The sequence below is a fragment of the Rissa tridactyla genome, chromosome 2, assembly GCF_028500815.1.
Source record: "Rissa tridactyla isolate bRisTri1 chromosome 2, bRisTri1.patW.cur.20221130, whole genome shotgun sequence".
Classification (NCBI taxonomy): domain Eukaryota; kingdom Metazoa; phylum Chordata; class Aves; order Charadriiformes; family Laridae; genus Rissa; species Rissa tridactyla.
The window spans coordinates 162,691,076-162,835,254 of NC_071467.1; the positions used below are offsets into that span (position 1 = coordinate 162,691,076).

The 144,179-nt window shown below is 43.8% G+C and overlaps 1 protein-coding gene and 1 long non-coding RNA gene across 4 annotated transcripts; both read right to left on the minus strand.

Annotated features, from left to right (window-relative positions):
- Positions 1 to 1,869: 1,869 nt before the first annotated feature.
- Positions 1,870 to 7,867, minus strand: LOC128906252 (uncharacterized). The gene is made up of 3 exons (XR_008465106.1): positions 5,957 to 7,867; positions 3,640 to 5,750; positions 1,870 to 2,399 (listed from the first exon to the last, which is right to left on the minus strand). It is a non-coding gene; the product is annotated as an uncharacterized LOC128906252 (long non-coding RNA).
- A 3,041-nt stretch (positions 7,868 to 10,908) lies between these two features.
- CTDSPL (CTD small phosphatase like) lies at positions 10,909 to 94,782 on the minus strand. 3 transcript variants are annotated; one of them, XM_054192023.1, is made up of 9 exons: positions 94,495 to 94,782; positions 46,139 to 46,293; positions 38,841 to 38,873; positions 35,160 to 35,213; positions 31,827 to 31,928; positions 26,157 to 26,213; positions 18,696 to 18,788; positions 16,875 to 17,060; positions 10,909 to 14,951 (listed from the first exon to the last, which is right to left on the minus strand). In XM_054192023.1, the coding sequence occupies exons 1-9, from the start codon at positions 94,568 to 94,570 to the stop codon at positions 14,826 to 14,828; spliced, it is 882 nt and encodes a 293-aa protein (XP_054047998.1). In that variant the 5' UTR covers positions 94,571 to 94,782; the 3' UTR covers positions 10,909 to 14,825. The 3 variants fall into 3 exon arrangements, with proteins under 3 accessions (XP_054047998.1, XP_054047999.1, XP_054048000.1); XM_054192024.1 differs by lacking the exon at positions 35,160 to 35,213 and having other exon boundaries at positions 94,495 to 94,779; XM_054192025.1 differs by lacking the exons at positions 35,160 to 35,213; positions 38,841 to 38,873 and having other exon boundaries at positions 94,495 to 94,781.
- Between the last annotated feature and the right edge of the window lie 49,397 nt (positions 94,783 to 144,179).

The following is a 144,179-nucleotide window of genomic DNA, read 5'->3' on the forward strand; positions in this document are numbered from 1 at the left end:
ATCCAGACCTTGTCATCCACCGCGTCTCCTCACTCTCTTTCTGCGGCACGGCTCCCTACCATGCAGTCTGGTCTCTACTCATGTACTTGATCTGCTTGGATTTATCACGCAGGGATACCTCCCTGCTCGCATCTCTAATTTTAATCATCACCGGGAAAACGCACCTCTACTCCTCATGGTGTTTGAACCACAGGTCACTTCTCCATGGCTTCAGAGACCCATCATCTGCACTGCTTCCTTGGTTTGGCTGGGAGATCATCAGTCAGGTGGGACTGTACCCACAGCCCCACTGACAACAACGTAATTTTGCATGGAGTTTCCCTAAAATAACGGCGGTGTTTAAAATAGTGCCTCTCTTGTCTTCCTCTAGCATGATAATTCGATTTGCTCAAGGCAGTAACCAAAACCATGCGGGAAAGTGTTCTCCCTGTGGGAAACTGCATTAGGAAATGATCTTTGGAAAGCCCCACCGAGCTTAAGTAGATAACTTTGAGACAGGGGGGTTTAGTTCTTTCCACGGGGCTTTGGGCATGACTAAAGCAATTTTTGCCCAAATTTCCTGTAAGCAATGCGCTTCGGATCAGGCTGGGGGAGCTGCAGGATGAACAAAGCCATGTTACGTACCTCTGGACAGGCAACTAATGGAGACAAACATTGGTAACAGCAGGAAAAACATCGACCTCAAGAGGATACAACGTTTTGGCCATTGACACCCAATGGCTTGGGCTGACCTGTGATGAGGGAGACTCCTCCCACGCCTGTTTTTCCCAGCAAAAAGCATCTGACGTCATTTTTCCCAATCCTGCACGTTTTCCAACTCAGAGAGCTAGCGTTTTGTTGAAGTGCTTTGAAGTTGCTGCCTCTGCTGTAGATCTGAAAGGAGCTCTGGTACCTGAGAGCTTGGGCTTCCCATCCTCCCATCTACCTTAGCCCCATCAAGCCATTCTCCCCTCCCACCTTGCCCCCGTGCAGTTTTAAAGAGAGCATCAGGATAAGCTCCGAGCAGACATTTAGGAAAACAGGACGGTGCCTTCGCACAATTTATAGGCTTGGATTGGGACCGTTTAGAAATTGGCATCTCTCTCCACTTCTTTTCCTTGAATAGTGGTTTAGGCCAGCTACATGTTAAAATTTAACGTTTGGAGGGCAAGCAGGGCTCCCCGGGACTGCAGCAGCCCTTGTTTTCCCATATCTGTGTTTCTTTCATTACAGTAGTGTAGCTTATTTATAACAGCCCTTAGATCAGGCTGTTAGAAGATAAAATTAATTAGGCCATAGCTGCAGCTCATTTAAGGCAAAAATGGGTAATAATAATCACAGAACTGTTTTGAACTTTGAAAACGCTATTAAAAAAATGTGACATTTTTTCATTGCTCTACAGCCGGCCATAAAACAGGAGAGGTGAGCGGGAAGTTCATAGGAATTGACAACTCTGTGGTTTGTTTTGCTAAAAGACTGGCGTTTAAAAAAGCAACTCGGAGCACTTCCACCCAGCTCTAATTGCCGTCGTTAGGGAAGAACCAGCTCTCCAGAGCAGGGAGTGCAGCACTGGGACGACACAGCACAGAAAACCCTGCTCGGCGCCACACCTTTCCTGGCTGGGTTTCCCTGCAGTGCCACGGCAGGCGGGATCTCTTCGCCTACAGAGAAACCTCTGACTTCCCAGCATGAAGTTAGGAGTTTCTAGGAGCAAACACGCGTCCCTCCTCCACCAGAACGACCCGCTAGCGCTCACCACGCACTTGTTAGTCCTCTCCTCTCGCCGGAGAGATGCTTCCCCACAGCAAGTTTCACCTTAACTACCATATTGAATCAAGACAATTTCCTAAGCCATAGCCAGTGCTCAACCATGACCTGAGTTTACTCCAGACGCTGCACTGCCGCTCCAGATTGCCAACTTCTGCTGAAAATAATTCATCAAGAGAAGAGCAATACCCGACCACGAGGCAAGAGAGGGGCCACCTCGAGGTGATGTGCTGCATCTGGAGTCGATGCCTGCGGGGAAGCAGAGACAGGAGATGGTTTGTGGTTTTATACCAGGGTGCAAAGAATTTATTTTCATCAGCGAACACAAATCGTCCAAGCACTTGGCTGGGTGAGCACAGCCTGGGTGACTCAGATCCAAACCAAAGCTGATGCAATGGCAGGATATAGACACAAGCAAGATTAGGCTTTTAAGACTACTCTTCCCTCTTCAGTCCTTCAGCATTAGCAAGGCAAAGGCCACTGCATTGGATGTGGTTTCTTGTAGCCAGTCTGGCCCCACACCACAGCAAACATTGCGGGGGCTGGAGAGGTGTGCCGCAGAGTCGAGAGGGTGATGATCTCCTATGGAGATGGAGAAGGGTTGGAGGTGTCCTTCCTCCCCCAGCCAGGGTGAGGTGGTTTGGGCTGCAAGCCTGTATGGACCAGTAAATCATAGAATGGTTTGGGTTAGAAGGGACCTTAAAGACCATCTAGTTCCAACCTCCCTGCCATGGGCAGGGACACCTCCCACTAGACCAGGTTGCTCAAAGCCCCGTCCAGCCTGGCCTTGGACACCTCCAGGGATGGGGCATCAAATCAAACATGCCTCAGTCCAGTAAAAACTGACAGTATTTCATCACCAACAGCCCATGTAGCTGTGAGTACCTGGGTGGTGAACACGTGGGCTCACAAGGTACTTGGAGGAACAACGTTGTGAACCACGGAGTGAAACACACAGGACCCAGAGCCAACGTCCAAGCTCTGCCACAGGTCACTTATGTGATCTGGGATGGCCTCTCCTTTTCCTTCCTACACCTCCACTTCCCATCTGTAAAACGGGTACATGTCCCCTCAATGGAGCACTCCCCCTTCTGCCACCATGTTTCTTACAAAGCTGCTGAGGATCATGAAGCGGTGACTACTTTCTTCTGCTCGGAAGGCAGAGACACCTATAAACCACTTTGATTTCTCATCCCACCGACCATCTCGGCAGCTAACCGGTGTTTCGCTTTGCCTCTGGGTTAAGTTTCATCAGATCCTGAACCTCTTCACTTGCTGGAGCGCTTCTATACATTTATCAAACCACTCGTCTCACTGGAGGATGAGCTGCCATTCTCTTTAATTACAGAGGTTCATCATGATCTGATTTCTGCTTCGCTAATATCAAGCAATAGTTCTCGGGGGATATCTGCTCTAAAGCTGAAAAAGATATTAGGGAAGGGCACCTGCTATTATAACTAATTAGTCACTCTGCTCCAACACTTCTGTCTCCAGGATGGAGCTGATACTCGTTTTGGTGGTGAGATCCCTAAAAATGCGTGAGAGCATACGGAAGTGGTGACTCTGCAACCCAGCCCGTCAGAGAACACATAAATTCAGTGTTTAAAAAACATACCAAGAAAGCATCAGAGCTGACAACCTGGTTACAAAGAAGTTAAAAGACGAGCTTGATTTTTCTGAAAAGCTGAAATTTAGAAAATCTAAAGCAGCCAGAAAAACCGGTTCCCTTTGCTGCCTGTAGATGACTCACCACAGGCAGATGAAAAGCGTTTCTCCCCGGCTCCCAAGGCATGGATTTTCAGGAGAGCCAGAGTGACACAGAATCAAATGAGACAAGGCTACAGCCTTTACAGAAGATATAAGAAAATATATTATTTGTGAATTGTTTTTTACCCCATAGACAATGGGAACTCAGACAATTTCCTTCCTTTCCATCGGAGTGAAGGCGAGAAGCGCCTGTACCCCAACAGCATCCAAGCAACTGAAACGATTCAAGGAGAAACAGGTTCTTGGAGAGATCGGAGCCGCATTTAACGTCAAGTCATTCTCTGGAGCCTGACCTTTTCCCTGGCGTTTGGTATTGACTGGAAAGGTTGGGAGATGCCTCGCAAGGAATTTCTCTCCTTTTAATTTATATTCTCCATATTGGCTGGGTTGCCTTGATGAAGTTGCACCTTCCTTCTGCAACTCATGGGGAACACAGAATCACAGATAATATGGTTTTTGGTGCGCAGAGGACATCACTGCTTTGCCAGCAGAGATGCAGGCATTATCGGCAGGAGCATCCCCTCACCTCCGGCACCCCAGGGCCCTGTGCTGCTGGAGGCTGCCCATGGCGGCAAAGATGTCACCTAGAAAAGACAGGAATTTGGCCCAGGCATGTATCCCACCCTGGGATTTAATTTTTCAAGGCAGCTTCCCCCTCAGCACGGGAAGGCAGGAAAACCTGCTTATTTAAATCCACAAGAATGACCTTTTCTGCTCTTTGCAGGGGCATCGATTAACAAACACACCGATTCGAGGCTAGAGCTGTGTCTTGTCGAAATATTCAAACAGCTCTACGGGGATGAATGAACCTTCACGTTAAACACAAGCGATTCACCCTGCGGTGCACCGTGTTCCCCAGTGAAGCCAGACGGGGTTCGCTTCTCCTGTACGCACCTGGAAACACCCATCGGCACCTCTTGGCACCACGTTGTCTATTCGGTGATGCTCAGCTTCCCTTTTAGTAACACCGTTTCTCGAAATCAAACAACAATACATGCAAAATAATATTCTAAGAAGAGCAGCTTTGCTCCCCAGAGTTGACAAGGAGCAGGATGGAAAGGGTTTAGTGTGAACTTCCAATCCAGATGTTTTGCACTTGGAGAAGTAAAACAACCAACACTCAGGGAAATCTGTTCCTTCTTCTAAAAGAAGAAGGAACAACCAAGCCAGAAGTGAGCAGCGTGTCCAAGGTTATCTGGAAGGCTTGTAGCAGAGCTGGGGTGATACCCCCCATCAGATGAATCCTCATCTGCTGCTGAAGCCGCAGAGCTCTCCTCCTTCACCAGCAGAGGTGGCCACCCCATTCCTGGGGACAGCCCAGTTGAGAGGTGGAAGAAGACACATGGGAATCATAAAATCACAGAACAGCCCAGGTTGGAAGGGACCTCAAAAGATCATCTGGTCCAACCTTTCATGGGAAGGGGAACCTAGATGAGGTTATCCAGCGCCCTGTTCAATGTCATCTCGAAAACCTCCAGCGATGGTGACCCTACCACGGAGTTGTTGGAGGGGACCTTGTTCCAGTGATTGACTGTTCTCACTGTAAAAAATGTCTTTCTTATGTCAAAGTAAAACTGCTCCCAGTGCAACTTGTACCTGTTGCCCCATGTCTTCTCCATGATTCCTTATGAAGAGAGCGTATCTGTCCTCTTTGTGGCCACCTTCTAAGGACTGGAATACTATGATGAGGTCCACTCTGAGCCTTGCCTTCTCCAGGGAGGAAAGACCCAACTCCTTCAGCCTTCCCTCATAAGGCAGGTTCTCCAGGTTCTTCCAGGTGGGAAGGAGCAGGCAACTGAAAATGCAAAGGGAGCAGAAAGCCAGAGAGATGGGCTGCAAGGGGGGCTTACCAGTTGCAAAACCACCTTCTTGCAGCAAACACGAGTCTTTGGCAGGTGAAACCAGACGCTACACCAACGGGGAGACACAGCCCTGCAAGCGTGGCCCATTCCCGGGCAGATGCTGCCTTTCTGGCCTGGCCTTGAACCGTCCCCTGGCCCGGCCACTGTCCCCCCTCGCCCCCGCGCTGGCTCGGGTCTCGGCCACACCGTGAGCATCCGCACTGGTGCTGGCGGGGAAGCGGAAGAGGCGCAGGGAGCGATGCCTTGTTACACACCTGCCAGCTTGGCATTGGGTTGCTTTCTTCTTTTTTCCTCCCCCCTCCTGGAGACACAACATTTGTCCACAGTCCCAGTGACGTACTTCAGCCAAATGCCAAACAGTTTAAAATGACGTTGCTTTAAAAATAAAAGGAAAAGGTTAGCAGCGAAGCTTTGGGAGGAAAAAAGATTTACCAATACCAGGGAAGGTGTAACATCGTTTGGAACTCAACTATGGGAGAAACGGTGATTTCCCTCTTTGTTTTTCATGCACTGATCATACGATTCCGTGTTTTAATAGAAGAAGAAATTAATCAGTAACTAAAATTAACACCAATACTCACCTCTCCTGTGTTCAGTTGTGGAGACACCAGTTCCTTTTGCACAGGAAACCGAGTGTTCATTGGGCAAATGAAGACTGGAATGAAATTGCCTCTGAAATACTAAGAGGGATTTTTAACTGCAGGAAGACGTTATCTGTTGGTGGACCTGTGGAGTGCAGCCCTGGCAGGAGATTCATCTGCCAAAGCTGTGGTGATGCTTTTACTTGAGATAAGGTCTTTTAAATTTCCTTTACGGCGCCTTTAAAAGCCAACGCTGCACAGCTGCACCATCTCGTGGTGCGACCAAGCCCTGCACAGCCCAAGCCTTTAAAACCCTCTTTGTTTTCCTAAAGACTTTGGCCATGGATGCGTAAAAGCCAAGTGCACCCATGGCCAGACCATGCTGCAGCTCGGCCCACCCCAGTCCAGTGCTGCAAAATCATAGAATCATTTATGTTGGAAAAGACCCTTGGGATCATCGAGTCCAACCATCAACTCCACTCTACAAAGTTCTCCCCTACACCACATCCCCCAACACCACATCTAAATGACTCTTAAACACATCCAGGGATGGTGACTCCACCACCTCCCTGGGCAGCCTATTCCAGTGTCTGACCACTCTTTCTGTGAAGAATTTTTTCCTAATGTCCGGCCTAAACCTACCCTGCTGCAGCTTGAACCCATTCCCTCTTGTTCTATCGCTAATTACCTGTGAGAAGAGAGCAGCCCCAACCTCTCTACAGTATCCTTCCAAGTAGTTGTAGAGAGTGATTAGATCACCCCGGACCTCCCCCAGCTCCCATCCTCTCTGTCTCCTCATCCTCCTCTCTGGGATGCAACAGCCCAACTGTTTTCCGACCGCGACCATCATCATCCCAAATATTTGCTCACATCCCTCCAGTTATTATTTCGAGATCTATTCAGCCGAGTAGGGACCAGGGCTGGTGAGCTATTGATTCATCTGAACCTGCCTTAACTGCATGGCTAAGATGCGTTATGGAGGATTCAGATGAGATCAAGACTCTACGTATCATTTAGAGAAAATATCAAAAGGAAGATTAAGGATGACAGAGCTACATACCCCCGTGGTGCAGAACCGAAGACAGGACCTCGAATGCTCGGTCTTAGCCCTACTCTTACGCAGCACGCGGCCCCACTAAAGTAGAAATGGGCTCGGGTCTCGACAAATACCTTCCTCTCAACAAAATGGCCCAAGACACCAGGTATTATGGCCAAAACTTTCAGGTGCCTAAAAACACGCATAGACTTTACATTTATCTCTGGTTCTCAGCCTCTCATGGTATGACATTTGGTGACCAGATCATTAGGTAGAGATTAGAAAAAAATCCTAAAAACATTCACAAAAGGATTTTCCTATTAAAAACACACATGAAAATATGTCAGACTTCCATATTGCTGTGGGCTAATCTTCCCACACATGCTTCATTTGCACCAAACTTCTTCAGCACGATACTTACTCACATGCTACCATCTGACTTAACTCGGGGACATGTGCCAGGTGAAACACAGCTTCACACGGTCACCTTGAACCAAGTCAACTCAAGCAAAAGGCAGCTCTCCCAGTTCCCTCCAGTTTGCTTAGGGTATAAATGCCGTTTGACTGTAGACTGGTCGTCACTGGTTAACTCAAGACCCAGTATCAGGTTGCCTGCTTGAAGGCACCACCGATGGATGTGTTCACGAGAGGCATTGCCAAGCGCTGGAGTGACGATGCCACCGTAGCCTGGAAGAAAACGGGGTGACTTGGCTCCAGATCCACACTCGGGCCGCCCCTGACCTGTGCAACCCCAGAGCAGGCAGGTGAGGGACCAACCTTCTGCTTCTCGGGGTGCCCTTCAACGCAATACGAGGGATGCTGCATGCAACGCAAATGAGTTGTAGAGGAAGCCCCACCAGTCCACACCAGTTGGTTTCTCCTAGCACCTTCTTCCCTCCCCCCCCGCCCAGAATCCAGGATTTGCTTCTTTCTCATCTCCAGCTTACGTACAGGCTTTGATAGCAGCGAGATTGTTCAATTCAGATCTCAGCAGGTTAACGAAAGACAAGAGGAACTGAACCTGCCTGCCAAATACGCTGCTGGAGGAAGAAGCCCTTGATGTTTAGCACTCAAGGCTTTAATCTTTATTAAAGCCCATCAAGTCTAAAGAATTGGGACAGGAACGAAACAAGAACTTTCTGCCCTAATTCTATCAAGTCTTTGTTTCCCCCTCCCCTTCCCCCCGATATTTCCCCCAAGGAGAAGGGAATGCAAAGGGGAGAAGGGGATTTCTGGAGGCGGACCTCAACTATATGCATTATCAGACATGGAGAGAATGAAAAAAATAACAGAGATAGTTTATTGTCAAACATAATCAAAGCATGAAAAAAAAAAAATCATCACAAAGTTACACTGTAAAGAAATTTGGTTTTAATCACAAAAGCTCATTAAAATCTGATAAAGAAAACAACCCATTGTCAAGCCAGTAACTCCTCCAACAACCCTCAGACTCTTCAAGCGCAACGTTTATTGAAATGCTGGGAACTCACAGGTGGTGTACATGGCGTTTGTACCAACAACGCAGTCAGCCCTCATTCTCTAGAAGAAGAGTGGATCTCAGAGGGGGTGACAGGTTTCTGGCTTAACGGTGACTCCTCCATTCGCCTTCAAGTAGCAACAGCCTTCTCCTGGCTGGAGTCCAGCCCGCGACGATGGCCGAGGCTGACGGGGACCAGCTGCATTCCATTTCTTTGTCCAGCGTTTTCCTGCAATTTACATCCCGATCGAACGCGTCTACATGAGTAAATTAAAAGGCGGTTGCAAAATTAAACGATGGCAGTCGCACAGAGAAGAGCGGTGGGAGGGACGACAGCAGCACAGGGTCTACCCAGGTGAAACAGCCGTCACCCCAAGATTTCCCTTTGCTGCCGATTTAAGCAATGACCAAGTCTAACCTTTTCAAGTTGCGGCGTGGGAAGGTAACTGCAGGCGCAGACCTACTTTACTGAGTCAAATCAATCTCTATTAAGTCCAAGATGTTTGTGTATGTCCTGTGCTTCAGAAATGCTGATTAAGGTGGCATGGGGCAATTAGAGGACAACCTGCTCCTCAGCGCAGCTCCTTTTAAATACCACTTGAGAAGGCTTTAAACAAAACGCGGCTGGAAGCTTTTCAAGTTTGAGTTTGCCAACCTGTCCAAACCAATTTATTACCCAAAGATCATTTCTTTTTTTCCAGTAGCTCCAGCAGAACCAACAGAGGAGAGTCCAGGAGAACGTTGCCTGGTCTCCTGCCAGCAGAGCTGGGTTGGTTGGAAGTCTGTATGGGGAAGGTCGCTTGCCAGGACAACTGCTGGAGGTGGCCTGCCAGGACAACTGCTCTTCCCACCTGGAAGAGCCCTAACCCATCTTGCAGGGAATTTCGGAGCAGTTGATTTTCCTTCTGAGTCAGAATGCACAAAAAAAAAAAAGGCAAAATAAAATAATATTGGAAGGCGTATGCAGAGAGGTACATTTATAGACTGTGGTGGATTCAATTTTGCAAACACTTGCTCTCAATCAGCTCGGATGGAACAGTATCCTTCTCACCACTATAAACGAGCCGTTTTATGAATTTTGACATGCTTGTTTTACTGAGTGAAAGAAAGGCATCTTTATCCTAAGTAGCAGCTAAGGAGATTGGTAAAACTAAAAAGAAAACCACCAAAAACCCTAAAAAAAAATAAAATATGAAAAACCTGAACCCACCAGTACAAAGTAGAGGCAGTCTGGGTCATTCTAACTGATCACAGGAATAACTAAAAAATATTTTTAATTGCAACTAATGTGCTATCTTCCGCCAGCTGCATATTCGATCAGGCCTGAGGTTTTTTTCTGCTCGTAAAGCGCTAATAATATGTGCCTTTTCCTAGAAAGGAAGGCCCTGCCGAAGTCTTACTGTGTCAGATGAAAAGTCCCAAAATAGACTTTCCAACCAAATAAAGTGTTTTATTCAGATATTCATTTGGATACGGCAGCGATGTTAAGAACAGCTATTCAAGTAGCTGCAGTAAAGCCCTTCAAAAAGGAGTCACACAGCTCTGAGCCTTGAACAAATTGTTGTATGATCTCATCCACGAGATGTAAATAGCTGGAACATCTGCCAGAGCCCACCCTCCCGCCCCCCCAATTTATTTCGCCGAGTTCATCAGTAGTTCAGCAGCTCTGTTTGCACGAGCAGGTGCCAGGGCAGCCCACGAGGAGCCCTTCGCACGACTTCGCAGAGGAGAGGAAGAGGAGGGTGGAACAGAGATGGGTGATTTTACTATCACGGATGTGCGTTAGCAGGAATCAAGTCTCTGTCGAACTCAGGCAGTGACTGTTGCTGAAGGAGAAGTGCAGAAATTCTTTCTTTTCCCCCAGAGAAGTATTACATGCACGAGTAACTGTATTGTTAAAGTTTTGTTTTTTTTTTTTTTTTTTTTTTTTTTTATTTGTGACAGTAAAGAAACCATTCAATACCTGATTGACAACACTTCTCTCTCCTGAAAACACTCATATGGTATCTGTAGTGTTTCTCAAGTATCGCTGGATTGTTCATTGCATTAAAGTGTAAACAGCTCCATTATTAGAAAAGAAAAAAAAAAAGAAAAAAGAAAAAGAAACATTTCCATCGCTTACTCCTCTGTTAAGAGCTTCCCAATAGATCTTTAACAAGAAACAAACAAAAAAAAAAAAGTCAGCTGGATTTCTTACAATATGTGAAACAGAAAACTGACAGCTGGTTTTGCATAGTTAGCCCAGAGATATTTTTTTTTTTTTTTTTTTTAAACGCAATTGCCCCACGCAAACCTCACCTGCCCTCCTGGCCCCACAAAGGCATAAATCACAGCACCTTGGAAATCAGAGGCACAAACTTGTTTTTGTTTTACAAATAGGGCTGTGCGGTACTGTGTTTTATTAGTTTAAAAAGAATCTGTAAAACATAGGATTACGTGTTTGTAAATTACATAGCTACAGATTATTATTATTATTATTTTTTTTTTTTTACACTGAAATTTCAAAAGCTGCAACATCAGTACACACCAGTGTCATTTAGATACTTTATTGTCCCCAACCAGTCTAATCAAAACCATGCTGTGATAAAGTGATTGCGTACACTGATAACCAAATCTCTTCAGGTGTTGAGCTTCTTCCATGTATAACTTTGCTGCTTAAAGAAGATTAAAGGGCAAAACAAATAAGACAAATTATCCTTCCAAAGCTACCTCAATGAACACAGCAATATTGTACATTTGCTACCATCTTCCGTCCCAAACCTGCCACGCTTCCTGGTGGTGAACAAGGATTCTGCGCACAGCCCTAGTTTACAAATGGCAATTTAATCGTAACACTTCAGTTGAATTTCAAGAATCTAAGGCATTCTGCCTTACAGCTTTAATTTAAAAATACCTATACAGGCAAAAACCCTTTTTTAACCCGACATAAAAAGGACAACGGAACTTCAGGCCAGGCAGCGTTTCTTCAGCTGAACAGAATGACCGACTGGAAAAGGCTTTTTAATACTTCCATAATACCCAGAAATAGCATTGAAGCCCAGGGTTTATAACAGCCCTGGCGACCTGCATGCATTAACTGCACTTCAAAATACGCAAGAGATTTAGGAAACAAGTATTTCTTCCTATTGTAATTTTTAAAATCTTGTATTTAAAATACAATCAAATACCCGTATTGCAAATTTTACAAACATTCCACTCATTGTCTGACTTTATGGACAGAACTATATTGCTTTGTTAAAATCTAGAAACTCTAAATACACAGCGCTATGTATATCCACGCAAACCTGACACTTGAAATTTCAAGTACGATGACAGCGTCAAAATAAACAACTGGGATAGTTTGATCCCTTTGGCCAAATTTGAATACCCAGGGAAGTCCAAACCTGACCGCAGAGCACTCCAAGTTCTATTTCAATGGGAACGAGTTTAAAAAAAAAAAAAAAAAAATTCATCAGAACTTACAGAAAATACTCTTAAGATACTAACAGAGATCAAAACCGTTGCTAAGTTTTTCACGTTTGTATTGTCAGCAAGCGTTGTTTTAATGCTGTACTAACTTAAAATAAGGTGGGTTTTTTTTTTTAATTTGTGGATATCAACAGCCAAAATAAACACTACGGAACAAGTACAGTTGTACAGAACATCATCAGAACCGTTCTTCCAGAGCCTGATGCAGAAGTTCCGTTGTCCATTATATGTGGATTTTAAAACAATACAAGACACTTTAATAATCAACATTCATTCACAGACTTAAGGCAACTGGTTCATGAAATCGCTGCTCTCATAAATGCAAACTAATGACATGGTTCGTCTCACCTACAACAGGTCACAACCGCTAAATGGCAATGTCTCGGTGGGGTTACTTATTGTCTAATTGGAAGATTGTTTGGTCTAGTGCTAGCGAGAAAGTCTTTGAATATTTTCAGCCATTCCTATCATACCTGCACAACTAACTACAACCTGAATACTTCCCTGCAAACCGTGTTTGAAGCCCAGCAGCCACCAACACAGTTGAAAATACTGCTCAGAGAACAACTTTTTTGGCAGCTTACAGTTTCGTTACTCTGAAGTCAGATACAAAAAAATTAAACAATCTTAAACTGAAAGTAAACGTTAATGGACTAACCAGAATCCATACGTCTTTTTTTTTTTTTTTTTTTAAAAACGATGTAGGTTGTATTTGTTTTTTTTTTTTTTTTTTAATAAGTTTGACAGTTTTGTCTTTTGTTGTGGCACAGAATAATACAGTACTAAGGGTAATGCCAACCGGTAGGAAAACAAAACGGTGATGCCGTACAGACTCACGAGCGTGACGGGGCTGCCTCTGCCATCCCTCGCGACGAGACCGAGCTGCGCTGCAAGGGGGGGGCACGTCCTCTCTCGGTTTGACACTGCCCCTCCGACAACCTACTCACTGCCTGCGTAGGCTGGCCTGCCCGTCTATGAATGAATTTGTTAAGCTGCTTCACCCGTGCTATAGACAAGGATGACAATATCCCAGTCCATCGCAAAAAAACTCCCCCCCCCCCCCCCCAAAGTCATCAAGACTTGTCAAGAAAAACAGAGAAGGCCAAGGGGGATTTACCATTCAGAATTTAGCACTTGGCTAATTAGAAGCACCAACTACTCCATTTAGTTTCCTCTGATGACAGCCAAACATAGCTGCAATTTTTAACGTTTGTAGATTTCTGGTGTGGAAAATAATTAAAAGGTGACACTGGAAAGGAAACAAAATAAATAAGTAGGTGTGCCTTGTTCTTCAAAGGCTTAAAATATTTAAAAGTTATTCTTTAAAAAGGGCACCAGTGACACTACAGAAGATGCTAAGGAGGTTCTCAGATTCAGAGATGAGACTTACTCAACTCCAAAGCCAGAGGACCACTTTTAGTCTAGGCTGGCAACTTCTGCCCTTCCAGCAAGACTCGATAAAGCTGTGCCTTACGCCTTGAGGAGGAAGAAATATAAATCAGAGATGTGGGAAAAATACTGTTTTTGCATTTTTATGTACCAAAGAAAGGAAAGAGCTTCATCCCAGTATAAAAAACAAACCAAAACAAAAAAAAAACCCAATAAAATTTCCTTTGCAGGTCACCTTTAACTGAGTTTTCTGGTATATCAGATACCGTAGGATTAATACATGGGGGTGGGTTATGAAGCCTGCCTTTTGTTTATTGCCCAAGTTTGCAGCTTACAGAAAATGTTTCATAGCACAGGCACAGTGGCAAAAACAGTATAACAGCCGATGGTCAACTCCATTTGGTGAGTATACAGTAGCAGCAATTAAAAGAAAAAAGTACTCCAAACAGCTCAATACAGATCCAGCTTACCCAGATGGGTTTGGGTTTTTTTTTTTGTGTGGTTTTTTTTGTTTGTGTGGTTTTTTTTTTTTTTTTTTTTTTTTTTAAGAAAGGAATCTTAAACTAATAAATAGATCTCCTCCACATTCTCCCAAGATAATAACTGGTTTTCCAAAAAATGAGAGGCATGGCAGTTGTGCGTAAGCAGAGACAATAGAACTTAATCTGTCTAGAATAAAAGGTGCTTTAGATCTATTAGCCACCTTATTTTCTCAACGCCATCATTCCCTAATACTTCAACAACTGCAGATATGTTCAAAACTGTGCCCAAAATCATATCAGTGAAACAACCATGTAATTAACCCAAATCACCCCTCCCACAAACGCTTAAACCTTCTGAGCATGACAAAATGTAATACATCTTAATGTCACTGTGGAGACAGGAACCCAGCATCTTTGTTTCAACTTTTTCCTTTGTTATATATTACAGTGCTCTATAAAATTTTTCCTTTTTCCTTTTAAAGCATTTAGACAATACAAGACTAAAAGATGTCTGGAAATACGTCTTATACAAAAATGAATTTTTTATCTTAAAATAACATTCAAAAAGGCACTTCATTCTGTAAGAAAAAATTCAGAGTCAGGTCAACTGCTCTAAGCAGGGGGGTAAAATTGTCTGCATAGTGGGAGGGGAAGAAAGGGAGAGAAATTCAACTGCTGAAATACAAGCTTCTTTTTTTGGCATGTTTTAAGAAAAGCTGATCCAGTAAAAGATGTCCATTTATGAAATTCATTAAAAGAGTCCCATTTAAAATAGCTTCTTTTTTTTTGTTTTTCCTTTAAAAAAGTAGTCTGAACACATGACCTTAGGAGTCAGGCTTCTGAAGGCTTAATAGCATCACTCGTGATTGTCCTTCGTGTCCAATGTAACAGGAAGATCAAGAGTAGCACTTCTGACAGGGGTGACCTCCCCAAAGCTTACATTTGAAAGAGCTGAAAAAGATGGAGACAGCCTCTAGCAACTGCAATCTAGTAGCAGAAGTCAGTCAAAGTTAAGGGCTACCTGTTGCAGAGTTTATGAAGCATACTGTAAACTTCTTCCTCTTTGCTTAGTCCTTCAAAGAAAGGAATAAGATCTAGCAGCTCTGTGTCTGTCATGTCATCAAACCAGGACTGCACAGGCACCTGAAACGAAGCAACCGATAAATATTAAGATGACTTCATGATGTGAAGAACGCGTGAGCCTATGTAGATGTCCTGTAATACTCTTTGCCATCACAGTAAGGCCAAGTGCTCGTCATTAGCACGATTAGCAGAGAACAAGGTTCAAAGTCCACGTTCTCTAGTATGCAACATGAACCCCAAATCCAACCATAAAACAGTTGACCTTCCAAATCCAACTGTAGAAGAGTTGACATGCAGCTGATCTTCTCCTACGTGTCCAGGTAACCTACATGACCCACCACTGGGCAGCTCAATTTGCTCTGCCTCCTTGATACTCAGAATAGACTGGAAGGAAGATACGAGTTATGAAGCTGTACTGACACTTTATTTACGGGCAAGTCGTCTTTTCCCCTCTAAGGATTATGAGCGTGAGTCACTAAACATGGGCATGCAGCAACAGCCCCTGCTGGCACGAGGTTGCGGAGGAAATATTTAAACAACGAGTACAGAACAGTTCTCTGATAAAAATGTAAGACCTTGAGAGCGGGTTCAAAAAATAATGCATATAACAACACTTCTTAAATATGTGGGCTGGATTTGGGGAAGGAGTTCTGTGTATCTTCACTATGGAAGTACACTGAGGTCTTTTAAAGACTATTTTGGATCTTGTTACAAGCTCTGCTTTCTGCAGAGACTCAAATATCAGTTAGCTAACAGCACTTTTCTATACATGATTAAACCACACTGACAAGGCCCTTAATTTCATCTCCCAAATCTACAGCTCATTATTTTCTTGGCAGCGAATTCCGAGATACCAAATGACGATCTGGATCAGGTTTTTAATTTTAACCATGAACATAAATTAGAGCTACAGCTCCTGGTCATTATAAATAGCAACTTTAACCCATGTGTGGCACCAACCAGAAAAATGTTTTCACCCAGTCATTTAGGGCATCTCAGGATCAGCATCTGATCTTAAAAGCCGACTGCTGTGAGATAAATAGCTCACGTAAAAAAGAGAAAGCTATTCCAGGGAGGTGGGACCATGCAAAACAGCGTCCCTAATAAAAATTTCCTATGTTAACAGTTCACAAAAAAGGCAGCCTAAAACCACCAAAGAACACATTGCACAGCCTGGTTGTTCAAAAGTCAGTAGATCTGAGGGGAGTTCCAGCTTGCTATCCTGGCAGCTACAGAACAGATGTGAGCATCTGTACTGACTGCAGCAACGGACGGAGCCAGTGCCAGACCATCCCATCACAGCTCCTGGAGCGGACACGAGAACACACCGTGAAAATGCGCGTTGCTCCTAATTATTCTCCCTTGAAGTACTGTTGCCTGCCTTTTGTCCTTAGTCCTAAAGCTCACTGAACTGATTAACTAACATTTCTAATTATGAAGCCAGTTATCACAAGAACACTTAAAGCAGAACACAACAGGATCTTGATTTTTTTTTCCTTCCCCTTAGCTACAAATACAGAACTCAGATTGTAACCAGTAAAACATTAACTATCTTGTCTAATAAATATTTTTGTTCACACAATGAAAAAAGCTGGAGCACCAAAAGCAGTTCAAGTAAACCATCCTTTCCGTAATCCCCGCTCCAAAGAACAAAAACCATGCTGGAGGGCAGCTTCACTTTTTAGAGTTAGGTTATTCAGGTTCTCTACCGCTCGGTATTTCTCAGAAGTACCGGACTTCGTGCCAAAAGCTAAAACTGAACGCAGATGAACAGTCACGACTACGACACACTGTCAAGATCAGTTTGCCCTAGTCCTTCGCCATTCGGCAGCGAATACTAGAACCTACCCACCTGCGGTCTAGGAAAATACAGAAACTCATACGGTTAGCATGCTGAAAGGCTACTTTCTGAATCAGAAAGTCTGGGCAAGGACCAGAAAGATAAAGTTACGCTCGAGTACTTCGAATACTAAGAATACTTACTGCATTTTCAGGATGGAAGATGTAAGATGCAGGAGAATTATCTACTATAATAACTTTACTCAGCTCACGTCCCAGTCGACTCAGATCCTTCACATAATTTCCTCGGTGGAAAACACAGGATTCTCTAAAGAGCCTTGCCCTGAACACACCCCAGCGGTCCAGTAAGTCGGCTACTGGGTCTGCATACTTAAAAACAGAAGTTAGAAACATGAAGTTAGCAATGTGCAAATAAGGCTAATTCACAGAACCATACAAAGAAGGGACACAAAATCACTTCAGATAAAATGCCCTTTCTTCATTTTCTTCCTGCTCCTCGTTAATTAACTTACACGCCTGCAAACCTGAAGTGATTAATAGAGAGATAACGCAAAAGTAGGACGCTTATCTTTCTATGGAAGGCTAACTTGCCCTCTAATGTTTTCTGTGATTTATCAATTAGCTTTTATTCTTGGGGCCAACTTACAGTTACCCTAGAAGCTGATGGATCCGGCGATCTCACCTATCATTACCATAAACCCAACCAACACTAACAGAAAATCTATAGAAAGCCATTTGCACAGCTGATTCATTTCCACGTGCCTCAGAAAATAAACTGCCATGAAGGCATCTGAGCTTGATGAAGCTTTTTCAAATGATGCCCATGGAGCCACCAGGTCAGTAGGGATCTTAAAATTACCAAATTGCACAATTGGGCCATAAAAGATCAAACAAAGCTGTTAGTAGGAAAAGCACCCATCTGCAATACTAGGAAATTCTCATTTTATATATGATACTTTAAGCAAAGAACAGCTTAGATTCCCGCAATTGATACAAACTGTCTAAGGAAAAGTATGCAGAGAAATCAGAATGTGAAATAGGCACGTACTTGAAAATGGCTTTTTAAGTTACAACTTATTTTTGCAGGACAGGAGTTACCATTACCTATATTTTAAACTGAGAAACAAAATTGATGTCAAAATCAATCATCTCTTGACTACGAAAACTGCTAGACATCTAACTGCAGTATGAAATTGGTCCATTATTTAGGATTTTCACAGTGTGACTGAACTGAACACGGTAAACGGAGTGCTGGGAAGGATTCTCCGCTAAGGCAGCACTACATCAGACCAAAGGGGGTCCTGTCCCCTTCCACCATCGCTACATTAGGTTGGAGTAAAAGCTTACTATGCTAGAGTACTATTTAGAAATAAACAATATAATTTTACAAACAAGACACCACAATTACAATACACCAAAAGAAGTGAAGAACTTAAGATGTCTACTACTGTAACATCTACCACAAAACTACCCACGAGGTACTACTGCTACTGGAGACCAGAGGGCACAAAATATTCCTGTTGACGTTTCAAGCTTTACAGAGCGTCCGATTTTCTAACTCCAGATTGCAACTGCACCTTGACAGAACAAAAACGTCTTCCGAATTTCCCTACGCAGTAAATTTCTGAATCATCAGTTGATCGTGTAGATAGTGTTAAATACAGTGCCTTTTATTTCATGCCCAGCTTTAATACAGTGCTTTACTTGCACGCTATTTGTTCTAATTTCTCACTATAACCATGGTAACTTGTAAGCCTTTCATATTGGCATTATGAGCAATGCATGGAGGCTACATTATGAGACAAGCCCATATGTGATGGTGTTACCATGGAAACACTTACCCACACACTAGCAGACAAAGTACACACTGTCAGACAAAGAAGCAGAAAAGAAGGGGAAAAATTAAGATAGTACCAACTGTGGAAATAATTATCCATAGAAAACCCAACCAGAAGTCCACTGACCAGCATCGTAAGGCATAACGAGATGAAGAGAGGAACAAACCTTGGCTAGACTGGCTGTGAAGAGTACACATTCAAAGAGCTCTCCCATCCTCTGAAGAAACTCATCCACGTGTGGTCGTTTCAATACATAAACCTGGAATGACAATGACTATTTAGGTCAAATGGTGCTGAAGGTAAAAGGAAAGGGAAAAAAAAAAAAAACCCAACAAAACCCAAACCCAAACACTCCTGTAATCCTAGCACTTGAAGAAACAAAAGTTAACATGGAAGCAGTTCAAATGAAATGCTGCAAGGGAAAAAGAAAAAGTATACAAGATAAAAGTAGACATCCAGTAATGAGATGAGTAATGAGAGATTTGAACGCGTGTGCTGCCAAGACTCATGCTGATTATGCAATTGCAAATACTGTGCATCATCTGGAGCGATGCTTCTTGAAAAATCTCATTAAAGGCAAAGACAGACAGTAGGGCTTCTCGAGAAGCCAGGATTCAGATCTCTCAACCGTAACGATTTTGGTGCTGGTGTCTTTAGTCCTGAAGAGCTTTACAGAAGGAATAAATCTGATGAAACCTCTATGATGACAGGAATTGCACAATAGGGAACTGTTTTCTTCCTGTGGCTAATTCTTTCATTTTTCAAATTCCAGGCGCTAAGTACCATATCTCACCAGGGACAGTTATCAGTCATCTGGCTCCGCAGAGAGTTTTCACCAAAAATTTTCATAGCACCATGCAGAACGTCTAGCAAATGGCTGCTTTCAAAACTCGGTGGCAAAGTCCACAGCATCTTCTGTCGTGACCTCGCCATAAAGATGGTAAACGCTCAGGATCTCTCTCCTCTCGAGCAGCTTGGTTTCAGCATCGCTATCGCGCCTTTTTGCACCGACAACCCTAGAGGCAGCTCGGCTGCCTACTGTCAACAACCCGATTAATAGATACAAGAGCCTCCCTGCCTCTCTTTTCAGAGCAAGCAAGACGATTTGCCTTCACAGAGAACACCAAGATAAGATAACGGCTGCTCAGAAAGCTTACAAGTAGTTCAACAATCTACCGGGAAGCTGGAGAAGGGAGTCTGCTTGAAAAATATTTATCCATCTTGTTTGCAGTTAGATTACAAGTTTGAGAGAAAACACTGGCAGCACTTTATCTCCTTCGTTTGGCAAATAATCCTTAATACTGGAAATTTCAAGAGGAGAAGCCTGGCGTAGAACTGAATTCAGGAAGAATTGCAAGACCGATGCCATTTCAGGAATTTCTTTCTTTGACATCGAGAAGTAGATTAACTGTATGTATTTTACTAGATTCATATTAATAGAGAGGTAAAAACATAAGGCATCCAGAGAAAAAAAGGCCGAAGGAGAAAAATATGGAAATGCCAGCTTGAACTGAAGTGGACCAATCAAAGCCTTTAGCAAAAGAAGACAAAAAAAGTTGCATAATAGGGACTTGAAATTGAAAACCTAAACCTGAAAGCAAACTTTTATTAAAAACATATATGATGGAGCTGTACCTTAATGACTATGGAGCAGAAATGTTAATTACTTTTCCACTTTACGCAGCATATCGCTCATAGTCAGATGACTTGATCTGCTCTAAGTTACGCTATGAAGTTTACCTAAACTATTTCTGGTCCCTCAAATTCAAACAATACAGTCAAACTCTGATACAGATAACAATTTATAACCCAGATTATTTTTTTTTATTTTTTTTTAAACAACCGCAGCAGCACCTAACCAATCAAATAAACGTGACATTTTATGAATTAGAGACAGTTAACAGATGCCCTTCAATGCCGCTCTCTTTCCAGATAATTACAGCAAAGTTTCCTGTATTTCATTAGGCACAAGCCAAGTAATTTCCTCTCCCGCAACAATGCAATTAATTTTGCACTTAAATACTACTCCACAAAGTTATGCCGTAGTATTTTCTTTCCAAAGTACATCTTCTATAAAGACACAGGTAGAAAGACAGTTGCAGTCCCTGTGTGTTTGGGTACCCAGAAAGAGCCTGACTTGCCAGTTTTAAGAGGAAAGACAGCAGGAAGCAAGTTAGTCCTTAACTCTACAGTTCATTATGAAGTTTTTAATTATTTAACCTTTAATTATATTCCTACACTTATTTTTGAGGGCACAAAAAGGACACCCCAGTGTCTTAAAGTCATTCTCGGACAGTAAGTGCTGGAATTTAGTATTAATTTTCCCTTTTAAAACCTAGTGTTTTCAGCCACAGCAAAAGAAGTCTCCTCTTCACTCTCCGTCCCTATCTACGCCCGTGTCAGTGAAGTATTTCCACTTGGAATGTAATTACAAACTCCAAGCCAAGGATATGTATGAACTTTGCTGCTTGCAACATAACCCACCTCCTCCATAAAGAGAGCATACAGTAAATCAACCCCGCAGCCACAGACCGAGAGCTCCTTAACCGCAGGCTTGTGGACAGGAATGGGCTCAGAAATGCAAGTATTTGCAATATGCGCTCTTTTGGCAATTTCTAGGTCTCCTAATACTGCAACTAATCAGCATTAGCTGTAAATACACCGCGTTTTAAGTTGTATTGTCTCCCTTCTGCAGCTTAGATCTCCTGATCCACCACGAAGCACCCTCAGCCTCCTCTACTTGAGTTTTCTCTTGCTGTTTTGCCTCAAATCTTACCTACTGGGCTCTGGCCACCAGATTCGCTCCTCATGTTAAATGCCTTATTAATAATAAATGCGATCTCTTAGGATGAGGTCTCACCAAATGTTTCCCTTAATTCTTTCCCTATCTAAACAATTCCTTTGCTTTTTTTTTTTAAAGTTTTTTTTTTTGTTTGGTTTTTTTTTTTTTTTTTTTTTTTTTTCAGAACAACATATCTCAGTACTCTGCACAGTTACTCCCCTTGAAGTTGTTGCTTTTTGAGAAGTCCTACTTCGATCCTGGAAGCAACTGCAAGCGTACTGGTATCCTGGGCTACAAAATCTCTTTGGTTTACTTCACATAGAAAGCTTTCTTCAGCTGACAGCGCAGCTCTTTTCTCCTCTTTCTCCTCATTTGGAATTTTTTCCCCCTTTACTTTGTTAGCGGCTGGACTTGCATCTCAATGCCGCATGGTTATTTGTGGCTTGGCTTTTTCCTCCTTTCCCTGATGTCTTCAGTTTAAGTCTGTAGACTAACTGGCTCCTGGCATTTTTCTGAGATTTATATACTGTCTTCAGGGCATTAAAAAAACAACCCACCAATCCTCCAGTTTTTCTGAATCGTACGCTCACTAATTTCTTCCTTATCACTGTAAGAAATTAGGGGAATACAGTCATTTTTTATTTTTTTTTTTGATTTAAAATGAACCTTGCTCTTAAAATGTTAAGGCACAAATCAGGCACTAGACATGTTTTCACAAGATTCTGTACTTACAGCTGCTAATGGCACAACACAAGTAATTAACCTTAATTGTTTTCAAGAATCTGGTATTTCCACGTACATTTTCTATACCTCAAAGCAGTCTTAACCTAAAAAAGACTCAGTATTTGTAAACCAGAAGAGAAACCCAGCTCAATTTTAATCAACTAATTAGGACACACAGAATTGCCTTTCAAAATCAGCTTTACATTAATGAAATCTTCAAGCAATGACCAAGTAATGTGTCAACGACAACTCGAGCTCCTGTTATCTCCCGTTTTGTGGGCTGGGTGCATCTTCATTACAGCAAGCAGAAAATAACACGCGTCCTTGAGCCTTGTCTCTCTGGTTCTTGCAGTTGTGGTCGCCTCCCAGTGCAAGTAACCAAGAATAGGCCAGCTAGAACGGATACAGCCTATCCTGGATTACTTGAACCAGGCCGCGGCCTGCTGCGGGAGAATTAAGGAATTCAGTCCTTTGTGGAAAGAAAGTTCATTATTCGAACAGCGTTTTCCCCCACCAATAAAAAAAACATTTTGTACATTACATTCAAAGTATACATCTCAAACATTTCCTTAGCTTTCAACAACTAAAAATAAGCAACTATTAATTTAATTAAAAACAAAACCAAACACTTAAAATCTTTTTTTCCCCTCAACACACAAATTACATTCAAGAATGAAGTTCCAAGTAACACCGAATCAAACTCTTCCTGGCCGCCCGCTTTACTCTTTGACACCGACAGCAAGGCACGAAGGCACTGCAAGTCGATTTGGATAAAAGACAAAAGACCACCATACCCTAAAAACCTTTACCCCTTGGGGATTCAAGCTATATTTAACGCACAGTTTCTAATCTGGGCGTTGCAATTGCGCTTGTTAAATGGGAAACACGCTCCGAAAGAGAGGATGTGTTCTCGCAGAAGTTACGCCAAGGGTACCAAACAGGTTGAACAGCTTTTCTCCAGCCACTACTTCCATCCTCAATAAACTTCCTCCAAAGCGCGTTCTCAGCGGCAACGCATTTCACGGGACTTCCCCCAGTTTCTCACTTACAATTTGGTAGAGGAGGGGACCAGCTCTGGTTTCCTTTTATTCAGAGCAGCAGAGGGAAAGGAGAGAACCGGCCAGGAGAGTGTCAGCTTGCGTTAGAGCTGCCCTTTTGTGTCCGTGCCATCGTTGCCAACACAAAGCGGGGGATTCATCTCCCGTCACTTCAGCTGCCCTGTAGACGGGCACAGTCTCTGCAGGCATCTAAGACCCACAACAGAAGGAAAAGAGAGGAACCTCCACACATGAGTTATTTCCTTGTAAAATAAAAATGACAGATTCTTTCTAAAGAGCAGGTAAATTAAACCAGAGAAAGAAAGACGGGAGAGGGACAAGGGGTGTTCAGAAAAGCTATTTTTTAATCTAGGGAAGCTGGTTTACCCAAGCACCCTTTAAGATGATGATCCGAATTGTCCTCTCTGTAGAAGAACAGGAGTTTCTCTGACCTTTAGATTATAAATAACATAAGGGAAAACAAACTCCCCAAACCAAAGGCAGCCTTTTCTGAATACCTCTGTTGCACAACAAAAAATTGCAACATTTACCACAAACAAAACTCGTTAGATAAGTCGTCGGTCTCAAAACTCTTTCAAGCGTGCAGCAACTGAATTTGCCACAGCTTGTATTTGTGGTATATGAGATCTGACGAATCTCGTGTAATTTCAAATTTCTTTCTGAATGGGCACTTCTGAAATGGTGTTTTCCATCTGTTTTCCACGGGGTTCTGTCTAAGGCAGAGTTCAAGTACAACAATGCTCTGTCAAGACAATCTCCTGCTGGATAAGACACCAGGCTTACGGATAAAGCAGGCAGGGATACCAACATTTCACACGTCCTGCAATATTTTAAACAGGTGGAAGTGTTTCCCAATGCCAATAATTAATCTCTGCGTATATAAACTGCTTAAGAAAATGGACTGGCATTATGCACGTGACAAATCCTGACAGATAACAAAAAGTTGTTATCTGCTCAAGTTCGTGCTCTAAGTGAACAAAAAAATTACAGGTCTGAAGTGGGAAGCGGTTGTCAAAGCTTTACAGCATGTGTGAACACTCAGACTACGCCAGAATGTCTGCTTTTGCCCTTCGGATTATCACAGTTAAATTATAAAGACTGGTGGACGATAGTACATTACTTTGCCTGCAGAAGCATTACAAACACAGGCACCCAAGACTGTGCCTGTTCTGCACAGCGTATAAATTACCTTTACTTCAAAGATTACAAATTCCTGACAATTAACTTCACTTCAACCACCCAGATCCGACTCAGATTTTTAGTTATTTTACAGATTAAGAACTTGAAATACAAAGAGATTAAGCAATTTCCTTGAAAATTATGCAGGAAGTCTCCGGCAAAGCACAGTCAGTCTCTGACTTCACTTGACCTTCTCTGTCAAGCGCAGCCTTCCTCCCATTCACGTTTAGGGTATGGACAAATCCGCGCCCTTTCACCACTTGTTTTTGTGTTGTTTTTGGTTTTTTTTTCCTTTTTTTTTCTCCCCCCATGCCTAACTGCATTACGTTTGGTGAAGAATCTGAAAGTCTGCAGCGGGGAACGGAAAAGCAACAGGCTTTTGAAGTGCTCGACTGTAAAACCCAAATAGTACTTTATTGGGTTTTGTTTCAGAATGTAAGTATATAATCTTGACAAGCTAAGCGATGGCAATCCTAAACCATTCAAAATTGTTAAGCAACCAATTTTACTCCCTTTCAAAAGCATTCTAGCAAGTTTTAGGAGAGAAAATGTCCGTGTTACAGCACCAAACCCAAATAAAGCCCCATCAAATGAGGACAGACGATATCACAACATAAACCTCTCCCAAAACTCTCACGTGTTTTAAGCACTCAGCTCTGGTGAACATTACAGGTTTAAGTACCCTAGGTATTGAATTTCGCTACACAAAACAGGCACAGTGTAGAAACTGTCAAACAATTATCACTTTAAAACACATTTCAGTCCACTGACATTATTTAGTAATCAGTTAAAAAGTGACAATCACGCGGACGGTTTTCATAAAAGGAAATCAAACAAAACTATGAACTAACTTTATGATCTATCAATTGTTCCAAGATCAAAATATGAAACTATTTCTCCAAGTAAAAGTAATCCATACAAAAGACAACATTTCAAAAATTAAAGTATTTAAACCCCCCATTAAATTACATCCAGGGAAGACCTGCAACTCAATAACTGTATTATCTTTAACTTACAACAACCAATGAAAAAACTTTCAAACAATTTGCAAGATTCATACATCAGAAAGGTTCAACTTCACATTAACCAGTTAAACCCATCTCCAGCAAGAACTTTAATGTCTGTCTGAAGAGGAAAATTTACGGCGCTGTAATTTATTTCATTTAACGTTTTCAGAAACGACCACTGATTAACGGCGCTAAGATACATGAAGGGGACTGATTGTCAAATTATGGGTGGCTGGCATTCACTGAAAACCATTTCACAGAGTCTTAAGTGAAGCTCTTAAAGAATAAGAGATAAAAATTAAGTCTCCTTGCAATTTTGTCGAGACCTTTTAAAGATGCTGAAGTGTATAGAAAGTCCTATCAGAGGAACTTAAACTACTTGCCGAGAGAAGAGAGGACAGAACTTAAACGCAGATTGCCACAAAAACTGAAGAAATGTCTGTACTTCCTTAATACTTTTCTAAAGCTTTGTGCATACGAACTACCAACAGACACTAAAGCCAACTTATGTCCTGTTTGTCTGTGGAGGCAATGAGAAATGCAATACTGAAGTAGATTTTTCTGGGCCCAGCAACCTTTGAAAACCCATGCTTAGGTCCCGTTTGAAAGCGTTTTAAAATTGACAAGAGTGTCAAGTATTGAAGTCGTGGGAGAGAGATTCTGGAGAACTGAAAAAAGTTAAAACGGAGACTTAGGAGTTAGAAACGACAAACCGGCTCAAACAGGGATGCCTGCCTGAATGATCCATTCCTGAGCACACGGCTTTTGTATTTTGCAAAAGGACAAGTTATCGAATGTAAAGCAGCAAATGGAGAAAGACAACGCTCTGGGACACTGAGGACAGTGCCACTACTAGAACAAGGAACGCCAGCGCTTACCTGATGTATGGTTCCATCAATTTCAACAGGAACGATGAAATCAGCGTTGCTAATTGGCTAGAAAGAATGACAAGGAAATAAATCAACATTAAAAATACTATCATTAGAGGGAAAGTTTCAGAGGCGTAACAGAGAAGAGTACTTACTTCTCAGGAACAACTTAATAAGCATTATTAATTACAGAAATCCACTCTGCGTGTGTGCCCTTCACACACACGTCAGAAGCCTTACGCAGCCTTATTCACCGGGTATTGCGTTTCCCTGTTCCCTCATCTTTTCCATCTTCATACAATGTAAAACACTTTACTGCTTGAATAACCCCCACTACCAGGATAAAAATCTGTTTCGATAACTCTCTCATCAAGTCTGTGTGGATGATGACAAAGAAATTCAGCTATGCGCTTCGCATATTCTGCTCTGGGTCATCAATAAACAATTAATTAAAAATAGAGACAGTGGTAAAAGTAATACCTGAAGTTTATATTTGAATCAGGAGCTGCAACAAGACGCAAGTCATATAGTTAAAGATGTGACGCCTCAAAAGAACATGCTATACCAATCAAATTAATCATGTAAAACTGCATTTTAATTCAAAAGGGAAGAGCAGGAGCACTCTGTCCAGGTCCTTGAATCCATTTTTCTAGCCTGTTGAACACAACTTGTTTCTCAAGAGTTCACCGAGAAAAACTGTTGGTCAGGTGCAATTATTTTGGCAAGCAGGAAAGTGTCCTTGGAGGCAGCTGAAGAGTACATAGTCTATATCTTGGCCAGGCAGCAGCGGTAGCTGGGGAACACGCTGCTAGCAGCGTTCACGAGTTCAAATGGACATCACACTTGGCAGAATCCTTTGGTACCGTCATGCATGACATCCGAGATGAAAAAAAATATAATGTAAACATGCCCAGCTGAAGTCTGTAACTCACCCAATGATCTGCAGCTTGGAAATGGCCGAGATACAGAGCTGCCAAATATAGTTTTAACAGGAGTGATGAGCAGACAACACGCTTCATGGCCAACAGCCTAAAACAAAGGCTGGGAGTAGTTTGGCCAGTAACCAGTATGGCGTTACTAAGGCTGGAAAACATCTTTGCTCAGCCCTGTCAGACTTGCACAGACCTTCCCACCTGGTTTTCTGCATCAGCCAACAGACTGATCTCAAGTACCACCAAGGAGGTGCCCCTGAAGAATCTGCAAGACTAGAAACAGTCTTCAAATCCTTTCGGGAGGATGAGGGGGTGCCAAGGAAGCAGAGGAGCAGCCAAGGTAAAGAGACTGAGAAGCAGATCACAAACTGGTATGCCTGAAACAGGTGTTCCATGAAAATCAGTAGGAAAAAAGAATCCTGCAGGATGAACCTGACAGCACCACTTTGATCCCATTCCCTGGAAAAATGAGGTTCTAATTCCACTGTCAAACGACCTTCCTGCAAGGAGAGCAAAGTGACTGTACGAACTTATACAGGCAACAGCCTCCGAGTAGCGAAGAAATTAATGAGGGAGATGGTTTGGTCTGACGTCTGCAAGTCCTGTGTCAGAGAGCAAATGGGAAGCTACACTGAATCCACGGAAACCAAGCAGTACTGGCAACTAAACCTCCAGAGCAGCCAGCGCTGGAAAACTCAGAATCACAGAATCTTCATGGTTGGAAAGGACCCTTAAGATCATCGAGTCCAACCAAACAACCTACAATCTCTGCCACTAGGGCATGCCCTGAAGTGCCACATCTAGACGTTTCTTAAACACCTCTAGGGATGGTGACTCAACCCCCTCCCTGGGCAGGCTGTTCCAGGGCCTGACCACTCTTTCAGTAAAGTCATTCTTCCTAATGTCTAACCTAAACCTCCCCTGCTGCAGCTTCAGACCATTTCCTCTGGTCCTGTCATTATTCACCTGGGAGAAGAGGCCAACACCCACCTCTCTACAACCTCCTTTCAGGGAGTTGTAGAGGGCAAAGAGGTCTCCCCTCAGCCTCCTCTTCTCCAAGCTAAACAGGCCCAGCTCCCTCAGCCTCTCCTCATATGACCTGGTCTCCAGACCCCTCACCAGCCTGGTAGCTCTCCTCTGGACATGGTCCAGCACCTCAATGTCCCTTTTGTACAGAGGGGCCCAGAACTGAACACAGTACTTGAGGTGAGGCCTCACCAGTGCCGAGTACAGAGGCACCATCACTTCCCTGCTCCTGCTGGCCACGCCATTCCTGATACAAGCCAGAATGCTGTTGGCCCTCTTGGCCACCTGGGCACACTGCTGGCTCATCATCATCAACTCCATCCTGTTGATGACCACTATGCTAGTACGATCTAAAGAATTCCTCAAATGCCCGCAGATACAATCTAGATTTATTTTGGTTTTTTTTAGCTGATATCAAGCAATTTCCAAGATATATCCCCCTGCTTCTGTAAAAGACAGAGGGAGGCTCCTATCTGTCACCTGCATGAAGCCCCTCGGACAGAAGATATACTGCAGCATCTCTAACAGCCATCGAACAGGTACACGAAAATGTTCTGAAGCTTCACCTTAAATGAAACCCAAATGAACTGTCAATAAGACTCAGCCACCAAAGTTTTCAATGGGGTGCCAGTGCCGTGCATGCTTTGAAGAGACTCGCACGCACTTGAAGAACTTATATATGCATGACTCCCTTAAGCAAGGGAAATATCCTGTAGCAGCAGAAAAGGAATAGGTCACTGCGAGTTGCAAAGGTTTTGAAGCCCACTGATAAAAACACAGCTACTACTGCACCTTCTTAACAGGAGCAACACCAACCGGATTCTGGTTGTCAGAGACCACCACATTCTGTTTAGACAACCTAATTTTTGCTAACAAGTAAAACTCACCCTTAGACTCTGTAACACTAACCAAGCCGCTCCTAACCACTTATTTACTTCCCCCGCTTGTACTTTAGGTGCTACGTAGTTTTCTCGTTGGTGCAAGCGATAAGGAAGAGAGCGTGGACCGGGGTTCTGTGCTTCATCATGATGGGAAGGCCGAAGAAAAGCCTGCAGCACTTTGCTGGATAAAGGCTTCGGGGGCTGCGCATGTGAAGCACGTACATGTCCCGAGTGGGAACCACAGAGAGAGCGGTCAAAGAAGACAGTGTATTTCCACTGAAAATCTCCACTTCGGTCAGAACTGTTTCTATTTAATAGAATGCTTCAGAGTTTTACATGTTCTAAAAAAGAGTTTCACAGCCAGTTTTGAATATGACTACATTCCAGACTCACATGTGGTTTAATTCATTTTATACAAAACCATGTTTACATCTCTTTGATTTAATAATTTATGATTTTTGCTTCTATTATTGTTTTATGATGGGAATGATAACTATAATGTCTATCTATTCCTTTTTTACTCTTGCCAAAGCACCCCAAACTTTATTCCTTTAATATGCACTTAACATGAAAGACTAGTACCTCCTTAAAGCTTCACAAATATGCAGGGGCATAAAAAGATGAGAATTACCCTCCTTCAGATGTTGCTGCTTTCATGAAAGAGCACTTTAAATACTCTGCCTCACTGGTTGTGTTAAAAGAAAAAAAAGTTATCTGCATTTGAAATATGAAGCCTATTTCATAACAGAATTATGAATTCTAAAACATCACGTGTTTTAAATAAAGCCTTTTGTACTAAAAATCACAGATTTATGTATGCTTTTACAGCTTTTAAAGTAGTGCCTTGCCTGGTAAAGCACACATGTTTTAAAAGGAACAGCAAAAGTAACTTGATTATTCGGGCAAAGCACCGTGAGTACAGGTGCTAAAAGCCCTGGTCTTCTGGAAACGCATCGTATTTTTGATGACCCCAACCGCCTTAGGGCAGCCGAAGTATCTGCTTTTGTGAAACAAAATCCAAAGGGCACCACTGGACAGTGCCAGGCACTAAAAACTACAGCCATTTCCTCGGCTGTCTCTTACATACTCCCATCACAAGGCTTCACCTTTAAATAACGCCATCGTAGCTGTAAGACTCCAATACTGCAGGAATTCCAACGTTCGCCTCACAGTATTTACTTCACAGAAAAAAGGACCAGTTTTCCCAACACAAAACGTTATTCAGCGTTCAAGACTAAGTAAAATAACCTTTTGATTTGTCTTAAATCTCTATTTAACACCATTTAAATACCCATTAAATGCCATTTCAATAAATGGCACGATTAAAACGAGCCCACTAAGAAAAGACTCTGCAATAAATGCAAACCTCAATCCTACAAGAAAGAATTTACGCTATGTCAACCATTAAACGTGTATTCCTTGAAAATGGCTAAAAAAAAAAATTAATAACCACCTCAACTGAATCTCATTTTGTTTCAAAACCCAGAAAAAAATCACAGTACAAAGTTACCCTCAGCATTCAGAAAACAAACTTTCAGATAACGCTAAGTCCGATAGTTTGTTATTTTTATGTAAATTTAACTTTCAAATTCAGCTTTCCCTTCCTATTTTTGACTTTTGTTTAATTAGGAAGGCACGGTCCCTCCCTTCCCGATGCAGCTGTTTCCAGTCCCCCTGAAAAATTCTCAAGTTCATTACGGGTAGAGAAGACAAGGACCTGGCACTGAGGTTAAGAGGTTCCCGTACGCCACCACGAATTGTTATAAACCGTTAGGCACAATAAAGACAGAGCAGAATCTTAGTTTCAGTTTGAGGCACAGGAATATTTGTTCTAGCATCTCCATATAAGGTCTTCTTTAAGTCAACAAAGACAGGCCCTTGCCAAATTCTAACCACTACATGAATTATGGTTTGCATATTTAAATGCTGGCAACTAAATATTGCAGGATTAAAACGGTGAGTTTACGCTAGCAGTGAAAAATGGAGCGCTATCAAGACTGGAAGACCATAAAGTTGGTGGTATCTCTAGCTTGTTGCTAGTAAGGAAACACACCGCTGATACTTATAAATTCTCCACTATCAAAAGTACAAAACCGGCTGATGCTTTATCACGTCTGACATTTGCTAAGCAGAAACACGACCAGTGCTCTGAGCCAATGTAGGTTATTTGTGTTTCTGAATTCTCCTATTCTAACTTTAGCCCTACTTAACAATAGAAAAATACCACTACTTCCACCACATGCTGAATTCTGAAGGGTTATAAAAGTTGCTTCTACAAGATGACTGACTCATCAGCAACTCCTAAATGCTATTTGCTTTCCTGTTGTGAAAGCTAAATGCTTAAAAATACCTACTGCGATAGGGACAGCAGCCTGACACGGAAAGTGATCTTCTCCGGCAACAGAGCACAGCAAACACTGGTGCCCCAAATTTACTGTTTTAAGGTACATCTACCCAGCATAAAGCTATGCTGAATTCCTAGGCTAATTACGGCATCATTTAAACATTAAAAATAAAACCATATTTTCAGAGCAACAAGTTTTGTTCCTGATGATATACAGGTCCTTGTTGGAATAATCACCATTTACAGGTTAATTCAATCACCATTCCGGGCCTTGTCGCAGTCGGTGTGACTTTCTCAGAATCAAAAACCATAGCAGTTACCGTGTTACTCCTCTTACAGCTAAATTAGGATGAATAATCATAGGAGTAACGCTGAGAACTAGCAGTCGGCCCTGGGAGAGCCTGTAAGACTGGTTGATGTGTTAAGAGGCTTAACAGTTCCTACAACACGCACTGACGGGTTCAAGCTGCAAGAGATGGCTTTTGAATTTACTTACCTTAAATGAACTGTGCACTAAAGTTTCATCTAAATCAATGACCACACACTTCTTCCCATAGTCTGATGCTGTCAGTTCTGGCAGGAGGTATTTAGCTGGTGGCTAAAAACAAGAAGAAAAGAGGAAGACAACAACAACAACAAAAAAAAAAGTAAAACTTCTATTGAAAGGGCAACTCTTCTGCCAACATTACTATTCTAGCAGTTACTGGGAACTAAAATACATGACTCGAAGTTGAATATTTTTCTGGGCTCATCGCAAGTACAGGTATGGAAATTAATGGCTCATGCAATACCCATATGGACTTCTCCCCCCCCCCCCCCCCCTTTTTGTAAATGAGAGACTTGTTCAGAACGATCTCTAAAGCATTGGAAATGAAAATGGTAAACCGCCACCACTAGCTAAAAAATAACAGAGGAAAATAGGACATTTGATACAACGGTATCTTTTCCAGCGAGCCTATTCCTAACGTCTCAGGTCTGGATGCTGTTTTTATCCTATTTGCAGTCAGCGCCAGTTCCAGATGTATCACACCGAGGGACATTTACACAAATCATTATTTCTGCTTGCTACGAAAGACGCTGAAGTGGAGAAACAGACTCTGAGGGAAGACAGTGTTAATAATGTGATCTTCCAGGACATGTCTCCACTCTCATTTTTACCACTTTTGAGGGTGCTGGCCATGAGCTTTCATGTGAATTACGTTCCCAATCAAGGCAGTAAAACTGCAGTAGAGGAAGCCCTGCCAAAGCAGGCTCTCTACATTACGCTGCCCTCCCTAAAAATGGTACCAATTACAGGAATTGACAATTTTTCTGGAAGCAATGCAGACAGTCACATAGTCGTCTGATTGCTCATTTATCACTTTAACATCCCAACCTTCAATACAGTTATGTTATGCCAGACTTCGGCACTGGCTACGTCCCGAAATATCAGAAATGGGAGAGAACGTTTCCATTTAGAGCTGAAACGTTGCTGCCTCTCGCTTAAAAAAGGGGATTTTTTGATGAAGGAAATGGACTAGCTCTGTAGAAAAGTATCAATAGGGAGAAGCTCGAGACTGAGAGGAAATTAATTAAGAATTGGATACAGCACTCTAGCTTCATTCTGCTGCTATCTTTTTATCTGTTCAGACAACGTTGTTCTGGTGCGGATGCATCTATCATGGGTTTTGTTCTTTTCTACAGCGTTTTGCAGAGGTGCCTGCAGAGACCCCTCTGCAGCGGGGGGGTGACAAACGAAGAGTCGGACCCCCCCCCGCACACCCTCCGGCAGCAGGGACAGATTCTTCATTAACCGCTGACTGATTTCGGACATCGTCTTAAGTTGATAGATACCGGTCAATGATGCCTAGTAAGTTCTCGTTTAAATGAAGTAACTAACAAATGAGATTCTGGACTGAAGTAAAAGTGTCTTTAGCTAAAGTATAAGTTATTGGGGAGTTTCAGGAGCGCTCAGAGTGATTTAGTTCCTTACAATTAACATTAACAGCAGCTTCCTCAGCTACCAAAATGGAAGCTGCCTTGCTTATAAGCCACTTGTCTTAATACACTGTCTCTCAGCACAAATCTAAATGACCTTTAAGGAAAAACTGCTTAATGCCTGTACATACACGTCTGTCAGAGGAACCTAAGCAGACTGAAATGTATAGGACACCCTTTCTAGGTTATAGCCCTATGTATGCATTGCTTCCACAACTGCTTGAGCTCTGCCTTTGCTTGTCTGCAACTAGGACCAGATCTACGGAATTTAGGTTTTCCCCTCCTATTTCACAACCTAAAAAGATACGCAGGCGGCCCACCTCAATTTTTCATAGTAAGATCGATCCAGACTTGCAACCTAAATAGACTAAAAGCTTATTGAAAGGAAATCACATCCATTTAGAGACAATCTTCAGAACCCGCGTTCTGATACTGATTTCTTGTCTTTGAAGAGGAGAAAAAGGTAGGAACAACCCAAGAAACCTTAATTGCATTTTTTAAAGAGCAGTTCAGTTCATTTTTGTATTAAGACTCTTAGTATTTAGTTTGAATTTTTGACTAAGTTAATCTGCATAAGCAGTTCAAAGCCAGCAATTTCTTCTGCTATATGAATCCTTTTTCAAACTGAAAATATCTATGTGTATGGAAAATATATGGAAATAGATCTTCCTTCATATCAAAATATGCATATGAAAAATATGAGCACTGTCACATCACGGGTATCTTTGGTTTTTACCTGGAAACTAGTACGCCTGTCATCAGGAGAAGGATGAACATATATACCCAAGGACTACAAAGTGTGAGTTCAACTCTGTGAACCCAAATTCCTTGTCCGCAGGCGAGGGCCAGCCTGTTCCCATCCTCTTCGCCCACCGCAGCTCTGATCTCTCAAACGCAGCGGCTGGGAGAGGAACAAGCTTACCCGCCCTATCTACACAGATGTGCTGGTGACCACATCTGTGGAGTTTCTCTCCCTTTTCAGTATTGCCTTAGGAGATAATTTTAATTATTGACCTAACTTTACCTAACAAGACTACACCTCAAGGTTTTTCCTGGGAAACGTCTCCCAGTAGGACACACCAACCTTCCTACAAGCTTTGGCTTCTTGAATTCAATCTGATCCTGTTTTCAAAGACATCTGGTCAACAGTCTGCACATTTGAAGGTTAGAAAAAATACATTTTTCCATTTAAAAACTTGTATCTCTGTTACTCTCGGCTTTGAAAACACATTTACCAGGGACAAGGAAACTATTCTGAAGCTGAAGGCACTGCAAGTGGTGAGAGTGCTGAACATCTGGTGTAGGACTTTGGAGCAAGGATGACATTTTTGAGGCTTTAAGAACTTAAAGCATTTATACGACAGGTATCAGCCCATTTGTTTTGCCCTTCGAGCTTTCTGATCTAAGGCAATTTCCACATGCCAAGAGTGGCAAAGCTTTTAGGCAGAAACAAGCATTACTCAATACTGTATTTTAATTTCCTCACTAATGGAGACATACCCAAGAAGAGCTGTAATTACCAGATTTCCATCAGAGTTAATAGTGAATAGTTATGGATCTTCGATAATTCCTTTTTTTAAACATAGCAGCTTTAAAGATATCGAAGACGATTAAGAGTATTTAATTGCGGCTAACAGCAACTCATATTTACTATGTAATACTCTCCAAAAGACTGCAGACTTCCACAGAACTCAGCAGAAAAGTAACATGTGGCATCTCAGTACTGTACGTCCTAGCTTGGTCTTCAATTCCAACAAGAAACAAATTGTATACAAGTTAAAGCTTTTAAACTAGTCACTGTTTGGGATTTATGCATTCCAGCCAGGTCTCACGGCTGATCAGCTTAACAGACCTTGTAGTGAAACGACTGCTGCACTGCTTCAGTCCCGTGGAAATAGTATATTCCCTAAGACAAAAAAAAAAAGAAAAAAAAGGGGGTGGTGGTGGCAAGAAAACAGGACTTTTAGTTGAAGCATAAACAGCCGGTCAACACAAACCTTTCAGAAATTTACTGCATAAAACAACCATAACCTTTCTTCCCTGTAGGCCCGTATTTCCCACAGAGACAAGTATCGGAATTAATAAGCCCTTTCTTTGAACACTGGAAATGTTGTCTAGCGTAAGTGCGGCACATTAATTCACTCTTCATCGTCCCTTCAGGTCACACGTTGGGCTGCACTCCGTGTAGCTAACAGCTTCTCCCAGCAGTTACGCACAGAAACGCTCTAATAGAAGATAAATTATTCCCACTTAGAACACAGCTGCCAAAAGACACCAGCTACTGTTATGAAACAGGCAGTTCACAAAATTTCTTCTAGAAAAAGCGATTACAAGAAATTGTCTAAACGTAGGTGAGGACAAGTGAAAACGCCATATCCCAGTGCCAAGATTTAACTTCTGCAGGGATGCTGTGGGCTGCTTTTGGTACCACGCCTCAGCACCGGGATTTGAAATGGAACAGAAGAAATGGACTCATTTAGGCAGGTGCATGAGCATGGCTTTGTACTTCCACCTACCTTTTCACCCAAAGGAATGAAAACAAGTGCTGAAGTCACTATGGGCCTACTTTGATTTCTAGATCATATTCCTTTCCATATTCCTGAGAAAAATCCAGGAAAGCACGGGCATTCTGAGCTACACTTACTGTATTTTTAAGTCAAATCTATCACAAAACTCCTCACGTCACTATTCTACTCAACTATCAGCTGCTATCGTTTGTTCTAGTTTTGCGTGTGTTTATTTCAGCCCTAAAACCAAATCATTTTGCAGTATTAGGAAAAAAAAAATCAATTACGCTGCTGTTTAATCTATGCCTTATCTGGAAACAGCTTCAGAATATGAGATACAAACAGGATAAAGTTCACCTTCAAAAAAACAAAGTCACACTGTTTCTATTTTCTGAAGAACCCAACTTGAAGCCGGAATGTTTTTTGCTGATCAGCTACCTCTATGAATATTGAAGTGAAAATTCATATTAACTCACATTTTTGAATTAAGTGCAATTAATACAGGAGAATTTTGACTCAGCAGAAGATGTACTTCACTGATACATAATCACAGAATGGTTTGGGTTGGAAGGGACCTTGAAGATCACCTAGTTCCAACCCCCTGCCATGGGCAGGGACACCTCCCACTAGACCAGGTTGCTCAAAGCCCCGTCCAACCTGGCCTTGAACATCTCCAGGGATGGGGCACCCACAGCTCCTCTGGGCAACATATGTGCATAAAGCAATGGAAGTTTTCCAACAGGTGAAACCTCAGCAGGCTGCTAGATTTTATACACGTGTGATAAAGCTCCAGAAAAACCTCATATTTCAACCGGAGGCTTCAACTGGAAAGTTTAACGAGCAGGGAGCGGGCAGTGCTCTTCTCAGAGTCACTAAGGAATTCACTGAACACTTGAAGTGACTACATTTGCAGTGAGCCCCATAAAAAGTAAATGTCCAACTTGATTGTGACCGAGCTCATTCTGTTTAGAAGATTTTTCTCCTGGTATGTACAACCTACGCAGTTCAAACAGCCTGTTCCTCAGCCGTGACCCCATGAAGCAGAGCCTCAAGAACTTCTGCTTTAATGGGTCTTAAACACACGGTGAAGAGTTGTTGCAGCGTGAACCTCTGGGCTCCAGCCCCCAGGACAAACAGCCCTCATAAGATCGGCAAAAAGGACCGCTTTAATTTTAGGTATTTTTCAAATTTAATGCTGGCTTTGCATCTTTGTTCCTACCGCCTTCTCCACACGCAGCTCCCTTCTGTCTTTATTTAGAAGATTACGTACTAATGCTCGCCGGCTTCTACTGACACTGGGGCAGCAAATGTCACACAAGTGCCTGGGGGCCAGGGCTGCCTGACCCCCCGTGCATGTCCCCATGGAAGACGGCATCAGATGGCACTGGAGAAGAGGAACGGGCGTGTTTAAGGTCACCCGCTCATTCAGAACTCTACATCATAACTGCAAAGTTAATTTTACTGCCTTAACAGAGCGCTGGGAATACAGGTCAGCAAAGTTAATAGTTGAGGTACCATTAAAAAAAAAAAAATCCTGAAAAAAATATCCTCAAACCCTGATTCCTTTTCCTACCACTACCCAAACCTAACAGAGCACTGCTTTAACATCAGAAAGATGTTCCAGCAAAGCATCTCATTCCGTGTTCGTACCTGTACTCTTTTGTCACGTCAAAATTTTGTTCTGTTTGAATTCTTATGTCATGAATACCTACACTCACTCTTAGGCAAAGTTTTATTCCAGGTCAGAGCACAGCCAGAACATGTTTTACGTTCAAACAGCTACTAGTAGAGCAACTACAGTCACCAAACGAATCTGGCAGGTACGTGAAAGGAAAAGTAATTTAGGAATCAGTATTTTCACAGGTTTCAAAGTTTCCTATGCCCAGACTTGCATATATACAACTTACATGCACGTACGTGTGTGTGTATACATACACACATGCACACAAACATGCATGAGCCATATTAGAAGTCATTTCCTATCAGAAATAATAGGTAAGCAATAAAGAGTAATTTCTAACAGTTCTTAAATCCAAGAAAAAGTGGTGAAGGAGGGCAGTGATCTGCACAGTTACAGCGATCTCCTGACACCACTGCACCACAGCAGGGACAGGGTTCTTACAGGTCTTTGTAATGTTGGGCTACATGAGAAGGAAGGGAAAAAGTTAAAAAATGGTATTTCGGGGAATATTCTGGTCTTTAGGGGCTACCAAATTTCTCGAGAAAAAGAGGGCTGTGTCAGTAACTCCACACACCAGGCACTGCCATTTCCTGGAAAACTCTGCACTAATAAATCGTTATAAACAGCAAAGAGCTCGAAAATCACCGTATTTCCAGATTTTAAAAGTCTATGTCCTCATCCACATGAAAAACAAGCAGAAAAAGACCAGCTTTTTAACCTGATTAAATTAAAAGCTTCAGTTTGAAGAGCTAGGTTTTTCTTTCTTCCTTTTATTTCGTTTTGCAAAATAATTCAGATGCCAAATGGCATTCCAAGTTTAATCCAGGGCAGATAAGCAGAAATATTAAGGCCCATAAAACAGCAGCTGATACTGAGAGCATCAATTTGAACGAGTGCAGAAATGCAACTATGGTCTTTGTTTTCCTATAGCGGCTTGTTTCAAACAAATTATGCAGTTTCTAACTCTTCTCTTCGAACTGGAATATAGGGAAAAATTAGGTTTTTGTAACTGTGTCCCCCATCATGATGATGAGTCACCTTTTGTCTCTATTAAAGGAAGTAACTTCAACTTTCAGGCTACTTCACGCATTTTCAAAATGGTAAAAATTCAGAAACAAATTTAAGTGAGATGCAAGATGAAAACCATGTAAAACCCAAACCCTTCTTTTAGTCCTTGTACAACATGTGCAGTTCAGTTCATCTCTGAGCATACAACATTGCAGACAGAACATAAAATCCTTTTGTTAACATGCAACACAAAACAGACCTGTTAGACCGCAACATAAGATGAATCAAAGCAAAAGTTATGAAAATTATTAAAAGAAAAAGGGATAAAAATACATACACTTGGTATAGGCATGACCTGCATCTGGTCACCCTGGGGAAAAAGAAAAAAAAAAAATAAATCACTGTAAGGGTAATGGCTTTTAAAGGGTAGAACAAAGGTCTGAAGCAGTAAACGTAGCACTCAAAACATTTTAAACCAAAAGTTTAAAGTATTCAAGAAACCAGGGTAAAAAAAAAACCAAAACAAACAAAACCAGGATCTTGCATTTTAGTTGCTGAAATGATCTGTTAGTATATTGGCATTTATGACTTTTAGAAGACTGGACTGGTAAAATCCATGCTATGATTAATTAAGAGATGATAATAAGAAAGTACCTGTATTTACTGTAACTTTCTCAGCTTTAAGATCTACTAATGGGTATATTCGTCTATTTTCACTGCAGCAACAAGAGGCTCAGCCAGACCTTGGGAGCAGGGCAGAAGACCACTCCTTGAAGTTAACTCCACTTGAGACAACTGCCTCAGAAAACACAGTATTTTCGCTTTGGCAACAGCAAAAAAAGTCTGAGAAGGACACGATGATGATAAACCAATCCAAGGAATCCCACTTGCTTCACTCAGACAGAGGCAACGCTATCAGTGATCTTCCCATGGTCTCCCTTTTGTATTGTACTTGGGAGAAGGGAAAACAGTCTTGGCCAACTTGACCTTTTCTTCTTCTCCATCCTGGGACCCGACACATGGAGACAAAGACACTTCCATTTGCAGCTTCCAAATGGAGAAGGCTGGTCACAGGGCCACCAACTCACCATGCAAGACATTTTGGGAAATAGGAACTCTTATTTTCTTATCTTTCTAATCTGTCAAAAACAAGGATTTGTTTTCTGGTGGGCACAGCACTTAAAAAAAAAAAAAGGAAGCTGACCTTTCTAGTGTAGGTGTTGCTTAGGTACATGGTTTTATTCTTTAATTACTTGGACAACACAGGCTCTGACTACCAGCAGACTGACTGTCTATTGGAAGAGCTGTTTTCAACATTGGAATATCCTCTTCCAGCTGAAAAAGTCCTGTGCTCACTTGTTTTGGAGTCTAACATAGTGCTGACACATCACTCACAAAAGTAACTCAATGTTATTTTTAAAGTCCTCTTTTTTTATTGCTGCGGCAGCAGAAATTTTTACTGAAGTTTGACCAAAATCCAGAGAAGCTGATGAAGGAACTAGAACGCAGCAACCACCGTGAACTATCAAGAAGTTTGATTTAGTAAAAAGTACCTGATCTCTATAAAAACAAAACACAGAAAAATTGGTAAGAATCCAAATTTTCCTCAAGATAATGGCAAAAAGAAAAAAAAAAAAAAAGGACAAACAAAAAAAAAAGTAATTCACCATGTCCTGTTAGTGTAATATCACCTGGAGTTTGTGGGCCATTTCAGGAAAGGGTGAATTTGAGTAGGTGCCAGTCGGATTTGCTGGCTTGAGATCAAATTGTTATCGAGGATACGGTTACACGGGCAGAGTGCAGATTGCGAACCCGTGTTTTGTTTTGTTTTGAAAGGCATTTTCTGAATTCACTGGTAGAGAATAAAATACTACTGGAGCTTCTCTTCTGTCAACAGGTGAAAACAGTATATGAGAGGGAGAGGCATATCCACAGTTAGGGTACAAGATTATCTTACTCTTGGACACAAATATAGCCGTGTATCACACCAGGTTTTCCCACAGACTTCAAGAGGCACCACTGCGGCGTATCTTGCTTTCCATTGTGGCAATCTCTTGCAGCAAGAGCTGCAACTCTTAAGCCCGACTTTCATAGGAATCCAGAATCTAAGTTGCTAAAGGACATGCCTTACTGTTCGCTTTATTCTTCTTGTGGAATTCCTTAAATCAAAGAACAAGGGAAACAAGCGAATTTCCTAAGAGGAACCCTGAAAATGCCTATGCAAAAATCAAAATGATAATGATGACAACTGGAAGAAGAAGCAGAAAGATAAATGCAAGAGTCTGCTGGTAAAGCATATGTGTTCATGAACGGGCAAATACTTTTTAAAAACAAGGCTGCTATGGGAAACTTTTTAAAAGCGTCCTGCCTCATTTCCTGGTGCCTTGGAACAGGAAGGGAAGTAGGTCATAACGCTATCGTTTGAAATAGATGACAGATGACTGCATTTGTTGAAGTAATTCCACAAACCCCTGATACTGGTAACAGGACAAAGCTGTTCCTAGAATGCCAAAATTTCCCCACTGTATGACTAAGATAACCCAGGAACCGATTTGTCCAGCCACTGAAATCAGTTTTTTTTCCACGGCACAATATATACAGATGAAACGATAAATCCTACCTTTTCCCTTAGCTACGTAATTCTAGTCTGAGAGAGACAACATTTTCAGTGCCGTGTCAGTTCATTAATGCTGTCTGTCTACGGTCGCGTATGGGATCAATGAGCATCAAGTGACAGACCACACTATTTTGCTTTTTTGAGAACAGTCTGTATTCAAAGATAAGGAGCCGTTTCATTGTAAAGAACAATCCCTTAAAAGAAACAGCTGATCAAAAGAACAGATTTATCACATTTGTTTCTTTAACAGAAAGCTTATACTAGATCGTGATAGGTTCTCTAAAAACAATACAGTAGCTATTTGACTCTTTCATTGACTTGGATTCTCAAGCTCTGTCTCTTAATATAGAAGCCGTTTTGGGGAGGCCCAGGTCAGAATGAGTAGGCAGAGACAGAGGAACCAAACACTGCTGCGCAGAGGGTTTTTTTCTAAAAAGACCTACCATACCGCATGCTGATGGTGACCAACAGAACCAAACACCAGAAACTGTCTTGCTCTGATCAGTAAAGGTTAAGCAGGAGAAGGAGTACTATTATTGACATTGATCTCCCTTATCTTCCTCCACACTGGGGAGCGAGACTGGTTTCCATGTCTATTTGGAAAACATGCTGTTAATAGACTCCCCATCAAAAGTCCACGTTCTTGTGGCTCCTCCAGGTCTCTTGGATGAAGGAGATGCTACTTTTGACCTCGAGAACGTGCTCCCTACAAGTTGTTTTTGTCACTCCGGTGAACCATCTTCTCGTCGGACAGAGACTACCCCATCCCCTGCACTTTCAAGTGTGTGAGAAAGAGAGATCCCTGAAGCTGACAAAGGTGTTGGAGACATGACAATACGTCATCAAAACAGCTTTCCAGCTTCACCCTGGAAATCATAGCATCATGGGAGCAAAAAGCAGTGAGGAGAAGGAGACCTCACTTTTGTAGTGGTTAGGATGGATGAGGTGGAAACTCAAGGACTTGACCTTTCCGGCTTCATTCCTCTTAGAGGGAAAGCAGCGGGGGCAGCTGCTGCCCCCAGAATAAACCACCTTCTAATTCTGTCCTCTTCCCTGTTGAGCGTGGATCAAGACCTTCTCCTCTAATCCAAGAGGTGTAAAAAAAAGCCTTTCCTCATTCATGCTTCATCTTGTTGAACACGAGCCATCTGCCCGATTTGCATCTAACTGTGAAGCACAGGCAGAGATGATTCTGGTGGAAGTGGGCTGGAAGTGAAATGGCAAAGTGCTGATAGACTTGTCAGAGCTCCCTCACCCACCACGAATAAAGGCGAAAGGAAGAGAAAGCCAGTTTGCATCTAGCTTTTCTCACCTTTCTCTACCTAGATCCCTCCTTGGAGCCTGCAGATGAAACCTGTAGCTGCAAACACTTCAAAGCTCAAGTAACAAACTTACCCAGAAAAAAAAAAACCCAAACCTTACACCCAGAAGCATGCCCAGAAAAATACACAAATTGAGTTAAGTTGCTCACTGAAGAACAGAAACTGACATTTGAATTTGTTTAGAAGAAAACAAAAAAAAACTCTTCCCTCTCCCAACACTCTGGCCTCTAAATAAAAACCCCCCAAAACTGGCTGGAAGGCCTCGGTGAGCTGCCTGCTGCTGAGGAGGCAGGAAAAAAATAGCAAGGATTTCAGGAGGCTGAACATTGTGTGCTCCCAATGACACATCTGGCTCGGCATCCAAGCTGCAGAGAGGCTGACATATACCCACTGTAATAGATATTACATCTTAGAATACATCTTTGTGCTGCATTAACAAGCTGTAGCATTTTAAGAAAAGCAAACACACAATAGTTTCAGTAAATACAAGTTATCATTGAAAAATGTTGTATTGAAACTTTAGAGACAGAACTACAGTCGTTACCAGTATTAGAGTCACACTTGGACAAGCAACTGCTCTGTGAGTAGAAGGTTTAAAAGTGAACTCAATACTTTAAAGAAGTTTTTGGGCTTTTTTTTTCCCCCCCCTAACGGAATAGAAATCAGCGCTGAAAAACCCCGTTTATTTAAAACCATGCTCATTTTGGTGTTTCTTCCAATCCTATGAAGAAGTGACCTGACACTTGACTTGCCAAGAACAGTCAAGTCACATCATTTGGTAAAATACTAAACGAAGCAGCGATTTCATCTGAAGCACTGATTTCATTTTTTCTAATACGGCAAAATAATAATGATAGAAAATTTAAAAATCACACAAGGCAATTACTCTGAACAAAACTTCAGAACTGTGTTTTCATTTACTTTATCAAATGCTCTTCCTGCTCTCCCTCCCTTACAGCAGGTTAGGACTGAAAGAATCAAGACTCCTAACGAGAAGGAAGTCAGCGTGTCACCTCAACTGCAAGAACACGCCAGAAGCAACACAGGACACACACCGAATTCCTGTGAAACCAGCAGAAGCTTTCTCCGTTCCTGTCCTTCCCTCTGAAGTCTTTATCACCAGTTTTCATGTAACAACCCTACTGAACAGTACAGACGGAAGGGAAGTACATCCAAGCCATTTCATACTAGTTTCTAATAGTAACTATTTATCGTTATTATGCAATTTTCTTTTTCAATTTTTGAAGGAAAGGGCCACAACACAGGAACTGACTGGGCCGTGGTCAGGGGTCACCTGTGATTGTGCTAAATAATTAATACAACATACAAAAGAGAGAGCAGATATAAGCGAGCGACCATTTGAACAGCAGCTCAACAAAATTTAAGCTATTCTTAAGCTGGCTTTAATTAAACTGCAGAGGAGTTTAAGCAGAGTGTTGTCAGGCTTTCTCTCCTTTCCTAAAACGGGTAATTTTGTCATTCTTGGACATTTAATCTCACCAATTTAGAAACCGAGGCCCACTCTTGGATGTACTTTCCCCCAACTTACATATCCCTTCTGCATCTAGACAAGACGCTCAGCGTAACTCGGTCAAATCCAACCAGCCTGCGCGGTTCTAACACACAGCTCTCCTGGTAAAAAGCAAGTAGCCCGACAGCGCAACGATATTCACATCTATCCAAGTCTTCAATGCTGTTTTTCTTTCTTTAGAAGAATTTCCTACTTACACTAACCATAGTAGCACTGAAAATAAAAACAGCATATAAAAACACATACAAAGCTTATTCGTCTTCAATATTGCATTTCAAATAGAAATGTTAAGAGACTTATTTGCACTCACTCTAGAACTACCCAAAAGCTTAGCCATACTTCATCTCTTCTACAAAGATCTTTGCACATCTTGAGTGCATTTTGTTCCGTTTTTTAAAAAAAAAAATGCACTCTTTAATAGTTATTTTTAACATGTTCCTTGAACTCTGTTACTCAATTAAGCTATGGTCTTGGTAATGCCATGAGTTGTGGGATTTGTGTCTTCGGCTCACATACAACTTCAGAACTGCTCACTAAGGGAGCACGGAGCGAGGATGGCAACTCGTGTGCACCTACAGGCGATCACTCGCTCCAGGCAGAAGACATATTTACAAAGTAATTAAGGGTTTTACAAAATGCCATCTGAAGACTACCGACTCCAGACCATTTAAACTCACGTGTTCTATAGGAAAAAAAACCCCTTTTTGTTTTTCTTTCTAAAAAGAAGAAAAAAAAACTTTTTGTTTTTCTTTCTAATGAACTCCCATTTTCTCTCAGCTGCCATTTTGCCGGTAGCCTCACCTCTGCCTCCTTTACCAGCTTCCCATTCCCTTCGTTTCCCAGGGGAACGTGCGCACACATACTACGCGCTACTCAGCTTTCCCTTCGGCACTTCCAGCCTGGGTTTCCCTCATTTCAGTCAAAACGTACCTTGGCCAGCAAAAGACATCTAAAAATACACATACGATTTCTCCTCTTGGCAGAGGAATTTTCAGCGCGCTTCACCCCTGCGTGAGCAGTTTCAGCACCAACTGCTGCAGTTCAGACTCTACCCGCCCCCAATGTGTTCTTCGTCTCAGTCACTCCAATTTATTTCCCTTTCCTCTCTCTCACCGAGCAGCTCCTCTGCTCTCTCTCTTGAGCTGTTCATAATTCAGACGTAACCAGCACATTTTAAAACAAAATAAAATGCACTGAACGTGGCAGGTAAGAAATCAGCTGCATCAAATGTGAAAAATTAGTGTGAAGAGTAGAATTTCTGCTATTCTTCCTCCATCACGGATACACCTATGCTTGCAATCCTTTAAAGTCCTGGAAAAACACGACGGGAATGGTGTTTCAATAAGAGCGTAGCACTGGTGGAGTTTTTGAGAGTGCTGAAAAACAACACGGTACGGAAGGGGTAGTATCCCTGCGTTTGCTATATTGAACTGAAATCCTTCAGCAACATAATGCAAATCCTCTCAGTGCTGTCAGATTTGAAAAGAACATATGAAATTATGTGTGTTGTGATTTTACGAATATGGCAAACCAGTGTAATTACTAGACCTCAATGAAAGGAACACGCTGCTCTTACATACAACGCTTTGCAGTGCTAAAGGTTTTTATCAATTAATTTGACTTATTAGGTAAACAAAACTTAAATAACCTGGAAAAAGGTTATTAAGCTGATACCTCTGGACTCAGGGTGCATTAAATACAGGTGAAATGGTTAGAATAAAGGTACAAACAATTATAGTTCTCCCTCTTTTTGAACTGCGTTTACGTCACTGAAAACCCTTTCCACTGACATTCAAAACGGTTCCACTACGCTCCCGTGGGCGCATTTTAACCTTCCTGTAGCTGGGAAAGACAACCAAAGCTAAAGACAACTCGTCGTTTGAAGTAGTATGACAAGTCCGTATTTTTTTAGTGTCTTACTCAGGTTTTAAATGTTGTTTGCTCATAAAATGTATAGTGCTAATACCCTTCATGGAAAAGTTAGTTTTAAATTGCAGCTGAACAGATAGTATTGGCAATTCACCAGCAAAACAGTTCATTTTTTTCTGTAACTCTTAAACACATTCCCCATGAGGGAAACCTATTAAGGCAAACCTTCAGAAGCGCACAGTTAAACTTTGGTTACAAAAGACCCATATGACAGCAAAATAAGATAAAAGCCTGACCTTCTGAAGTCCTCCATTCTCCTCCACCAAAGGAGGAAGAGCACTGGTGCTATTGGTAGATGGTGGTTCGACATTGTAGTCACGAAAGCAGCAGAATAAGGTGCTAAAGATACTTCGACTCCTCTGCTTCTTCAAGCTGATATTACATTGGGACACTAGGGGAAAAAAAAACAGAGCAGAAAAATAAATTCATGTCGTACAGACCTAGTTTTCCAGACCACAATGACCGAATTTAAGATGGGCGGTTATTAGCTCAGAAGTCCTTCTCAAGTCTTAAGATAACCTCATGGAGGTTCATCATCATATTGAGACCCCCTTTCCTTCCGTTTCAATGCATTTTTTTCCCTTGTCAAACTCCCACGGTGACATTAGCCTGTTGTTAACCAACCTGCATCTCTGCACTATCAAAGGTCTCGCCAGACTAAACCACTGCATTGAGAGTTTTCCTAGAAACATCCAAAGCAGGCGCTGTGAATTACATGAAATAACTTGCTGCTAAAATACGTCTCCGTACTGATCTGAAATAGAAGAGACGCCGTAAATGCCTACTGATGCCTGGGGATATTTTCTAGCCATTTAAACTCCTGCAAGGGTCAGAAAAATATCGGAGATGTTTCTGAGTTTCCTCCGCTACTGTCTGGCAGCGCTGCTGGAGGACAGGAGACACAGCGCAGGGGCAGCACTGGGAGATGCAACACCGGCTGCGGGAACAAGCCTGGAGAGGGTGTTATTAAGCGGAAAGAAGGGTCAGGACTCCCGTTTAACCTGCTTATTGGTCTAAAAGGATTCAAAAACACAAGAAAAACCAGAACAATCCCCCCCAAGAAAAACGAGTGAAAAATTACATACAGCTCAATGAAAGCCAGGGTAGCGTTTTTAGAGACTAAAAACTGTAGCCAAAAGCAGCAGTTTGCAGAAAAGAAATGCACACCAGACACCTAGTCATCTCCCTAAGATTCAAACTCCTGAAAATTAGATCTTGAACATGAAATTAAAAAAAAATAAAATGTTTTAGAATATTTTAAGTAATACTCTATTTGATCACCGATTATTTTAATGATCTACCGTTAGCGAGAAGTGTTTGTTTCCTATTCCGGCATGCAATACCTGCGGGCTTAGCACTCTTCCAGGGCAGGGACAGGCACTCGCACCCCTTTCGTCTTGTGCCTTTGGAGCAGAGCTTTTTCCCTGATGTTCATCTATAGCACCGCAACGTGTGGCACTGAACGCCATCGATACACAACTCGTTAACACCTCAGGGTACCACGATGAGACACAACCATGCCATGTGCCTCTGGTAAATAACTGCTCCACCAACACTATCCCTGTGAACACTGTGCAAACCACCCCCCCGCCGCCCCACCTGCACCAGCACCGACCTCCCCTCTCCGTTTAGCAGAGGAGTATCTTTGACTAGAGGGATTCATGGCTTCCTTTTCAGCGTCAACAAGTGATTTCATTTAAAATACATGCAAACAAGCCCCAGCAAGTTATTTTTTTTGATTCTTTTTTCACAGCGATGCAGCAGCACATCTTAAAGTAGGAAACGATAAAAGGTGGATTACACTCAGAAAAAAAAGGATGCTGTGAAAGTTCTCGCACGAAGCAGATTAATAGCGATCTAGAAACCAGACAGTTTATTTGCACTCTGCATTAGAAGGAACAGAACAGTCCCCCAATTCAAAGTTAGAGGGCGGGTTAAATTCTTAGTAAGTTCCATTACACATATTAATACGTAATTCCTCATCTTTCTGTCTCTCAGATTATTAGGGAACGGCCACATACTTCTACCTTCCTCCTGATATTACAAATATATCAAGGCAACCGGCAACAGAAATACAAATAATACAATTGTTAATAGATAAAGAAAAATCCCCTGGAATAATTAAGGGATACCATCGTGCTCTGAGGTCGGAAGGCACATGGGTACACACATGTGCTTTGACAAGAAAGCCTCGTGGTACAGATTTTGAGTGAATTTTCAGGCACTCTCTGAAAATATAAACAAAATCTTCTGATTTTCCTAGACTCAGCATAAGCTAGACATCAACATTTTCTCCTCTCAAAGCACTTCCAAGGTGTCCAACAGATCCAGCTGTAATACTCTGATCTCCATGCAGCATGCATTTCCATATTTGCCAAAATATTTTCCCCCCTTAAGGGAGTCAGCAACGCTTGGGTGCAGTTATTAATTGCTATAAAGAGGAAAGTGTAGCGGTATCAAAACCTAAAGGGGTTTTATACAACTTCACCATTTAAAAAGTGCTCAGGTAAGAGAATAAAGTCAGAATTGTGCAGAGATTTGTGGGCATCTGTGTATTTAAGGAAGTGTTTCATTACTTTAAAGACACTTGTAAACTGAAACCCATCTAATCACTGCTTTTCAATACTCCAGTGAAACAGAAAACATACGCAAACCTCTAGCCATTGGTGGTACATGTTACAGCAAAAGGCTCATTCTCAAAATACCACATTCTGTTTGCAACAAATTTGCAGAAACAGGCGTTTAGAAACCCCCGAGTGATGCCTGTGCAGCCAGGAAGGACATTTTCAAAACAGTGCTCAAGAAAATCTGTATCGCAGGCACGAGCAAGTTTGTTGCAGTATCGCCCAGGCAAAGGCAAACTCCTTTCTGACCTGAAACACTGAAACACGCTGAAATTTGAAAGGAAGCACAGCACTCTGTGTCCTGTTCCCTACAGCTACCACAACAGAAACCTTGCGAATAATTTGTATTTTGCTTTCAGCCTCTAGTTAAATACATGACCGCAATTAATCAAGTGTGAATGCTTAAAATAGAAATGCTCTTACACAGCATTTATCATAAGCTTTTGGTTTTTTCCTGGACTTCACAAGTACAAGCACAAGAACACTAAACTTCATTCTGCAAACAATTTTTATGTATAGAACAGTCCCCCAAAGCCAAGACTGCATTTTGTATAAGGTCTGGTCTACGCTGCAGGCTGGGACAGAGGTAGGTCTTCAAAAAAAGATCCATTTCTCTGAAGTTAACGAAAAGGGAGAGTGTTAAGCAAGAAAAACAAAATGTTTGCACCAGAAATGTTGCAGAGCACTGCTGAGCTTCGTCTTCAGGAGGTTAATGAATACAAACAGCACCCAAGGCAAAAATTTACCTAAACCACATCACGTTCGTCCCCAAACCTCGGAACGCTACAGGTCAGACCATGGATGGTCTGGACACACAACGTGCCGTATTAACAGGTTATAGAGGATGAAGTCCCAAATTTTCAAGAGGAATTCTGCCCAGTAACATCTACGGTGCTTAAGGGAGAGGAGCGAGAGCAGGGATACTGCAGGGGCTCCCACCACTCCGGCTTTATAAAGGCACGTGTGTGGCCAGGAGATGCTGGGACTCCTCATCTCCAGCCATCCCTCCAATCAGTCTGGATCTCGCCGCTCGGAGCTGCTGTTTGGATCAGGCCTCTCAATCAGGTAGGAATTACAGAAGCATTTTTAACTTCCTAAATTCACAAGAGCCTCAGCTGCACAGCAGATCAACAGGAACAGCATAACCACCCAGGAACTGACGCTTCTGTCTTTTCTATGTACAGGACTGAAAGAGGCAGTAAACAGAGTAAACAGTCTAAATAAATATTAAAAAAAAAAAAATCTCAGACAAAAGCTAGCAACTTGTCCAAATCACTTAAGAATTCTTGATCAAATTATACATTTCAAATGGCCACTCCTTTTCGCTTAGTGAAATATTTGTTCTAGGCAAAAATATACCTTCATGTTGTTTTAAGCTTGGCAATTTTGCCATACATAATACAGCGGTGTTTCAAATAGGTCTTTCCACTAATTTAGCTATCATGTTAAGAGACATCTGGTTTTTTTTTTTTTTTTTTTAATATGTTATTGAATCTCTACTGTGACTTAATAAATTATAATTTCAGATGCAGTAAGGAAGAGAAGTTCTCAAGTGCCACACAGCATTAACACATGCCGTTACGGCACACGCAGAACAGATTTGCAGCCCGTCTCCTTTGGAGCAACGACGACAGCGTCGTGCATCACAGAAACCAGCTTCTCCTTCCTTAGTTACACTGGACCAAGCGCAAGAGGTGTGCTGTTTGCTGGATTTGCTGATGCCAGCACATATAGGTAACAACTGTAACTCTGAAGATGTAAAGAAGCATTAATATTGAATCACCACTGTAAATTTAAGTATTCTGAACAAAGCCTGGTGTTCCTTAAAAGCCTACAGGCAAATCCAGGCAGTGAGGATACTGGAGCGGTAAGCTGAATCATCCAAACTCCACATCTGAGCAGCATCCAGCATATGGAATTTAGAGGCCTTTTTTTTCCTCCCCTTCTTCTCTTAGGAGTTACAACCTTGATTTCTGGAACCGATTTCCTACGGCACCCACAGCAATATTATAGTCATTACCCCTATCACCGCTGAATGCTGAAGACAACTTTAAGCGACCTTTTACAATCTTAAAACACTGCGTACCAAAAAAGCCCAGGGAAACTAACTTCACAATATGAAAGCACGTTATCCATGAACGCAGAGAAGATTGCAACCAGCAGGTACCTGCAGAAAAGCTGCAGAAAGGAACCACACCAAAAGTCCAGAGTGATGCCTTCCCTTAACACCATCCCAGGTGTGTCGCAGGACTTCCTTACCTAAAGACATCAACTGCGTATGTAACAGTCCTCAATTAATTCCTCTTCCATGACTTCGTCCCCCATTTGGAAGCCACCCCAGCTTTCAGTGCCAAAAGCGTCCTGGGGTAAGAAGGTCCACAGCTCGGCCAACAGCTTAGCTATGTTGTAACTCTGACCTTCCTTGGTTCTTATCTTTGTACCATTTTTGAGCAGGAGGAGGGGGAATTGAACCACCCACAATATCCGGGATGAAAGGAGAGCGCACCATGAATTTACACACCCACACAATGCTGTGTTCTCTTACTTTTCTAAACAATTCTCTTATTTGTGTTTTACAACAAGTGAGCATCGGGCTAATGCGATTTTTCAGAAGATCATCTTATAACATCAAGATCTCCTCATTAGTAGATATTTCAGGCATCACTGCAAATGCAAGTCAAGAACTCCTACCTCTTCCCGTGAAGAAAATTTCACATGTATCTATGCTTAATTTCAGCTGCTCTTTTAGAGGCCAGCCATTCAAAATCATGTTGCTTTTCTACAACTCTTCACAGTTGTTTTAAATCTATATACAGATGCACTTATATCCGCACACGTTCATAAAGATGCACAAACAAATACACACCCTTTTCCCTTACAATTTTTGTCGCTGAATTTCCTTTTCCATACAGCTTAAGATTACACTTAAGAGCAGACTGCACAGCTCCCTGTGTAACTTCTTCCCCAGGGATCCCACGGAGGTCTGCAAGAGCCTTCAGCAAAGCACTCTGACAAATTACCTGAGTTTCTACAAGATTATTTGCAGACAGGGTCAGAAACAGGAACGCAGCTCTCCCTGCCGGAAGGGAAGTCCCTCTGATCCAGATTTCCCCCGATTTGAAAGTGCAAAGTCTCACCTATAATTTCCAGATGCTCGAAATCATCCTGCACTGTTTCTAAGGACAAGCCTCACCGCTCGTAACCTGTGTGCTACCTGCTGCCTGCCGGGAAGTTAATTCTTGAATTCCCTGCAAGTTTATGGAAGTCAAGGATGGTCCACAGAACCGTGCTTATCGAGGTCTTCTGGCAAGCCCTAACGAACCCACAGCATTACTAAGCCTGGGGAGGGATTCAAGGAAAGATAAAGGCAAGTTTTGAAATAAATCCCTGCAATCACGTACGTTTAAACAGAAGACACCATACCGGGTGGTTATACAAAGAGAACAGCAAGGAAAAAATCCCCAAACCCCAACCCCAAACGTTGCAGACAAACGCTGCGATGGAAAGTAATACAAGAGCATGCTGATAGACTCTACGGCATCTTCTCAAACCTCCTTTCACTCAAACCACCCTCTGGAGGCAGAAGGGTGGCGCTGCTGTTCTCCCACCGAGGTAGTTCCAACAGCAGCATGAGTTACACAGTAAAGAAAAAGCTTTTCCTTCCAGCACTGTATTCTAAAAGAGTTTAATTCAGGGCTTCTCCCATCAAGTTTTGCTGTAGCTGTGTGAAATTGCAGAAGTAGACTGTTGCACAGCTATCGCACAAGAAACCCCTCGCTGGGCAGACTGGCGGGCTCCTAATCCAGCCCATCCTTCTGCAGAGCATGAGTGAGCTAATTCCTGCTGAATTTTTCCTAATTAAATGAATGCAATAGCCAGTCCTCTCAAATAATATAAACTGGGTAATGAAGAGAGTTTCTGTGCGCCGACAGACGAACTTGCTAAATGCAATAAAACGAACATCTGTGTATTGTGAGCTCTCCGCTAACAAGTTTGTTTATAATACAAAATGGAAAGAGGCAAGTCAGGATAAAGTGATATTAAACAAAGCCTTTCTTCAAAAGGAAGCAGTTTCGAAATTCATACATGATTAGAGATGTGTAATTTCTCAGTCTTCTTAAGAGGCTGTATCTGATCTTATTAGGAAAATAAAATTTTACATCCTACACGACTCAAACCAGAAACAGTTAAGTAGCAGAAAACCATTAACTTTGCTTATACAGCTCCTATTTTTGTGATGTATTGACCAGGATAGAAATTATTTCAAAATACTTGGTGCCAAATCCGCATGTGAGGCCCACATAACTTTGCTTTTAAATGCCAGTTCCAGTTTATCATTGAAAGGCTTAATCTTCCACGTAAGCTTTGCAGAAAATATAGCAGTAACAGCACTGTCACATACCTGAAATAACCGCCCACAACTGGTTTAACCTTCAAACATGTAGCAAATTGCCCTGTTCATATTCGGCATGATATACCCCAGAATTATCTTCATTTCAGCTGAAGCTGGCAAACCTCTCCCCTCCCAAAAAAACGTAATTAAATAAACTTAAGGTTTTGGGTTTTCCACTGAAATTATTTCCTAGAAGGGAGGGATCCCAGATCAGTTTAGTGAAATAAAAAAAAAAAACCAAACCAAAACAAAACCAAAAAAAACTTTCCAAAACATTTAACTACCCCCCACCTGCCAAAGCCTTTCCCACCCGCTGCCTTGGCAGTCTGCTCTGGATGGAGCTGATCGCGTGGCTGGGGGCCAAGAAATAAAAGCTTAAACACGTAAGACAGGTGAGGACATGGGAGGAAAAATAACCGAGTCACTTATTTTTTCTTTTGAGATAATCTTTATCTTACACTTTAATCTATCTAAAGTAGGCCACTGCACTTGGATCCGAAAAAAAGGTCAATATAATTTATGAACTTTTAGGAGTTTTAGGAAAAATTGAACATTACTCTTATTCACCCATTCCATGATGTTTTGGAAAACAAGCTCCAAAGTTGCGCCTGTACGCTAAGATCAAACGGTTACACGCGAACAGCTTATCTCATTCAAAGAGAAGTTATCTAGTGTTTGCTTTCCATACCTGCGAAAGTCCTACAAAAATACACTTTCACACAGCGCCTAGGACAAAAGGAGAAAAATCACTGGGATGAATGTTAATTCAAGACAGCTAAAGCTGTACGAAGAAAAAAGACCTCTACCTAACCAAACAAAGCTTTGGGAACATTTTTGTTGCGGCAGCTTACAGCAAAAAACTTCTTTTGCCCTATGTAAGTTATTTATTGCAGTCCTCAAATCTGGGTGAATGAAATACCTGCCATTGTCGTTGGATGCTCATTTTTTAAGGATCAAAAATAGTGACATTCTGAAGGCACTTTTTAAATACACGACTGAGAACTTGGCACTGCTGTCTCTGTACAAGGCTGTGATGCACCATGAGATACAGCCAGTAAATGTTAAAACCAGCAACTGTACATGGAAGCCTCTTAACTGACAAGGAGGGATAAGAAACCGTGAAAAGCCTCAAAGCAGCATATAAACCTGACGGATCCCAAGGGAAATTCCAAAACCATAAAGGAGCTGGTTCAGTTCAGTCTGCACACTGAGGTTTTGTTGGATAGACAGACACACGATGGTATAACCTTCATATCACACAAATCAGTTTCTCGTCTAAGCCATGATTTAAAAACCCATGGTGTCTTGCAGTGTTGCAGCATTCAAAAAATTAGAAGGGTTGTTCCTAGGAAATGCTACGGTAAAGGACATGAATCTGTCAAAATCCAACTCCTCACATTTATTCAGCCCAAAGACTCACGGCAGATCCACTGCTTCAGGGGCATCCACATTTCGTAATGAAGCTGAAAAGTTAAAAACTGTTTTAACAATCTAATTAGCCTGCTGAACTATGCTCTGAGTGAAATACCTTCAAGTTCAAATTAAACAGCACAGATTTCGGCCAGCTCCTTTCCCGCTCCAGTGCTCGACAAGCTCGAGAGGGCTGCACTGAGACCACTTCCAATTCTGAGAAGCAGCACACGCAGATCTGTATCTCCAAAGGGTTGAAAAGTAGGTCTCCTTGTGATCCAGGAAGGAACTAATTAACACTTAGAATTTTCTTTTTTGCGCCTGTATTGCTTGCCACTGGAACAGCCAGGGACAGAAGATGGATGAGAATATGAAACAGAAGTTAGGAGACGTCCACCGCCAGTGACGCTCCAGTAACTCCTCCAGCAAGGAGCTGCTGTTCCTTTGCCTTCTGTGTACAGAGCTGGAGAGTGTTTAAACAGGAGCTGAACGTGCCCATCCAGCCTTCCCTGGGTTCTCCTCCGAGCTAGAGGAAAGCCCGAGCCGTGCTCGGTACCTGTCCTGTGCTGGCATCCATCCACCTGCCCAGCACGTGGCACCCTCGAGAGAGCATCAAGGACCGAGGGCGCGAAACGGGGTGCCCTCGTCTTCAAAGGCTGACCTGGGCTCGCTCGCTTCCTTCTCACCTAGGACTAAGTAGCTGCTGAACACTCTAGAAAACGTGCTACAAGGATATACAACATTTTTTTAATGCCTATATGCATATACGCACATACACACAGTTCACAGTAGAACTTTTTCCTAGTATTTGCTTTTTTAGAGAAGAGCCACAGCACTTGATGTGTTCCAGAGGAGCCTATGGATACAAATTCTCAAAACATACCTCTGCTTAAAAAAATAAATACGATTAGTAAATACAATAAATAACTAGCCACACCCCACAGTCACTCTTCCATCAGTAGCCTGGGGGTCCGAAACAGTAACAGAGCTGCCACATGTACAAAGCACCAGAAAAAAGAAAAAAAAGATAAAAAAATTACAAGAAATAAACCCTCATATCTCACTTTCATACCACATGCAAGGCAAGGTTGCAGCACTGGCGTTCAGTGTTTGCTGGCAGAAGTGACCAAACTCAAAAGTTGTTTTTTTTTTTCTGCTTTTGTTGTAAGAAAATATTTTACTTCCAAAGTAAAATTCATGCAGTGCAAAAGCGATGCTTCAGAACAGTTCACGGGCAAATAAAATAGAGCAAATAATGCAAAAGGAGCTCCAGTGCCAAAAGATTACTACTGTTTTTAACTGGATGGAAAATGAAACTAAGTGAACCACGCAGGCAGCATTATGGAGATGTATTATGCTACAAAATAAACATAACTTTTTTTGCAGTGACATTATGGAGGCATCTCTCTGTACCTATAGCTCACCTATAGGCTTCATTAAGTCTAACGTTTTGTGTCAGGCACAGTAATCTGTACGTCGTGCAGAAGCACTATCCATAGAATCTGATACATCTGATGCACCACGAAGATTCACTTTAAAAAAAATAAAAAAAATAAAAAAATAAAAAAGGAAGCATTTCAGGAGCTGCAGCATTTCTTTGTTGTTTGAGCTGGGCCCGAGCTGCTCGATCTGGAGTTTTTCCCCAGTGCCGAGGTTTGGAGCAGCAGGGGAAGAGGAAATACTGCGCGGTCTGTGCATGCATCGCATTCCTGGCCCAACAAACCGCCCTTTCTTCTAGTAAAAAGAGAGGAGGGGAAAAAAAAAAAAAATAGAAAAGGCAGACTGCACAAAGTTCACCAGCAGATGCAGCCCCCGAATCCAAACCGGCCTTTTCTGCTGATAAAAAGAATTCAACGCATTTGTGCAGTGGCGGTGGAACGTCACGGTTTTGTGAAGCTGGATCAGCAGAGCCCTGCAAGTTCAAAAGATGGAAAAACGTGCGACGCTGAGCAGCGAGCAGTCCCTGCACGTATGTCAGGGGGTTTATTTTAAGAAGGTTTCGCCAGATATTAGTAGCAACTTCCAATCAAGCTGCAGCAGTTGATCAGAACTGACCTTTGTACAGCAAAAGAAGACCTATTTGCAGAAAAGGGGATTGTTTTATTTCCATTTTATGGGCAGCACTGAAGAAGAAGGACTCAGCATTTCAACCCTAAAGCAGCAAATAGAAATTAGTAACTAGAAGATACGCTCGTGTATCTCGACTCTTTTGAATTGCTCCCGGTTTGGCCTCTTCAATCTTGGAAGATATTTAATAAGAATTTGTTAAATATTTGGGAGGGAAAGCAAAGGAGAAACAAGCAAATGGAAACACGAGCAGCCCACGGGGTCAAAACAGCAGCACCTCGGGGTGTGCTCCTCCCGGCCCGTGCCCTCTGGCATCGGAAAAGGGTTCGAGTCAAAACGGCAATGAAGCAAACGTAAACAAGCATGTGTTTACAGAGCAAAAGTATGTACAGCATTCGATCTGCTCCGCCTCAGATTGTGCTTACACGGAATGTGGTGGGAAAGGCAGAAAAGAACGACTCGCCCAACGCTGAGCAGCGAAAACTCGGGAAAAGCAGATAAAAGGGGCATCTGATGCTGTCACGCAGCCGAGGCAGCGCAGTTCTCCCCAAACATGAATTTAATTCAAAGCTAATAAAATAAAGAGTCATTGTATCAATGCTGATTAAAAGGAAAAGTGTGAAAAACAAGCTGAACAACAGCACTTTGCAGAGCACGTCTTCTTATCACCCTCGGTCTGCCTGCACAGATGGACAGACGGACACCTCAGGCCACCTGTTCCTTGAGGACGTGCGCCATGAAACTGGTATGAAGTTACCAAAGGGACCTTCACAAGTCCCTTTTTCTGTGCTCCACAGGCACCATGCAGCGAGTGATGCACCAGGTTACCCATCTACCCCACAGATTTTACCCAATCAATTACTTCTTCCAGTCCAAGCGTGACCCAAACCTAGAGAATAGAGCCGGGCACCATAGCTATGGGCGGCTCATTTCCTTATCAAGTTTGTTGAGTTCAATAAATAGATGTTGGCTTCGTTTTGTTTTTTTTTTTTTTTTTTTCCCTCCCCACCAACCAAATTCACAACTTGAGGTCTGGCTCCAACACAGGTGGACTCAAAGACAGGTGACAGGTTCTGGCACTCTTTTTTTGACTTGCAAAATGAGACAAGTGATTCACCACAATAAAACGCAGAAGAAATTCTTCTACTCTGTCTCCCCTCAAAAACACTACCACACCTCCAACCACAGCCATACCAAAACCCTGCTCATTTGAAGAGAATAAGCTTAATTTACTTTTCCTAAATATAGCCGTAAGATGTTCCCATAGAGACAGCGACATTCCCAACTGTACTTTTTGCAGCAAATACTTCGGTAAGACATCAAATCTAAAGTTATCAGTCTATTTTTGCAAGCTTTCTTATCTTTTTCCTAGGAACAGAGCTTCTCCACCAGATTCACCTTGCAAGAATGCTGTTAAAGGGTGCTCCACTGCAAGGAAAAAGTTTTGTTTCTCCATTTCGCCTTATGAATTTTTCCGTAACTCCCCGGAGTTCTCCTTCCTGCTGGGAAATCGCTCATCTGAAGTTTGCTCCCCGAACGATACATCATTAATAGTAAAAATCAAAGCAGGACGCTGTTGGTTTTTTTTTTTTTTTTAGCTCTTTGGCTGCCTATTTCCAATGTCCACTTCTTTTTCCCGACCTGTGGCTGTTTTGTGGATATTAAAAGCTGTTCTCATAAAACACCCATTCTGTGAGAAAATGCACATTTAAAACGTTTCTGGTAACATGTTTTATAGAACCAAAGCCATTTTAATCACGCAATTTCTGGAAAAGACTCTGTCTTAATGGAGTAAGGAACATGCCTGACTACTTATGAAATATTTACCATCTTTCTTTTGAAGAAAAAAAAAACAAAACAAAAAAGGAGTTACATGACTTCAAAAAGACTTTGACTTCACCAGACCAATTACTGTTTTTTCCTGTTCCTCCCTGTCGTCCCCCCCATTTCTCTGTATCGTGAAATCCAGACACAAAGGAAGAAAGAGGAACCCCGCTCCTTTGGAAAACAAAACTTTCTCTAAATCACTGTATCATCATTATCTATAAGTAACTGCTGTTTCTAACAACTAAAAACGCTCTGGAAATCAAGTTATAGCTAGCGCACAGCTAGTAGCACTTTAACAGGTTACTTGAATCCAGTGCTTCTGGGAGCAAAATTAAAACATCAGATCTTGATTACAAACTTTATTCCTGCCTCATTAGTTGCAGGGATTTCTCCAGAAGCAGTCTGAGAGACACTTCTGTGTATCTGCTCGGGCAGAATCTGACTTAGAGGAATTGTTGCCAAAGTAATTTCTTCTCCAGCTTTAGCTTCCATGAAGTAGATTTCACCCGAACTCAGATTACCCCACATAAATTCATATTTTCGAAGTACTTAAGTATTTAGGGACACGTAATACAAGCGCATATTACAGAAAGGAAAATGTTTGCAATCTTATTTGCTACTTTTTTTCTTCAAATTATTGCATCCACCCTCACCAGTCAAGCTACGAAGAATTCTGATGGACTTGTTTTCAGTAGGTTCTATACATACTCAGTAATTATTATTAAATCTAAAGCAATTACAACATCGACTGCCGCGGGTTTTCAATCCCGTGGAAGTATCACCTGCAGAACAGCCGCACTGCCAGGTATCTCTGACAAAAATTGTAAGCTGTAGTTTGTCTCCCTGTAACAGAGCATCTATCGTTATACTGCTAAGTAAAGAGGTAAGTAAAAAACAAAACAAAACAAAAAAACCATGGACAAAGGTGTATAGCAAATTCTCATTAATAATTTGCTAAAAAACCTAGCATTGGTGAAGCACGAGCCCTCTCTCCTTGGCTTTCAAACTCCTCTTCCCTGCGGTGTATTTAAAAAGGACAGTAGGATACACGCTGTCATTTTTGAAAGCCAAGAGTAACGTGCTCATATTAAATTTAAAATATCTAAATGTTTATCTGAATCCTGATCAACTAGGAAAAAAAACCAAACCAACCAAACTGCAGAGGAAGGAACAGGCAAAACCAATATACACCTGACATTATTTTAAAATGTTTAGGAGTCTGATGCTGAGGTTTTTTATTTCCTTACTGGCTGGGTATGTATGTTGTACCAAAACACGAAGCTGAACTAAATATCAACAATCACCTTTAAGAAAACGTTCACCTTACCTCATTCAACAAGTCCATAATTTATATTAAAAAAAAATAAAATGATAAATGTAATATTTCACATTAAAGATTAAAAAGCCTGAAATGGTAATTATCATGGGTCTACAAGGTAATTCAGCCAATGCCAGTGATGGCTGTGACAGCACAGACTGCAAGTACTGCTAAATATTGAGTGTATTTTCAACTGATCCCAAGAAATCAATTGGAAAAATACTCATCCCTAGCTCTCCTGATATTGTACTTTGGACTCAAGACTATTTTACCCGTTCAGCGTTCCCAAACCATTAAAAGCTGCACATTCCCACCTGGAAATATGATATTCAGCAAGCTAAAACTAGACTAAGAATGAAACACAAGACACAGGAAACTGCAAGCTTTGTATGAGAAAGTTACTACAGTTCTGACAAAAAAAAACAAAACAGTGAAACTTGCCCAACTTCCAGCAATTCCTTTCTAGAACAATGCCACGTTTTATTGCCTGTTTAGAAAGTCAGATAATAAAAAATGAAAATAAATTAATTTTTCTTTTTCCATTAAGCTTAACAGGAGGGGATTTTTAATAAGCATTTTGGTGCCTTAAACAAGTACTTCGATGTCTGCACCAAGCTGGCAGTTCAGCTGCAGGCTGGAACAGCTGCAGACTCGTTTAATTGCTTCTCCAAATACCCAGAACATCAAGGACTTTTGACCTATTTGAAATATCCTAAGCTTTGTTCTACAAGGAACGCGCAAAATTTAATACCCATGCTTTAACTTCTAACAATCCCGTAAAGCAGAAAGCTGGCCGCTTGCTGTTTTACATATAAGTCATGAGAAAGCATGAATAACTAACTGCTGTATAATAACTGACATGTTAAATAACCAGTTCAAGACTACAAGTTTGGAGAAGTTAAAAATAAACTATTTCCTTAATTCTACCAGGAAAAAAAAAATATCAAAAAAACCCAAACAGAACAGTACAGTAACTTTTTGTTGTTTGCTGGAGCAAAAACGATGACATTTGTAATTTTGTGGATATCTTCTACAAAATCCACTTCTGTCATCCCCAAACAACGGCCATATGCTGGTGTTATCAAAGGCAGAATAGAAGACAGTAAAAATAGCACCTGCGCCCATTAACAAAGTTAAAACTCTTTCCTAGCTTATTTCTTTGGGATGTGCCTTTGTGCTAATTTTAAGGGATAACCAAGGCACGATGCAACAGAGATGACTCTGATTTTACAGCCTGCCCAGGTCCCAGCCTCTCCCAGCCTACGTTTCTTGACCAAGCTGTTTCTGCAGGACATTTCCCGTTCAGCTGGGCTCTGCCCAATCTGGAGAGGGGAGGAAAAAAAAAAAAAAAAAGAAAAAAAAAAGCTGTTTTCCTTCATCGCGGATGCAGTGGTGAGGGTGAGTAGCTTATTTAGTACATAACGACAAAATACTATCCCCACTGCTCTGCATCCTTTTCTTTCTTGGGATAAAAGCGCCAGACTTTTACCATTTACATTAAACAGACCTTACTGTCCTGTTGTCCTCGGTGCTAAAGAAAGCCAAGTCTTGCAGAGCACTTACTTGTCATCTCGTAGGGAGGTAGGATCCTTGTCTTATTACCAGCGCTTCTAACAGCGGCAGTCCCAATTAGGCTCGGGGGAGAGAAGCAGTTGATGATCTCATGCGGGAGCCCAGACCAGATGACCGATGCAGTACATTTACTGCACTTAGCTTAGATGGAAAATCCCAAGCATATGGACCCATAAATGTTAAATCACGTTAAGTCTATACCTACATATGTACTCAAGCACTTAGAAGGCCATCTTTAGGATTTACCCCAAAATAAGCAGCTCTGTCCTTACCGAGCCCCAATCCGCACTGATGCTGGGCATCGCTCCTCCCCAGTTACCTCCCGCTCCCGGTGCAGGAGGTACGGACTCCCAAGATGCCGGCATCAGCTCTGCAAGCAGGTGTTCACACAACGAACCCCTGTGAGAACTCCAGCTGGGACGGAAAAAGGGGACGGCAACCCCAGTTTCTAACCAAAATGGGGATGGGTGCTGCTGGGACCCCGTCTGCAGGCAGCAAAACCTGCAGGGAGAAAAGCCGAGCCTGGGACCATCACACCTGTGTGCCCTGTTTATCCCAACAGATTTAAAAACCCCAAATAATAAGTATTATGTGCCGTAGTGTAACACAGCACACGCAATTTTAAAAGCTTTCTTCTGGCTGCTGGTGGAGCGCTATCAGTTTGGGCAAAGCCTCTCCCTCGGCTCAGCCCCAGCACTTTCAATCAATTAAATGCAGAAGTCTCTTTAGATTTTATTGAGTTAACGTCCCGAAGCTCAGGCAGAGAAGCGTTGTATGCCATCGCACGCCTGCTGCAGAACACCATCAATACCTGGCAGCTCTCCCACTCCTACAGACCCCCCACAAATAGCTGCGTACCGGTGTCACTACCGCCTTGCTTACACAGCCATAGTTTTCTTGGGGATGCGGGAAAACGACAACGTGACCAAACATGGTTTTCCCAGCTCAAAACTTAACAAAGATGCACAGTACAAATCTGGAGCTAACTCTTGCAATGCCAGGGAGACATTCTCCTTTCTGCTGCAGAACTCCACCCCAGTAGCGGGCACTGGTCCCCTCCCACCGTCCCAGCACCGACAAGGAACTCCAGCCCTACGCAACAGACACAGCAAGGTCCCCTGTGTTTAAGCCACCTGCTGCCAAAGTTCTCCTGCCAAGCCCCAGGAAGCTGGTGGTGGGAAGCTCCTAGATGGTAATGGGTCTGCACCTTGAAGAGAACTATTTTTTGGTTTTTTTTGTTTTAATGACACCATTATAGCTCTGAAGTAATTTCTGCGGATATTCTCCTTAACCTCCTGGTGGCTCAGCCATCGGCCCAAGTGACCACAGGCAGCGTTCACAAAGCCAAGCCGATAAGGTGCTTGTAGGGCATAATTCATCTCATTTGCCTACACTAGAACCCATGCGAAAAACGTCAATTTTTTTTCCCTTCTCTCCACTGAGAGCTGCTGATGAATACAGCTCAGCTGTTTATATCGCAAACATTTACAGTTAGGGGAAAGATCACCAGCCCCCACATCCCGCCTTTAGTCCTTCCTGTAAGTCAGCAGAGTTGGCCAAGACCAGAAATAATCCATCCAGCTCGCTCATCCTAAAAATGCTGCAAAATAACCCCTTCGTTTAATCCTTCTGCTACTCTCTACCCATATCAATGCAACTATTTGCTAACCGCTCCAAACTATTAACCCGTATACCCAAAATACAAACGGAGAATCTTGTTCATATGAAAAACAAAACACAACACAAGTCTAGGGCTTAACCTGAGGTTCCTCACGAAGGCTGAATCAGGAACGCTGGACACCAAACGCTACCTCCTACACCCCCAATGAGCTGCTGAACGTCCTCTGGGGTCTCCAGTGAATTCTCCATGCTATGTCGCAAGAAAAATGCCACGGTACAGAGAAGTCTGATGACAGAACATTTCATGGAAGATTATTTGCTCAGAGTATTGTGTGTACTCAGAGACCTCAACACAATTCACAAGGGAGCGAGCTTACACAAACAGGGCAAAGCTGCTGGATGGGCTTTCACAGCAGTTTTTTCTCTGCTCTTCCTTCCTCCTTTTGCCAAGGGTGAAAGTGGAAAGTTTTTTCATACAGAAAATGCCTTGGATACGGAGTTACGCAGTACTTAAGCAAGCACGTTACCCACAAAACTTGGGAGTTCTTCTCTCATTTGAGAAAATCTGATTATTCAAAGATCTTATTTCATCAGCTAGCGCACATTTATAGGTGAGCCCAAGCCTTGAAGAGGCTTTTTCATCCCTTCCTTTAATGAAGGTTAAGCACAATTTCCAAATACCTTCGGCGAGCCACATGTTAGAACATGTTTCACCACCACTCGATAACAATGCGAGGTAATTACAACGCTCATGCAATGTTTGTGCCTGCATTCTGGCCACAGGTTTCAAGTTTCCCACCACTACCTTAAGTCTTCTTTTCAATCCCAAAGACAGATGTATTTTCATGAATAACATTAAAAAAAAAAAAAAAATGCAAGTTCTACTAATCTGCGACATTCCTCCTGTTCTTCCGCTTGTGGTACAAACATCTGGATCAGCATCAGTTTGTGTTTTACGTCACTGGAAAATTCATAGCAAACATGAAGGAATGCAGCTGGAAGTGAGTAGGCAAAAAAAGATCTGGAAATACACAGTTTCTCTTGCAACCGTAAATTTTGGATGCTGCCATTAAAAGGGAAGACAACACAAAGATTCAAGTAGTGCCAGGAGGTACCAACTGCTCCAAGTGACAACTGGGGACATCAAGTTGAGGTTTCCTTAAAACTTTGGATCAAGTGACAAAAGACAATACTGGATTGTACTGAACAGGATACGTACTGCAAAGCAAAGAGGAAAAAAGCTCAACCCCACCAATTAAGACAACCACAGTTAAACTCTAAAGAGAACTGGATTCACTTTTCTGCTCCACTCTGAATTTCCACTTCTTTTGGAAAAGCGGCTTCGTATGTTTTGTGCCATGGTTCCTTGTCTACAGAACAACTTTTTACACCGAAGGTACAAAAACACCTACAAAACACTTCCTGCTTCGTTTTCATTCTTAGGTAAGGCACGCACACAGCCTTTCACTTGGAGCTTGGGGCTGAATATATATTAAAAATTGAGAGGTGCTCATATAATTTAATAGTAAGGTCTAGAGGAGTACTGAGCTTCTAACATCCCAACTTTATTCTCTTTTCCCAGGTGGCATAAATTCCTGCAGTGGTACCACGCACTGTTTCATCCAACACACTCTAGAAGCAACATTAACCGTACGTAAGAAATATGGCTAGATGAGGTCCTTAAGATTTAATTAACAAGTTATGCCTTCCACAAAATATAATTGTGGTGTTTGGTTATTACTAATTACAGATACTTTTCCTATTAATAAACTAATTGTTACAGAAGATTTGAGTAAGGCAATGGAAAAACGTATCTTAAGAGCTCTTGTCTGAACATGCAACTTGGTATTTCTTTTCCTTGAGTCATTTCAGGCAACTAAACCAAGCATCGTCTAGGAATGAGAAAGTACATTAAAAAGTACAAACATAAATGTTCACTAAAGATGATGTCACTTGGCTTACACTTCTTGTTTATAGCGATAGGACAGCAGAAGATACAATCACAAACATAAGCTTGCACCAGGTTTAAAACATTCCATATTGAAGGAATCTATTGCATTACATAATGATAAATAGCTTTAAATGTTTTTCCAAATTCCATTCGCATGCCAGAGACAGAAAACCCTCACGCGCTTTCTGCCCGCCTTAATAAACCAACAGTATGTACATGTACGCATGAATGCACCGCATGCATATGCACACATCTGGAAAAGCGAGCTTGAAAGTGGTGTAAGTAATAAAAATATGCAGCCCAGCCCTGTATCCAAACCAGAGAGGTAATAATTCTTATACGTGGAGTTTAAAGCAACTTCAATAAACAGCCACTCTGTCATTCTAAAAAGCATATTCTAACTAGAATTACCCTGGCTTTTTTTTTTTTTTTGCCCCCCCCCCCCCTTTTTTTTTTTTTTTTTAGGAATCACATTCCAATGACATTGTACAAATTATTCAATGATCCTATCAGCTTATTTTCAACAAAATTCTGGTTCCTTTTCCTTGAGGAAATTCGAATAGTACTTGCATGCACCACTCCCGTATTAGGAAGAGTTAGAGTCCTTTACATTATTTTTTTTTTTCCTATACAGAAAATGTATTCTTCAAGTTCACTTCTACTGACAGGAGAAAAAAGCTTTCAGCTTTGCTTTCCTCATGAATAATACATTAAAAATTTAATATTAGAGAACAAATCTTCTTTTTAAGCCTCCAGAAACAGTAGTATATTTGCCCTACTACTTTGAAAAGATTCATGTACACATTTGAATAAATGTAAACCATAAGCTCCTGTTTTCCATAATTAAGCTGTAACAACATATTTCACCGTTTATCAGACCAATTCTAAAACAGTACTGTATAGCTTTATGACTGCCATCAAAAAAGATAATCACTTACGGTATCCACAATAAGGAGTACAATACATTTTGGATCATAACTCAGTGCTACAACCTGAAGCAGAACAGATTTTTTCAGCCTTTCATGAAAACGGGTTGGTTTGCATGAAGGAGCCGAAAGAATCCCGATTCCGAGTAGGCATCTATAATCCACGTTACTAATAGACTATGTAAATAAAACCGAATCCCACAAGCAAAACCATTTACAGAAGCAAAAAATTATGTAAGGGAGCAAAATAGCTGCCTGTTAAAAAGGATGAAGACTTCTAGGAAGAGCAGAGTCCTTCTAAGAATGGCCCCATCGATCTCGTGCTGCTTGTTTGAGCCTCGACTCCACAGTCTGATGGCTCCGCCTCGGCCTCGGGCTTCTTATCCTTCCTTAGGCTTTTATAAAAATAAACAAACCGTGGAATATGAACCCAGATGTTTCAGAAATCAGAAAGCACGAGCCCAGTTGTTCTGCCACCTTAGAAGTGTTTGTGAGTGTTTGTGTCTGGCAAGCCTGTGTTAGAAGGCAGTATCGCCGAGTTCAATTCCCTGGAGTCTTCAAGTATCTTTTCCAGGAAGCCACCAGCACGTTAACGACACTTAAGGAACTGGACAAGGTGTCCTTTGAGAAAGGAGCACACACACACACACACTGCAATCTGCAGAATAAACACAACAAACAAACTTTCTTGTCTTCAGCTCTATGCATTGCCTCTGCTGGAAGGATTAGTAGAGTGAAGGAGTGATGCCAAGGGCAAAAGAGTAATTTTTAAGGTGATTGGAAGAAATGTTATGGACTCAACTGCATGGCTGCAACTACGGGTTTAAGTCAACTTTCAGCCCCGTTATCCTTTAAAGGTATCTTTTAATTTCCCTTTTTTAAGCTATTGTGTTCCACACGAGCTCAGATACTCTGCTCACTACCGTAGCAAGAGCGCAGGAAATGGAAAGCGTTAGCCTTTACCTAATTTACTACAAATCCTTTTAAAATTATTATGAAGCTATTGGCAAAGATTTTAGTTCGGGTTGGATTTTCAGGTGGCTCTTCACATTCCCTACAGAAAGAGCAACCCAAGGTGCAAGACACAGGAAGCACCAGCTCTCTAGCGCCTGGTTTGCTTTGAACTGGCTTGTAACCACCGTTCGATCGCCAGTTCCCAGATCGGAGACTGGGGCAGTGAGCTGTAAACCCTATCACAACCACATTTCTAACTGAGCTTTCGAAGGGCTAGGAGGTCCCAGCAAGGATTTGGAGACAGCATTTCTGAGTCACTCAGTTTCGCCATGTCCAAGAGACGGGCTGGGAGCTGCCTCCTCCAAACCTCCACCAAAGAGCGATGAATTCCTTGTGTTATTTTTCCCAAGAACTTGGATTTTCCTCCTTCTCAAGAAAGCCTTAAATGATACAATTCCTATGAGGAGCTCTTTTACCTAACCCCTCCCAGAAATAAAACCCTATTGCTTTCTGAACTGCTAAAACCACGAGAAACTGCCAGACTGCCCTTATCCAGCTCCTGCGTTCAGCAAGACTTTGCGTAGCCAGTGGCTGCCCCAAACGTCACTTGTGCCCCACCTCAGGAAGCCTCCCCGCCCCATCAGAAGCTGGCACGCAGCACGGCAAACCCTACCGTCTCCGTTTGTCCATCACCCTTTTCCTTTTGGCCGCCGGCTTCGGCTCGTGAGCTCCTCTCCCCTTATACAGGAAACTGGGGCCCCGAGCTTAATCCTGCACATTCAGTTCTCTTCCAGCTACCGCTACGAAACGTATTCTCCCGGGGGGGGCGGGGGGGGAGAGAAGGGGCAAAAAAAAGCGTTCTCGCAATCAAATCTTTGCTAAACTTCTCCATGGTGAGATTATTTCTTGGGAGAAAACTGAAGGAAAGAAAGATTTAACAGATTCCCGCAGATGAACAAACGCACTGAACGTTATTCATCAAGACGGGGAGCAGATAATCTGAATCTCAAAGGTACAAACCAACCTCGTGACATCACTACAACCAACGAACCGTGAATTTTACGCTACTTGTATCTGCAGCCCCTTTTTCGTGTGAGCCATCCGCAGCCGAGCACTGTCACTGTGCGGGAAGCGGCAGCGAGAGCCGGCTTGCGGGAGATGGGCAGGGAGATGGGGAAGATGTGGTTGCCAGAATTGTTTGGCTACAGCAGCCTGGGAACCCACTGCGGCAGATCAAAGGGGTGACGGGAGGAAGGAGGAGCCCACAACTCTGATTTCTCTTCTTTTAGCCTGAAAGCAGCTGAGTTTCTCTGCACTGAGGCATCTATCACAGAATCACAGAACTTCAGAGTTGGAAGGGACCTCTAGAGATCATCTAGTCCAACTCCCCCGCTAAAGCAGCATTGCCCAGAGCACATTACTCAGGACTGCAGCCAGGCAGGTCTTCAAAATCTCCAGAGGAGGGGACTCCACAGCCTCCCTGGGCAGCCCGTTCCAGTGCCCCGTCACCCTCACCGTAAAGAAGTTTTTCCGTGTATTTGAACGGAACTTCCTACGTTCTAACTTGTGCCCATTGCCCCTCATCCTGTCGCTGGGAACCATTGAAAAGAGTCTGGCACCATCCTCCTTCAACCCAACCTTTAGATACTTGTATGCCATAATAAGGTCTCCCCCAGCCTTCTCTTCTCCAGGCTAAAGAGTCCCAGCTCTCTCAGCCTTTCCTCCTAAGGGAGATGGTCCAATCCCTCAATCATCTTGGTTGCCCTATGCTGGACCCGCTATACTCCAGCAGCTCCCTGTCCCTCTTGAACTGGGGACCCCAAAACTGGATGCAGTATTCCAGTTGTGGCCTCACCAGTGCAGAGTAGAGGGGGAGAATGACCTCCTTCGACCCACTGGCCACACTCTTCCCTATGCAGCCCAGGATTCCATTGGCCTTTTTGGCAACAAGGGCACATTGTTGGCTCATGGATAATTTACTGTCTACCAGGACCCCCAGATCCTTCTCCTCAGAACCACTTCCCAGCAGGTCCACCCCTAACCTATACTGGTGCTTCTATCTCCTATCTATCTCCATCTATCTCCTCTACTGCTCTGCCTGCTCGCTCCACACCACTCTCTGGGCTCTACCATCAGCCCCTTCCACCCTCAGAACCTTCTCCATACTTCTCAGCCTAAGAGGGTGAAGCTCCTTGTCCTCTCTCTTGGCCATTACAACATCACCAGGACCACCCCAGTCTATTCCAGGGGTAAAAAACCCAAACAAACAAGCATCCGTTTTCTGTATCTTGAAATGCAGTGTTTTGTAACATTATTTGTGTGTGTGTGTCCCCCTCCCAGAAGCTTCCTCAATTCCTTCTTCCTGAACTTCATGGCCTAAAATAAGAGTAAAAACCCCTTCCTGTCCCCTTTCCCAATTATTTCGGCACTTCCTCAATTACTGACTCTATGTAAAACTACTATACTATACATAATGACATCTGCAATTTGCTTAATTGTATACATGGCACTTAAGACGAGCAGGATTGCCCAGACTCGCCATTCCTTCAGTTGCTGACTAAGATCAGCAGCCAACTCCACTACAGTTTTTACTGGATTTAATCTAAATAATTTTATAGCATTTAAGATGCAGACAGCACAGCAGCAAATGACTGTTAACTTAAGCACCGACTGTCTTATCGAGGGGCTCATCAAAAGGAGCTGATGGATCTTCTAACGCCTGCGGTCTGCTGAGTAACTCCAGCTACTCACTGAAAGTACCGCAGGATGCGCGAAGGGCACCGCCACACGAGAGGATGCGTTAGAGAACCCTCCCCACCATCAATCCCTCGGGATACTCTGCAAAAAGCATTTGATATGGCTGAGAGAAAAGGTACTTTCTCAAAAAGGGCTACTGCTCTGAGTGACAAATGAATTTCTTTCTTTCAGGTTGTTTGACTTGCTGATTCAAGGCGCTTCCAGTGGCGTGAGTCAACCTGATGCTTTTAAACGCTCATCCTGGATTTCTCATTCAACTACAGAGACCCCACAGCCATCTGCATGTAATGTTTAATACTGTAATAGCAAGGAGAGGTGGGAAGAAAGGAAAAGTGACTATACACGGATTAACTACATGCAGAATTAACCACACCTTTTCTGTACTAAGAAGTGTACGCCAATAGCAACACTATTGTGATTTCTGTTGGCAAACTAACTATCGAAATGCTGCAGTCACATCAGTCCCAGAAACTATGGACAGATATATAAAGGAATAAATAAAATTCAGGATTCCCGCACCCAGGACAAAAAAAGTTCTTAATTTGTTCAGCCTTTCACTGCAGGTCAGCTCTTCTAGTCTGGTTTTCTCTCTCCTTGCTCCTTGGAAGGCTCTCAAATCCAAATCCAGAGCTCAACACTTTACACAGCAGTTCAGAAGTTGTCTTTCCAAAACAGGGAACAGCAGGATGACTTCACTGTTCTTACAAATCAGCTGTCACATTGGAATGCGTAAACAGAAATATTTTTTTTTTTTTTTTTTCTTACTGCTGCATGTCAAATCTGACTACTACAAATATCTCCATATTTTTTATGGACTAGCAACACAACTAGTTGTCCTTTCTTCTGTGGGTTATTCCACAAAAATCTTGAAACAGTCTGATGAAGTAACACACAAAGCACAGGACATACATTTAGCTCATCCAGACCCTTTCCATTTTTAGTGGAAACACCTGCTCTGTCTTTTATTTCCCTACCTGCAGATTCAATACATTCTCCATTGCATCATCCAGGTGGTTAAAGACTGACCAGACCCAGAACAGACCATTGCACAGTCCCTCCTGCCGTACCCCTCTGAAGGTCCTCAACTATTCAGACACTATGGCAAAGATTTCTGCACCCATTTGATAGCCGTTTATACGCAAACCACATTTTTCTGGTTTAAAGTCTGAAAAGCTTCACTTCAACTCATGGTAATCTACTAGTTTTTCCATTCCTTGTTACCAAGTTACAGAAATAAGCTCAGTTTCTTTGACGTGGTTTGGTTTCGAAAAGAAAAATCTGCTGGATATTACCAGTTTCCTTGGTTTCTTGCAACATTTCTTATGTTTCTGTGTTCCTTTCTGAAAACTGAAATTAGAAACGATGAATAAGGCAGCTTCAGTATTACATTCGTTTTTTTTTTTTTTTTAAGCTTATTTACTCTTCCCAAGGTGTCAAAGGTAGCAGCTCCCAGCCCTGAAGTTGTATAGTTTCACACCAGCCACTAAGCATACAGTGATTTATAATTTGCCATCTGCTCGCAATTCAAGTCTTAGCCAAAGACTGATACAAGCTTCCCTTCCCCCATTTTAATAAAACATTTTAGTGTCAGAAGTTGGTAGCTTCCTCTTCCTGCTGAGCGACAGACCGAATCCTTTGTTTTCCTTCATTGCTACAATACTCGCTGATTCTGCGTATTCCCCACAGCCGCTGCTAGGTGCGTGTGTTCTGGCAAGCACAAGGCACAAGCCATAAAAAAATAATTTAAAAAAAATGAAAAACAACAACAAAAAATATCAGAGAAGCAAAAATATTCTTTTATACTCATCCCTGCTCAAATCACCTCTACTGGAAACTAGGTCAGACTTTCTGCAAGCTTCCTTCCTTCCTTCTTGTGCTGGAGAAGCCTATCAAGTGAGTGAGTTACTACATTTTCCATCCTTCATTTAAACTGGGACAGTCCGTGCTTGTCTCCATAATAAAAAATTCTGTTAAACTGCCACCTCATCTTAAGTCCTCTTTTTCTTTCAGGTTTGCATCTGCAAGAAGTCTCTGAGTCATCTCTCCCACTTCTCAGAGCTTTTTGAGGTTTGCCATCTTGTAGCTCACCGATTTTAACGTTCTTGCTCTCTTACCTCTCTCTGCACTCCTTGAATCCCCTGATGGACGCCACCACTTCAGTCACCCTTTCCAAGCCACCTTCCACTTCTGTGCTCTCAGTACCCCCTTACCCATGGTCCAGCATCACACCTTTAAGGATCTCTCCCAGCTGCCCTTCCTACACCAAAGCCTGTTTGAAGACCAGGAGGATGTTCTGGACAACGTCTCCTGCCGTTCTCCTTCCCCAAGTGTCTACTTGCAAAAATCACTTCACCACCATCACCTGTGGTTTGACTCACTCCGTGAGTCTCCTCCGGCATATACGGCACATGCTAATTGCAAGATGCTATCAGGTACTTGAGGGAAAGCACAGAAAGGATAGAAAGACTTCCAAGAAAAAACATCTACCAAAACATGACTGTAGTGACATCATCAGTAGCGCTCACTTTTACAACCTAATACATTAAGAGGAAACGTGTTTTCATGAAACCAGCTTTCTGGTGCTACCATTCTACAGTGAGTTTTATTATTTCTAATATTTCATCTCAGTCTTTCTTGATAACTCCATAACTGAAGTTCAAATATTTAATTACTATGCGCTAAAGACCCATCACAGCACTGCTGGGTGCTTCACCACGGAACAGGCAGCGCTCCTGAAGCCGATTCTGTTGATCCACACAGGTACTGAGCAAGGACAGTGCCGAAGGTCCATCGTTAGGACGTACCATCGTACAGTGCAGCAGTCTTCAAACGCCAAATGCAAACATTATTTATGCGTCCTGTATCATCTCCACCACTCCTGTTCACACAAATACATCTTAGGTCTGTGAACACAGACCACAGACTGCCTCTTCCTCCACCTTCCAGCATCTCCAAAGTTCTGATGTGGGTTAAAGAGGTGCCACCCGTCACAGGTGAAGGGCCCTGTCCAAGCCGACATCCCCTCCTGCGACAGCCCCCACATTTCCCTGCCCTTTGCAGATCCCTCCTTTCACAGCCCCAGCTTTTGCCACAGCTGCCCCAACACGTCCATCACACCGACCCTTCTTCACAAACCCATCTCAAGACCTTTTTAAAAAAATAACTGCTGTAACAACAAATCTTCCCGTCGAGATGAAATATGAAAGTTATTTTGAGAGAGGTGCACATTAATCCTTAAGGCAGGTGTGTTACTTTCTTACCAAGACAATTCCAGGTTGTATATTCAGAGATTAAGAAGTGCCAGAGAGGCACTAACCACCCTTGAGATCTGTACTTCTGCTCAAATCCCCATCTAAGCACCTCTCAAGAGACACGTTTCCCCTTTTGACTGAATGAGGACCTGACCTCAGCGTTTTCTGCCTGAGTGGCAAAGCTGCCCGGCTCCCTTTAAGAAAGCTGTCACCAAGACCAGTGTTTCACCTCCGTGACCAACCACAACGAAATAAAAGTATTTTTGTTTGGTGGGGTTTTTTTCAGTGCCTTTTTGTTTGTTTGTTTGAAGCTTTTTTCCTAAATTAATTCTGAACTCAAGTGCCTGGGAGAGAGGATTAAAAAAAAAAACAAAACAAAAAACCCAACAAAAGAAACCAAGAAACTTTGTGTAATTTTGTACTGTTTCTAAATTAATCTTTGAAGACAGTATGGAGTGTTGGTAACACACACAAGTCCACAGGCTCAGCAGTCAGTGAAAGACCAATGTATTTCCTTAAAGTTTTTCTTACAGGTACAATATAAACCGACCACCAATACTTTAAATCAGTATTAAGCATCCTCACAAGAACAGATAAAAATGAGACTGTCGGTGTCCTGGAGTTGATTTTTTTTTTTCTTTTAAACACGCTACTTCTGAACAGCATTGTTATATGTCCAAATGTTCAGTGTAATAAGAACCTTAAACATTAAGAAATACGAATAACTGCAGAACTCAAGGAATTCAAATAAGAGAGGAAATGGAACGTTCAAGACCAAGGATGCTCACAGCTCAGACACCAACAGGTTCCCACCACATTTCCAGCCATAACCATCATCTCCACGCGGCAGAGCTAAAAGAGGAGGTCTCCAGACTTACAACCATCTCTTAAAAACACATGTTTCTACCACCGTGCTCAATCTAGACTCTCGTTTGACACACGGGCGTGCTTAGATCTGCTCAGCCATCCTGCATACATACGCATGCCAAGCAGATAACGAGAATCCCATTCGTAGCGATGAATGAAACGACTCCAGGCACATTTGTCATGTTTCATGTCAAGGGTGACATGTTCAACTATCAGGTTTTCAACATGTACAACCACCTTTCCATCATGAGATGTCCTATTATAGATGCCAGTAAAAGCAACCACAACAATTAACACTCCATTTGGCACATCTGTCTCTCCAGGTAGCTCATGAATTCAGAAAGAGAGTGGGAAGGATGAATCCTAAGGAAAATCAGGGTCGTTTATGAAGACAACAGCAAGAGGACAGACTCCATATCCTTCCAGTAGGGACCTGGTGGTCCCCTTTTTTTAAGGAATAGGGCTGTTTTATTAAAAAGTAGGTGCACATTAAGAACACAGTTTTATTTTATGGGCAGCAATGTAAGAAATAAACACTAACCACATTCCAAACATCCCATTTGTCTTAGGAATGGAGAAGCCAATCGATTCCCAGTGACAGACCAGGGTGGACAACTGCTGGGACCACATCCCACGTCTCCCTCCTAAGAGAGACCCTGGGGTGGTTCAAGGACTTTTGAAGCAACTTTTCTGAAAAATTTCCCAGCACAGGATTTCCAAACGCTCTTACACTAAGCCTTATGTGGAGCTCTGCTAGTAGATAACCTGGTGTCCTACACGTTTTGGGTACTAGTCAAGATCGTAACTGAAGAGCATACGCCACTGATGAAAGGCCAGAAGAGAAACAACCACCACCTACTCCACATGAAAGCACGTTTTAAAGGCAAACCACACAACCTTCCTTCCACCCAACACAACCCCTGTTTAATCTTATATCCAAAAAGGGAGCCAAACGCACACGAGGAAACAGAGAAGACGAGGCGTCACAGCACGCCGGAGAGATTTTTTTTTTTATTTTACTTTATAAATCATTTTCCATTTGAGTTAAGCACTTAACTCCATGGATAAAACACCCATTGATTAGCTGCTATTTTGGATTCCACGGGGCTATCATTGACAGCAGTTTTGCTGAAAAGAGCCCCACAACAAACACCGAAAATAGCAGCAGAGCTCGCATACAAAATGGTTTTCAGTAACACATCAAAAATATGCTGTCAAAGATTAACTTCTTGCTCCAAAAGCAAAGACACTCTTTTAACTGTTAATCTGCCAAACTCCAGTTGTTAAAGAGACCTCTAGTCATCCATACCAGAGACATACCGCACAATCTATTATAAAAGTAGACCAAATACTGCTGGTAAATCAGAGACTCGTCCCCAAATTATGCAAAAAAAACTAGCTACATGGATTATTTTGGTACTAACATTCAGTGTTTTGCAACATTTGGCAAAAATGGAAAAATAATCCACCTCCGCAAACATGAGTTTTACTGTAAATGCTTCAGTTTTGGCCTTGCTATCCCATAGCAGAGAGCGCCAAGGAATTGGCTAATCCACTTTCAGAGATTTTTTTTTTTTTTTTTTACTTCCTTTCAATAAACTGCAAAACTACGCCCTGCTTTCCCTTGCCATTTCACTGCCTGAGAATAAAGACATTATTACACTGCTTAATGATATGTTAATCTTAAAGCGAAACACTGAAGTGGAACATCAATATTGTCACCAAAACAAACCAACAAACAATGAGAAAATGTGCTATCGAGTGTGACATTTGTACGCCCAAATAATGTGAGAAACCAAAGCCGTAATTAGCACAAATTGTTTTATTTGAGAAAATTAGCAGAATATAAGCGACCTGCTATCATGACACAGTTTTAAAAAAGGGAGAGAGTTGGCTTCTTATGGACGAGTTGGTATTGTGGCAATAAAACAACCGACACTGCAAATGGGAAAGCTGAAGCTAAAGAAAGGATATGTCAGAATTTTACTGGGAGACACAAAAGGAATTTAATACAATTTTTTTTTTCTTTGAAGACAGGCCTCAGAAGGATTTTTTAAATGAGGTACAGATTTTCTACAGGAATATCTACCCTGTATTTTTTTTTTTAATCTTCCGTACAGAAAATTAATGTTCATGGTATTCTGATGAAATGCTAAAATAATAATAAAAAAATATATGCATTCTTCCTGAGGCTGTGTGAACAGCAGGTTGTACGAAGCACTAAACTATTTCACCTCTGCAGGTTCTGTGCCAGAACAAGAAGTTAGGGCAAAAAGCAGTACCTAAACTACTGTCGTCCCACATGTCCTGGGAAAGTTACACTCAGGCAGCAGAGAAAGATTATCCTACCCACAACAGTTAAAAAAAAAAAAAAAAAAAAAAAAATACAAAGTACCCCCAGCACTAATACCACCAAAAAAAATCCCTAGTTAGTCTTAACAGTTGTTTGCTGTAACCTCAGGAGAGCATTTTGCAAGGGGCAAGTTCTCCCTTGTTGCAATCTTTAACCCCTGCTCCTCCCGCAGCCTCGTGCGGACACGACTGAGGCTCGTTTCTAACGGGGAGGAAAATGAGGGAAGCACGGAACTAAAGACAGGACTTACGTCAGCTGCAAATACTACAGTTTATTGCAGTAAAGATGAATATTTTGAAGGACAGATACTCCAGGCTGACGTTCACGTTTCTCTTGTGATCTACAGAACTTCCTGGTAGAGCAAGACGTAATTGGCACAGAAAATGAGAACAGGCAGAGTGAAAGAAACGTTGAAAAAGCACCTCAAACCACCAAGGTCTGCAACACTGCTGTTGTGTCAAAACCCAACCTTCTCCTTCTCTACGTGAAGTCAACGCACGTATCACCTTACGCTGTAATCTCAAAATCTATTTTAAATCATTACACATTTGGGGAAAAAAGAACTAACGCAGAAAAAAAAAGTAAAAAGCTGTTGGATGGCAATTTATTTAAAATTAATCCAATTATTTAAGCTTCTTGTTCAGGAACACTGAGCTGTTTACGCACCATCATGCCATTTCTGGAGGGAGACAGTAACTACCTGGTACCATTGAAGTCCTCAGTCTAATTTTCGGCAGAGCAGTGACACTAGTGCCCAAAGTTTCCTCACGTTCACACTATAGTATGTAAGAGCCATTATCATAACTCCTACTCACTGAGATTATACAGGCTCAGATTCTGTGCGTTCTACAGAAAATACATCAAACTGCCAGCAAAACTGCTGCAGGACATTATGAACTACCCAGTTTTAATGCAGAGAAAGTTGAATTTTAAAGGCAAAGGATCTGAATTTTAAATCCAGACAAACTTAATTGATGTCAAGATTGAGTATGAATATACAAGTGCGTAACAACAGCAAACTGCTCAGGAGCAAGACCACTATGTAGTTAGGACCATGACTGTCAAGGAGTGAAAAAACACATAAAATTTAATAATAACAACAACAACTCATTACTTACATTCCCATCTTTGAAAAGGTGAGCTGACAGCACCTTTGCATAAATACATACCCAGAAAAAATAGTTTGTCTACAACCATGGTTACACACCTCTCTAGGGTGGCCTCAAATGAAGTGGATTAAAAAGCCACTAAGGTTTTTGGGTTTTTCCTTTTCCCTTCTTCATTTTTGGGGAGTTTTGCTTGGTTTTGAAGAAAGCAGATGTTGTTGCTCTATTTGAAACAGGAACCAATGCAACATTTTTATTAACAACATCTCTTGAGCTTACCTGGTTTTAGTTTTCCAGAGAGACCGTGCTTTCTAACTGTTTTGGCTTTTACTGCAATGAGCAGCTAGAAGCACTGTAACACTGTAAAAGCACGACAGATATAAGCACTCCAACACTGTAAAAGCGTGCTGCACATCGACTTCTATGCCGTCGCTATCACCCTAACACACAGCAGTCCCTACCCTATAACACGTTCAAGATGTAAACCCACAATTACACCCTGCTACAACTGGCACAACTCTTTGCCGCTGACCAGCCCTTCCCATCTCCTCTCGTGGGAGAAAATTAACCCAATTAAAAGGCGTGTGTGTGGGAGGGGGGTGTTAACTATAGTTCAGACAAACACTGTTCAACACAAGCATAAAAGCACTAGTGTTTGCCAGCCTGAGTCTGCCTTTGTCTTCACCCTTATCCAAATAATTTTTCTGGATATGTCACTGGGCAATTAAAAAAAGACTTCCTGGATTAACAGTATGTATTTACCGAAACACTCAGTACCTTGGGAGCAGCGTCTCAAGAACCAGCATGTCAAATCCTTGACGAGAGAGTGCTGGAAAAGAGGAGTATCCCTTTCAGATGTACTCAGCTTCCATTTTCCTAAGTGACTTAACGATTTTGAGGGTTTTTTGACACACAGTATGACTTCGCTGAAAGTAGGATTTTGGTTATTCTAGAAAATTTCAAAAGCTGTGCATGCACAGCAGGGTAGGTACTTTCAACAGGTGATTATGCCAGTCCAAAAAATGGCTTAGAGGAGTATATGAGAGCATGACAAAAATTCTATTATTCCATGAAGTGAGGAACCTATAGCTACGCTATCCTTCCCACCTTCAGGAAAAAAACATGACCAAGGCAAGTGGGAGAACAGAATGAAGCACTGGTTTTAAACTGAAAATCGCTAAAACACAATGGAAGAAAAAGCTCTTTGCAGATTAATTATCTGCAAGTGAACAGAGAACTGCTTGAGGAAGAGGGAAACATCGGACAAACAAGCGCTTCTTTTATTCCTGTGTACGTTTAGATTAATACTTTAAGCAGATACAACTACCTAGGGGGAGGTGACAAAGAAGGTGGAGTGAGACCCTTGGGAGGTACACAGGAACAGTAGAAAAGGCAACGGATCCAAGCTGCAGCAGGATAAATCCCTCCTACACATTCAGAATTACAGTGGTCAAACACTAGAAGAGGGCCCCAGACAGGCTGTGAAGTCACTGACCTTGGAGATACTCAAAACCTGACAACGCTCAGAGCATCCTCAGCCCCGCTCTGAGCGGGGACCTGTAGATGTCCCCGCAGATGTCCCTTCTGACCTGAATTACTGAGCGGTGCTACGGGCCTGGAAAACACCCACCACACCAACACACCCTGGTACCTGTAGGTGAAGAACAAGTAGTTACGTATAGCTTGGGCTCACTTATACATAGGTAACACCTCACTCTCAGTTATTTAGAGAATTATACACAACTATTTACAATGGCTGAAATACCACTAATGGGTTAAAAAAAAATACTACTTAAAAAAAATACATCCTTTTCTAACATTAGTTTGCCAGCCTTGTATGAACAATAAGCCTTTTCTTTTAAATTCTTTTATGTAGCAGAAAATTAAAGCTTAGTATTTTTATCCTGAATAACTATATTGCCAAATAAGAAAACCTAAAAAGGGTATGTGTGACATATGAAAGGTAGTTCTTTTTTTGAACTGACATTTACATCACGCTGAATTCTTTAAAAGCTTTCATCCATTATCCCTCCAGTTTTATGTTAGCTACCTTATTCTCCTTTTTCTGTTTACCCCAGAAATCTCACTCTATCTTCCTTTTTCCACATCCTTACTATTAAGGCATCCTTATTCCCTTAAATTATTTCCTGGGACATGATAAGTAGAGGGAGAAGAAGCAACACCAGAGCCTGCCAGTGGAAATAAAATATCACCTTGCTAATCACCCATCACAGAAAAAGGGTGAAAAGCATCAGCATCTCACTAATTGCCTTGTAAATATTTACTGAATTGCAAACTTTCATCATTAATCTTACCAAGTCAAGCTCCAGCAGGGAGCTAAATTTTATCCTCAGTATCACGGACCAGCACCATTGAAATCATACTACTAAGCATACAGCTGAGCTTACGGAATGATTTAAACCGGTCCCAAAGTACAATTTCAGAACAGAAGTTTAAAGTTGGCTGTAAATTCAACCCCCATAACCCAAAACACACAGCAAGTACCTGCGCCAAAACGACTCCCCTCACCCTAGAGCTTAAGCTCACACAAACAAGGTCCTGCACAGGTGCCAAGCCACACATACCTGCGGGATGAGACAGGATTCCAAAATATTACAGCTTTAAAGTTCACAAAAGGAGGAAGATGGGTACTGGGAAGAGGGAAGCCCTGCGAGCAGAGCACTGGTCAGATCCTCTATCCCCAGCACGGCCACATAGCTCTGGGAAAGCTCCTCCATCACTCTCCTCCTCCCCTCCACTGATGAGAGTGTCCCACAGCCCAGACCCAAACCACGGAAAGTGGAAGTCAAAGGAAATTTATTTAAAAAATACAAACAGTTCTACAAAGCTATGAACATCTAATTTTGCTATCGGTGCAGTAAATTGATCTTTCCTGAATACAAACGTTAAAAGAGATGTATATCAAGTTTCTTAATGGGATGCAGACTGTGGACTTTCCCTTGGCAGTACCCTGGACTATCAATAAGTCTATGGGATGAATCCAGCCAGAATACCACTAAAAATACTCATGTACATGTGATCTCTCCCCTTCCTTCCACAACAGTATCCCATTTCCTTCTATAGCCAGCATTAGTGATCATCCCAGATGAATCCCCTTGCCTTCCCATAACCAAGTATTGATTTCCGTTCAACACTGCGGACTTCAGAAGAGCGGGGAATTAAATGTTTCTTACAAAGACTTTCAGTAAGTAACTATGCAAAGGATCACGACCTTGCAAGTATACTTATTTAATTCAGAAACAGACAATTAACACAGATGTTGCGGAAACACTGAAGGGTAAGCATGTAAAAACGCTGGTGGTACTCACTCAGGAAGCCAGCTGACAGAATCCATCAGAGAAGGAATTAGAAGTAGTGATATTTTATCAAATTCAGTTGCAGCTTTTTGCAGTGGGAGATTTGTTAACATCCTATAGGAACTGTGAAAACTGTCAGAAAGGCCCCTGGAATAATGCAGCCTTTCCATAACCCTCTATATTGTTCTCCTGGCTGCGTAACAGACAGAAGAAGTTTCTCTACAGTGGCAGAACAACAAGCCCCTGCTGATGCTGAGATCAGGTTTGCCTCTATGGAGGAAAGCAACAGGACTTCAGTGTGACACAGAGCTTCCACAAACCGGAATTTAAATACGCTGCCTGAAGTTTATCGGCGAGCAAGCTACGCAACACGGGAAGTTTTTAAAAATCTCTTCCATTTTTACTGAATTACTGATTAAGTTCTGCCAGGTAGTTCGGCAGCTGCCGCCCAGGGGGACTTCCAGCGCGCTGGAGCACCGCGTTACCTAACGCTGCTCAGAACAGAGGGCTCCAAAACCCAAGAGCCCGTTTTAACAACCACCCCCAACGCTGCTAAACTTAGAGAAGCAGAACACCACCAACAACTGCTGAAAATTATTTTTTTTTGCCAAGTTTTCCCTCTTCTCCTCTGAAGAGAGGCTAAAGATAAATGGTGGGACTCTGCAACTCCGTCTCCCTGGTGACAGCTCAGTGCAGCACGTACAGCGCGCGGGGCTGATGACAAAACTGTTAAATTAGGATTCTGAACTCCATTCCGCCTATTTTTGCACGCAGCCAAGCACGAAGGTCAGAGGAAAACTGTGCACGCTTCCCTCACTGTTAACGGAGCCTCCAGGACTCGATTCACGTCATCCCAAAGCAGACAACTACACCACTGCAATCAGTTACCAGCGGAGGAGTTTCCTCCACCAATTATTAAAACAAACACGCCTTATTTACATGTACACACAACAAAGCCACACTTTGATACAGAGTATCAAAGATTATTTAAAAAACAAAAAAGAAAAAATATTCAAACACGTTGAACAAAATGGGAGACGCCTTGACCTCTTAACTTTATCAACCAAAGCAAGGAAAATTACCCTGTTTCTGACCACCTGGCAAGGTGCAGCAACACGTACATTTTTCAGACACGAAAACATTTCCAGCACAGCTAGCAACAGCTCGAGTATTTGACTGAAAAAGTTCTACCAGCATTATTTAGGAGTCCTGCAAGCAAGCAGCTCTCTCAGTCTCGCATCCTCAGCTGAGGGACAACTGAACATCTGGCTCAACTTTTCCTCAAAAAAGGATCGAAACGCTGAAATCAACACAGAGGCGGTGTTTGTGAATAAACATAGCAAAAAAAATTAAATATATCAGCCAGCGGGGAGGGGAGTTAGCGATGGGCAGTGAGCGCAGGGGCCCTGGGACATCTCCTGGCACCTCCTGACTCCGCGCAGGGCAAGAATAATTATATGTGGTCCTCCCAGTAAGCACGGAAAGTGGTATATTTGGCCAAAAAGGCAGGTCATGGTTTAGAAGCACATTGGTATTATTTCCTGTGACTGTTCCAAGGGCTGCATTTAACCTCTGGGAAGTGATATGAATAGACGGGATGTTTTCCAGAGGGAAGGGTGCTAGGGGTCAGTTTTACCCAAACATCGGCAAAGAAGAATCTTCAGGTTAAGCATCAGAGTCCTCCACTCAGTTGACATGTTTTAGTTTTATTTCTGGAAGAATTAAAAAGCGACTTCTCTAGTTAATACTGGCTGCTGCCTTTCACTAGGACACAAACCAAGAATTTAACACGTTCATATTCCACTCTCTTGCTTAACACATCTTTGCTATTATTTAACATGCAAGACAACTGTTTTCAGAGAAGTTAACCAGCAAACCCACAAGAATTTATAGGTGTTTTGCCACTTAGTAAACTTGAGATTTATTTTTAAAAAGCGTTTCTGAATGCTGGGTCCAAGCAGTAACCTTATCAGGTATGGAAAAATATCCAGTGTTTCTTTTGTTACAGCACAAGACCATCAAACCTCAAGAAATGTTTGGTTGCTTCATACGATAAAACAGAAAGAAAAGCCAAAACTGCCTTCAAAGACATCTGCCTGCTGGACTGGGTCGTCATTTCCACAACTGCAACATTTTATCAGCTGTTTAACTGAAAATACAGGATACAGATTCCCACACAATCACAGCTGCCATATGCATATGGTCATAATTAAAACAAGAAAGCCTGTTTACTCCTGTAAAATACTTCCGAACAGCTAGCTAGCTATCACCTAATCAGCTATTAAAAAGGTGAAAATTGTGAACCTGTTTTCCAGTCAGAATTCTTAACCATTCAAAACTGTGCCATTATTTTCTAAACCAGAAATCTTTACTCACCTTATTAGCCGAAGAGAAGATAAAGCCATTTGTTACTTGAAGGCTATCATACAAAGACCACCTACAGTGCGACTTAAGAAATCACCTTCACAATAAAAAAATGCCTTTTTTTTTTTTTTCCCCCAAAGGAGCAGCGGGTATTGGGCTGACAATTACTTGAAAACAGTTCAAAAACACCACCGTAAATATTTTGGTTTTGTTTTCCCACCTTGACTCCAAGTGGTAATTGAAAGTCGCCAACAGAAACACTCTACTTCAACCTTGCACCATTAGCAAAGGAAAAAAAAAACAATAATCAAGCATTGTGCTAAGTTGTAGGTGCATTAGCGTTTGCTGAAAAATACAATGAATTTTTACCTATGGACTTCTAAAATTATTTAAAGTGAATTCCAACATCCCCCATCCACAGCACTGAGGATAAACAAAGCCAAAACTAAATAGATATTACCCTTACCACGTTGAATTTAGGACTATCTCAGCCTATTCTGCAATGAGACAGCCCAGCCCTATTCTACTCCTCTTGCTTTAGTACTCATTGAAGACGTTTCCAAAACAAAACCAGTGTTACTTCTATGTTTTAGTACAAACACTACTCAAAGAAATGCATGCCCTTGTACACTAACGTGCCGCTTTCTCAAGGGGTTGGAGTGTGTTTTGTACAGACTGAGTGCCAGGTGACCTTGCTAATAAATAAATAAATAAGTAAATCACACTGCCATGCCCTTCTGGTCATCACCACATGGTTGCCTCCTGAGATTTGTTTTTTATGATTAGTTTCCTTTTCAGAACTTATATCCCTGCTAATATTGCTGGGATTCTTTTGTTTGTTTGCTTGGTTTTGGCTTGGTTGATTTTTTTGTGTATGTGTGTGGTTTTTGGTTTTCTTGCTTTTAGAAGCACAGGAGAATTATTTTTTACGTTGCAAAGCTCCAATAAACATTTTTAGCTATACAACTTAGGAAGATTGCAAGTGTTACTTGAACAGAGTTTGGCGAAAGAAATACTTGTGGGGGGAAGAATCAGAACCATCTGGTGCAACTGGAATTCACAACCACTGTGGAAATCGTGTTTGAACAGAACCACAAGGTCAGCCTTAAGTTTTGCACTTCAGGGCTTAATCTAGCATATCACACAGGGCAAAATGAAATGGCATAGTTTCATTCTTTCTATTTCGGACGTTTCCGGAAAGGACACTTTGAAAGAAATTATAAAGCGAAACCTCCTTCTGATCTCATCTTCTCCTGAGGTGCGGTGTTGCAGTTACCAAGTGCTCCTCTGCATCTCGTGGACACGGTACACTACTGATGGATCCAGAGGCACCCGGTCCTTAGGAATCTATCACTTGTTTCTCGAATCTGGGGCGGGTTTTGTCTGAAAGCCCATTTTTCTCCTTTTAATACTACTAGTGTTTTTATAACATGAGATAGTATTTAGTTATTACGTTGAAGATAAACAACCGTTTGATTTAAAGGTATTGAAAACAACCCATCACTACCAAAACAACTGACAAGTGACATTTTTAAAAACACTCTGCTCTCAGAGCTCGCTTGCCTGCCAGAACGATGTTAAACAGGTAATTTATAATAAAGCACGGCAGTAATAGTACAAGTAAATACAGGAATGAGACCTGAACAGATTCATGTTTCAAAACTGCCAAGTTTGATTTCCAGTTTTGTTCAAATTTTTCATCCTTTTTCCTGTCATGACACGTTTACAAAAGAAAAAGTGGCAGCAACTGTAACACGTTGGGCACCAACAAGTCTGACAGGCATAGAAAAAAACACCCTAAACTATAATACAAACAGTGAATTGGAGTAATAGTCGTTAGTGTGCCTAAGTTGTTAGCATCCTTACCAATACAGACAGGAAGAATTTGCTGGAGTGTTCCAAATTTCTTATGGGGTAGGAAAAAAAAAAAAAAGGCATTTGAATTTCAGGGCACAGACTGCACTAAATTCTCAGTTTTATCATGATAATCTGGAGCCTGAAACATTCAAGTCATCAATCCTCTCTAAAATTAAAACGGACGTTTTTGGGTTTTTTTTTTAGGTTTCACTTTCATTCTCCATTAAACTTCACCAGAGATGCTTCCTTGACATCTTTAATCTCAACACAAGAGGGAATCTTCCAGAAAGACTTTGAAACGTGAGGAAAAAGGAGTCCCACAACTATGTACTCACGATAAACCCGATTAAACAAATCCACTTAAAATCTCATTCCTTTGTGGATAAGCACAGACCTCTATACAGATGCAAATTGTTTTACAGTTATGTTGTAAACCCCTTCCTTCTGGGACTTTTCAATTTATGTCAATGTGTAATTAGCAAATGAATTGCACTGTAGATTACATTCAGTACTCTTTTCCTTTTCTTTTTTTTTTTTAATTCCCCAACTAACATAACCTCCCTCCCCGCCTCGCTTCCAAAACTCTCAAATCATTTTCAACTTACTGATGCTCAACAAAAATCAGCTTCGTATCATAAAAAGTCATGAGAATTGGCAGCTGGCTGTCAAACGACTGGGCAGAGGGAATCATCCTCCAGCACACATAACCCAACGCAGGAAAACTGCCGGTGAGAGATGACGATAAATGTTAAGTACAGATACTTGACGTGTTCAGCTGGTCACTATGGAAAGGTATTTTCCCCTTCCTTCCCCTACTGACCGATGATACGGAATTCATATGCTGAAATACCATCAGTACCTTCATAATATTATTTTTCAGTACCTTCATAAAATTACTTTTATTATAATATATGCAAACTGCTGTCAGTTAATCCTGTTTAGGAACTGCCAGATAAACTATTTTGGCAACCATATCTTCAAGGATTACGCAGGTCACCCGTACGATGCACGAGCAAACGCTTTCTTTAACCTAAATGGGATATTCTGCCTTCAATTCAGGAGCCATGCTATATACTTATTCTATTTTATTGGTTATTTTTCATGCCCCTCCTCCCTTTAAAAGCAGCACAACATTCACTCAAGGTTTTTAACCAATTGTTATGAAGAAGAAATAAACGTCTTGGGTTTAGGAACCAAAGCTGCCATACATCAGTGGTGATCCTGCATCAAGGCATCTGCCTCGAATTTAATAGGGAGGTAAGAAACATAGAGAACGTCTCTCCTAAAAAGACAGCTCCGATGCCACTATGGCCAACTTGCCAGTGGCCAGTCTGTCCACGCAGTATGGTCCAGTGTTCGTCATCCCTGCACCGTCCCACTCCCCAAACATCTACTAGAGCTTCTGCTACCATCACTACCCCTGGACACAGTCACCAGTGCCAAACACCTCTCAGCCCCTTAAAATTCAGCATCACCAGAGCACGAGGAGGCAGCTGTTGCAATCCAGAACCTCGTGATGACAAGAGAAACAGGCAAGAAAGCAAAGTACAGCAAGGGAGAGAATTTAAAAAACACCAAAGGTCAAAGCTTCACTCCAAATATCCCTGTAAAATACATGCTTAAATTGTTTTTCCTGAAATGCTATGCTCTACTCTACATTCATCAAATTGTTAATGTGTACCTGTAACAAATTTAATTTCCGTTTACAAGAAGTCCCATAAGCCTATTTCTTTTAAATTTGTAAGGCTTTTGTGAACGTTTATTGAGATCTTTAATAATCTTAAAAGTTCCTTTCTCCCCAGGTGGTAAATATTACATCTTTCAATGAGCTTGGCTGAAGCAAGTATAAATTATTAAGTATCTTCTAAGTATGTGTCACTATTGACCACTCCTTCGCAGAGTGCTTCTAGCTGAACCATCACCAGGAAAAATTGCCAGTGTCACAGTTCAAGCAAACCTTAGACTGCAAAACAACTTCAAAACCCACATCCACCATGCTGAACCGCACCAAAGCTCTCAGATAATTAGATCTCCAGTAATCACATTTATGTGCATTCAGGGGTAACCAGTGCAAGTATGTAAATATTCAGGCATGTATATAGAAAACAGCTTTTGTGGAGAAAAATAAAGCAGCACTGCAAACAAATTGTTAGATGTATGGTTCGAACAACTTTGTACTAAATTCCTACCTTTAAAAAAGTATCCTTTACTAAGTCCCAGAAGCCAGAAGGAATGCTGTACACCCAGGAAACGACCAAGCTTTGCAAATCATCAAGTAAACAAGAAAGTTTAAAATTTTACTGCTGACCACAGCAGACAAGGAAAGAGCAGGATTAGTTTTACAGCTAATTCTGCTGGGAATCCTGGAGGACAAGTCGGGAAGCAAGAGAGCCGTGGGGGTGGGGGAAGAGCATGGCAGTGAATAAAAATCAATATATCACTTTCTACCAAGAACACAGGGAGGCCCTGCAACAGCAGCAGAAACGGCCGACAGAACTGAGTGACCGGTTACTCACGAGAGATGGCTTGACTTTAAACAAAAGCATCTATATATATACTGTAACTTTAGATTGACGTTCCCCCCCTCCTGAATTTGTTCCCTACAAAATTGTCACGAATTTTTATAGACATTTTAAAAAGTTACATACACAGTAGGTTTTGACGGACCAGACGTCCTTCATTTGGAGTTGCTCTTCTGTACAAAATACAGCCCGCAGTATCTTATTTGCCTCTGTCTGTCAGGCTTTAAATACACTAATAAACATTCAGAAGGGAGTAATAGTTCTTCCTTGAAAAAAGAAATGAGAAAAAAAATCTCTTTTAAAAAAAACCCGTCATCCTCAGAAGCTAAGTCTACCATATACATATTCAGATTTAACTCACAATAAATTTTCTAGGTAATAGAATTCTAGTACAACCAATCACTTCTAATGATGTTTTGGGTTTTTTTTTCTTTTTTTACAAATCATACTTTATTATCTTGCAGAAAAAAAAAAAACAAGAATGGTACTTTTATGCAAGTGATCATTTTGACAACACACCGAATAAAGCCTACAAACTTTACGCAGGCCCAACACCATGTGCAGAACTTTCTCTGATAATTTTTCTAAAGCTGGTATTTTACTGCTAATATCTATGCTTCACAGGAGTAGCTGGTACTGAAAGGACTAGACTATACAGGACTCACTTTGGGTTTTTTTGTCTTATAACAAGCATTCTAGAAATACAAAAAAGGCCAAAATTATACCACAGTAGACCACGCAGAACATATTTTTACTCTGATCTATTTAGATGCTGCTTACGCCTTCACTGTTTGTCGTATCTATGTCCCTTTTACGCCTTAACCTCTTCAAGTAAAAATAAAGGAAGCTCCTGTTAAACTCTGGCAAAAGTAGAATTCATAGAAGATTAACATTTCCAACATGAAACTCTTAAAAACATCTCTGGCTACATTTCAGCACAAAAGGCACCCTTCCTCTGTCCTTCCCTACAGCTCCTTACAAAAAGCTCTGGAAGTTCAGCAAAGAATTTAAACCCACTGACACCATCTCATCCCGTTTGAGCCTCCTGCCCAGGAAGATAAGCACTAAAAATACAGCTTATATCAGTATCTTTCAATAGAAGAGACACACAAAGACTTCAGAGATGCTGCTGAGCAGTTTTGTGAGATTTTCCAGCCAGGTGTCCACTGCTGAGAGGAATCAAACTGTATACAACCCTCACCAGCAATCCGCATGAGGTCTTGGAACATCTAATAGGTTTTTGAGGTCTCGGGTGGATATTAGGAACATTTTTTTCATCAAAAGCGTTATCAAGCATTGGAACAGGCTGGCCAGGGAAGTGGTGGAATCGCCATCCCTGGAGGTATATAAACGGAGAGCAGATGTGGTGGACTTGGCAGTGTTAGGTTGATGATTGGCCTTGATGATCTGAAAGGTCCCTTCTAACCTAGACTATTCTATGAATAGGCTGCTCATTAGGTCTATCAGCCATTCTCTTATTTCAGCTTGGAAGACCCCTGCCCCTTTCTGGATTCACTTCTTAACTGGGCTAAGGCAACACGTGCCAATGACCCAACTGGGTGGACAGAGACCCACCAACCTCATCGTGAGAGCAGCCACTGCCCATAGAAGAACCTAAACCTATTCCCTCTCCCACTGTCAGTCCCGGTATGAGCTCAGCAGCTCTCAAGAGCCAGGACCTCATCATCCCCTGGGCTCTGCCCCTCAAAGAGGCTGGAGCATGTGGGCAGGTCTCTTCTCCTTCCTGGTCCTACATACATCCACACGCCTGTCTTCTCTCGCAGCAAGATATATCCCCCGGGCAGGGAGGAGGAGGAGGAGTGATGAGCCACATCTTCCCTGGCTGACCCACACAGTGGGTAAAAAAATAAGGAAAAATGTAGAGAGTTAGACCTACCTTTGCTTTTCCTATTTTAAAAAAAATAGAAAATCTTAAATCTTGCAGACAGAAACACTTCAAATATAATTCAAAGTAAACCATCCAAAATTCTCCATCCAGTAGGGCTGAGTAAGGGACAAATTCACCCCTTGAGTTAACATTTCCATATCCAAGATTGCCTGAAAATGGCTTTTTAACAGGAAATGTAATACTGAACACCAACCACGGTGGTCACGGCCAACAACTCTTCCAACTCAAAATTTAGCAGAAAACAAAGGCGCACTTACTTATAGAGTGAATATTTAAGATTCGACATATATAAAAATTGTGGGCTAGAATTAATTTGCAACCATTTTCATGCTTGAATGATGACTTTTACAAGATAGTAAACCTTGTAAGTTATGTGTTCCATGACAGAAAAATAAGCTTAAACCTATCTACCAGGCAAACGGGAATGTCTTTCACCAACACTGACCAAATAAGTGAGTTCCATTTCTCTTCGCTTTCTCAGCATTTTAGTTTGGTATCCCTTTAAAGAAACAAACCTGGACTCGTTATCCAGAGGCTTATTTGTAATGTTCAGATTAAATTCTGAAAGATGAAGTGTAGCATCGATCACACCACATTTCACTGATTACGTCAGAAAATGCTATTTGCATTTCTGAATACTGAATTGACAAAATGTAGGTCAACTTCAGTTTTTTAAAGGCATGTTAAACTTCTGAACACTTTAGTTAAATCGCCGCATTGAAACATGTATGACTTTAAGATGACACGCGCTATGAAGAAATGATAATGCTGCAGCTTAAAGACACGGACTAAATATTAGATATTCACGCAAATTATCATTCACGTTACTGCCAGTACACCGCAGCTTGTTAACTGCTACCCTAAATCAAATCTTGGGTTACTACAGGTTACTACAGTCTCCCTGGAACACAAACCCCACTACATGGTTACTCTGGTTTCATATAACAACTATGTCATTAGTTAATGATTTAAAATTTTACCCTCTGCAAGCAATTCACATTCCAGTGCAGTGCTGGAGTGGTTTCCACATCCTGGCCCCCCCCCCCCCTTGTTTTTTTTAAATGCTACTTTAAACTTAAAATCTGTAGTTAATATTATAAACATTTCTTGAGACAATGTCTCAGGAACATTAACATATGTTCAAGTGTTTGAGTACTCTGAAACCTGATGATGTAATGGCAAAAAAGAATATTCAAAATATTTCCACATATTTTCAAAATGCTTTAGACTGAAGACAGAATTAAAGATACCTCCTTTGGCTTTTAACTCGAGATCTTAAGAACTTGTTGTTTTAAATGAAAAATGAATACTGGTCTCATTGCTATTTTATCCAATTTTATTTGAAATAAGGGAAGGCAAAAAAGTTTGCCTGTTTGTGAAGACATCCTTGGGAAATTAAACTGTTCATTAAAACAAAAAACAAAGGTTTAGGTTCCACTGTGAACCTTTTTAAAATAATTTATTGCAGAAGAAAATACACTTCTGTAGGGACACTAAAACATGCAGTTACTCTAAATAACTGAAAATGGATGTTACAGAAGTCAGGAAAGACGTACATGAAGAGAGAAAACACAACAACCCGGCCCAAAGGATTTGTTACTTGAAGGAGGACTGGGCTATTATTATGCTACTACTTAACTTGGCACATGGAAACTGCCAAGAATTTGCATCATTTATGAGGATCAAATTAAAACACGTAGGTAAAAAAAAAAAAAAAAAGGGAAATTCACTTCTTTGGACTGTTGGACTGTCTGCCTATTACCCATCCGTGATCACACTCTCGAAGTTACACTCCGCGCAAAGACCCATCAGCATTGCACTGTCTCCTATAGATTTAACTGTATAGATTTCACATTAAAGGTCACTGTTCAACTAATTAATACGCATAAATACTTTCCTTATAAAATAAACAGTTGATTTTATCCATAGAACTGATTCTACGGAGATTCAGCTTTTCAGTTCTTCTTTGTAGTTTTTATTTATATTTTTTCTTAGTTGCTCACATTTATCACTGATACAACAAACCTCTTTTCACACACTTGTGTCTCCCATTTTAATTTGAAGTCTTGTTAATGCTTCCAATTTCCAGAAGTGCCAAACGGCCACAACATAAAATATTTCTGCAAAGCAGAACTGTTTTCATTACTTAAAAAAAAAAAATAACAGGGAATTAAAATTCTCTATGAATTTAGAGTTCAAAATATTTTTTAATCACCTCTATATCACTTGCAATTGGGAGAACATTAAGTTTTATTTCCCAGAACTCATTTAATGACATAGATAGGGACAAAAATTCTCCAGGAGCACCAACACCACAGGCATTTCAGAGCAAACATTACAATAACAATAAAACATGATCGTAGCAACTTTCCATGCTCAGCTTTCATTTTGACAGACAACTAAATACAGTGCACCACCATGTGGCAACATATTAGGCAACGGTTCATGTACCAAGAGCTGTTTTTTTCCACCTTCAAAATGTTTTACTATTTGTTAAAAGTTAACAATTCCATCTTGGTATTAATAAGCTCCTCTTTAACAAGTTGTCACAGCTTCACTTATCTCAAAAGCTCATTTTTAATACATCCGGATTAGCAACAAAATATTCTGGCATTTTTATTTGTAAAGCACAATATTTACCTAAAAACATAACTGCCCCACGACCAGAGAACAGCTCTGTTTCTTGCCAATCGCACTCCCTTGCACAAGAGAAATTTGGCATAAGCATATACAGCACATCAAGCTCCTTTTAAAATATAAATACATTTAAAAAAAAAATAAATCAAGCTAAATGCTGGACTCACAGCTGATTAAAAGCTTCAAAAAGTCTTGGAAAAAAATCAAACACTTGAAGGTATACGCATGCATTATTTAGCAGTTGCTCAGCTACTGTAAAACTGCTTCTCTCCAGCTTAACAACAAGAAAAAGAAATCTATTTTTTCCACGAGAAACACCAACAGAAGGTCCCAAAATCCCTAAAAAAACCCTAACTCCCAAAGCCACTACATGCCAGTTAGTACCCTGGAACATATTTTTGCAGCCAAAGGCTAAATGCGGAGGAAAACGCAGGTTTTCATGAAAGTGGACAGCCCTTGCTCACGCAGTACAGTTCTGTTGTAATTCACGTAATTCACTGTGTTACAAGATTTCAGAACACAGGCTTGGGTGATTCTTGTGTTTGTTAAATAAAGAGTTAATTCACTATGCCTTAACGTGTTTGTTAGCCATTTTGTACCAACACGTTCAGTTCAATCTGCATTAGCAGCGAGGACTCACTCAAACACCAGTCTCCCACCAGGAACCTGTCTGTATTCACCATTGCAGCTTCGGGCTCTCTCGTGGCTCGCCGGACCTAAAGGTTTTGCTAGAACTGTTAAGAAATCTAACAGAAAATTGGGTGACGTGATACGCAGACACGCAAGGAAGGCAGGTAGCGCAATGGGTTTTCGCAAGCTCCGTACCTCCAGCAGCGGGCAATGCCGTGGTGGAAGAGGTAGGAGCAAGCTTGGTAAAAAAAAAGGGAGCCCAGGAGGGACAAACCTGCAACCCTCCTTCTGCAAAAGTTGCTCTGGCGTTATTTGAGAGTCTCACCACAGAGTCAACCCAAACCATGCACTTTAACCACATTAAAAAAAAAAAAAATACAGAAAAACGCATTAATCCACCTCCTGTATTAAGATCACGCTGAAGTTTCTTCTGGTCTCAAACTCCAACTACCCTCCGTCCGTTCTCCCCCAGCCTGCCCTCGCTCACACGCAGCCCGCAGAGCCCCTGCGACGCCAATTAAGACCATCGTGATTTTCTGCCGAAGACAAACCAACAGCAGGAACACAATGCATATTATGCAAGTTACTGCATAGTTATGCAAGTTATATGCATATTTTTGCTACGCAGCGTAGCTCCCCGTACTGAGGACTCTAAAGACACTTGTTTGATGTGGATGCTCGCTCTTGTTTTGAGCTGTCAAATCCTCCTCTGCTTGTCTCAACTGGCTTTTTTTTTTTTTTTTTTTTTTTTACACTGAAATTTCAACCAGCTGCTAACAGTATTGACGAAGCACTTCCAGTACGTACAATAATATGGGCTGTTAAGACCACAACAACGTCTGAGCACAGTATCACGTTAAATCTCCTCCAGACCAGGTCTTAGGAGAGACGGTAGGCAGAGCACCAGCACCTCGTTTACTGTAGCTGCCCCACGCTCCACATTGCCAAAACGGAGCAAACCAGCAGAAATCTCTCGAGACAAACAAGGCCTCATGGTGGAAGTATCACTTCACAAGGGATAGGAATTGGGGAGTTATGTAAGCACTCCTGTACCCAACAAAAATATCATTTTTTACTCAAACCCCCAACCTGAGGGTGGTTTGTTTTTTTTTTTTAAATCTACCTCCATGCTTCTTCTGCAGCCAGCATTGGCGAGATGAGCAGACCGGGATTTCCACGTACAGCCTTTCATTCCAAAAGTAACAGGGAGCAACTTCCCCAATGCCACAGGACCCCTCACTCGTTCCAAGATGAGCCACACAAAAATGGCAGCTTTCTGGATACTAAAAGCATCAATTTTAGGGGGAGATGCATCAATCTACCATTTTTAGAAGACCGCTCGGAGATCTATTACCACACCAACATCTCCACGCACTCTACTTCTAATTTCTGTCCTCTCTCCCCCTTTTACCAGCGTTGCCTGTAACAAGGCATAAACTCAACATCCAAATAACTCCCCAAATCCAGGAGCGATCGCACACAACTCCCCAGAACTCGAACCCTGCCACTTACCCGTACTTTCTTCATCAATAGCCGCAAGGACACAACCACTTACAGCCCAAAAACCCCTCCCAGCTTCCAAAAGGAAACGAGGTTAAGGTCAATCATCAACGTCTAGACTTTTGAGGAGAAGCAGCACCTCTGGCCAGGCTGGATTCATCTTATTAAAACGCAGGCTAAGTGCGATGCCTTACGCAAGCAACAACTATTTATCGGCAGAGTAAATAGAGCCCGCTTTGAAAAGGAACCCATGTTTCTTCCCGAGAAGCTCAAGTCTCCTCCAACAACAAACCCGAAAGCTGCACGGATTCTTAAATGCCAGGCAGGGCGAAACACGGGAAAGCAGAGAGAAATCAGGAAACCCTTTTTTTCCAAGAAATTGGGGGGGGGTGGGGTGTGTAGTGTAATAATTAATATCTTTACAGCTGAGATTTCAAAACCTTCCAACACATGCAGCACAGGTATCTTTCCCCTGAAGCTGGGCACCAACCGTAAAGTGACCACCTTCCAAAGTTACCTCGCTGACCCTCACAGAACAAGACCATTTTATTTAAATAACTCATTCCACGCAGTATTTAAACACTGTAACAAGTTCCCAGCCGTATCCAGCACGCAGTTTCAGAGACCTTCATGCAAATATCTTCATCCCACATTAAAAAAAAAGAAAAAACAAAAAAAAAAAACCCAACCCCAACAAGCCCTCCTCTATTCCCAGCAGCCTGGAGAGGATTATAGGGTTGCTGAAGAATGCGAGTTGTTACTACGTGCGTTTTTAAGAGGAGAATTCCAGAAAAAAAAAATATATAATAAAATAAATAAATAAAAAGCAAACCATGGAGAAAAGAGAGAAGGCAGCTCACCTTTATCCTGAGCGCAGGACAGGATCTCCTCCTCTTTGGGGTTAGTCACCTGGGTGATAATGGACGGGTTGTCCATGGAAACAGAGTGAGATTTCACCTGGCTATTTCCCTCCCAGAGGCAGGCTTGCGTGCGACGGGGGGGTTTGGGGGGGTGTTGTTTGTTTGTTTAAAAATCAATATGCAGATTTGTATTCAAAAAAAAAAAAAGAAGAAAAGAAAAACAACAACAACAAAAAAAACCCAACTCCTCCAGGAGCGAAGCCAAGCTGGGAGGGGGGGGGAGGGAAGGGGGGGGAGCACCGCGCTGCCGCCTCCCGGCGCCAATTCTCCACAGAGAAGGAGGCGGGGGGGGGGAAGGGGGGGGGGGGAGGCGAATCAACCCCCCCCCCCTTAAAAATAATTAATAATAATAATATTTACTCCCAATTCACCCTTCCGCCGCGCTCCCCCCGAGCCGCCGCCGCCGCCTCCCGAGGCGGGGGAAGTGCCGCCGGCCCCTCCGCGCCTCCCCCCGCGGCCCGGCCCCCGCCTCAGGCCGCCCCCCGCATCCACCGGGCCTACCCCGACCGCGTCCCCCCCCCCGGCACGGCACCCCGGAGCCCTACATACCCCCCCCCCGCCACCGCCGCCGCCACCACCGCCCTCCTCCTCATCCCCGCGCCCCCCCCGCTTCTCCTCCTCCTCACACCCCCGCCCCGGCCCTCCCTCCCCGCGGGCTCGGCGGAGCGACGCCGGGCCGCCCCCTCCTCCCCCTCCTCCTCCTCCCCCCTTTCCCGGGTCACGGGCCGCCGCCGTGCGCGGAGGGAAGCGCGGTGCGAGGGGAGGAAGGGAGGGGAAAGGGGCCGAGCCCAGCCGCCTCTGCGCTCCCCGCGCTGCGCCACAACCGCCCGCCGCCGTCGTCCCCGTCCCCGCCGCGCTCGCTGCCCGTCAGCCCGCCCCGCCCCGCCCCCGCGCCGCGGGGCGCTCCAACATGGAGGCGGGGAGCGGGGCAGCGCCCGCCGCCCGCCGCGCGGTAAACAAGGAGGCGGGGCTACGGCGCCCGAGGGGGCGGGGCTTATCCGGGGCGGGGCTACGGGGAGGGGTGTTTCTATTGCGCACAAAGGGCTTGTCTCGCAGATGAAGGGGCGTGGCTTCGCTTGAGGGGCGGAGCTTAGTCCGGGGCGGGGTCTCGTCTGGGGGCGGGGCCTCGTCTGAGGGACCTCGGGCCTCGCCTGAGGGGGCCCGCGGAGTCGTGACGGTTTCGGCAGGCGGGAAACGTGTTGTCCCACGTTTGCTGGGCTAAGCAGGGGCTGATTTCCTTCGGGAATGGGTATAAATCGCCTGAGAAGGGGATGTGGGTGGGGGGAGTGGGATATTTTTGCGGGTGGCTGTGAGGTGTTTCTTATTTGGAAGCAACTGTGTAACTAGAAGGTACCAAAGGCCATCTTGGCAGTTTCTCTGAGAGAAAACCTCTTTTTATTTTATTTTTTTTTTTCTTCTTTCCTAGAGCATCTTAAAATGCATGTCTGACTCTCCAGGAATTCCTAGTGCTGCTGTTTGCTGGTGGCTAGGAGGGTTTGTCAGGAGATGTGACTGCGCTGCTTGTCCTGCCCTCTGCAGGGATCTGCTGTTAGCCGAGGCCTCGGGCGCATGGTTGGGAAGGTGGGTGGGGGAGCCCACCTGGAATAATGGCTCCTTTATGGGGCTGTCAGGGGGTAAAGTTGCAAGAGAAAACCTTTGAGAAAGCGTGTTGGTGTATGTAATGTAAATAAGGAATTGCAGCCTTCTTTCTCTCCTGAAAAAAAAAAAGTACTTCTAAATGTATTTACAAGGCTCTATTGCAACCTTGCTACAAAAAGGACAGAGATCATTTTAAATTCCATTAGCTAAATGGGGAAAATCCTTCTGCAACTGGCATAGACCCAGGCAATGTGAATTTTAGTAATATTGGTTACAAGTATAATTTTTTTTTGTTCCTAAAAGAGAACGGCACAGTGAAAAGCACACAGTGTGTGTCTTTTTATATATATAAAAATATGTAAGTAGCTCTGAACAGTTTTACTTAACATTATCAAAAATATGGCATTTCAACTATCAAGCTAGGTTGCAGAAATGACCATAGTGTTTAATTCCAGCAACAGCAAGCAGCTGTTCTCGTTGCAGAGCTTTACCATGAAGGGAGACCATGGGCCCAGCCTCGAGGAATTTCTACTCTGTGCTAGCACCACATCTAGTTTCTGGGGAAAATTACTTAAAGCTCTGGGGCCTTGTTTCCCTCTCAGTGAGTGTATTCCTACAGTCAACACATTTAAACATTTTGTTGTGAGTCTTCAAAATTGCTGCATTTGTTTAATGCAGAAAAAGTCATTCAAAACCTAGCTGTGTTTTCTCTCACAAAGTTAGCACTCCCTAAGCAGCAGTGCATGCAGAGATACCAGTATGGCAAGTTTCTGGGACTTGAATTTTAGGTTTGCCCGTCCTACTCCCATGACAAACACTTGCACAGGGAATGAGTGCAATGCCACTGCTTGTGCTGCATCCAATTGTGCAAGTTCCAACCTGCTGTTCAGCTTTGGCGTCTCGAGACAAGAGTGTTGCAGTTGCCAACAGTCACTTACAGGTTAGATCTGGCACAGATGGATAGGAGTTAGTACATGTTGGCTGGTGGAATTAGTCTTGCTACCTGTAAAGGTCGAGAGCTGCTGCTCCTAAGTTATTATGAAGCTTTATCACACCACTCGCTATGTTGTAATCCAGCAAGTGCTTGATCTTTTACCCGCCCAGGCACTGGAGGCATTTTTAATTATCCGAGGGTTAATTTGCATAGAAGCTTTTGCTGAAACAATAAATTCAAACCTCTGTTATTATTGGGTATGAGTTTCTATATCAACATTTCTATTTGGATAAAACCAAAGCAGCTTCCTACTAGCATTAAGACAAAGGGGTTGCTTCAGAGCAACTTTGAGAGTCATCCAGCACTAAAAACATCTTCCACTGCTTTGCAGGGAAAGGGCAATTATAACGTGTGGTAGGAGAACGTGTGCTGTAATGCCTCTTTTCTATGCAGGAATGAGGAGATGTCAACGTCTTTGTCTGATGAAAAGCACGTTTTGCAAGGCTTGACAAATATGATATTTACCTTGAGCCACTGTGTTATGTATATTTTAAATGTCGATAAGATGGTTTTTGCAATTTGCGTTGTAAAACTCCAGTCAAACAGCTACCTGTTTATTCATCTTATTAAGGAATTTGGTTTAGAGGGGGAACTGCTATTTATGGTGATACGTAAAGTGTAAGTAGGGTGAGAGAACATGCCAGAGGGGATATCTCTCCCTGTACTCATCCCTTTGCTACTGTCTTGCAGCCTCGCTCACCCCTCCAGTCTAAGGGGGAGAGCAGAAAAGTCAGATACTGACAGCACATGAGGAGCTGGAGAAAGTCCACGGGCAGAGCAGTGGGAAGCAGAATGGAAGTTTAGGAAGCTCAGCTGGACTTGTACTGGCAGCACGGCTGTAACGTAGGAAACTTGTCCCTTCCTCTTCACAGGGCTGTTGGGCCTCTCCCACCCCCCTCACTCCCATTCCTGCACCGTTTAGGAGACAGGTTGTAACAGAATCAAGAGCAATCCACGTTGTTTCTTTTCTGCTTTTACTTCAGAGGCACTATGAAGCATGTACAGTGTCTTCTATCTATGTTTCTTTATATGCCGCATGAACTAAATCCTAAATAATCCCATGGAACAAGTGAATGGTTTCATTTCCATGTTACAGATAGGATGTTACAGACAAAACAGTACTTTGCAGGAAATTGCAGTACAAGCCAGTGGGAGATCCAGATTTTCATCATGACTCCTGACATTTGTCCTTGCCTCTAAAACGTGTCCCCCTTTCAATGCCATAGGATGTTTTATAATGGGGGGGGGGGAATGTTTTTTAGCAGAACTGTTCTGCATTAAAAGGAAGCATTTATTTTTATTGGTATCAGCTCAGTGAAGGCTTGACCCTGGGCCCACAATGGGAGTTTTATCCTTGACTTTAATGGGAGAACAATCAAGGCCTCATGATATTACATCCTAAAGAAAGGAAAATACTGCAGTGTGTATCAATAAGATAAATGTCTCGTAGTTAGTGCAAGCCACTATATTCTTGTAATAAATGGTTTATTAGATTGATTAAATGTCTTAACTTCACTTCAGCTATTAATCAGTTTTGGCAGCTGTTTATTGCTTTGTATACTTCGAAGTAATGGAGATTATCCCTTAATTATCTCATTGCAGTTCATTCATTGTTTCCTAAATAGTGCCATTACAATGGTAAATTGCAACAGTAAAACAGTGTCAATACAAAGTTATGGAGTTCCCATTTTATGATGCATTCATAAAGTTAAAGCAATCTACTTAAAACATAGCTGTGATTTCAGCGCAGTGACCTATTTCATATGGCATAAGAGATTTTGATGAGGAAACAGTAGAGCATTAAGTGTGCTGGGACTCTGCTTTCACCGAAGTAAAACATACTGTATTCCCTGTTGGAATATATGTGCATATCGGAATTTATTACAGTAGTATGTATTTGATCACTTTCAGTTTCACCAAATGGTGTGAATTCCAAAGACTTTGTGCCTTTGAACAGAATGGATTTATTTCTTTTTGTCTATGCACAAAGAAATGAGAAAACTCCAAGCAATATTATCATTTAGAGGATACTATTGTCATTCCGCAGAAGGATAAGAGAGTTCCAAATCAATCAGAAGAAAATGGCTGCTTTTAGTATTATCTTCAGATCTGGCAGCAATTCATAAAGTAGCAGTTGCATAACAATTTCCATTCTAACTCCCTTTTTCAGTCAACTGTAACTATACCTAACTTTAACATTATGAGTTGTCTGTTTCAGGCTGAGTTGTTGGGGAGGAATCAGTATTACTGTCAAGCTGAGAAAGATTCATGAAACCCGCTTTCAGAAAGTGTAACATAAATTGTCTCCCTTCTTGCTCCCCAATAAAAGTGGGGCTTTTTTGGGAAAAAAAAAAGACCCCAAACACTGCAAATTTTGAGTTCTTGTTTGTTTTTTTTTTTTATTCTCCTTTTCAATGAACATACGATAGCAGAAAATGTGGGTCCTTATCTTGGGTTAAATTAGTGCTGATGATAAGGTGAATGTGTTTTTTGCTGACATAAACAATTTATGTTCAACCCCAAATTCCTATGGACTCCTAATCCAGAAACTTTGATTAAGGAACACAACTAAGATGACACCCACATGAGAAATGATTCCTGAAAAGCTCTAAACCCAGTGTGAAGCAAACATATAATTAAAATGCCTCTTGGTAATTTTGGTGCTGGGTTAAATTCAACTGGTGACCAACAGGTGGAAGGCTCCGTAGAGCTTGTCACCTGGTGACCTACAAGTGGCATATCGAATCTGCCTTAATTGCGAATGATCTGCCTTTGCAAGAGAACCTGCTTTTTGGAGCAAGGAACCAAGACCGGTTCCAGCCTTTTCAAAGGCTGGTGAGGTCTCCCATTCACTGGGTGTGCTTGTTGCATCTGCTGCTTCATATGGTCAAGTTTAAACAGTCTCCTACTGCCCTAAGGTGCCCATGAACATCTGGGAGCTGGAGGTGAGCTGCCACCGCAATTCAGCTGGCAGAGACATTCAGAAGAAAGCTCCCACTTAGTCAAAACTGACTCAAGGCAACGATTAAAATTCTTTAACCTATATAATTTGGCCTAAACCAGATCAGGGCTTACTCTGGATCTTTCAAAGTACAGAAGGAATACCACCGGGCCAGAAACAACCATTTAGGAGGCAACAGCAACTTCAAGTAGCATAATTGCTAGTCTGTCTGCAGCCTCAGAACGTACCCATGCTATTACTTTCTGCTGTTGGACAGAGATGAGAGGTGGGAATTCTGTGTCATCAAGGGACCACAGTGGAGAAATGATAACAGTAGCAGGACTTCACTTTTGATTCTACTTCTGTTTCACTTGAGCACAGCAGTGGAATAAGATAAAAGTTGGCTTTGCCCTTATCTGGTTACCCATTGTGAGCACTCTGTTCTCCCGTATCCTGCTGTAGCATTCCTGCCCATACGGCTGTAGAGGCTTGGTTTCCATTTCAGTTTTACTGGTTGTCAGATAGTTTATCTGTGAAACAGATATAATAACAGCTAATCTTGTGTTATGGTTCCGTGGCTGTTTATAACTCCTATTAATAGTAGCTGTGGAAAGCCTGGGAGCAGATTTTATAGGGCACTGGGGTAACCAGTTACTGCACATTCCCCTGAGGCTACGTAGCATCCAGTGTAGCAGCTTGTCCTTTCCAGACTAGGTCATGATCATCTTAACTCTGGCATCCCCTATCTTTTGGGGATTTGACTTTGCACTCTCGGTATTCTTTCTGAGACGCGACTGGTAAGCAATTGATTTTGCTCCGTGATTTGTACTTGCGAATGTCCCAACCGATTTCGAAGAAGAGGCTCCATAACTGGGCTCTGTCTTGCGCACCAGCTCAGGTGGGAATCTTCACAGCGCTTAAAAGTGATCTGCTGAATTGGCTGGACTTTCACGGGAGGGAAATAGGATAGGTACACGATGTTTTGCTACCTCTTAGAGGTTCATACTTTTAAATGCTTCTAAATGTTCTGAATTCTCATTTCAACTGCTGATTCCCATTCTTAAAAATGTGTATTTTATCCCCCAAATGTGGGAAATATTAATGTAGTACCTGATTCAGTGAGGCATTGGCCAACACAACTATTGTCGCATATAAAACTTGCCTCCTTGAAACAGGACGACAAATACCATTCTTACTGATAGACACATGATTGGATTGCTAAATTAACAAGAGCGACGGTAGATGCATGCCACGTTAGTGACGCGGTTCTGCTTCCCCAGTAAGCACAGTAAAGATGGGAAGGTATTTGTCTACCAATTCTGGAGGAACCAGCTGACGAGCTGTGAGAAAGTCCTGGCTTTGCGGATGATGAAACAGAATAAGAAAGGCATGAGAAAGGCCTGAAGCAGCCCTCAGCAAGGACTTCAGGTCATCTTGGCACACTGAAGTGGTAATTTATTCCAGGAGTCGCTACTGAAATCATCAGTGCGAGCTATGAAATAAAGCAATGGTATGAATAAAGGCCGTAGAGTTTGGCCTAATTGAGAAACAGAAGGAGGAGCGAGGAACATGACAGGTCTTGTAAGTGCAATGTCCTGTCGTTTGAGTCAACTGATAGTCATGGTAAGTAGCCATCTGATTTTTTTTTAAAAGGACTTCTCAGAAGAAAAACCTGCTGACTGTTGGAAAAATAAAGGCAAAACGATTAAGAATTGCAATGAGAAATTCTAGTCAGCGTCTAATTTTATGCCATTCATTTCAAATTGCATAAATGGTAACTTAGCTTTTGGCCTTGTGCCTGGAAGAGCACCTGAGAACACATCATTGCATCGTCATTGAGAGTCTATTGGCCTTCTTTTTTAATTATGGGCTGGCCGTGGAAAGTGAAGTGGCTCGATGGGTTACGGCTGATACTAGACCTAACTAGCAGTGAGTGACTACCACAAGAAATGCTAGCATGGAAACCACAAGCTCTCTTTGAAGTCTCTGGAGCTGTGCTTACTCGCCACTCTGACCATTTGTTTGACTGCAGTTTTGTTCACACGGCTGTTAGTGGAACACGAGAGTGTCAAGAATGCACAAGAACATTTCTCGTGTGGCAGGGTGGTCCGTGTGGCTGGAAGTGAAGAAATCGGAGTCCGAGTGGGAAGGCTGGAGTGAGGAAAAGAGGAGAGAGTATCTGTAGATGTAACGAAAGGGAGCCTTAGGCATTTCTGAATTCTGTACTCAAGCTACGAGGGGGAAGGGTAGATGGAGGGAATGGTGAGGCAGAGGAAAAGAAAATGAACGACAGAAAGGGTAGGAAATGGGAAATCCTTAAAGATAAGCTCCTAACAGCTCTCAGCATTTCAATCCTGGTGGATTTCCCCTGGAGAATTTCCTGGCAGGGCATTCCAACCTTCGGCACCTGGTTGCTGGAGAGCTGCAAAGAAACCTGGTGGCATTTGTTGGGGAAAGGAGCTTTCGATACTGGAAAAGCAGACATAATTTAAAGCAGTTATGTGGCTGTTCTTTGGAATAGTATTGTTCTCTTCTCCAGTTCTGCTGCCTGTGTAATGAAAAGGAGCCCAGTGGACACATAACTTCGCTCTCCTGAATATGCAAAGCTATGGAGGTGCTGCTGCTTGACTGGTTCCTGGCGACTCCCAAAGCTGGAGGCACTGGCCATCCTCAAGTAGTTTGGAGTAACAACCTACACTTTTCACTGTAGAATTTGTATTCCAGTAAAAGGGCCATGAATCAGATTCTCTGATAAATATCTACAAGTAGCAGAAGGGTCTAAGCATCAGGAAGATGCACTTATGTAGAACGACCAGGATGAAATTGAGGTTAATAAAAATATCTCCTGGTGTGATCAAAATAACTCAATAATCTTGTCAAAATTACTCTCATTTTGTTGGATTTTGTACAAAAAGTAGTAGGAAGTGACCCATAGCCTAAAAACTTACAGTTTAAGTGTAAAAGGAAATATAATTTCATGTGGAAAACGGAAGCATAGAATGAGATTATGTGGGCAATTTCTGTCAGGGTTGGAACTACCTAATCTTCTGCCTCTCCTGGCTGAGATTGAAGCTATCCTTTAAGATCTTGAAAATCAATCTTTAAGATCTTGAAAAAGACGCAGGAAGGAATATAGTGTGATAAGTTGTGTACTACTCCTGGAAGATAGGCAAAGTCCATCATTCCCAGTCCTACCAGCCACCCATCAGAAACAGAAGCACCAAGTGGCCCACTGGGATGGAGGAACCAAGTGTAAAAATGGAACCGACGCTGGGTCAGTGGGAAGCTTCTGCTTGTTTATTTTTGGAGCTGCCATCCCAGCGGGATATCACTGAACTGAGGTTCTTACATAAGTCATTCCCAACTTGAAGCCTGTCTGAAGCCACCAACGTAATGAGTGCCATTGCTGTCATTTACAGCTAGCAAAGAGATGGCTGTAAATGGAAGCAAATAGATTGTCGCGCTATTAGCTGAAGACATGTGGGCAGGCCTGCCACAGCAACAGACTTCACACTGTTGCAAAGTGTTGAGTGCTCCGGAGACTGATATGCCATGTTAATTCAATTAATTGGTTCTTCAGTTTGGTTGAAAGACCAACCTGTGAAGTATAAATATCTCAAGCCAAACAATTTTTTTCTGGCCTGTCGTGGGTAAAACGTTCTGCACGTGATTGTCTGTTGAATGTTCAGATGCAACGCGTGCATCTTGATGTTCTCAGGTGATGTTCTCCAAGCTTCACTTGACAGCTATTCTACATTTCATTTCCCCTTGGGCCAGTAAATGAAACATTTTCCTTGCATTCCTGCATTACATGGCTACAAGCAAAACTGGTGTTTAGACACTATAATAAAACTGGAGAACAGTATCGCAGTCTCTTGGTCCACGCATCGTTTGCAATGCTTTGCCCCTGGCTGGTCATCCTGCAGCTCCATGTAGCCGAAGCATTTTCTGTTCCATTTGCATGCGGAGAAGACTTTGAACTGCCGGGTGTTTTGCCTGAAATTTCCCCTTGGCCAAAGGCCCTATGCAAGATCCACGCACCATTTAAGTTCTTTATGCATTAGCTTTTACCAGAATAGTTAAATAATTAAGACAGTCGGTTGGCCAATATCTTGATAAATGAATTACTTGGCTTCCACTGGCTGCTATTTATGTGACCGTGCGCGTTATTGCTTGCAAGTATTCATGCAGCTCCCACTACAAGTGGAAGTGCCTGGCTCATGGAGGGACAGTACTTTTGGGGAGAGTTGGGGTTTGACCTCATGGGGAACTCCCCAGCACTCTCCTGAAGAAGGAATTTGTGGCCGATGGGTCAGGTTGTATTTGCAGACTGCCTGGGCTGCAGACAAACCCAACAAGCAGCTCTAGGACACCTGCCTGACCTGAACTGCTTTGATTTAGGGAAATTAAACTCAACCCCATAGAGAAAGAGCTGAAATCCTGCTGCTTTTGGGAATGTTATTTCAATGTACTTGCTCGGTGAGTTGGCCTGGGAGTTTACCATTCAGAAACCCTAGAGCAGTTGTGAATTGTGAGGGAAGTACACTATTCATTATCTGCTGTCAGGCATTCATCATTCCGGTGTAAGCTTCAATCCTCTCATCAGGATGCAGAACATTACTTATGACCAGTCACAGGCCATGAATAATGGCTTAGCGAAATGAACAGTTCTCTAACAGTTCAGACTCAGGTTTGTTAATCAAAACTATTCAGAGCGAGATTCTGGCATCCCCTCACACACGCTGAATAACACCTATCCACAGTGCAGTCTCTTTGGGTTTAATTGCATTTATGGCTTAACGAACTAATTTATGTTGGTTTTTTTCTTTTTTAAATCTGGCTGACCTCACCTAACTAGCTCACAGGAAAAGCTGGAGTTTGCCTCCACCAAAATAAGTAGTTCTTGTCTTGTTCTGCATTAGCACTTGCTGTACAAAACTGCCTTGGCAGTGATGACAAATCTGCATGTCTTTTCCTTAGCTCCGTCAGATGTGATATCCACACCGGTCAGCAGCTAAGCGCTGCCTGGAGCTAAGCAGTTATTTAAACGTATTTTTTATTCTTTATGTGGGAAAAGTAAGTCAAGTGACACATTCTTTATGGGACCTTATGCACAGCAATGAAGTAGCACGACCACATTCATCCATGTGTAGGAGCACTGTTCTAGTCAGCCTCCCAGCTGAGGTTTCGCACCAACAGCAGTTCTCTCCTCTATGTTGCCAAACATACTTCAGGCTCCGGGAAAGGGGAATATATTGCTGTATTTGCAACCCAGTCCCCAAGTATTCCTCTACAAATGTTCAAAGCAGCTGGTAGCTCTAGCTCCCTTCCCTAGTCGTAGGAGGCTTCTTACATTTTTTGCTATTCTGAACCGTGCCAAGGAAGCTGGTACTGCATTTCCAGAAGCAGGGATTGATTAAGTTGGAACGTTTCATTTACGGAGAGCTTTCTGGGTAGCAGTGGTAAGGTAAAGCCCTGGAAATACTCAGCTGAATCTTTTATCTTTAATACTATCTTTGCATTGGAAAGCACAGCCTTGGCTGTCATTGCACATATTGGGTAAGATCTCCAAGAGTGGTTCTCCAGCGCTATGTTTGGGCATGGGACTACTAGCAGATGTGGAGGTGGTGGGATATGTCCAGGATCCTGGGTGCATTCCTGCTCCCTCTGGTATTCTCGGGCTGAGACTCCCAGTGGAGACTCTTAGGGATGTAGTCACCAACTTCCATTGTGGTCAGACTCCTCTCTGTGTTTGAACAGAACTCGGCATTTTGGTTTACATATTCATTTGTAAAATCATTTTCAGTGCATTGACTTCCACAACCAGTTCTTCTTCCTTGGGATCATATTTTGGGAAACAGTCACAGCAGTTTCACCCCTGGAATGTATTTCCCCATATGATTAAATGTCAGTACATTCGTATGGGTAAATCAGTGCTTAAAATGAGGAAGAAAAAACCCTCTAGATTCATGTCAGAGGATCTCTCTATCGGCAACGGCTGGTGCAGGGGAGGCACAGCTTGCTCTGGGTTTTTTTCCAGAAGATTACGGGCTGAGGCACTAGCTGCAATGAGTGGGAAGGGAGGAACAGGGAAAAGAGGGAGAAAAAGGAAAAGACCCTAATTTAGAGAGAAGCCAGGAGCGCTTTTCTCTCCCTCTCCCTCCTCTGCCTTGCATTCACTGCTACCAGCTCTTCATCATCTCTTTCTGCCCTCAGGGCTATAAATGTGGGCATCCGGAGGGGAGAATAACCTGATAGATGGTTTTGTCTCCTCTTGGAAGTTTTCAGCAAATTTTCATTTTGGTCATTTCTTTTCTTCAGGCATTGTAAGTTCTTTATTAGAGAAAAGAAAGGAAAAATGCAACCCAAACAACATTTCAGCTTCTCCAGCAAAGTTTCTATTTTGATTTATTGAAAACTTGTCCAACCAGTTATTTATATTTTATCTGTGAAAGACTCAAAAAATTTCATCTGAAACAGATATTTCCATGGAAACGTCCATCTTTGATGAGATGTCGTTCCTCAGATGTTTCAGCTGAAGAATTTTGTCAGTTCTGGCAGGGAAAAAAAAAAAAAAAAGGGGTGGGGGGCAGAACAAACAAAGACCAAGCTCACAGGAAAACACGCAATGCTTCAAGTTAATGGGCTAAAATGTCAGCTGGTAAACTGCCATAAAGCTGGAGAAGTCAACCAGTCAACCCGAGTCAATGGAGCTATGCTAATTTACACGGAGGATCTGGCCTTAGATTTTAATAGAACCAGCCTAGCAAGCTGTTTCTCTGCTTACCCATCCTCCTCCCTTTTTAATAAGCTCTCAGTCATACTTGGCCTAGCCTTTAATAATTCACCCTTCTCTCTTCGCGATCCTTCTTCCTCCTCTGGAGATAATGGGATGGGATTTTCTGCTTGCAGCCTTCACAGAAATATCACGGGCAGGTTAAACTCTGCCCAGCTGGCTCCTGGCTTCTAACGCATCCCTCGTGTCTCTTTCTGGACGCTAATATCCATCTTCTGTTCTGTCTTAACTTAGCCGCTGCCAGCTGCCTTCAATGCTATTTGCTATATATTATGATATAGCGTATTGCATTGTAATCTATAGATCCTGGGATATTGAAGTATGAAGCTCACAGAGCAATCAATTACTTTAATGGAAGTTGTGTGTGTCTGGCTGCAATTCTGGAAAGCAGATCTATGAGATAGCTCTAGGACACAATCCAGCTTCTGGACCAAGAGACCGCTCTACCGCAGAAGTTACTATTTCTTTCTTGCTCAGGGCCAAATAGGTATTTTAAACACAACCGGCAAGATGCACATTACGGTATGCTTTTTTTTTGTTCTTATGTGTAACTACAGCATGAATGACCAGGTGTAACTGCTCAGTCCTGTGTGACATGTAGCTGTATGCAATAAATGCTTGATGATATCCAGTTCCAGAGCTGCAGGTTTCCTGTCCTATTCACTTGAAGCCAAGATCCAAAGCTCTGAATTTTGTAAGACCCACCAGGCTACTTTTCTTAATCTGGTTCTAGTTTCTTGGTGACTGTGTCCTTCCCTCTCAGCTACCTTGACTAAACAGAATAGGGAAGTGTTGGTGCAGAAAAACTCCTTTGCAGACCTTAAAAGGCTCGTACATCTGGGCTTTTTTTGGAAGATCCTCATTGAAAAAGGAACGACACCTGTCTCCTGTAGTTTTGAGTCCCCAGAGAATGTGAGCCCCTCTTTTCAGTGGTGTATTTCAAATGCTTCGGTTCGTTGTACCTGACCTTGTTCACGTGGAGGAGCGAAGACGCCGTGCAAAGTCTGAGATGTCATCTCTGTTGATTTCTCAGAGCACATTACATGGAGCACACCTTTTGCACACCTTTTTTCCAGAGTAGCTGAGATGCTGTTTGGTTGCCCCAGGTACAGAGCTGGTGACTGCATCTTCCCGAGAAACAAAAAGTAATGTGTGTGAATGGTTCCCTCACTGAAACCCTGGGGACTTTGTGTTGATTAAATCAACCCTTTGGAACAACAGAAGTATGACTGATGTTGTTTGAATTTCAGCTCAGCATCTTGATTGGCATTCTTGTTTAATGACTTTTCCTTATTTGTTAAATTTAATTGATGATTATTGCATTTATTTCTAAAGAACATTGCTTTAATTAAAAAAAAAAATCTGCTCTACGGAAATTAATATTCGCCATCTATATGGCACAAAAGGGTATGTGGTGAACATAGAGAATAATTAGTAGCTGTAGGAGGAGAACTTATGAGAAGATGATTATGAATATGTAATAGAGGAAATAGACTACAAGGAAATTAAACCAAGAAATTTATGAGTGAATAATTGACCTCTGAGTAAATACGAGCATTCTCTCAACTGCCACTTGATGTGTTGTTAACCACTCAGTATTTCAGAACATTAACCAGCCTTTTAACTAACCAGTTCTTTGCTATTGGCAACGACTCTGGAGCTGCTTTCCTATTTTACAGGGCGATTGCTTACTGTATGCATGATGCTACAAGCACGTGTGGTGCCAAAGCTTTGGAGAAGGTGGGAGAAAGGTCATAATCTGCTACATATGTGTAAATCTATCTTTAGCCAAAGGAAATGGTCATAGGGACTAACTAAATCTTCTTCCAGAATTATGCTGTGGTAAAGGAGAGCAAAATTATATCACTAGTACCAAATGAATACAGATCTCTTTTCACCAGGAGAGCATCAGTCCAAAGTTGAGATTTTCAGAACCGATGGTGAAGCTTCTAAAGTCGATTTTCAAAGTTTTTGTAGTTTCTGTTTTCCCTTAGATTTGGTGACAAATTAGGAATTGTGACTTTCAAGGCTGTAGGCTAGAGACTTCAGCCTGTTCCCAAGAAAGTCACGATACGTTCCAAGTGAGAGGCCTGATAGTTATGAGCAGATATGTCAGCCAGAAAAGTGAAGCTGATAGCAGTTGTATTTGAGAGGTAGTTCCCAAGAAACATGGAGCACCCATGAGTAAGGGCTAAGCCTCTAACCTGAATTGTATAATGGAGTGAATGAAGTCAAAGCTCCCTGAAGGGAGACTAGGCTCATGTTTTGATGATTCAGAAATCATAATGATAAAAAATAAGGTGATGAAGTTTGTTCATTGGGAAACTTTTGCATTACAATGCTGCATGGACAATGAGTTATATTGGCTGTATATTGAGCGTAAAGATTATGTTTTCATCCTAGAGAGACGAGTTATTGCTGCTGATTATGGACTAAACACATTGCTAAATTATTGCCAGTTTCACACCAATGAAATTGATAACAAAAATGTGATATCAGTGGAGATTTGGCTTCTCTCCTCCTTCCCATTTAATGCTGGTTAGTGCACCAAACACTTTTTACATCACAGAATGGAGGGCAAGTAGTTATCTGGAAAATGTAATGATCAACTACAATACGTGACTGATTGAATCAGGTGAGTAGTGTGAAAGATGAGGTTCACTTGCTGGCCTTGGCCTCTTTGTTTGGCCAGGAGAGATAAGAAGACAAAGCTCAGTTTTATTAGAAGTTAATAAATGACTGAGTAGATGGGAATCTCAAATCAGCTCTTTATTTCATTGTGATCCAAGTAATTAACGGAGTATACTTGGAGGTGGTGAAGGACCAAACGTAGTTCCCTAGCTATCCTCCCCTTCATCTCTGCTGGAGCAGAGAGTGGTCCTGTTGGGAGGTACCGTCTGTATCAGTGGAGACCAGGTAGAGCCTTTGGGTTCAAAGGGAGCTGGGCACTTAGTTCTTTAGCCTCCTTGGAAAGGAAATCTACAAAGCTGTAGTCTACGTGAGTCCATACTTACCAAGTCCCACCTTTGGCTAACTTGCTGGAAGCCAAGAAGTTTGGGGAACTAAGGTTGTGAGCCATAGGAATGAAATCGTAATCTTACCCCAAAAGGAAAGACGTGAATGTTCTCCGCTTCAGCCCAGCTTTTGTCAGCAGTGAACATTTTTTTTTTCTTTCTGGGAAAAGGAGAACAACCTGTAAGCTAAAAGCAAGGAGTCCAGAAAAAACTGATAAATTTTTTTTTTTTTTTGGTGATGATAGGAAGGTTTTAAAGGATACATCTACAATAGCGAAACAAACAGTGATGACCCTGTAGAATTTGCCTTCTGTTTCTTTCAGGTTATTAGAATGATCCCTGGCATAATTTTTTGGCCCAGGCCACCTAGCACTGGGCCAAACAATCTCCAGACACTGTTTGGAAGTTTACATGGATGAGGGACCTTTCCCCATAGGCAGTTTGGATGAGGTCACCCTTTTCTGGAGGCTGGAGGCCTGTGGTGGTGTGGACACAGCCAGACTGTGGTAGTTGGCCTCTGGTCCATAAAATCCTCCCTGGCACAGTTTAGTCCACTGGAAGAGGTGTAGCTGAAACTTGTTAGGCTATGTTAAAATATTCAGGGGAGATCCTTCCTCAGTCACCTCTTCAGCTAAGAATAGCTGAGACAAGTTGTAAGAGAAAGAGGGAATATATGAGATCTTTTACACAAATCACATTAAAAATTACAAGACTGTTCGGAAGACCTGACACCACTTGAATTGCAGTTTGGTATTTTCTGGAGCATTCTGCTTTTTTGGAGGTTTTCGGTGTTTGTGGAAAATAGAGGGCACGATGGAGAATTTGGATACAAGAATGGAGGGTATATTTTGAGCCTCTGTGGCCGTGCCCTGTTTCAAAACAAACAAACAGCAGCAAGACAAGAAGGCCAAGTTCAAACTGGGGACTAAGACTGAGATGCAAATGTGCAGACTCCAAGAAAGCATCCTTACGCACCTCTTCGTACAGATAAACACTTACATATTGGTCTGAATGGGCGAACATGGATTTACATGCTTTCTAGAGATGAGGACGGTGTCGTGCAGCACGAGGAATCTGATGCTGGTTGAGTTTGATTCTGAAATTTCCGAGAAGGGACTTCTGGGGAGGTGGATTTAGCTGTATGGGCAGGGAAGTTAGAAACTAGGTGGTTACAGAAATCAAAAGATGCAAAGAGATTAGCCATAGGAAGAGATCTGAAGAAGTAAAGGTTAGCCTTGTTTAATCAGGGTTAACATTTACTAAGTGTTTAGATACTGTCTAAAATATTCTGCATTCTAAAGCAATGTTAAACATAGTGGGCCCATTTCATTTTTACTGGCACAAATGAGAAATAAACTTCTCCACTCACTTGAGCTTCTACTGCATGTGAGATCAAAATCAGAGCCAGAGGCATTTGGAGTTTGAAAGAAATGTTTTTGGTTTTGATGTCTATTTTTGCTGCCTCTATTTAGAGCAAACATAGCCAGGGCTGGAAGTGAATACAGTGTCTCTGAAGAGGTGAGTTATTCCCAGCCAAGCTGTAGTGGCAGAAGAGTGTGGTACCTTATGGGCTTGAAATAGACCATCCTCATTAACCACACGTTGGGCCAAGCTCCATTAATTTCTACAGCCCCTCAGGGCTGAATTTAGCCCATTATAACAAAGTGATAATATCGTTGGAAGCTATTTTTGTACCATGTGCTGTAAGTTGGATGCTACAACACAGTATAAACTAGGTAAAGCCAGGATATTTTAGGCTTTTTGGCATTAAGTAGTTTCTCCGTATTTGTCCATACTTTTCTCAAGAGTTCCCCAAAGTACTAATTAATGTACATTAAAGATGGATGAAATTTAGTGTGTTGGGGGTACTTGTGGTATCTTCAGAGCCGCCATGTCCTTTTAAAGGTGTTTGAAGAGAGCTGTGTGATGTGGTGGTATGTTGGCCAGCAATTGGTGGGACTTTACTAGCAGTAGTGATTGTAGGAGCGCCAGTGATATGGGGTGAAGGAAAACTAGGCAAGACTCTAGGCAAGTTTTCTACTGAAATCTCTAGCGCGGCCCAACTAGAGCTGTTGAATTGCATGTTGACTCGTGTACATCTCCCCTTCTGGTCTAGGTTATGTGGAGACCTCTCAGGCTTCGCTGGTGTTGAGGCAGCTGTGTGATTAAGGCTTTCAGTTGAGAAAAGAGTGGAGGTGGCAAGGTTGCCCAGGCTGACATCATGAGTCCATCCTGAGACCAAAACAGATGGCCAGACCCCTTCCTACAAGGGACAGAGGGAAGCTAAGAAGCAGTTGACATATCTGGTCTACATGCTGCTTCTTAAGCCCTCCCCTCAATTTATCTTTCCATTGGTCACTTGTCTTGTGGCTTTTGGCCATTTTAAGATTCTGGTACATGTCTCATGAGCTCAGGAGCATCAGTCACTGCAGGGGTTTAGCAGCACAAATAGGGGTCATCGAGTTCATATGAAAACTTCTCCCAAACGCACACAGTGTCTCCAAATCACGGTCCCCTTCTCCAGCAGAGGGGAAGCAGGTGAAGGTGGATGCCTGGCTGACATGTGACAGTTTGCCTCGATGTTACATGATGCTCTTCCCCTTTGTTGTTATTCCCGTGGCAACGACAACAATGATTTGACACATCATCCTGCCTGACGCATGCCTGAGCCGCGCCGGGCTGGCATTAGCCGGCTTTACACCTGCTGAATAATTGCGCTCTCGCTAGCTTCAAGATCGGGCATGTGGGCTTCAGCCATTCTGAGAACAGCTTCACTGGAGCAAAAAATCCAGTTAAAGGGAGAAACACAGCAGGCAGGGAGCTGCTGAGTCATCACACAGCCCTCCTCGGTTAGCCTTACACCAACGCAGAGGATCAAAGGTGAGGTGACCTTGTGCATCGGAGGTGAGGCAAAGTCCTCTGCACGGGCTGGAATGTGCATTAGCTCTGGAATGCAGACAGGCAAACACGGCCTCGGTTAGCAGCTGTAGGCACGGGTCTAAGATCATCTGCGTCTAGGGGGAAGAAGGTCCGCGTGCGTCCAAAACCCAGAGAAATCAGTGGAAAAACTCCCATCAGTTGTGAATCAGGCGCTCAGAGAGAGTGTTCTTAGACCTGTTCTTCTGACCAGGACTGTGATTACTCTGAGTGATGTTTAGTTTTGGTCCACTCTGTTTTGAAGCTGGCTGAAGCTCCTAGAAAGCTTAGAAAGCTCTCTTTAATTTGCTAAATAGGAAACTTACGTCTCATCCTGTAATTTCACAATTCGCATTATAATCTCCAAAGAAACATTAAAATGGGTCGTGTTTTAAAGACTACTATAACTCGTCCCATCTCCAGCCCACTCTCTTTATTTCAGTCGTCTAAATATCAAGATTGTTATTTCTGGGTATGTGTGAATCAGAGCTTCTGCACTTGCTGATTTCTGTACCACCTTCTGGCCTGGGTAATTAAACTAAGCGCCCTTTTGACTACTTTTGGAGGGATTGTCTGGCCAGTCCTGTTTCACTGCCTTGTCGTATGGATCCAAAGCAACAAAGAACCCAGTGGTGTTTGCCAGATCTCCTCCACTGCTCTGAAAGGTGTAGGGCAGAGAACACCAAGGTGTTGGTCAAGATGAAAGCAGGACTCTTGTTTTCTGTTTAGATCCCTTGCTCTTTTTCGGGCTCACAGGTGCTGCTACAAGATACAGACTGCTAAGATTCAGCTCTCTTAACTTTCGACATCTGCAATGTGGCCATTTACTTCTCAGTAGTCATCCTGGACCCGCTTTACAGTCCAGCAATTTACCTCATCCTAAAGTAGATGTTTGCAAGACGCCCTACTGGGTTATGCCCTAAAAGACCCTGGTTGTCTTCATGGACCTTAATGGGGTCTAGGCAATAAGCTCAGAGACAGACGTCTACAGCTGATGTATCCAGATCTAGTTAGAGAGCCTCAGATTTACAGCCTAGTTTTCACTGGATCTCAGAGATTTAAAATCAAACCTCTGTTCAGTCTATTTTCACTTCAGTCAGTCATTTCTGGGGACGGATTTGCCCTCTTTCCAAGATACGATGTGAATTTGGTCCCTAAGCCATCTGCACATAGGTCCCTTTGCAGAAATCGTGCTTTCATGAGTTTCTTGGCCTGGGGCACACCTCTCTTTCAAACCATCCTCTAGGAAGTATTTTGTAACAGAGGAATCTGAACGGGATAGTTGTGCTTCTTTCCATTACTTACTTGGGAAACCACCACTGACCAGAACACCCATGAGTGAAAAAGCCGCCAAGGCAGAAAGCCCAGAGGGACTCCCCCTGGACAAAGCCCATCGTGACGTCCTCCTGAGCCAACCTACTTGCAGAACAGGAGACCTGCATCCAGATAATGCCTTGTAACACGCCGTGGGATCCTTAGGATGAAAGAAGCTATATAAACACAAAATATCTCTATTGATTATAAGTGACAGTGAAAGGGAAATGCGTGATTTAAAGCAGCGCCAGCTCTGGTCTAATAGCAGATAAACAGCACCGGTGCTGTTGGTCCAGTGGTGCTCTTCACTCTACACCACTCACATTCAGACAAGCTGCAGGGGAAGGACATTTCTTTTCTATCATCAACCCCACAAAGACCTGCGTGTTCCTATATGTCTTTCCGACAGAGATAAAGACATGGACACTGCTGACATGTTACATTCCTCTTATCTGGGGCGATTGTGCAATCCCACTGGTGTAAATCTCCTGCTTCCTAACCTGACGCAAGCACGCTCCGCCGCTGCAAAGAGGGAGGGCAGTCTGGCATGGTGCTGTCCCCCCTGAGCAGGAGGTGTGACCTGTCAGCAGGAAAATCACGGAAGCGATTATACGGAAGGTGACAAAAGGTCGGAAGTTAATGCAGGGACCTTCCAAGAAGGCACCATGCTGTCTCCACGGCAATTCCTCCTCTCGCCGTGTGTCTTACATGAGGTAACGAGAGACTGACTTACTAGGCTGGGGAACCTCCTGAAGATCCGGGCAGGGCTGTCACGCTGCAGGCTGCCGTTACGTGATCCGTCTTTGGAAATACCGTCCCATCAGCAGTGCTTCCAAATTGTCCGTTTCCAAGTCCTACCCTCCTGAGGACTCTGGGAATGATTTTTGTCTCATCCCCACTTCAGGGGAATGAATCAGGCATCAAGCACCGCTTTAGATGCCCCACATTATCAGAGACACCTGCATGAGGCTGGCAGAGAGGAGACAGGACCTGTGTGAGACCTGTGCCCTTCTTGAGTGGCAACTGGAAGCCGGGTGAGATACACCAGGGCATCTCAAAGGCATGTGGTTAGGCACCTGCATTGCTTCCTGAACATCTACACCCTGAGTGTCTCCGTCAGAGAGACGGAGAGCTGGGCTGTTTTTGCAGTTGGCGCAGAGACATAAGTGTTTTTGAGGTGTGGTTTGGCCAAACTGTTTTAGACACCTGTTTCAGGAGGAGGCGAGTTGTTCCCTAGACACCACAGACTGTCGTAACTAGATTTCTGTGACTGCAAAGGGAACTCAAATATAGACATTTTACAAGCAATCAGGTGAACCTCATCCCAGATCTGGTCTGTCTCACGTTGGCATTAGCTTAATACCAAGAAAACAGCAATCCACAGACCTGATTTTACTTGTAATTACGGCAGCGTTGATGAGATTAGATTCAGAACCACCATTTGGCAGTTGTCCCCCAAAGTAAGCTCTGACAGATATTCATTATGGTAATGTTTTCATGGCTCCTTGTGTAAAAACAAGAGTTTCAGTTAAGAGTTATTTGTTTGGCTTCAAGCCAATTGCAAACGGCTTCAATTTTAACGGGGTGTCCCACGATGCTTTCAATTACAACGAGGTGAGTGAGAGATGTTTTGGTTTGCTGGAAATGCTGAAAGATAATTACACACATCTATATTGTTCCTGATCTAATAAAAAAAAAAGTTTCACTCGATCCCAGAGAAAACATTTCAGTTCGCTTTTAAGCATTTTTCGCGTTAAGAAGAAAAACAGAGTGAAAGGAAATCTCTGAACAAAGAGACATTTCATAGTGAAATCCATCTCAAGCAACTTATGTTTTTTAATTCTGAGCGAATTCGTTTGGCAAGACTGACAGAAGTTCACAGTGTTGCTGCTTTTTTTTTTTTTCTTTTTTTTTTCCCCTGCCAGAAAGAGCATTTAGCCCCCCCAAAAATACGCCCACGCTGTTGCAGCTGCAGCGTTCAACAATCCACAGGGGTTTGGACCCTGGCTGGCAGCGTGGGAGGGACCGGGGACGGTCCCTGCAGGTTGGTGACAGCAGGTTAACAAAGGGCTCTTGGAAACCTTCCCTCCACGATATTTCCACAAGGTAAATGTTCTCGGCATTATTTGCAACACAGTCATATGTCACAGCAAATGCCAGGTACAATAAGACCCAGACAGCAAAACTGCGTATAAATAGATGAGGGAATTCCTGGCATTAGCTCTGGAGTAGTTTGGGATTGGAACGAGTGAAAAATACAATTTCTCTAAAAGGGAAGTTTCCTGTAAGTAAAAGAAAATTTCCCCCATTGCTCCCCCTTCTTCTTTCCCCAGATTCCAGTTTTTCACTGGGGAGAATCCAGCTGTTTCGAGTGAATTCAACCAGAATTTCATTTTGCTGAACTGGCCTGATTTGGGATGCAAACCGACCTCTGAAATGCTGAAATTTCCCGTGGGAGCAGAAATTTTCTGAGTTTTGCTCATCTCTAGTTACTCCTTGCACAGAAATGGCCTAAAGCAAACAAACAGGGTGCAGATAGGAGAGCTGCCTGGTAAGTAGGTTAATTTGGATGGGGTTCCCCGGTGGCAGCTCCTCTTCCTCTCTTCTGCCTGGGGAAACCTGTGCAGCGATCAGCTCTGCAGGCAGGGCAGTGACAACCTTCCCTTCAAGGCAAAAATCAACGTACACGTGTATAAACTCAGAGGTCCTTCCCTACAGGGGTCATTTACACCCCAGGGCAGGTTGGGGTGGCCTGACACAGCTCCACTGACCTCAACAGAGCACACCAGCAAAAGGACCACCTCCTTCCATATGTGGAAATAGTCAATTTTCCAGCAAAGCTGAGGCCCTAAAGGATTTTTTTTGGTAGGCTCCACAAAGCAGCTGATAGCCCAGATGGGACTTCGTAGCTGTGGCTGGATGCTGAGAGGCTGCCAGCTGGTGACGCATCCCTGTTGGTGAGGTATCAGCATGTTACCGGTGAGGATCAGCCAACGTGCCAAAGCTGGCAGCCTGCGGGGATGTGAGACACACGTGTGCGAGTGGCTCTGGATGGAGGCAGCTGGTTCCTTCTCATTGCCTCTGTCTCCATAACATGACGGCAAGGAGCCATCAACCTCCTGCCCTGGGGCAAGGCAGCCTTGGGGCAGCTGATGGGGGCAGCTTCTTCTGGGGTGCAGAACACTGCTGGTTTTCTCTGCCCTGCACATTGCTATCTGCATGTGCAGGGCACGGGATGCAGGGCTGAGAGGTTCTGCCTCCTTGCAGCAAAGACAGAGGTGCCCTCTGAGCGCTGCAGGCTCGGTCCTGAACTATTCATGGCTTCCCATGCTGAGCTTCAGCCTTCCTCCAGCTATGGTATAGGAACAGTCCTTTACCTCTCGTCCAAGGAGAGCAAAGTGCCCTGCAAACAATTAAGTCTCACAATCCCCCAGCGAGCTGGGGAAGAATTATCTCCTCATTTTTACCTGTCTGGAAAATGACACGGGAATTAATTGACTTCTTCAAGGTCACTCAAAGAGTCAGTGGGAGATCTGAAAATGGGACCCAGGAGTCCTGACTGCGGGTCCTTTCTAACCACCAGATACCTAACACCAATTGCTGGAGAACCTGCTCTTAGGCTTTACAATTTTGATTAAAGATTCAAAAAATATTGGAGATTCAAAGGAAAAAAATAATTCACTACAACTTTACCAAGCGATGCGTGACCGGGCACAGCCCCTCTGGGAATACAAGTGCTATTTAAGAAGAGCCGATGGGCTGTATGCTCTGCATACGCATGAGGTCTCGGGCTTGATGCCAACTGACACGGGCAGCAGGTCTGGCTCCTGACATCGCGGGCAGCTCAGGTGGCTGGCAGGGCTTTGCATGGCCAGAAGATGAGGTCCTGAACTGAAGAAGCAGCAAGCTGTGTTTTCTTACACCTCACGCTGGGCTTCTGTTGCGTTATGTGTTCAAAAGCCTGTAATTGAGCTGCTAAATACAAGCGACCTGGGCTTTGAGAATAACACGCGGAGTTTGGTGGATGCACCTCCTGCTCCACGTGTAGAAGCAGAGCAGTAAGTTGACTCTTTGCCCAAAATCACCCTGTGCGTGGGGCAGAAAGTGCCTTCCACCGGGCTCCTCATCCCCTTCCCTGGACTCCTGCCCCACAGCCCTGTACGAAGCTCAGTGACCCGTTTCTGATGCCACCTCATTTCTTCTCCCACCAGCGCACAGGGACACCCTCCCAGCACACCTGCTGCTCTCTCCTCGGTACAGCCCAGCCCCAACCTGCCCCTTCATTCGCTCTTGCCTGTTCTTCATCACTTCCAACCCCGCCATCTCCACCAGCAAGACCTGTCCCAGCCATGTGGCTCCAGCAGCTGACTCACTGTTACCCTCTAGTGCTGGACCAGGCGGGTGACAGGCATCTCCCCGGAGAAAGCCCGTGCCTCAGGCAGCACTAGGTTGTCCTCTCCACTCCCGGCCACCCCAAACTCAAGTCCTGGCCCCAGCGACTCATCACAGGGTGCTGGATTTCACCCCCTGGATGGTTTGCTGAGACACTTGCTCTGCCCCTCGCACCACAGCCAGGCAGATTTGTCAACTGATAGTGTGACAAGCATTTTGGTTCGCTTGATTATGCGCCTGACACAGCCTTTTTTTTAATTTTTTTTTATTTCCTTCCTTCCTTTTTAATTAAGGCTCTCTCTGTCATCTCGAGTTTTGTTCTCCAGACCTCGTTTGCCGTGGTTTTAGTGGAGGGACCGGTAGCCAGTTTGCCCATGGAGAGGCCGATGGTGAAACACCTGCCAGGGATGATTAGGGAAAACTCGTTCTGTTGGAAACTCCTATTTTTATAGGGAAAGGGCTGCTGGAGAGAGGGGCCAGAGTTTGCTCCCAGTCTGCACCAGTAAGGGCTTGGACACAAGAAGATGGGGAAAAAGCCCTCTTCTTTCCCTGCAGTCTGTTGAGTATATTGCCATTGGTTTCCAAAGAGCCAGGATTTTCCCTCTCTACTGGGAAAGGAGGGGTTGAACATCTTAAGAGCAGCCTTTATGGATGAGGCTGAAGACAGTGGGGCTGGGAGCAGAGCGCTGGGCTCTGGCCAGGCTGGAGTGAGGAGCTCGAAAGGGGGATGGTCTTTCTGGGGAGGGTGGAGAAAGGGAATCCCTTGCAGCGACGGAGCTGTAACCCTCCTTTACCCTCTGCTTCCATGGGAAGAGGGTTAGCATTTTTCACTAGTAGCACACGTCAGTGTTGGGTACCCAAATTAGATGCCTTCTCACCCTAGCCCGGCCACAGCCCTAAATGCCAATGATTCAACACTGGAAACGCTTGTAAAGCTACTTTCTTTTTCATGTTTTTCTATTTCTTTTCTTTCTTAACAAGTGCTGCCAATTCCTTATTTCACACAAGCCAACATGGATTATAACTTGCTCGTCCGAAAAGAGTCTAATAGTCACATTGGCTACAGACTCAAAGCTGTGTAATCAAGAGATTGCTTTGGCCCCCCTACCCATTTGGACCTGTTTTGCTGATAAGCTTATCTTGGTTATGGACATGCATGAAATGCAACTTGTGGTTTTCTGTCCCAGTGCATCTTGTTTGACTATATTTTAACTTCACTGAGTGTTCCCATTGATAGAATAAACATCGGTATTCATATAAATCACTTACACTTTGAGATCCTGCGATAAAGCACGGTAAAAGTGTCTTGCCCACACCAATGAACTGAGCAAAGCAAACATCCTGTAAGATAGGTAAGGAGCATTTAGAAACTTTATGGCCAGAAACACTATTTGAACTTTGAGACTCAGCACTTGTACATACACGCCATAAAAATTCACCCACGTATTTCTGCACTGTGTCCAGCAATGCATTCCTGAGTAATGCGTCTGTTCCTGGAAAACATACAGGGAACTGTTCAGTTGCTTAAATGGAGGTGTGCGGGATTTTTTTTGAGATGCTGTGGGAATCTGAGGCATTCACACAGGTCTGGTAGGAAACGATGCAGGCCTACAGGCTCCCTCCCTCTTGGAGCAGCTGCTGGAAGTTGGGCAAGATACCCCCAAGACCCTCAAGAGGTGTGAGGTATCTACGTTGTCAACAGACTTGAGGTCCCTGCATGATATGAAGGGTAGGGTTCAGCCGACAGACAGAGACACCTAAATTCAAGTGTCTGCAGAATGGTGTCCACATGAGCATGGAGCGTCTGAGTCACAGCCAGTGGAGATCTTGTCCATCTAGTCAATGGATCCCAGAGAGTGATTGATTTGGTCAGATGAATAACTCTGTTGGCTGCATGAGGAGGGACTCAGTTTTCTAAGCATTGGCACCTTTTGCTATGTGAGATGCTCTGGATTATCCCAGACAGCTGATACCCAGGATACCTATGGCATCTGCAGTGGCAGACATGACAAAGGATTAAAGGAGACACAAGTCTGGATGACATCAAATTCCAGAGAGGTGCAGGTCTCCATAGGTCTCTGTATCTGCCAACAGATACATGTGCAGATACCTAACCTGTCCAAAGAGCGCTAGACAAGCCTGTTTGGAAACTGAACTGAGCACCAAAATTGGAGCTCTTGTCTCCTAACTAGATGTTCATAATATAGACAGCTATATCTAATATGGCTGCTCCTGGCTCCCTTTACCATAGGTGGTAGGAAATGTGCACTCCAAGGGCATGATTCATCTGCCCAATTTTAGATATCTTCTCTAGGAAGACAAGAATAACCCTTTGGTTCTCCTGACCACATAAACTAGATCTCTAGAGGGTCTAAAAAGTGCATAGCAAGATAGGATTCAGCGTTGGCTTTTCCCTGTGGATACAGTTATTTAATCGGAAGAGTTGCATCTTCAGGAGATAGGCAGTCCACCAATTCCTTTGATAGATTTTCGCTGTGACTGGTAATCGTCTCATTTGAATTTGCCTGGTTTGAACTTCTAGCTTCAGTTTATGTCCTGCTTCTCTTTAGTAGATTGAAGGATCTTTTAGCACTGCAGTGAGTTGTATGTTCTCATCATCCCATTGATAAAACAAAGAGCTGGAGCTGCTCAAGGCCTTGCAAGTTTGCTTAAAATTCCTAAGAACTGAGATAACACATGGCTGAACACATTGTTTCTGTCAGTGAGGACAAATGGAGAAAATTATTAAGTAATTCCGTGTTACGAGATAGCTGACTTAATAACATCATTGTGATACAGCCATCTGCGACAAATCTGAGTAAAGCTATGTGCAAGTAACATATGAATGGGAGAGTTTAACTGTGTATCAAAGTGCCTATGTCCAAAGAGAGTCAGAAAGACCAGAAAACTGTAGAGAGAATATCCAACGGACGTAGTCACAGGAACGCTGAGAAGATGGAGGGAAGGAGAACGATAATACATTTGACTTTCTTGTCTTGAGTTATCTGGAAAATGGATTGGAGCTGTGAACTGAAAAAAAAACCTTTCAGTGTTTTTCCACCGTTTCTAGAGAAAAAAAGGACTTTCTCAATGAACAGGATTGGACTGCGGAGGCCTTCATCCTACAATAATTTCTCCTGGTGGAAGCAACTCTGAATTTTGACAGCTGCTTCAGCATAACCCAGAAGAGATGCCTTTCCTGAAGCGTTCTGACTATTTTCTTCAGAATGCCTTCTTTTATCCCAGATTTTGGAACAGGATGTTGAGTCTTCTCTGTCTCCCTCCTCGAAACTGCACAACAGCTTAGAAGAGGCAATGGGAAAAGTTCAGAGGAGGGAAGGCTGAATGTAATTGCGTCGCTAGCAGGTGGTCTCGTCTCCTTCAGAATGGGTCCCGGCACTGCGACTAACTTCACTGCTCATGATCTTGGCCTCATATCCCATGGGAGAGATGCTAAGAAGATAGGTATATAGGGTACTTGAAACCAGTAGGATTCAAGGCTGAGTGAGAGAGAAGTCCCTTGATGCCGGGTATTGTACTTCAAGCAAGAGAAAAACCTGAACGACAACCCAGAAGAGTGCTAAGGCACCCACTACTCGCTCTCACCTAGTGCCTCTGATCGCAGGTGGAACCTCTGGGCACGGATACCATTATTTCATCACTCTCACTGCAGGTAGTGTAGAAGAGGAGGTGAGTGCCATTCCAGATGACGTGAACAAGGTGAGCAGGTCTGTGTTATGACCCCTTGTTACGACTGCGTGCACTGGAAAGGCACATGGAGTCGCTGTGCCTCGGTTTCTCCATCGGCGCAGTGGAGCTGGCAGGACAAATCTACCGTGTATCTCCTGAGCTGTGTAGCTCTAGCTAGTCTAACTCAGACCCTCTGATGGCGTACATCAGTTCCTGTGGGGATTTCTGACAGGGATTCTGGCCTGGAGCTTGCAAAGCAGCCAGAGATTTACATGCAACATGTGAATCCCATGCCTGGGGCAAAACCCACTGCCAAATCTGGGAGCAGGAGAGGGATTTCAGTGCCAGAAACACCACAGTGTTACCCAGGGGGGTGAAAAAGAAAAGACCATGTGCCGTCCTCTTTCCAGCCAGAGTTTAGTTGAATTTTAAACAGCTTCACTCAAACCTCCCCCCATGACAGCAAATGTCACTTGTAAAGTATGTAATTTGGGCCTGCCGGCTTGTGTCACCCAGGTCACGGGCAGACGAGTACTCCCTGCTGTTTCCTTCTCCGCTTTGAAAGGATGCGGTTTCGGCGTCGCCTGGCATCCCAATGAGGTGCCCGCAGAGCTGGAGCCTCGCCGTAGCGTGTGTGGGCCGCTGGGCTCGGGGAGGAACGAATGTCCCTGCTGCCGCGGTGGCCACCTCTGTGCGTGGCTCAGGGCACTGCCGGCACTGGGTGTCTGCACCATCCAAATCGCCAGCTGTTAGAGGCTGGGAGCCCGCAGGGTCTCCTGGGGGAGAGGTTTCTTGACACTTCTTGGGCAGATATCCCTGCTTCTGGCCTTGGGCTTGTGTTCTTCCCTGCTGATAGACCGCTTCTCGCTCCCTCGGCATCGCTGCGTTCGCAACACAGATGGTGCCGGCAGCACCCTGCCCTCCCAGCCTGACCTTGCAGCAGCCTCTTCTCCTCTAACTAGAAAGTTGACTCTGCCGGTCGCTCTGCATCCTACAAACCCAGCCTTGCGAGACCCTTGGGAAGCCCTTGGCACATCCATGTTGTGACCTATTACTGGAGACCCTCTGCAGGTCTTCAGGGCTGTGTCGGCCACACAACGGTGGTGTCAGGGTGGGCGGCTGCAATGCTCACTGTGCTGCACAGTCCTGTGCATGCCCTGATTCATCTCAGCATTAGGCAAGTGCTTCTTCTGTTGGAATTATTTACATTTAAATGCCAAAAAAGCCCTGATCATACTAGACCTCAACTATTTTGTCTTTTCTCATAGTGAAACCTTGGCAGGGTTAAATAACTTCACTGCACCATCCAACCAAAGGAGGGCTAAACAAGTGCTTCATCGTTTTGGGAAGTGAAACTTGAGCTTCTCCAGCTTGCCAGCCCAGCAGACGCCTTCTGAAGCTTGTTTGTAAACTAAGTGGGCGCATGGCTCTCCTGGAGGTCCGGGAGACATGTCTGTGAAAGCGCTCTAATGAATGAGAGTCATGAACCACCAGTGGCCCTCAGCCCTGGGTGATCCTACAAGGCAATTCAGTTGCTTACCGTGTTTCAAAGACAGCACTGGATGAAAGGCACTGCGGTGGTCTCTAGACACTCCTGCAAGGGTTAAGGACCCATTTACCAATCAAGAATAATGAAGTTTTGTGCCTTTTAGAAAGCACTTCAAGATCTGCTTGTGCTAGGTGCCTTAGGGAAGCCAAATATTGCTATTATTATTTATTCCAATGTCAGAAATGTGTCCACACCTAGTAGTAGATGGATGCCACCATAAAGACCTGACAATCCCATCAGCCAAGCGATGACAGAAAGGGAGTATCCATCCCTCCCTAGCTGTTCAATGTGCATCTGGGGGAGGTTAAGTGACTCACTCAAGGCTATGCAGGGATGCATGGAAGAGGTGGGACTGATTTCAGTGCCACGTCACTTGAGGCTGCGCCTTCAGTAAAGATGATTAGCAGAGCAAAGCAGTCCTTACAGAGAAGGGCCCTGGTCCCTCCTGGTCTCCATGCAGAGCTATGGTTGTGCTGGGCCGTGAGCCTGTAGCGAGTCAGCTTCCTTCTGTATGACTCGTAACAATATTTTGTTGCTTCTTCAGCCCACTCATAAGCACTCATAATTGAATCCCTGCTGGGACCCAGCACATTCATGTAAATACCTGGGATAGAGAGAAAGTTTCCCCTAAAATATTTTTGGGGGTCTGAAAACTGGGTTCTTCTATACCCCCATCTTTTAGGTGAAATGTACACTTGGAACTTCTGTTGGGAAAGGAAGAAAACGTTTCAGTTTGAAAGCCTGAAAGTAGGTGAGGGACGTTGGAGTTGCCCAGCCAGATAGTGTGTGAACAGAACAGGAACCCGGTCCCCGTCAGATCTAACACCTGACCTTAATGAGGCATGCTTTAATCTGTGGTGATTAAGTAAATTAGGGCTCGGTAGGAACAGGAAGGTGCTCAGCACCTTGGTGAGTCATCTCCCTGGTGGCTCCACTGTCAGTGCCAGCCCAAGGACAGGAGGAGCAGATGCTCCTGTGTGCAGTCCTTGGGGGCAGCACCGAGATGACCTGATGGAGCAGTCTAGAAAACCTTGTCCTGTTGAGGGTTTGGTGAGAGATCAAGAGAGGACCTCAATTTTCAAACACATCAACCTCATGCTTTCTATGAAGGGCAATGAAAATAAGTTTCACGTCCCAGGGCTCTGCTCTGTGGTCCCATTGCTGAGCTCAGGTTCACCAAACCTTGCAAATTCCCTGATGGGTCCACTCCTGCTCCCACTGGAGACCTTTTACACCAGCTCAACTGAGAACAAACCTAGAATAGTAAAGAGAAAGCAAGGTGGGTTTTCTGGGGGGAGGAAGTATTTTTCCTAGAGATTTTTTTTCAAGTAATTTGTATTTTGTTATTGCATTGCTGAAGCCTTTCTTTAAAAACAGAATAGAATCACAGAATAGTTTGGGTTGGAAGGGACCTTTACAGTCATCTAGTCCAATCCCCCTGCCATGGGTAGGGACATCTTCAACTAGATCAGGTTACTCAGAGCCCCGTCCAACCTGACCTCGAATGTTTCCAGGGATGGAGCATCTAAAACCTCTCTGGGCAACCTGGGCCAGTGTCTCACCACCCTCATTGTAAGAACAGACCTACAATCTAAGCAGGGATCCTCTTTGCAATGCTTTTTTCTCTTCCTCTTTTGCCCCACTTTGTGCCATAGAACTGCTCCTCAATGGGTGCCATTAATAAATAAATGCTTCCTTTTTCCCCTCCTCCTTCAAGCCAACCCAAGGGAATGAGATAGCACTTTAACAAGTCATTATTAAAGTGATGGTAAATATAAACCCTTGATGGAGAGCTGTGGTGTAGGAACAGATTGCCCAATTTTCTTAGAGCGATGGAGACGTGCGTGTCATTAATAAAACATCTTGTTATATGGTTTTTAATTATTTTTCTCATCTCAGTTAAGATTGTTACCTCTGCTTACATGAAAAAGCAGATAACTGGATGAAGGTTCTTGTAATAAGCATTGTTGGAGCCATCATCTGCCAGAGTATCTTGGTAATTAATGGTTTGTTTAAATTCCAGTGCATAATTGTCTTTGCATTCTTGACTCTGACTGTTGCTTAAATCCTAATGGGGCATTTGTAGAGAAAACAGGAGGGCAGTGGGAGTTTAATTCATCACAAATGCTCATCAGCCAGGTGCGCTTCAGTGGTGTCACGTCCCAATGGTGCCACTTTGAGAATGGCTGTCATCACACAAGGAAACAGCATCTCTTTGCTGGGCATCTGGGCTGGTATTTCCTAGCAATTTACAGTGCCTGACGCTGACACGTGGATTTGTGAATAGGACTAAGCACCTTATGAGCTAAGATCGGTGGGATTTTTTTTCGGCTGGCTCCTCTGAGCTCTGAGCACCATCTTTTGCGATGGCATAAGGTGTCTGTACAGGAAGGACCAGGAGATCTGACACTGCTGTGTCTTTTCTGGACCAACTGGCATCTTGCCCTTTCAGGTCCCAGTCTCTTGGGTTGGGGGCCCAAACCGCTGCACTCATTGGGCTCTTTTCCCTCTACAGCATGGCACGAGAAGTCCTTTCTCCCTGCCCTTGCTGCAGCCCTGCAGCTTATTTGTGCTGCTGTCTCACCGGATTTTATTGTGAGGCCTGAAATACCTGGTCCTTGCATTCCCCACCCCCAAACTCAGTGCTGCTTCTGATGCTCAGTGAAGTAAATAAGTGCAGACATAAAAAAGGGCTTCTGAGCCTTGTAAATATGGAAGAAATTTTGAAAACATGTGCAGCTCAGAAATTCTCAGAAAACATAAAAAAGAAGTATCCTGTTAAAAAAAAAAGAATTATTGTGACATATATCTCAGTAGATGCAAATCCTGAGGAGACGAAGGGACTGAGGGGTCTGCTCACAGTGCTTCGAAGCCAATGGGTCATGGCATTAACTTCGTCGGGGCTGTCATTTTTCAACCAGTAAAACATTTAGTAAAATTGCAATTTGACAAGTCCTAAAATGCAAAGCTAATTTCAGTCAATGACATCCCTCTGAGACTGGTAAATGAGTGCGCATCCTCACTGAAGAGGTTAACACTCTCAGTGGAACAAGGAATAAAAACATCACCAAAAACATCTCCCCCTCCATGCCTTGAGAATAAGCAGTGAGAAACTCCTCCTTGGAGGGCGTCTGCCTGTGCCACAGGAGGCAACGACTGGAGCTGGGATCTCAAACAGTAGATAGAGATTTTTATACCTCAGTGACTTTATGACTCGTAATAGCTTTCACGGTTCTCTGCTCTAATCAGATCTCATGCTTCAGGACAGAAAGCATCCTGGCATCGGGAAGGAATCTGTCCTCCACGCACTGCAGATGCCCACGGGTGACCAATGACATGGTGCATCGCGTAAAACTCCCCTCTGAAACACCCACTAACAATGCCTGCTGGTACCATTTTTCAGCCAAAACGTTGAGTCGCGGCTAATTACAAGATGACAAGTGAGCGTCTCATAATCGTATCGTTGATTATTTTTGGGAAGCCCCCTGTTACTGTGGTGACAGCCTAGAAGGAGAGAGCGTGCAATGTTAGGTGCCTCTGGGCACTTTAATTTGTGGAAATGTGCCGTGTCCCGGCTCCCCTGGCATCAGCTGGAAGGGCTGCTGCCTTCCAGCGGCGGCACTGAGCCAGCAGAGCAGCACAAAATGGTTACGAGCGATGATAGAGAAAAGGGATAGCAGTCCCCTGGGCCCGGCTGACCAATGGCGACGGTGGGTGAAAGTCTCACCTGTCAGGAGAGAATCACAGAATCATAGAATCATCTAGGTTGGAAGCGATCTTTAAGATCACCAAGTCCAACCATTAACCTAACACTGCCAAAACCACCACTAAACCATGTCCCTCAGCATCACGTCTACCCATCTTTTAATTACCTCCAGGGATGGCGACTCAACCACTTGCCTGGGCAGCCCGTTCCAATGTTTGACAACCCTTTCTGTGAAAAAATTTTTCCTAATATCCAATCTAAACCTCCCCTGATGCAACTTGAGGCCGTTTCCTCTTGTCCTATCACCTGTTACTTGGGAGAAGAAACCAACCCCCACCTCTCTACACCCTCCTTTCAGGCAGTTGTAGAGAGCAAGAAGGTCTCCCCTCAGCCTCCTGTTCTCCAGGCTGAACACCCCCAGCTCCCTCAGCCGCTCCTCATGAGACTTGTGCTCCAGACCCATCACCATCTTTGTTGTCCTTCTCTGGACTCACTCCAGCACCTCAATGTCTCTCTTGTCATGAGGGGCCCAAAACTGAACACGGTATTCGAGGTGTGGCTTCACCAGTGCCGACTACAGCACAACCAACTTGTGGATGTTCCCAGGGAAATTGGAGCTCCAGACATGTTGGGATGGTGGGAACCCGGAGAGGTTCTCTCTTCCCAAGGTCTTGTCCTTTGACAGATGATCAAGCAAGAATCCCTTTGCAAGTTACCATGGGTGGGAGTCAGCTTGCAGAATAAGGCCTAAATTTAGCTGTTGTGTTAATGTCTTCATGTGAGCCAGGAGCCCAAGCCTCCATCTACAGGAGGAACTCGGTTCCCTGAACCTGGTGCCTGCAACTGCAGCATCGATCTTGGACCTTTAGCTTGGACTAGAGGGTCTGGAGAGCGGTAGAAGATGCTTGGTGCAAGGCAAACCTGAGCAGCATGGCTGGAACTGTCCTGGTTTCTGCCAAAATGGTGAGGAACGGCAGTATCTCTCTCCCCCTCTCTCCCTTTCAAGCACTCATGGCTTTTCTCTTGTGTTAACTGTCATCCTCCTCCTAATTCTGCAAATGCTGTAATTCAAAAATAGAAAAAGCAGAAGAATGAAACAACTGCTTAAAAAGCCCCGTAAAAAAAAAAAAAAAAAAGGGGAACCTAAGATATAATTATGCCTCTTGGATGATATTTTCCCCTGATAACACTGGAAAAATACTAAACATGTCCATGTGATATTCTAGTGTGTGAGTATCTGTAGCATGTCTCCCTCCTGCTCGCTCGCTCCCTCTCTCTCTTGCTCTCGGTTTCAGGAACTGCCAGCATTCAATGTAAATATACCTAGAGACAGCTCAGATGTGGACCTGCAGCACTGCCACGCTCTGATTTAAGCATCAGTCCATAGACCCCACACAACGCACCATCACGGCATTTGACCCCAGAAAAGAATTTGCATTTTGAACCCTCTTCTCACCATAATTTGGGTCTCCCAACTCATTTCTGGGTACCTTTGAAGGAACGGAGGAATTAAAGGGCTCGGTGATGTTGGGCCATCCCTGCTCCCATCACAGCCCCGTTTCTCCGCTACAGCAGGCAGATGCCAGGAGCTCGCCAAGCAAGGCAGGAGCGGTTCCCTGTGGGCTGGTGGACGGACACAAGCGGTGGCAGTGATGCACCGACCCGGGAGCTGAAGTCGGGGGACACGGCATCACGATTTAAGTGAGGTCTAAGGGAATATAAGCTCTAGAGGCTTTTGCAGCTCAGCAGCACGTGAGCCAACAAATAATCCCCCCCCACTCCCCCGGCTACTTCTGCTCCCGCTCTCCTTCCCTGCCTGATCAAGCCCCGCTGCTAATTGCGCTGCCAAAGCTCTGCGGGAAATTCCCGCTGCCTTTGTACGGAGGCTTCTCCTGACACACTCCTGGGGTTAGAGGATCCCGGGCTTAATTTATTCACTGTTTTCAGACTCAGGTCCAAATAAGGACCTGCGTTTTCCCTTTCACCTCTCCCCTGAGGTCTGCAGTAGCTGAAACCCAAACCCTGCTGCAGATCAGCATGTTTTGCACTAATTTAACACGAAGCTTCAGGTACTTAAACATTTTTGCAGCCTTTTGAGCACAAAAGTGGCCTTTTTTTGCCTTTGCCTCCATCCCCTCTGTTATTCAAACACTGTTCCAAAAAAAATGCGAGGAATGAGCCGTGCTGCTTATTTCTTCCTGGCACATTTCACGTTTTTAAGAGCAGTTTTTTCCACCATGTTGCAGGAAGGCTCACTGCTGGGCACGGCTCTTAGCAGGCTCTTGAAAACCCAAGCTGGATTTAACGCTGGTGAGAAAAACCTGAAAGTGGAGCCGTGTCCTGAAGCCCAGAGTTTGAGAGTCGGATATTCGCACATATCGGCGCGGGGCACCCGACCACGGCTCTGGCGATGCCCCGTGGAGTGACACCTCGGCAAAGCAGGCTCGAGTCCTCCCCATGGGGTTGATGACCCCATAAGCACGTGGCGTGTGTATAAAGCTTTAGTCTGTTAAAAACTGAAGACTCGCATCTATCATGGCACTTCTTACGTAGCATTTTCTTTTAGATAACTCTTAACTTGTCAGAAAAGGGTAGACAAGGGTAGACAATCTACCCCTGGAAGAGGGTGGATTTAGGTTGGATATTAGGAAGAAATTTTTCACTGTGAGGGTGGTGAGACACTGGCCCAGGTTGCCCAGAGAAGCTGTGGATGCCCCATCCCTGGAGGTGTTCAAGGCCAGGCTGGATGGGGCTTTGAGCAGCCTGGTCTGGTGGGAGGTGTCCCTGCCCAGGGCAGGGGGTTGGAACTAGGTGATCTTTAAGGTCCCTTCCAACCTGAACCATTCTACGATTCTATGAAAAGGAGATGAAGAAAAAGCAGACCTTACACCAAATAGGGTGCAGTTCAGTGAAAAGTTAGAGCTGAAAAAAAAACGAAGACGCCAAGAAAAAACAGGAAAATTAATATTTTTGTCTTTATAAAATAATTTTTTTGCACTTGTTGTTTTGAAAAGGCGCTTAAAATCAACCAAAAATCCTTCTTTCTAGCTGCGAAGGTATCGTCCTAAATTCAGCCTCCCATGAAAATTCAAGCTGCCTTGTCCTCGTCGGGGTTTTAAATTGAATTAGTTAACTGAATTAGGAATGCTTTTTGCTTTTCTGTGTTTGGTAGTGGCTGATAAGCCTGCAGCCGCAGAGAAACATGGGTTTGACTCAAGCTGCCGCCTGGACCTGCGCGTGGAATCGGTTAACCATGTGCAGGAGAGCTTTCCCGAGCCAGACCCATATTTCCTGCATAAACGATACTTGTGACAAATACCTGGTGTCATTGATATTCCATTAGTTTCCTTCCCTGAAAGATCAGACAGCTTTAAAAAGCCAATAAATTCCCCCAGATTGTCTCTGAAAGGGAGAAAAAAAAGATTCCTTGGCAGGCCACACACCATTAAGCCCAAGAAGTGAGCAGTTTTTTACGGTTAGTAGAGCTGAGGTCACTACTTTTGGACGGGTGCAATTAAGATTCACTGAAGCTACCAAAAAAACAGTACTTCTTCAGGTGCTGGGGCGGAGACACCTTGTTCAGGCAGCAACAGCCTTAGCTCAGGGCACCGCTGCGATTCCGGGCTATGCCACCATACCCCAGCGTTCAGAGACACAAGCTAGCATGGATCCCACTGAAAAAAAAGCTTTATGAAGATCCAGGGAAATGTCTTTGAAGCCAGAGCACCTGCTTGCCATGGAGACAAGAGGCCATACGTATTAACCCATTTCTAAAAGGGGTTTTGGAGCGATGTTAAATTTCTGCAGCTGACAACGCGCCCGCTTTGTGGTCACCACCTCTCTGTCGCTCGAGAAAATTTCTGAAGCCACGTGGCTTTCTTTTTTTGTGTATGCAGACGATCAGTATTTGTGGTATGAAATTGCAGCAGCTTCCTCATTGCCCGGCGTGCTCAGGAAATCTGGATGCTGTCAGTTTTCGGGTGCCATTTCCTGACATTTGGGTCTCCTTACATCCATCTAGCTGTTGAAATGATTTTCGCCAGAGCTTGATCTAGCTGTAATCTTTCGGGAAGTCCTTTGTTCCCACTGTTCTGCTTATGGCTGAAAAATCATGTTATTTACGCCCAGATATATCTTTCAGCCATTTGCACCCAGATTTTTAATTTTAATAAACCACAGTTGTGGTTTTTTGTGTTGTTTTTTTTTTTTTTTTTTTTAAATCGTTTGGTACAGGTAAAACAGATCTTTTTAGCTAAGTACAAGAGCAAATGAATATGCAGAATTTTTTTTTTTCTGAAGGTCTCGAGCACAAACGCTTGCTTTGATGAATGACTCATTCCCTTTGTTATAGTAGCATTGTTGAAGCTCTGGTGTTTTCAGGCTATGAGCAAGGCAAGGTTGGGAGGAGGAGTTATTGTCTTTTATTAGACTAGATGATACAGTTGGAGAAAGTCAGGCAGGATTTCAGGCACACGATCCTTTTCTTCAGGTTTGGAGCTGCTTTTTCTGCCTTCGAACTGATTACAAGTTAAGAACAGCCGTTGAATACTTGATTGAGTTCAGCCAAACAGCGCGGTTGTCCTCCGCTTTTCCTCCTGAACTGGAAAAAGAGCCCTGGAGCTCTCTGCCAGCATCACCCTGAACTCAGCCTCACGCTAAATCTCCGTATCATTTCATCCGTTAAATGATAGCAGCCCCTTTGAACATACTTGCCCACACGTCTGTTTAGCTTCCTGTTGCTCTTTTATACCTGATAAATAAAAGCAATTGGAGGTAATTAATGACATTTTTGCCTTCTTCCTCCTTACGGGTGAAAACTCAACATTCAGGTAATTCCAGTCCTGTACAACTGCACAGGGAGAAAAAGAGGGAGCGGGGAGACAACTGGTGTAATTTAAAACTTCTGTCTAAAATAACTGTGGGGGAAAAAAAAAAATAAATCCCCAAATTGACAAACCGATGAATAAACTTACTCCGTTTCAGAGCAGACCCTGGAGCCAGAAGACTTTTCCTTCTGCTCCAGCCCCGACACAGGCAGGAGCTGGGGAGGGGACGGCCCAGCGAGGGGTGACCCCCGGCTCGGGGGTGGTGGGAAGCCGACTGGTTTGCACATCCCTGGCTGCCGGGAGGAAAACTTCCAGCCCCCATCGTGATACCACCCCTAACGCAAGGCTGTGGGTGATGCTGCCTCCAGGCAAGGGGCTGCCCGGGTTGGATTTGAGGGGGGGTAACCAAGGGACCCCCAAATCCCGAAGGGTTTGCTCGGGCACTTGTGTTTTTCAGGTGAGATTTCTGCTCTCGGCCAAGGCAAGTCCCCCACGCTCTCCAGCCTGTTTATTTCAGCCTGGCTGGATGCGGGAAATCTCTCCTCCTCCTCTCCCTCTGCATCTGACTCAGAAAATGTTTGAAAATCCCAGGTTTCTGCCATCTCCCGCCTCTCCCCCTCTGGGTAACAGGAGGTTGAAGGAGAAGCAAACAAAGGCGTCCTTATGCTCGGGAGAGCTGACGGGTCGTGGAGCAGCGACTCCTCCTCTCCTCCTGCTGCCCTCCCGGGGATCTGGCCTCCCCATTGTCTGCAGAAGCTCCGGACATGTTAAAGGCTCCTTTGGCCTGGCTTTCACACCCGCGCAAGGGCTGGGGCTGATAGGGAGGCTGTTGATATTAATTATCCAAATTGTGGTATGCGCTTGAGTCCTTTGCTGCGCCATTGTGTTTGCTGCGGTTGATGGGCGAGGAGGTTATAAAGCTGGGGGAAAAGGCACAGCAGGAATCCTGTTACCCCAGTCATCTGCTTTGGTGTACAGGCTGAGAGAGTTGGGGTTGTTCAGCCTGGAGAAGAGAAGGCTCCGGGGAGGCCTTAGAGCCCCTTCCAGTCCCTAAAAGGGCTACAGGAAAGATGGGGAGGGACTCTGGATCAGGGAGTGGAGCGATAGGATGAGGGGTCGTGGTTTTAAGCCAAAAGAGGGCAGATTTAGATTGGATATCAGGAAGAAATTCTTTCCTGTGAGGGTGGTGAGACACTGGCACAGGTTGCCCAGAGAAGCTGTGGATGCCCCATCCCTGGAGGTGTTCAAGGCCAGGCTGGATGGGGCTTTGAGCGACCTGGTCTAGTGGGAGGTGTCCCTGCCCAGGGCAGGGGGTTGGAACTAAGTGATCTTTGAGGTCCCTTCCAACCCAAATCATTCTGTGATTCTATGATTCTCCTTCTTAAAATTATCTTGCAAGTTTGTTGGAGCCAGATTTTCCCTTTCTTATGTTTGTATAGCAGTGAGCACCGCAGGACCCTTCTCCACGCTCAAGGAGCATCATTTTAACTGAAACAGTGCCTTTTTACAGCTGTGAATCTGACAGCAAGAGGATGGCAGTGATTTGTTTCCAAAGTCCGTTGGAAAAACAGAGACCAGACCTGGATAGCTCAAGTGTGGATCTACACAGCCTTGTACAGTCACCGGTGGGACTGGGAGGTTGGGCTGGCGTGGGGGAGCTGGGCTGTCTGCTAAACACCACCCTGCAAACAGCAGCCAAGACGTTCTCCAGCCGGAGCTGGTCACAGCAGCGTACGACTGCAGGAGCGGTGACACCAAATAGTGAGGAAATAAACACCGCACCTCGATGCGATGAGATTTGATTTAAACAAAGAGGAGGACAGCTGAGGCTCTGCACAAGACAGAGCAAAGGTGAGACTCCTTTTATCTGCCTCTCAGGACTCCTACCTGCAAGCAGGGATCAACCCCTGGCTATTTTGTGGTTTTTTTTTTTAAACGATGGCTTGGGTGTAGGCAAAACAGCATCAGTGCTCCTGCCGCAGCACTGGGGTGTCATAGGGACACAGGAAAAAAGCCACAGTCTCTAGGTAGAGTCACTGTGCATGTTCAGGTTGGCACCTGGGTGAGATGAGGAGAAGCATTTCCAAGAAACCTGTTGGGGAGGTTTCTGAAAGCATTTTCAAGCCTGTGACCTTATCAGATGAGCTTCCGAACCCTGTGATGGCCAACAAGCCTTTGTCCCCGTGTGGTGTCCTCACCTTCTTTATATAAACGCAAGCCCCAGGCAAAGGCAGTCGGCCAAGCAAATATACACAAATTCCTTCCTTCCCTCCTTCCACCCTCTGCTCTGCTCAATGCACGAGCCCGACATGGGGCCTTGGAGAGAAAGGTCAGGACCATTTGGTGTCCTCTTACTTTGGCTAGTGAAAGTGTGTCTCTGGCTGCGCAGCCTTCTAAAAATAACCCGTGCTTGCAGAGCGGTTTAGCTCTCCAGCATGCACAGGAATAAAAGGATGGGGAAGGTCTCCAGCAAGGGAGATGTCCCAAAGAGGTGCCACGCGGCGCGCTGCTTCTCTAGCAAACCCACACATATGTTTCCTGCTCCGTGTGGGCATCCCTCATGCTGAGAGAGGGGCTGGGAGGAATGGAGAGACCTCGAAAAGCCTCTCTTGGCCACCTGTATGGGTCTTGCAAGGGAATGCAGACCCTCTGGAGGGGCTGGTGGCTGGGCGAGGGGACCCCTGCCATAAACCCCCATGTCTGGGCTGGCAGCGGGGGCTGGGGGACGCTGGCACTATGCTTGCGAGTGGGCAGCGTGCCACCCTGCCAGACGGCTGCGGTGTGGATATGCAGCAGGCAGAGCTCCGGCACGCGGAGAGGGGCTTCAGGTGGCCGTGTTCTGGGGGAGACCGTGCCTCCTGCGAGAGGACCGTGGGCCGCTCATTCTTTACAATGAGGGTGGTGAGACACTGGAACAGGTTGCCCAGAGAGGTGGTGGAGGCCCCTTGCCTGGAGACATTCAAGGCCAGGCTTGATGAGGCTCTGAGCAACCTGATCTAGTTGAAGATGTCCCTGCTCACTGCAGGGGGGTTGGACTAGATGACCTTTAAAGGTCCCTTCCAACCCAACACATTCTATGATTCTATGACAGCTCCCGTGGAGCTGCTGGGTCAGGAGCACCGCTTGGGGCAGGGGGTGGAGATGTGGGAGATAATCCTTTGGGAGCAGGTCTGCCTCCTAGAGGCAGCCCCCAGGAGAAGGCACCGAGGGAGACTTTAGGGCTTCATTTAACTCCTTCAGGACACCAAGGGGTCCAGTAGCACAGAGCGGATTGCAGACGTAGCCTTAGCATTGACATTCTGGGCACTGGAGGGGATGTCCCATCATCAGTCAGACAGAATAAACCAGCCCACCTAAATGTTCACTCTCGTCTCTTTTCTTAATTTGGCTTACCAAGCAAATACACCCTGTCACAGCACTTCTTCTGTGATTTCAAATACTGAATTCAGCTTGATGTTCTATGAAAGGCATTTCACACTTGACTTTTGCCAGGCAATTCTGTATCAACTAAAAAATTCTTCATCTAAGCATGCCCACGTGTGACAAAGTGTGACAAAGTCAGCAAGAGACAGCAGAAAAATGTGGCAGGAAAACCTGAGTTACCCGGGATTTAAAAATCAGGGGAGTATTTTTTTACCACGCGTATGGAGAGCTTGGAAGACTTCATCCTGAATGGTGCATGCAGGTCCCCTGGGTACAAGGAGAGGGATTTCAACCCAAAGGGGCATGCAGAAGAGATCTGTGAGGAAGGTGAGAGGAACGGGGAGTCCTCTCTCGGATAGGGGACTAAATCCTCCTGGTATTTTAGATGGATTTCAGTCATTATATGAGCAGTATTTTATTTTATGGCTGCCTAAAACAGCTGATTGTGGGATCTGAGAAATCACAGGCCATATATATTCTGTGCTGTAATCAGGAATTAATCTGTCCGATTGCCTATAGCTCTGTGATTGCATCTCTCCAAAAAGGCAGTGGGGCCCTATAGTATTTCTTGACTGAGGCCTGGGGGGGCACAAATATTGGGAACAGTCGTCAGTCTCTGACAAGGCAGAGCAAGTGGCGGTGATGATAAATAAAGTGGAGGTCAACCTGATTTCCTTTAAGGGGCCATTTGTGAGAAAGGGGCAGAATGTGTGTGTGAACCACCTGACATTGTCCAGGCAACCATCACGTCTCCTCCTCTTGCAAAAGGTAAGAGTGTGAAACATGCCCAGGGTCCTTCCACACCCAACAGGGATTTTACATCCCTGATGTAAGTCGAGCAGAGTTCAGGAGCTGTGGGATGTCGGAAACACGGGGGGAACCTTGTGTGTCCCCCCCCTGCATGGTGATGTCTCTCTGGACGTGCGTACACCAAAGCCTGGGGAAAACTTCTTTATGGGAGAGAAAACGAAGAGCTCCCCGCTCAGTTACTCCAACAAAAAGCCCTGGGCAGCTGCTGTGCTGTAGATCAAAGCTATCTGAAAGCACGGCATCAGAGGCAGCTCTGGTGCTTACACTGGAGGACAATTCATCCAGCCTGACTGAGCTGAAAAATAATAAAAAAAATAATAAAAAATAAAAGTCTTGGTGGTACCCTGGAAAGGCTGTTGTTTCCTCAGAAAAAAAGGTTCCCCTAAAAACCTTCTTGTCTTCCTGTTTTCCACATGAGTCACAGGGAAAGGCACCGTGCTGGGAGTCGTGATTTCTGCACTAGTCCCAGCTCTGCGCTTGTTCCACTCGCGGTCTGCCTTTCCCTGTCTCCTCTCTGTCAGATGGGGATAATCATACTTACAAACCATTCCAAAGTTCTCCAACAAGCGTTTGACAAACACTGAATGATCTTATTAAACGCGAGTGTTGGATTCGCTTGGATGACGTCCTAACCAGCATCCATCTCCCAAACCAACCTGATGCGAGCAAACACCGTTCTTTGGGCTATAAAACAATAGCCGTGGTGGGCAGGAAATAATCTATGAAACGCTTCCAGTTAACTGATTGGCCATCACGTAGAAAAGACCTTTGGTCACAAGCAAAGAAGGATCCCGAAGGCTGATCTGGTCCCTCTTTGCTTGTTAGCCTCTACGTGCTGCTAGAAACCTGATTGCGTTGTGCTCTGCAGAGAGGGGAAGCCGGCCAAGGGAGGCAATGCAAAATCTGCATCTGGAGGTTCATTTCGCAGGGAGCTGCAGGGACTTCCACACACGTATAGAAACTTATTAATAATAAACAGAGCTGCCTGGAACATTCATACGTCCCGTGTATGAACGTTAGTTCTTCCAAGTCAGGGAGATTTAGCAGATGAGCAAAGAGGGACGGCAGCAGAATGCGGGAACATTGGCGTAGGGCTGTACCCAGAGCCGCGAGACTCAGGAGGGGACGGGGAACCACCTGCCCCTCGTTCAGCCCAGGAATCGGAGCTAACAGAAGCTGTTATTGCTGGCAACCGTAATGAAATTAAAGAGATGCTTTGCTATCCATCATCAGGTGTGTCAGTTTTCAACACTTAAGGGCTGGAAGTTAAAGCTTTTCTCGGATGCATTTCCAATCATTGGCTTCCAATTTCGGTCACAAGGAAGGGAATTACGTTAGAGGTATCGCGGGTGAGATTTCCTCCCTCCTGCCGCATATTTCCGTGGCAATGCATCAGTATCGAGACTTTCCCATAGCATCTTCCTTGCCAAAACAGAATAATTAATTCAGTTCTTTACCTAGTTACTCATCCAAAATCGCTCTGGGGTAATGGGGCAGAGACTAGGCCAGCCCTTTTCTTTGGTACGTGACAGCCACACGTCACACCCCACGTCACAGCACCACCCCTCCGTGCAGAGATGGGGTATCCGAGGGGCAAAGCATCCTGCCGAGATCTCACCGGGAGCCTGGGGGCCATGCTCAGCCTCTCCAGGTGTGGTCCCCGGGCTGTCCAGGCTTTCCTTTAGCAGCCCGGGGTGAGGAACAGGTACACGCGGCGCATCTCAACTCAACTCAGTTCAAGGGATGTTGGATGAACCCTGCCACACCCTTTGCCGTAGGTTCAGCCCTGGAGTGAAGGAATGAACAGAACCACACAGCGTGTGAGAGTAACAGCATGTGAAGCATGGGAGGACTGGAGAAAAGAGGCCCTTCACTTTCACAGCCATGTAAATGTGTGTTAGATAGAGCTACAGATTCCTTTTTGGCTTTTGTCAGACAACAGCAGTTTTTCAAGGCCGTTCCTGACGGCGTCATGTGGATTTTCCCGTTAAAACAATCTCTCTCGTGGAAATCCCCATTGGTCCCAGCTATTCCAGCGAAGGAGACCATCTAATTCAGCTCATTTTCCCCTGGGAAGATCCAGCTGATTATGCAATAGCAATGTGTACCAGCACGTTAATGGCACTTGGCACCTTCCTGGGCTGCACGGGAGGCAGGGGATATTGCTGTCATTATGGAATTACTCACGCTGGAAACACCGCAGGGTTTGTTTAATCCGAGGCGAAAAGAAAAAAAAAATTGTCGGGGTGGGGTGGAGAGAGGCAACAACTGCAGCTTTCTGAGGCCGATGGCTAGGGAGCCATGACAGGACCCCGGCACCTTGGCCGGTCGGTGGGTGTCCCAGGGCCTCCCCACGCTCCGGGTGCCTGTGGGTATTAGTGGATTTTAACTGGCTGCGGGCTGGAATTTGGGGATTTTTCACCGTGCAGGACCCTGGCAGCTGTTTGTTTGGATTTTAGCCTGTGTAAATGGTCAGGTGCCTACAGACCCCCACAGGAGGGTAGGTCTGGAGGGAAAGACCCTGCCTCCCCTTTGCTGCAGGTGCTCACCAAGGGGATGTGTTTCTGGAGAACCAGTGGTCGTGAGTTGGGGATGCTCTCCTCCTGCTGCCGAGGAGACGACAGGTCCAGACCAATGCTCCTTGCTCTCCAGCTTTCATTGCAACACTGTGCCCAGGTCTGCCACTCTGCAGGTCCCCTCTGCCTCCCCCAGGAACCTTTATGGGGTTAGGAACCTCTGCCACACACTTCTCCCAGCATCCTCTCCTCTGGAACTAAAGACCCAGCCTGAGGGACCACCAGCCAAGTGACCTGAGCCCTAGTCTTTGACCGTCTCCGGGCTGAAAGAAGAGGTGTGCTGGCTGCAGGTGTCCCATGAGGTATGTCCAACTCCTTTTGACCACCCTGGAGACACCTCTGCAGGTGAGCTTGCAGCAGCTGAGACCTGCAATCCCTTCGCTGGCTCTTCAGCCTATCAGGGCTTCAGACACCTCTATTTCACGGTTGCAGTTGTATGCAAGCCCTCCCCATTGCCCCATGCCACCGTCTGTGTGCTCAGAGACAAGGAACCGCTGGGATTGTGCCAGCTGGAGATCATCTGCCCCCAGTCTCCTCCTCCCAAGCCAAGAAGTAATAGTTTTGCAGCAAACTCGGTGGCTGCTTGTCCCCGGCCTGCGCCTGCTTAGATTTCACGTGCCATCAAGGGGCTTCAGATGCTGCCAGCTGAGCTGGCCCTCACAGGACCAGGAGAAGATTGATCTAGACTAAATTAGTCACAGACAGATCCTCAAAGGTGCTCCAAGCCGCTCAGCCCACGGGAAACACGGCGGCATGGTAATGCCACAGGGAACATGGCCAGAAGATGTGGCCCAAGGAGAAGAGATGTCTGTTCCTTCTGCAACCAGCCACCCACACCGTAACCCATCTTGTGAGTTTTCCTGCTGTGTGCAAGGTTCTGACAAAGGACATTTTCTACCCCACCAACCCGGTTGCTTCTGGTGCCACAGAAAAATGACCGCAGTGAATCCAGCTGTGTGGTGGAGTGTCCCCCCCTCTCCCATCTCCAAGGGATGTGGAGGAGAGCTCCCATCAGCGGTCTTCATCTCTCACTTGTGGCAAGGGGAAAGCAAGACACGGTGGGATGCATGCTCCCCCGCTGGGCACTGCTAATTAACATAAGAAACGGTACCAGAGGCAAGAAGGCATTGAACTGGAGTGTAATTAGCTACATGGGATTTGCTAAGTGTCTCGGTCTGGGCAACAAGCAGGGAACCTCAGGGTCAGCCTCTGTCGAGGAGCTGCTGTATGACAGCAGAACCCCCCCGAGGGATGCTTGGGGCTGCGCTCCAAGCCCGCGGATCGTTTTGTGCCCGACACAAAGCTGTACCGGGATGTACGCAACGGCCCAGCTCCTGCTCCCTGCCCCCGGGGTGCCAACAGCGCAGACATCTCTCTCCTCCTCGCTGCAGCTTATTTAATATTTATGCACTCAAATGCTAGGGAATATCCTAACGCTTCGTGTGCTCAAAGGTCCAGAGCTCTGCCGGGATATTCTGCTGCCTGGGCCTCCTTTCTCCTTGCACCGGGCTCTGCGTAGGTGCTGTCGCTGGGTTGGTTTGTTCTTCTGCATGGGGATGGGAACCAGCTCCCCAGCTGGTGTCTGGGTGTCTCCTTGTCACCTCCATTTGCTTCTCCCTGGTGGGGCACCGGCATTGGATTTCACCGTGTCATCTCCCTTTGCAGGCCAAGGAGATCTAGTGAATGCCAAGAGGTAGGTGTCCCAAACAGGCCAGATGAATCACAACTCCAGAAGTGCCACGTTTTGTGCACTGAGCACCCAGTCACTCAATAGTAGGTGTCCATAGTCAGACCCGGACAGCTTGTCACACCCCACGGGACCCGAGGTACTAAATGTCTTATGCTGCTTCTGGTCTCCATGGGCACCGCCTTGTGAGGGGCTGAAATTAAACATACCTTGTTTTACCTAGCCTTTAGTGGGATAATAAAACCACCCGTTTTCATCTCTAAAGGCTTTGGAAGCCTGGGACAAAGGGATTTATCCTTAAGAGGCTAAACCAGAAGCTGTCGGACAACCCACTTCTCTTGGATAAGCCAAGAGGGGACAAAAATAGCCTCAATCCCACCAGAAGCCTGAACCTGCAAAAGCGAGCGGTGCCTGTGATTCACGCCGTGGCCGGCTGCCCGCAGGGTTTGCTCAGGGCCCTGCGCCGTTTCTGGCCCCGGCCCGTCCTGAGCACTGGTAGGAAGGATGGATGCTCCCTGAAACACGCCAGGACTTGGAAAGGAGTGACAACGTCACGCCTGGCAGGAGGAACGAAACATAACGCGGCTTCTGTTCAAGGCTCCCTTTGCTATTCTTGCATGTGAGGATGCTGTAAAAAATGTGCTTTTTCTTATTTTGCTTTTAAAAAAACACGGCAAAAAGCAAACATTTTGCTGTTAAAAAACAAAGCAAAGGGCACCGGAGGCACACTGGCAGAGGGGTGGTGGGGAGAGGGAAACCACGCAGCAAGCGAAAATCTATCACCTGCTGTTAATGATAGAGGAGTTGTTTGGTCCTGTTACTGCTGTGTGCGCTCTCCTGCTTCCAGCCCGGCAGTCCCTGCCTTTGCTCTATAAAACAGGAGTCAAGATGACTCATAGGAGCGATGAGGCAAAGGCTCTGGTGACCCATCAAGCAACACCAGCAGCTTCACGGTCGGGACCTGGGGCTGTGATCCGCGGCAGGCAGCTCCGGGAGGAGCAGGGACGAGTGTGACAGCCCGAGTGGCAGCTTTGGCACCGAAATAATCCTCCTTCCCAGGACTTCTCACCTGGAAGGAGCCTTTTTTGCACTGATTTTAAGCACCTCCTTCCCCACCTTGATGGAAGAGGAACAGACCTGCTTGACCAGAAATCAAGAAAGCCCCAAATGAGGAAAAAAAAAAAAAGAATAATCTTCGCTCGCTTAATATTTGGCGAAAGCCGGTTCTGTCTCAGCCCAGGGTGATTCGGTTTAGCCGCAATGCGCAGGGGAAATTTCTTACATGCATTTGCAGACAGAGGCTGAGCCTCTGGGGTTATGCTGTTACCTCATGAGCAATCACTCTCGTCCGTGCTGGGGTAAATGAGAAAAAGTTTGGGATGAGGGAAAGAGCTTTGGGTGCACGGGAGACCCCAGGGATGGTTTTGAATGGCAACTGCAATCGCCTCCATTATTTCCCCAAAGGGTGAGACATAAATGCTCATCTCCTTTGCAAACAGGGCGGGAAATTCTTTAATCGTCCATCTTGTATCTCAAAAAAAAAAATAAAAAAATAACATTACTTGGGCAGGAAAGCTTCATCTTTCCCCGTTCCCTGTATTTGCAGTAAATAAGAGCTGCTCCCCGCTGCTTCTCTCTCTGATCTCTGGTGTTTCTCAGCCCCGCTCTCACACTAGAGGACTGAGCTACATTCTGCAGCTAAAAGCAAAGGAGATGGGACGGGGCTTTCTGCAGGGCAGATGCAAGGCGGGAAGACGGTACGTGTGGCTGGGGGGGGATCGCAGGGGCTGGTCCCACTCCCCCCAGCTGGAGGCACATCACTGGTGTCCCCGGGACATCATTCCTCCCTGCTCTTTCTCACTTGGGGACCGAGGAAGTGGCACCTCCCTCTGGAGGGTGAGGTCTTACCTGGGCTCCCCGAGGTGACCATCACCCAGATGCGGATAGGACTGTGCCTTGATATTTTGGTAATTAATGGCAATTTCCTGAGACAGAGAGAGCAGAAGACATGGGGTGTGGCTGGTAACATGTCTCCTCTGGGGCCCAAAGCTTTGGCCAAGCTTTCCTTTGGCAAATTGGCTCTCCTGAATGTTAGTTGGGAAGGTGCTCCGGCTCTTCTGAAAACCCCACCCTCACAGCATCACACGGGGTGCTGCTACCCGTGGGGCTGATACTGCTGCGTTGCTCTGATCTCCCTCCTTTGAGACCTCCTTGGTGATGCAATGGCCTTACTCAAGCCATGCTATTAAAGCTGACAGATTCACATGCCAAACTAGGCAGGGGGTGGAGAAGATTAAGATTTTCCCACTCGTGGCTATGAGTGGCTTCTACTCCTGGTTACTCCATGTCTGGAGGACTTTGCTGCTGATTTGGTTGGATTCACCATGGGGTGGTGACCTGAGGGTAGGTCCCACCTTTGACTCTGCTTTAGAGGTTGCGTTCAGAGACAACCATAAGACACTGATGGGACATATGGACCATCATTCTGGATCCAGCGCTGGGTGGCCATTCACAGAGAGATACTCTGGGGTGGCTGTGGCAGGCACCCTATCTCCTTTCTACCCGCAAGGCATCTACAGCAATGGGTTGATGCATAAATAACGTCACTGGCCCATTTTTCCCAACAGCATGGGGTGAAATGGCACTGTGGCTGCCCTGTCAGCTGAATTCCTCAGCTGCAAGCCTCATTTCTCCTGACATACTGCTCTGGACACAATGTGAGGTCCCACTAACGCTGTTTCCCAGAACTAAAGGTCATTTACTCGTACCTGACACCACTGGAATCACTTTTCTGAGGTTGGTGCCATGGGGTGAGTGGTCCAAAAAATAAAGCAGATGTTCCAGCTTTCCAAAGGGAGAACTTATGTAGATTAAAGACAGTTAACTAAAAGAGCCAGTTTCCCCACCCCTGTAAAATTAAAATACTGTGTTAGTCTACCTTCACATTCAGCTTCAAATGTGTCTTGCCCGACATGGGTCATTGGCTCCTTGCAGATTTAAGCTCTCTGTGCATTTATGAGGAAAGAAGCTAAAAATTAGACAGCTTTTCTGGTCTTTTGATCAAGGTAGTTTATCCTTCTAAAAGAGGTTGTTGTACCTCAAACAAGCCATGAGCTCCAGATGGAAGTTCTTGCATGGTGGCCACTTAGAAGTTGGACTGAGCGAGTGCAAATCCACTTCTGGCTTTGACAAGGTCCATGGCTCTCTCTGCTCTGCCCCTCAGCCCTGGGAAGTGTGGAGCAGGGACCGGTCAACAGCTATGGCTTAATTTTCCTGAAGATGATGCTGTAGCACACTGCGCTGGCCTAACGCAAGGGCTTAAGTTTAAATGATAATACAAAGGAGAGTCCTGAGAGGGCCTTTTTATATTGATTTTTAAGGGCTTTTGTCTC

Bases quoted from the DNA above. Each gene is read 5' to 3' on its own strand.
- CTDSPL (XM_054192023.1), bottom strand. From the start codon at position 94,570: ATGGACAACCCGTCCATTATCACCCAGGTGACTAACCCCAAAGAGGAG. The intron at 26,214-31,826 runs GTAAGTAAATTC...CATTCTTTCTAG, and splicing joins TAGTGCACAGTTCATTTAAG to CCAATTAGCAACGCTGATTT. The intron at 17,061-18,695 runs GTTTGTTCCTCT...TCTGTTTTTAAG, and splicing joins TCACAGCCAGTCTAGCCAAG to TATGCAGACCCAGTAGCCGA.